General features: G+C 38.8%; 1 protein-coding gene and 1 pseudogene across 3 annotated transcripts; one reads left to right on the plus strand and one right to left on the minus strand.

Annotated features, from left to right (window-relative positions):
• Positions 1-15,747: 15,747 nt before the first annotated feature.
• Positions 15,748-109,408, minus strand: ENPP3 (ectonucleotide pyrophosphatase/phosphodiesterase 3). 3 transcript variants are annotated; one of them, XM_012458303.3, is made up of 26 exons: positions 109,073-109,408; positions 102,254-102,329; positions 96,185-96,307; positions 93,693-93,818; positions 90,593-90,653; positions 85,549-85,646; positions 72,055-72,134; positions 69,037-69,156; positions 68,088-68,197; positions 66,490-66,555; positions 65,355-65,427; positions 62,766-62,874; positions 60,598-60,729; positions 60,186-60,217; positions 51,824-51,951; positions 43,742-43,808; positions 41,891-41,978; positions 39,767-39,945; positions 39,349-39,441; positions 38,100-38,151; positions 37,569-37,723; positions 31,637-31,772; positions 27,933-28,010; positions 27,186-27,318; positions 25,187-25,343; positions 15,748-18,307 (listed from the first exon to the last, which is right to left on the minus strand). In XM_012458303.3, exons 2-26 carry the CDS (start codon positions 102,303-102,305, stop codon positions 18,137-18,139), a joined length of 2,619 nt encoding a protein of 872 aa, XP_012313726.2. In that variant the 5' UTR covers positions 102,306-102,329; positions 109,073-109,408; the 3' UTR covers positions 15,748-18,136. The 3 variants fall into 3 exon arrangements, with proteins under 3 accessions (XP_012313726.2, XP_012313724.2, XP_012313725.2); XM_012458301.3 differs by lacking the exon at positions 109,073-109,408 and adding an exon at positions 107,212-107,366; XM_012458302.3 differs by lacking the exons at positions 39,349-39,441; positions 109,073-109,408 and adding an exon at positions 107,212-107,366.
• LOC135268463 (U4 spliceosomal RNA) lies at positions 100,869-100,951 on the plus strand (annotated as a pseudogene).
• Positions 109,409-130,680: the final 21,272 nt, after the last annotated feature.

Raw genomic sequence — 130,680 nt, forward strand, 5'->3', positions numbered from 1 at the left:
TTTTTTTTTTGAGACAGTCTGCTCTGTCGCCCCGGCTGGAGTGCAATGGTGTGATCTCGGCTCACTGCAACCTCAGCCTCCTCAGCCACCAGGCCCAGCTAATTTTTTGTATTTTCAGTAGAGACGGGGTTTCACTGTGTTAGCCAGGATGGTCTCTATCTCCCGACCTCATGATCCACCCGCCCCAGCGTCCCAAAGTGCTGGGATTACAGGCGTGAGCCACTGTGCCCGGCCAACCGTAACTCATTTTTTATATGACTGTCTCCCTCTCTGAGACCCTAAGCTCCCCCAAGAACTACACCAAGACCTCATTGAGCCATGTCTGGTGCAATGTCTGGTATGGAGAAAGGATTCAGTAAATATTCATTGACTGAGTAAATAACGGGATGAATGAATACGTGCATCTAAGAAGGCAGCATAAAATGATTGGCGTAGCCAGTGTTCACAGCATGAAGCCCATAGGAGCTCCCTGTAGATTTGTTCTTGGACTCTCCCACCACGAGTCTATTTATAGTTAGTTTTTATAATATTAAGAAACTTGTTAGATGATGTCTAAATCAACCTGTGTTGGTTTGCTAGGGTTATTATAACAAAATATCACAGACTAAGTGGCTTAAACAATAGAATTTCATTTTCTCACAGTTCTGGAGGCTAGAAGCCCAAAATCAAGGTGCAGCAGGGTTGGTTTCTTCAGGAAGTATCTGTCCCAGGCCTCTCTCTTGGGTTGTAGATGACTGTCTTCTCCCTGAGCCTGCATGTCATCTTCCCTTTGTAATTGTGTCTGAATTCTCCCTTCTTACAAGGACACCAGTTACATAGGATGAGGGCCTATCCTAATGACCTCCTGTTAACTTAATTACCTCTGTAAAGACCCTACTTTAAAATACAGTCACATTCTGGGGTATTGTGGTTAGGACTTTATGAATTTTGAGTGGAACACAAGTCAGCCCATAACACCGTCTCTGTGATGCGAGTGAGAAAAGTGACAGGCAGAGCTGGAATAGGCAGTCACACAACAGCACAGAGAGAAGTGACATCCAATAACCTGAAACCAGGGGAGAGAACTGGGTGTGTGGGGGGGGTGACATCGAGAACACAATAAAGACCAAGAACAAAATATTTACAAAAATGAAGACCAGGCCGGGCGCTGTGGCTCACGCTTGTAATCCCAGCACTTTGGGAGACCGAGGCAGGTAATTGTGGCCAGGAGTTCGAGACCAGCCTGGCCAACATGGTGAAACCCCACCTCTACTAAAAATATGAAAAAATTAGCTGGGTGTGGTGATGGGTGCCTGTAATCTCAGCTACACGGGAGGCTGAGCCAGGAGAATCGTTTGAACCCAGGAGGTGGAGGTTGCATTGAGCCAAGATTGCACCATTTCACGACAGTCTGGGCAACAAGAGCAAAACTCTATCTCAAATAAATATGTAAGTAAAAATAAAGACCAAAGAAAATAAAAGGAGACCAAACAAAGGGCAGAATACACAGATGTTCATGATAATGAACAGAGTCTTTAGTGAAATATTTGATTATGTTCAGAACAGCCATTTAAAAGAGCAGAAAGGCTGTAATATATTTTTTTAAAATGTGGTCCTTCAAGTGTGTTATATGGATTTAAATATCACTTCTTAAAAGGTCAACCTCAAGACACTTTGCAAGTCTCCCAGCACTTTGGGAGACTGAGGCGGGTGGATCACTTGCGTCCAGGAGTATGAGACCAGCCTGGCCCACATGGTGAAATCCTGTCTCTACTAAAAAAATACAGAAAAAATTAGCCAAATGTGGTGGCATGGGCCTGTAGTCCCAACTACTTAGGAAGCTGAGGCACGAGGATCACTTGAACCTGAGAGAGGGAGGTTGCAGTGAGCTGAGATTGTGCCACTGCACTCTAGCCTGGGCAACAGAGTGAGACTCTGCCTCAAAAAGAAAGAAGGAAAGAAGGAAAGAAGGAAGGAGAGAGGGAAGGAAGGAGGGACAGAGGGAGGGAGGGAGGGAAGGAAAGGAGGGAGGAAAGGAAGGAAGGAAGGAAGGAAGGAAGGAAGGAAGGAAGGAAGGAAGGAAGGAAGGAAGGAAGGAAGGATCGATCTACTTAAAAAGACTGAATCCTTAATGGCTCCAGTGGTCCCTCATAACACATCTCAAAGTGAATTACCACAAATCATAGATCTGAAAATGGAAAAAATAAAATATCAGATAGTTCAAAAAGTAGGTGAAAATAGCAAAAATAGACATATTCTATTCTTTACTTTTTTTCTGTTAGTTTTTCTTTGCCACCCACCTTCTAAGACAACTGCTTAAACATCCTGGAAGAATGAGTCACCACGTGTAAGCAAACCCAGGAGTACTGGTTTCTTGGAAGTCTTGCAGGTGACTCATATTTCATAGATTTTGCCTTTAACAATTTTGTTTGGAAAAAAGTTTTCACATTTCCCAAATCTACAGTATGTCTGTTAAGCAGACTTAAATTTAAACAGGATGAAGTAGTACATAGCTTGTTAAAGCTGGAAAGTGTTATATTGCGTACTTTTTGTAGCAAAAGATATTTTCACTTCATCATGTTACCTTTTGTATTCATTTTTTTAAACCATCACTATCATCAATAATTCTATTAATTAGTATTAATAATACTAACTTCTCTAACAGATATACCAAAAATAGGTAAGGTTCAAACACAGCCACATAGAGTATTTTAGTGGAGACAGCTTGGTTCTTCCCTTGGCAACCTTAACACTTCTATATTTGGAAACTGGTCAAGTATGAGGATACATTCTATTACATGCAGGTAACTCTTTTTATGTTGGATACTTCTGAATTCTTTCCTGAGTACATTAGGAGGTTGCAATTCGGTTTAGATTTATTGATATCCCTGAAACCTCTTCGTGGGATTCTTCAATGTACACCAGGGTCTGTATAGCTAAAGTTGTTTCAAAGGGTTCAATTCTACCCCTCTTTGAATAGCCAAGAATTTCCATATCTGTTAAATAGCATTTACTTCACAGTATAAAGGAAAGGTTAAATGAAATAATGTGCACAGAGCACTTGGTACAGTGTTTGGAAATAGGGGCAGATAATAATCAATACACAGACTATGACCCTATACAAGCAGTGGTAAAAGGATATACATCCTGATATTGGTGGTGATTTGTTCTTCTGGGTGGTACCATGAATGCTTATTTCTTTTGCCCATCAGTATTTCTCTGTTTAAAGTAAATCTTTATAGCTTTATAATAAGTAGAATTAAGAGATTATTTTTAGTCCTGATAATATTTTAAATTCAGTACAAGTGTTTAATTCATCACTCTTTACCCCTAAGATTTCCCTATTAACTGGATAGTCCAAAACATCCACTTATAAAATATCCTAGCTCTCCACTGGAAATTTAACAAGTGCTTAAATTTTTGTTAGTGACATAAAGATGTAGTAATAAATCTTTATGGGGAAGAAAATGCTCACCTGGGAATGTAGTCTTTTTTTTTTTTTTTTTTTTTTGCTTCAACGTTCTAAACTTAGAGGGGAAGTATTAACAACAGATTGTACTCATAGCAGCATTTTCAATTAAGAAGAAATGGATCATTGCCCGAAAGCCTAAGTGACCCACATGTGCCTGAAATCCCCTGGTAGTTTCTCTTCTCATCCTGTGCCCGTTCTGAAGCCAAACTCAGCATTCTGCCACATCCCCCAAGTGAATCCAACACCACAGTGACTTTGTTAATAATAGCAATTTTACTGAAGAGGAATTCTAGTGGAATTGAGGAAGAGAAATCACATCATCCACCACCCAGCAAACTTAAAAAAAAGTGAAGCTTGAAGATTTGCCCCCAAACTCCTTTCTCTCAAAAGTACTGTGTATTGTCCTGGCATCAAATCCTGCCTTTGACTTGCTCCTCAGTTACTGAAAAAGAAACCCGTGCATGTAGCCAGCGATGCCCTCCACAGACGACATCCATCACCACCACAATAACAACAAAAAAATAAAACAGATCAGTAACTATCTAGTGTTGACGAGTCTGCCCCCGGAATCTTTGACCCTCCATCTAATGCAATTTATCACAATACTTACAATATTTACCCAGCACAACAGAGTGTGTTTGTGTGTAAGAATGGGAGGTGTGGTGGTGGTGAAATTCTGCAGCAAAGAGAATATTATTTTCACCAGATGGGTAAATATGCAAAAGGGTCACATATTCATAAACACACAGGGATAAATATACAATATGAAAGTGACAGGGACTCTCTCAGTTCTGCTCTCAGCCTGTCCTTTCCGAGTTTTGGTTTCTGATGACAGTGATCGGGCATCCCTGAAGCCCCACGTGATGGGACTGGGGTTTTTGACTTCAGTTCCCTCTGTGTGAGAGCCTTTACCTGTATGGCCTCTCAAAATTCAGGATTTTTACTAAAAGAGTAGATTTTAGATGCTCTAGATACCAAGAAAAAAAAAGGTCAACTATGTGAAATGATGGATATGTTAATTTGCTTGACTCTAGTAGCCATTTCACGATGTATATGCATATCAAATATGCATGTTGTGGCTGGGTGCAGTGGCGCATGCCCGTAATCCCAGTGCTTTGGGAGGCTGAAGCAGGTAGATCACCTGAGGTCAGGAATTCGAGACCAACCTGACCAGCATGGAGAAACCTCGTCTCTACAAAAAATACAAAATTAGCCCGGCATAGTTTCATATGCCTGTAATCCCAGCTATTTGGAAGGCTGAGTCAGGAGAATCACTTGAACCCAGGAGGTGGAGGTTGCAGTGAGCCAAGATCCCACTATTGCACTCCAGCCTGGGCAACAAGAGCGAAACTCCATCTCAAAAAAATATATATTTATATACATATATGTATATATGTATATATATGTGTGTGTATATATATATATAATTGTACACCTTAAATATATACAATCAAATAAATAAAGCAATTGTAAAATCCCATCACAGTAGTTTCTGCAAACACATGGACCTCCAATGCAAATTTTTTAAAAAAAACTTTTTTAAAACCCTAAAAAAGCCTTTCCTCTATATATGTTTGTATAACACATTTGATTAACTTGAATTTTAATTGAAAATACAATTAAAGACGAAGACAATTTCTTTTTCTTCAACAGCAGTGTGTCCTAATAGCATATAAAACTATCTAGTACATGAGAATAAGACTTACCTGGTAGCTGTCATGAATCCAAGCTTTTTTCCAACTATTTACACCATCACTCAGCAACCATTTAGTAATTGTCCAGTGACTGTTTCCAAGTATGTGGGACTTGGCTTGTAAAGTCAAATTGGGAAAAGAGGAAAACCTGCCCTACAAAATTTCCATCAAATAAGTCTAAACCCCAGACAAGTTTTGAGTCACTCTGACTCTACTTGGTTATTGAATTATATGGAAACTTTTCTCTACTCATTGGCACTGCTAAAACCTCCAGACAACTGGTTTCCAGTCTTATGGTGTGCTGTGCTGTTTTTCTTTCATTGCTTTTTGAAACACAAGATAGATAGTTTTATTTTCCACTTTCACTCTGCTGCTTTGGGGTTTCAACATTTATATTTGCATAATATCTAGGTTATTCTTATTTTTAAATAAAGACAATGACATTTTAGATTTTAATATTTGATCTCTTTTTAGCCATTGCTTCGTAAAATATCAGCCACCCTGTCTGAGACAGTCACATTCCATGGTTGTCCCAGACATACCTAATGAATACAGCTCCCCTGCAGCAAATAAGTGAGGGAGGACAGAGTATTTGCCCTGGAGAGCTTCAGTCTCCCATTTTTCTGATTTTTCCCCATTATCAGCATTTTATCAGCATCAAAGCTTTACCCACAGCACTTGTGCAACTGTTCTCTCTCCAGATCCCAGAAAAAACAAAATTAAGCATTGAACAAATTAATCTCTTAGGAACATATGCAATTCAAAAGAGGCATAAAGAATTGGAAGAATTTATCAACTCTCCTATGAGAATAGTTCAGGTCCCAGAAAGAAAAGTTTTCAGGGAAAGAGCCTTAAATCTAGTTGGTTTCAACCTATTGGCCATCCCATACTCTGCACAGAGGGAGACGATACACTAGACTAGAAACAATACTCTAAATTCTCTGACCCTCACCTGCTGCATCTGTACCTACTTTCAGAGTTGTGTAGAAAAATTTGGTTGTGTACACTTTAAAATATAATATCTTATGAGTGCATATAAAAACAGGGGGAATCTGAAAAAGGTCTGTAGGCTTGTTAACAGTATTGTATCAGTGATGAGGCCTGGTTTTGGTATTTTACCATAGCCATGTAACTTGTTACTACTGGGGGAAGCTAGGTAAAGGGTATACTGGGCTCTTTGTGCTATTTTTTTTTTTTCAATTTTCTGTGAGTCTATAATAATTTCAAAAATAATAAATGTGATCTATGCACTTTAGTTTTAAGAGCAATAGTGTCACCAGAAGTTCTGAAGTTAAGGTATATAACATATGCAATTGACAGTATTCAAGAGTTTTGGACTTAAAAGAATGACAATTTCATATGGCTTATCCTAATACTGTAAAATTAATAAAATGTAAAATGCAGTGATACTTGGGGTTATTTCCGACAGACTTCTTTTTGCTAACTATAAAACAAAAACCCCCACAAAATATGAATACTTTTTTTTTTTTTGAGACAGAGTCTCACTCTGTTACCAGGCTGGAGTGCAGTGGCACAATCTCGGTTCACTGCAACCTCCGACTCCCTGGTTCAAGCAAGCTTCCTGCCTCAGCCTCCCGAGTAGCTGGGACTACAGGCACGTGCCACCACACCAAGCTAATTTTTGTATTTTTACTAAAGATAGGGTTTTACCATGTTGGCCAGGATGGTCTCAATCTCCTGACATCAGGTGATCCACCCACCTCAGCCTCGCAAAGTGTTGGGATTACAAGCGTGAGCCACCACGCCCAGCCTATGAACACTTTTTTTAGTTGATTGTAATTTTAGAAAATAAATTCTTCTCTATCTAGTTTCTTACTCTTTTTTTTTTTTTTTTTTTTTTTGAGACACAGTCTTCTTTCTCTGTCCCCCAAGCTGGAGTGCAGTGGCACCATCTTGGCTCACTGAAACCTCTGCCTCCCAGGTTCAAACAATTCTAGTGCCTCAGTCACCTGAGTAGCTGGGATTACAGGCATGCGCCACCATGTCCAACTAGTGTGTGTGTGTGTGTGTGTGTGTGTGTGTATGTGTGTGTGTGTGTGTGTGTATTTTTAGTAGAGACAGGTTTTGCCATATTGCCCGGGCCAGTCTGAACTCCTGGCCTTAAGCAATGCTCCTGCCTCCATCTCCCAAAGTGCTGGGATTACAGGCATGAGCCACTGTACCCAGCCTAGTTTCTTATTCTTGAGATGGATCCTAGGAAATGGTTATAAGAGGTCTGAGAGAACAATAAATTTTTTCTAACAGCAGTGCTGGCTTCTACTGCTTCTTGAACACAGCACATGTGCCTGTGTTGACTGCTTCCCCATATATCTGCCTGGCTAACACTTTGCCTCCTCTAAATCTTTGCTCAGATTTCAGCATCTCAGAGAGTCCTCCCCTAACTGCTTAATATTTCTTGCAACCTGCACTTCACAACATCCCTACATTCAGTTTTTCTTTCCTTCTTTATTTAGAGACAAGGTCTCGCTGTGGTACCCAGGTTGGAGTGCAATGGCTCAATCATGGCACAAAACAGCCTAGACCTCTTGGGCTCAAGCGATCCTCCCACTGCAGCCTCTGGAGCAGCCTCTGGAGCAGCTGGGACTACACAGCTTCTTTTTACTCTTATTTACTTCTCTTTTTCTTTTCCATGGCATTTATCACTTTTTTTTTTTTTTTTTTTTTGAGACGGAGTCTCACTCTGTCGCCCAAGCTGGAGTGCAATGACGCGAATTCGGCTCACTGCAACCTCCGCCTCCCCAGTTAAAGCGATTCTCCTGTCTCAGCCTCCCGAGTAGCTGGGATTACAGGCACATGCTGCCACACCCAGCTAACTTTTTGTATTTTAAGAGAGACAGGGTTTCACCGTGTTGCCCAAGCTGGTCTCAAACTCCTGAGCTCAGGCAATCCACCTGCCTCGGCCTCCCAAAGTGCTGGGATTACAGGCGAGAGCCACTGCGCCCGGCCGCATTTACCGCTTGTAATTTACCACATGTAATTTAATTTTCTTACTTGCTGTATCAGTTGCTTACTATGTGTCTTCCCTGCTAGAATATAAGCCTGTAAAGGGCAAGGATCTTTGTCGAGTTTGTTCCCTGATTATCCAAAGCCCCTAGAACAGTGTCTGTAACATAAAAGAAGCTCAATAAACATTATTGAATAAACAGATTTAAGGAGCTCTTGAATAGGCAAGACATGTCTAGGCTTTCAAGGTCTTTCTATCTTCTGTAGTCATTCATTGACTACAGAAGATGATTTTATTGACTACAGAAGATGGTTGGTTCCAGATTCAGAGATAGCACGAGAGGAAGACATTGAGTCATTTGATGAACTCCCTTCTATCAAAATAATCAATCAAAGATTTGTTTCTGTTCTGAATTTGTGGAAAACTTTGCTTAAATGCTGAAAAATGCTGACTTCAGAATCTGAGGTGAGATTTGACGATGAAATCTCTACAAAATAAGCCCATTTTCTGAGAGGAGATCCAGACAGACTTGGAGGATATATCCTAATCCACTGCCACAGCCTGTTGATCTGAGCCACTGTGGCCAATCTGTTGCAGTTTTTTGTCAATATCCCAAAGCAAAATATTGACCATGCCATGGTTCCTTTTCTTAAAATTGTTAATGTGGCCATAAGATAAAAATATCCTTGGACTTAACCAATAAATTGGGATTGTAATAGAGGCAGACCAAATTTAAAGATCAGGGCAACCACAAACCATGATGAAGGATGCTATTAATGTGACTCACTCATCTGGCAGGAAATATGGAAGTCAAACCTCCAAATCATAGGGCAAAGATCAATCTGACACAATCCACAAATTTGAATCACTTGTGTGTAAACCCAAGTGAAGCGGAATTGCCTGGTTAATTCAAAAAGCGTGATTTATATATGAATGAGAGAGGATAATGCTACGTCGTGGCAGCCTCTGTTGGACACAGTTTATAGCTAGTAAGTCACTGAATCCCTGCAACAACTCTTTGAGGTAGGTACAAAGTGATCCCCCTTTTACAGAAGAGAAAACCAAATTGTAGAGTTTAAGGGAACTGTTCCAGATCACACAGCTAGGAAGACAGGATTTAAACCTTGGTGTCTGTAACTTAGGAACCCATGCTCTCATCAATACACTACTGCCTTACAACACTCAAATGAGAGCAGATGATTCCTTAGGAGACGATTATAAACAAACTTTGTGATTATCACAATAAGGAGACAAGACAGGAGGAAGTCATTGTGTTAATCATGACACAAATTTTCTTAATTTCAAGAAGTATGAAACACTGTTGTAAAGTCTTTGTTAGAGATTATGAGTAACATAAAAACAACGTTGACAGAACGTTATTTATTTCGTCCTTAAGAAACAGACTTGCTGGCCTCTCCAGATTTCTCCTAGACCTACAAATCTCTACACCTTAATAAACATGATGTGTTAGGATAACAGAACCAGCCTAGCTCCAAGCCCAGTGTTGTCCTCTACTATGAGTTGTTATCCAGCTAAGTTTATCCTGTGGGTTTGGGATAAGTCTGAATTGCATGGATTCTCTGTTATTGAAAGGCTGAGGTTTGTTCCTGTCTGGAAGTTTGTTCAAGTGTGAGTCCACTGATTGAGGGAGAGATTGTGGTTTGCCAGGGATGCGTGTAAAGAGGAAGTCCTTTCTTCAAACAGGCTTGTTTGTGTTTTTGAACACTGTTAAGAGTTTATGTCCTGTTTCCATTCCCATGCCCAGCCCTCCCAAAGTAAACAAGTGACAAGTGGTGGTGGGAGAGTAGTGGTGATACAGGGGTGGGGATGGAGGCGGAGGAAGGAAAGAGATTTCCCTAGGGCAAGAGGATTTTCAAAGAGCCCAAATATAATTTGGAAATAAACTCAAGTGCCAAAACCAGATGGAGTTTACATCAAGATCAGCCCAATTTATAAGCATAAACACAGACTCCTAAAAACTTTATTTACTGGTTCTAAAATGACCAGACACTGATGGATAGTCTTAGACTAAATTCCAGCTAAATTAGTGGCTAGAGGTCAATCCTTGGCCCATCAGTAGATGCCCTCTTTATCTAATTTATCCCCCTCTATCTACTTGACCCTACCCACCAGCAGGGGAAACAGGTTTCTACTTGCCCAGAAAATTCATTTGTTTGTGATATTTTCTAGAAGAAAAGACCCAGAGGCTTCTTAATTCTGACTACTACATTAAATATCCTGAAAGGTTAAAAAATGCCCTCAAAATGCATAAAAATACAATTTCGGAATTTAAACTACATCTGGAATATAAACCAGTGTTGAGAATTTCCCTTCTTTCCAAGTCTGCTCCCAAGATCTTAGCTGACCTCACTTGGGTTAGAAAGTCCCCTTTCTACCAACAAGAATTCATTGTAATCCTTGATTCAGTAACATTGGAATTCACAAAAATATCCCTCTTATAAGCCTGTCTCTCATAATACATACAACTGAAAACAGCAGTAATATGTGGTTCCCTCTATTCAAAAACAAGCAATTCTGTTGTATTAAATGTTCATCTACATGAAAAGCACTTGTCAAAAATTTTACTTATTACATATTTCATTGTCCTCAGAATAAAAAGGACAGGGAATTACATTGCTTGGGATAGTTCTATCACCTGAAAGTCAAAAAACAACTTATACACATTTTGGATAGTCTTACAATAAATATTTATTACTTTTATAATTAAGAAAAAATAAATTATTTCCATTTTTTGGTGGAGGAGAGCTACATCTCAGTGAATTCAAATTTTAAATACACCAATTTAAGAATTAAAGTTGTGCCAATATAGGACTTTTATTGTTTCTAAAAATAAAGCCACAATATATGTTTACCCACTTCTAGGAATTTGCCCAGAAGATACACTTTCAATAATGCAAAACTACATATGTGTAACATTACTCATTGCTGTATATTTGTAACCCCAAAATGTTGGAAACTACCTAAAGGGTATTATATAGGAGACTGATGTAACGAATGATAAATCTACACAATGGAGTACTATGCAGCAATAAACTAGGATGAGGAAGATCTATAGATACAGAGTGACTTCCAGGATATACTGTCGAACTTTTTGTTTTGTTTTTCTGTGATGGAGTCTCCTTCTGTTGCCCAGGCTGGAGTGCAGTGGTGCGATCTTGGCTCACTGCAACCTCCGCCTCCCAGGTGCAAGCAATTCCCTGCCTCAGCCTCCAGAGTAACTGGGATTATAGGCGTCCACCACCAGGACCGGTTAATTTTTGTATTTTTAGTAGAGACAGGGTTTCAACATGCTGGCCAGGCTGGTCTTGAACTCTTGACCTCATGATCCACCTGCCTTGGCCCCTGAAGTGCTGGGATTACAGGTGTGAGCCACCGTGCCCGGCCATAATGTCAAGTTTTTTTAAAAGTTCAAAAGAAAGAAAGGCGTGGTTGTAATCCCAACACTTTGGGATGCCAAGGTGGGAGAACTGTTTGAGCTTGGGGGAGTTTGAAATCAGCCTGGGCAACATGGTGAGGCTTTGTCTCTACAAAAAATAAAAAAATAGCCAAGTGCGATGTCACATGCCTGTGGTTCCAGCCGCTCAGGAGGCTGAGGCAGGAGGATTGCTTGAGCCTAGGAGGTTGAGGCTACAGTGAGTCCTGTCTGAGCCACTGAACTCCAGCCTGGACAACAGAGCAAGACTCTGTCTCAAAAAAAATAAATAAAAATAAATATTTAAAGATAAATAAAAGTTCCCAAGGAACATATAATATGCTTTTTGATAAAAAAGAAAAATAAGAAAAATATATCTATTTGCCTATTTTTGCAAAAATAAATACAGCAATAATAAACGAGAAACAGATGATTTTGGTCGTAAACCCAGGGTGGATGGAAAAAGACAGAAAGAGGGGAGGGAAGGCACCTCTTTTGAGTGTCCCTTTTCATCTAATTTTGGCTTTTAAAATCATGTTAATATTTTATGCACTAAAACAAATAAACTTGACTCAACAAGGATGGGGAAACTCCTTAACAGAATATAAATAGAAACAAATGAGCAGTACTATATTTCAAATGAAAAATGTAACTACGCTGAAGGGGAAAAACAAGTCCAAGTAATTCTGGAACAATATTCTGACTATAAGGTCTTAGTTTGGAAACACTTCTTGAATTCTACTTGGAAGATTTCCTTCTTTAAGTTGTATTAGTTTGCAATTCTTACTTTTCATGTATTGGAGTATATGGAAAAATGTATTGATGATGTTGGGAACCAAATTTGTCACTATTGGAGAAGGAAGACACAATTATAAAATAGAAAATTGTTAAGAAAACCATGCAGTATTCGACAGTAATTGAATTTATAGTTCGTTCGTTCGTTCTTTCTTTCTTTCTTTCTTTCTTTCTTTCTTTCTTTCTTTCTTTCTTTCTTTCTTTCTTTCTCTCTTCTTTCTTTCTTGAGACAAAATCTCACTCTGACACCTAGGTTGGAGTACAATGGCATGATCTCAGCTCACTGCAACCTCTGCTTCCCAGGTTCAAGCAATTCTCTTGCCTTAGCCTCCTGAGTAGCTGGGATTACCAGCATTCACCACCACGCCCGGCTAATTTTTTGTATTTTTAGTAGAGACAGGGTGTCACCATGTTGGCCAGGCTGGTATTGAACTCCTGACGTCAAGTGATCCACCTGCCTTGGCCTTCCAAAGTGCTGGGATTACAGGCATGAGCCAATGCGCCCAGCCTAATTCATAGTTTTTATTCATGTGGTGTTAACTTTAAAAAGAAATCACATAATTCCGTAAGTTTGGAAGAGGAGGAAACTTTATTTTTTGTAAATGGTTACAGCCGCAAAATGATCATCCACAGGCTGGGAAGTGTTCCTCCAGCTAAGTCAAAGAAGGAGAGAGGTTAGAGTAGCAGTTTTATACTGAAGATATTGGCTAAACATACATATTCAACAGATCATGGGAGGAGCTATGAATATTAATGAAGGTGGTCCTGACACATGCTTGTTGAGCAAATCTGCATGTAACATATGACCCGTGTTCACCTGTGGGTGGAGACTTAGCATTCAAATATATTACAGTTATGTCTACCGCCATACCACCCTAAAAGTGCCTGTTCTTGTCAAATGTGTTACAGTTGGGCCCTATCCATCAAAAGATCTTTTCAGGTTACAAGGCACCCAAGTGAGCAATCTCTGTAAACCAGACAGAACCAGTCCATGGTTGGTGGTCTCCCTATCAGAAGAAAGTTACTGAAATCAGGCCCTTGTCCAATTAAAGCTGTAGTTATGGTTGGTGGAACCGGGGTTCAGTTAGTCAGTGTTTGTTAGCAAGATGAGTTGTAATTTTTTTTTAATATTGCTTCTCTCAAAGCTAGTGCTTGAGGGAAAAAACAAAACAAACAAACAAACAAAAACCCTTGTGACAGTTAAAACAGTTTATTCCAGGCCGGGCGCAGTGGCTCATGCCTGTAATCCCAGCACTTTGGGAGTCCAAGGCGGGCAGATCACGAGGTCAGGAGCTTGAGACCAGCCTGACCAACATGGTGAAACCCCGTCTCTAATAAAAATACAAAACTTAGCCAGGTGTGGTGGCATGTGCCTGTAATCCTAGCTACTCAGGAGGCTGAGACAGGAGAATTGCTTGAACCCAGGAGGTGGAAGTTGCAGTGAGCCCAGATCATGCCACTGCACTCCAGACTGGGTAACAAAGCAAGACTCCATCTCAAACAAAAACAAAAACAAAAAAAAGAAAAAAGTTTATTCTTTAAGTGTAAGGTACATTATTTTATCCTTGCCTGGCATGGCCTTTTGTCCTGTATATAATTTGGTATCTCATTGCCAGAGTCTGTTCTGTCAGTCTTATGATCTCTGTTTTAACATTAATGCTGGTCAATTTTGTCTCAACCACAAAAGAGAGTGGGTAGAACGAGGCATGTCTGACCTCCCCTCTCTCCTGGCAGTGGCCAGGAACTCAGTTTTAAGGTTTTTCTGGGGTCCTCTTGGCCACAAGAGGGTCTGTTCTATCAGTGGGGGACTTAAGATTTTATTTTAAGTTTACAATATTTATGAAGATAAAGGTAGATATAGGCAAAGAGATGTAGATATAGACTCCACTTTTGTTAACTGAAGGGGCCTAGATGTTATGATACCCCAGAAGCAATTAGGGCACCAGTGCCCACTCAATGGAACCACGGCTTTTAGGAGAAAGAGCTGATTTCAGAGTTAGTGCAGGAAAAGTACAAAATAATCCTGAATTTTTTTTTACTAGAAAATAAGGAAGGCCTCAAAAAATAATGGGGTATGTCCAAAGGACCTAGGAGCCCACTTAAAGAAGCTCCTGTTGGCCAAATCTGGGACGATTTGAGTACTGAAATAAATAATGATCACAACATATTTTAATCCATTGGAATGAAAAAATTCATGAGTCTGTACAGATAAACAATAATAAATAAACAAATAAGAAGAGAACACTTTTACTTATAATAGCATGCTAAAAAATGTAAAATAATGGAGTTTTTATGAATCACTCTTTTTGCAACTACCATAGTAAAATTTGAATCAGGGAAGGATTATTAATGGATACTAAAGCTGTTGGGTAAAAATTTAATGAGAAACAGGATATGTGTAGGTTCTCAAGTATCCTTCTACAAATAACTTATAAATTTCTAAGGGAAAACTATCTTTACAGAAGAGAAACTTACTGAACACTAACTTCACGAAGTGATCAAATCTGGCATGGGTTAGTGATGGCACAGATGAGCATCATGTGCTTTCAAATATGAAGTGCTGAGGACAAATATCACTCATGTAGTGTCCTGCCAAAAATGCATTGTGTTAATCCAGTCATCTGGAAAGGCCAGAAAAACCCAATTGAGGGACGGGCTACAAAATAAATGACCTGGACTCTTCAAAAGTATCAACATTATTTGTTAAAGGCTGAGGAATTGTTGCACATTATAAGAGACCGAAGAGAAAAAAATAATACAATGAATGATTCTCTTTCAACTCCTAGACCAAAATAGAAAATATCATAAATTGTTGCAAATATGAAAAAAATTGATAGGTCCATAAATTGGATTATTTATAGCATTATATCAACATTAAACTTACTGTGAGTTAATGTCCTTGATCTTTGCACACTAAAGTATTTAGGGTTAATGGGCATAATGACTACAATATACTCTCAGAAGTACAGGGGGAAATATAAAACTATGTATAAATGTACATACTGAGAATTTTAATCGATGTAGCTGAGTAAAGGTTATAAAGAATTCTTTATACTATTCTTTTTTTAAATAGAAACAGGGTCTCACTGTGTTGCCCAGGCTGGTCTTGAACTCCTGACCTCAAGTGATTTGCCCACTTCAGCCTCCCAAAAGTGCTAGGATTACAGTTGTGAGCCACAGTGCCTGGTCTATACTATTCTTGCAAACTTTGGGTACATATAAAATCCTTTTTAAATAATATTTTAAAATATAACTAACTTTATTGCTTACATTTTCAGATTTTTAAAAATAAAACAAGTTTATTGTAAATATAGTCTACAAACTGAAAGTTATTAAGTAGATATACCAAATCCTCTACATTTCATGATTCATTAAATCACTGGTATTCATTCATTCAAAATGGCTTTACACATACATATTTCTTTTTTAATGTAATAATGAGTATGCAAAAAGGAGGTATACCATTCTAGAATCTCTGTGTAAAACAATGTAATTTTAATTTTTCTCTTTTTATTTTCATGTCAACAATTTAGCCTCTTTCAGACAAACTCAGAAGTAATGGGGAAATCCAGGGTTATTAAACTCAGTTCACCATTTGTCTTCCTATTGTGAGTTCTAAATTCCAGGTGATCTTACTTAGTTTCCAGGCCATGGTGGGGCAGGAGAACATTGATTAGAAAAATTGCCTCTATATAAAGAGTATTAACATTGTTGCTGTATATCCAGAAATAGTGTCCTATTTGTGTCGTAACTTGCAGCCTCTCTGTATTGCATATTTTGCACTGCATAAATTTTTCACTTAAATTCTACATATGAAGAAACTATGTTAAAAAAAATCCAATGGGAATAAACTAACATCTCAATTGGTTGTAAATAATAACCATAATTCAATTGAAATCCCAGTTTTCCTTGAAGTTCAGGTCACAAGATTTTTCATTAGCTACAAAGCCTGTGTCCCTGGATGAACTTATCTTTATATCAGAGAAGAATCTGGAAAACTGCCAGTCTAGCAGCCCAAAAACCTGACCAATAGTATTGTCTCTGAAATAATTGCTAGGATCTCTTTGGTTCATAACTCTATTTTTGAAAAATTAAAGAAATACATATAGAGAGTGAAAAAAAAAAACTTCAGGCAGTACAAAGAGCACAAAATTAAAATGTTATCTCTTTTTCTTTTTTTTTTCCTATTAATTCCTGCTTCCCTAGCCCAGATTTTATTATATAAATCAGGGGCTGACAAACTACAGCTTAAGGATCAAATCTAGCCCTCCACTTGTTTTTGTGAGTAAAGTTTTATTGGAACATAGATGGTGTGGTTTGGGTCTGTTTCCCCACCCAAATCTCATCTCTAGTCGTAATCCCCACATGCTGAGGGAGGAAAGTGTTTGGATCATGGGGGCAGTTTTCCCCATGCTGTTCTTGTGATAGTGGGTGAGTTCTTGTGAGATCTGATTGCTTTATAAGCATCTGGCATTTCCCCTGCTTACACTCACTCCATCCTGTCACCTTGTGAAGAAAGTGCTTGCTTCCCCTTCTCCTGCCATGACTGTAAGTTTCCTGAGGCTTCTCCAGCCATTTGAAACTGTGAATCAATTAAACCTCTTTTCTTTATAAATTACCCAGTCTCAGGTATTTATAGCCATGTGAAAACAGACTAATAGAACAGCCACTCTTACTCCTTTTTTGTATTATCTATGGCTGCTTTCTTGATGCCACAAGAGAGTGAATAGTTGTAACAGAGACTGTATGGCCTAACAAAGTTACCATCTAGTCCCTTATAGAAAAGTTTGCCAGTCCCTGAAAAATGACAACATACTACAAACATTGTTCTACCACTTGCTTTCTCATTTAACAATAGTGATACACTCAAGATATATATAGATCTACTTCTGTCTTTATTGAGATGGAACAATATTTGTTTAAACAAATTTCATAGTTTGTTTAATGAGACTTTTAGATTGTTTTCTGGTCTTTGCTGTCATAAAAGGTGTCATTTTCATGCACTTGTGCAAAGCTCATCTGTTGGGACAGTTTTTACAGGTGATACAGTGTAAAAGTTCTGTGCATTTTTAATCAGTATTGCCAGTTGTCAAATACAAAAAGTTTTGTGACAAAACTGATTTAGAGCTGATTCAATTCCCAAGTAAGAGATACTTCTTTTGTTCTCTTTTTTGTTTAGATAATTCGGTCAGAAAAATAGAGTCAAAGATTCTGAGTGAGATAATAAATACAATAAGAAAGTTGTAATCTGTCATGAGATTAGAGTTTAAAAAACCAACAAAAGGCCGGGCATGGTGGTTCACGCCTGTAATCTCAGCACTTTGGGAGGCCAAGACGGGTGGATCACAAGATCAGGAGTTCAAGACCAGCCTGGCCAAGATGCTGAAACCCAGTCTCTACTAAAAATACAAAAAGTAGCTTGGCACACGCCTGTAATCCCAGCTACTCGGGAGGCTGAGGCAGAAGAATCACTTGAACTCAGGCGGCAGAGGTTGCAGTGGCCTGAGATTGCATCACTGCACTCCAGCCTGGGCATCAGAGTAAGATTCCGTCTCTAAAAAAACAACAACAACAAAAAAGAAGGTATAATATAGCATCATCTCTGTGTGAAAATATAACTTTAAAATAATACATATTCATAGAAATAAAAAAGAGAAAAGGGAATAATAAAAATTATGGCTTTTAGGGACATAAGGAAAAATAGAAAACTTTATTTTATAATTCTGCAGAAAAAATCATTTACATTTTGCCAAAATTACTTTGTACAGTAAGTTATACGTTAAGTAGATTCTATTAAATTAAATAATGGTTTCAAATGTTGGTAAATATGTCTTTAGTTGCAGAATTTCAGCAACAGACTGCACTTTTTCCTGATAAAAATCAAGCCCAGTGAGAAGTTCTACATCACGGACCCGGGCAATGTGCGTTTTAAATCTTTCTTCAACCCAAAAAGCTTCTGGTATACCTTCCTGGAAAAGAAAAGCACAATATTTTTTTCTCACATTATTTTTCATGAACAGAAATATTTTTATTGCTTAAAAGTTGTTTTTTTGCCAATGATTTTTACTGCCTTAAATCTTAATTTGATGCAGCTAAATTTAGTTTTTAAAAATAAAAAGAAACAAAAGTACAAAGCATACTATAACTAGCATAAAACACCATAGTCAAAATTTATCCATTTTTATGTTTACTTCAGATATAAATTTTTTGATGAAATTAAATATTGCAGATGAAGTTAAGTCCCCAACATGCCTCTGTTCAGAACTAAACATCTTTATATCAAGATGAATCCAGTCTGTTTTTTCAAACTTTTACTGTATGTCAAGATACAATATGACAAATGGATGAGTTTTCAAATTTATGTTAATATTATAAGTGGTATTCTGCAATTTTTTTTCATTCAGTATTACCGTTTGTAATCTATAGTGATGTATCCAGGTCTTGTTAAGCCACTTGTTTGTGATATTTCCTCAGCTGTGGTTTGTGATATTTCCTCATTGAAACACAGCACAAGCTTTTCATTACATATTGATAAAATTTTTATTATTATAAATAATACTATAATAAATAACTTGGCATATGCCTCCTGTGTTCAAGAGCATTAGTTTCTAGGACATATTAATAAAATTGCTGGGCCATAGAGTACATTCAATTTTTTTTTTTTTTTGACAGTCTCACTTTGTTGCTCAGGCTGGAGTGCAATGGCACCATCTCGACTCACTGTAACTTCTGCCTCCCGGGTTCAAGCAGTTCTCCTGCCTCAGCCTCCCAAGTAGCTGGGATTACAGGTGCCCGCCACCATGCCCAGCTAATTTTTTTTTTTATTTTTAGTAGAGACGGGGTTTCGCCATGTTGGGCAGGCTGGTCTCGAACTCTTGACCTCAGGTGATCCACCTGCCTCAGCCTCCCAAATTGCTGGGATTACAGGCATGAGCCACTGCACCTGGCCGAGTACATTCAATTTTAACTTTATCAGATATTAAACCTAGCACTCTTCAGAGTCTTCATACCAATTTACAGTTCTATAGGCAGTGAAAGATAATTCCCATTTCCCCATATCTTTGCCAAACCATGGGTGTAAAATAGCGTTTTATGCCCGTTTACATTTTATTATGCTGACTGTTGTTATAGTTGTGCATCCCTTCAGATATTTCTTGACCGTTTGATTTTGGATATGTTTTTTACAAAATAAAAGTTAGTTCAATAATTTAGAAACATGGGTTTCTATGACATTCTTTATTCTTTATTATAAAGAATAATTTTCTGGTATTCGTATGATATTGCTGAAGTTCAGTTAACTTTTCATATAATAAGAAAGTTTCAAAGTTTGTTGAATTAAATTAATGTGTTTTCATGATTCTCATTTGACTTCAACACAGTGGTTTACTTATTTAAGTATGCAGGCTTAATACAGACAGTCGCTATCTGAGCCAGAGGAAGTGTAAGAGGAAATACTTTTTGTTCCTAACCTCTAAAGCACTTGTCTCTGTCAGATTCACAATGCGAGCTAACATTTTTTTTTAATGCAGTATGTTAGTTTGAGTTCATTCTTTCAATGGGAATCAATTCAAAGTCTTGATATTCTGCCTTTACTATTGCACATTTCAGTAGTACCTAATATCCTTGATCACTTTTTTCCATAACGTTTTCTCCCATTTGGTTTATATGACTCTACTCTTTCGTGATTTATTTGGCATCTGATCATCTTCCCTCTTTTAAATTTGCAGTGAAATGACCACAAAGCATAACACAAAACTATACCTATGCAGAGATGATACTTAAGCTATTCAACACTGAGCAAGTCTCTGGCACCAACCAATCTAAACAGAAGCCAGCTGTAGACAACCACCCTCCCTGCACCAGTCCATGCCAATAGAATAGACTATACAGTTTTATGAGCTACATTTGATTTATATATACGTATGTGTGTGTGCACATGTGTGTGTATTTGTATAAATGACCTGTTACAGAATTGGGAGTATTGTATATCCCCAAAATACAACTCATTTGTTGAGACAATATTGATTTCAGCATTCTTCTGCCCTATCCACGTTCTTATTCTCTCTCCTTAGCCACTTACAGACCGGTGATTGCTGCTATCATGCTAATGGAACCACTTTGTCAAGGATGACATCACTGAGTGGGTTTTCCTTAGACTTTTCACTTAGTTAACTACCCTAAGCTTCTGAAATTCCCCCTTTGTTATCCATAGCTCTACTGTTTATTTGTTTGATGATAACTTCTGTTTCCTCAGCTGACTATACTTCCTGGAAGTATAGATATTTTCCTCAGTATGATTTGAGGTCTTTTCTTTCCATTTTCTCCCCTTTGGCAATTGTATTTCACGCCCATGATTTAATCCCAAATCGAGAGCTGCAGTTCTGACTTCTCCTCCAAGTTCCATACCTATATTTTCCAATATCTGCTGAGTAACTTACAATAATGAAAGTCACTTGGACTCGTGGCTACGTCTCATTTATCTGACAGAAATTTAATAATACAAAGATGACAGGAGAGAGAAAAGGAAAAAGGAGGGAAGAAAAGGTGGAAGGAACAAGGAAAGGACAAAATAAGTGAGGAAATATGACCTATTTCCTTACACCAAGTGTGGGATAGAACTGTGAATCTGGCCAGGCGTGGTGGCTCATGCCTGTAATCCAAGCAAGCACTTTGGAGGCCAAGGCGGGCGGATCACCTGAGGTCAGGAGTTCAAGATCAGCCTGACCAACATGGTGAAACCCCATCTTTATATATATATATAAAGAATTGTGAATCTACCATTCCTATAGCTTGATCTCAGTTCCCTCAAGCCTCTGAACAGTGAGAGTACATCTGTACATTGAGTAATTCGAATATTTAAAAGTACAGAGTTTTCATGCAATGCAATGCTTAAAGCAAGCCATCTATTTTATTAGGTGCATCAAAGCACAATGACCTATCCAAATGCTACTGGAAATATTGGCTGGTTTAGATGTACTAAGAAACAGTCTGTGAATGTACTATACTTTCTGGATGATTTGCATATAGGAGATTCAATATCACTCTGTTGACTTTTATTTTTATTTTTATTTTTTAAGACAGAGTCTTGCTCTGTTGCCCAGGCTGGAGTGCAGTGGCATGACCTCCACTCACTGCGACCTCCGCTTTCCAGTTTCAAGCAATTCTCCTGTCTTAGCCTCCCGAGTAGCTAGGATTACAGACAGGTGCCATCACACCTGGCTAATTTTTGTATTTTTAGTAGAGACAAGGTCTCACCATGTTGTCCAGGCTGATCTGAATCTCCTGGCCTCAGGTGATCCACCCACCTTGGCTTCCCAAAATGCTGGGATTACAGGCGTGAGCCACTGCCCCTGGCCTTTGCTGATGTCAGAATGTAACTTCATTGTAAGATATAATTCCTTTATAATAGCCATCATTTTTTTAATTGGGAAGCCTTAGGGTTTTATATAGATTATTTTGTTTACTCTTTATAAGCTTCATAAAAGGAGGTGAATATTTTATACTTAATAGATATAACAGATGAGGAAACAACATATTTACCCAAAGAGGCCAAGTCATTCACTGAACCCAGGATGTCCAACTCCAAAATCCATGCATTTAAGATCTGTTTTATACTATTTCTCATATATCCTCCTACATATTCAGCTAGTCTGTGAAACTGAAGATTGCCAAGAGCAAATCCATCCTTCTCAAAACAAAAGATTATCTATCATATATATTTCCTGATCAGGCATGCCTGGATTTTTAGTGATCTTTGCCTCTCTCTCATCTTGCTTTCCCCTTCCCCATATCTGATTGACAGCTACTCTTATTAACTTTGCAATCTTTTTTATAATCATAGCTTGGCTTAAGTTTGCTTTATACTCATTGCATTTTTTCTCATAATTGTCTATATAGATGTCACATTCTTATTACTATACTGCAAATTCCTCCAACTCTTGGATATGTCCAATTCATTACTGATGATGTCCTATTCGATAGAGATAGTGCTCTATTAATTTTGGAGAGATCACTTCTACTTTGGACAATCAAGGAAAGCTTCACATAATTTGCACTTTACCTTGACGTGCAGGTGGAGTTTTTAGTAGATAGAAAAGAGAGGGATTCTAGAGAAGAGAAGAACATGGGCAACAGTGATGCGGTAAGCAAACTCAAGATGTGTTCAATTAATTTCAAGGGCTCTGATTGGCCTGAAACATGAGCCTGTAAAGTCAACTGAGGGTAAACTGTGAGAAGACTTAAGTACAGGCTCGAATTTGTTTTCATTTGTTTCTTTGTATTTAGTTTTTTGTTCAGGATAATAAAAAGTTTTGGGGTGAGAGGGTATGACATAACATAAACTAAATTTTACTTAATTTTAAGATGAGTAAGTTGGTAGTAGTGCACACTGACAAATGACAAAAGGACAGGAGATCACAAATATACTTAAGATTCATTTTCAAGAGTCCTAATGGAAGGTCAAAATGGCCCGGACAGGGATAGCAAATAGTGTGTCTTCTTTGTGTACCCACTGTAATCACTCCATCATGGCTACCTAGAGCCTCTGTAATAATGAACTGTTGAGTCTGGATTTCATGGTAAAGAGCACCACACTGTATCAGTCATTGTGTCTGTCATTGGAAGAGGAAGTAAAGAATAATGCCTTGCCCTTGTCTCAACCAAATGCTGGCAGGAAAAGTAGGAAGGGTTTCAGCTCAACAACATCTCCTGATAGTTTCCTGTTTGGAAACTCTTCTTCCTCATTTTAGGACTATGAGTGGCTCACTCTTCAGCCTCTAAATTTGGACACCTTCTTTTTTTTTTTTTTTTTTTTTTGAGACAGAGTCTCGCTTCATTGCCAGGTGCCAGACTCAAGTGCAGTGGCACGATCTCGGCTCACTGCAACCTCTACCTCCTGGGTTCAAGCAATTCTCCTGCCTCAGCCTCCCGAGTAGCTGGGACTACAGGCGTGCACCACCACGCCCAGCTAATTTTTGTGTTTTTAGTAGAGACGGGGTTTCACCATGTTGGCCAGGATGGTCTTGATCTCTTGACCTCGTGATCCGCCCGCTTCGGCCTCCCAAAGTGCTGGGATTACAGGCAAGAGCCACCGCGCCCGGCCCACCTTCTTTAGACAATGTAAACACTCAACTAAAATCCTATCTGCATGACCCAACTGAAATGTCACTCCTCCTGTCAGGAAGTAATTCTCCTTTGAAATTCTACTACAACAGTTTATCTGTTCCTCTCTTACATCACTTATCTCTTTCTTCTAATATTTTACTGGATTTCTAATTGTGAGTACCTCCTATAGTGCACAGCATGGTGAAGGCAGTCATGTGTTGTACACCTGAAAGAATATAGATTAATCCCAATCTGGCCTAGATCCCAAGCTTTAATTCCCAGGCTCTAATTGCCTATGGGACTTTCCATATCAATGCCTATTTCTACAAACTTAAAGTGCCTAGCTTTAACCTATCCTATCTACCTGCCAAAAAGTTCTCATTCTTAACTTTCCTCTCTCTGTCTTTTTCCTAATTACCAACATTCAAATCTGATTCATCTTTGAGTTTCCTTTTGGGGTGGGGGCCCTTGGATCCAATCAGTTACTAAATCCTCTTCATTCTTCATATTTACCCTCCATGGAAGACTCTTTATAGTTTTCTCAATATACTCAAATTCTATCCATCCTTTGGGGCACAGCCCTACTTGCACCTTATTTCATGAAATCTTTATTGATCATTCCAACCAAATGTGATTTTAACTTCAAATACTAAGTCCTTTTAACATTAATTGTCAATTGATCCCAACTTTGCAACCTCTTTTACTTTTTAGAATAATTCTTGTATTATTGACTGACTAATTTGTGTGCCTATATCTCATATGTAAATTGAAATTGTATATGAACTCTTTAAAGGCAGGGACAATGTATTACTCCTTTATGCATTCTAAAGAATTTCTTTCATGATACTGTGCACTTAATAGGCACTCGATATATTTGTTGAGAATGACTTCAGTAAAACTTAAGTTCCAGGATACATATATTTTCTCTAAGGAACTTATATGCAAGTTGAATTAACTATTTACATATACTCTGCCTTGATCTAAAAAAGATTTTGAGGTAGCCTAATAAATGATGTTTAAAAAAAGAATGTTACTTGAACTTGTATGTGTGTGTGTAAGTGTGTGTGTGTGTCTACAATCAATTTCACACCTCATGGCTCAGGTTGATGGAATTTTTATATTTACATACTCATTCAGAAGCATTAATTTAGTGCTAACATTGGAAAGACTTTTAAGATATGTGGCCAGAATAAAAATAAGTTCTGGTGTTCTATTACACAGTAGAGTGGCTGTAGTTAGTAGCAATGTATTGTATATTTCAAGATAGCTAAAAGAGAGGACTCTGAGTGTTATTATCACAAAGAAATGATCAATGTTTAAAGTGGAAGATACGTTAATTATCCTGATTTGATCATTATACAAAATATGCATGCATTTAAACATCATACTATATCCCATAAATATATACAATTATCATATGTCAGTTATACATAAAAAAAGAAAAAAGATTAACAAGATTTCACCTCTTTCATTATTAGTGAATGTAAATGAAATGTATATAAATAAAATATATAAGGTATGCCTAGATAAACATATGTTCATCTATGCAGATATATGTTTAAATTGATATTAATTACATAGAAATCAATAGTCTAAGAAAAAGCCTAAGAATGAAGTAAGCTGTATTATAACTTTTCCCATGAAAAACCTAAAAAAATATGTTTCAGTCAGAGCCACTTTTATGAGAGCCCAAATGAGCTCTGACTCATTTTCTCAGGTCCCGGACCCTCCCAAAGCATACTCACAGGACAGCTCTCCACGTTGGTAGGTCGGTGAGGGATGATAAAGGGAAGCACGTCCAGCCACCCAGGGCAGTTTTCCGGTGTGTGGCTCTTGTTTTTACAACTGGTCAGCACCACAAAGTAGTGTGTTGGGATGGGAACATCAGTGTTGGCTACATGTCTTATAAACATAATTGAAAACATGTTTTGATGTTATTATATTTTTGCTTCTAAAGATAATAAATGTCTTTACACAGTTTTTTCATATAAATGTAAATATAAATATATATATATGTAAATATGCATATATAGAAAAACTATGTAAAGACAAACATATATACATACTTTGGATTTTTTTTCAGTAGAGATGGGTTATCACTTGGTTGCCCAACCTGGTCTTGAGCTCCTGGGCTCAAATGATCCTCCCACCTCGGCCTCCCAAAGTGCTGGCATGACAGGTGTGAGCCACTGCACCAGGCCAACAAATGTCATTATATAGTTTTAAAGAAATGCCAAAGTAAAAATATAGTAAAAGAAATTAATAAATAAAAAGCAGAAAGTCATACATATTTTTTACTCCCATCAGCTTGTATAGAGATTTACAGTAGACGTCCAAGCTTGGTCATTCTAACATTATGAAAGAATGTTAGAATACAAAAAAAAAAAAAAAAAAAAGCAGATATTCTGCTTCTTGCATTTCTTTGTTTTGTTGACTTTATACTTCACAGTAGTGTTTTCTAATAGAGCAGAAGCTAAGAAGGATTCCACCTCCAGCCGTGCACTTCCACAAAACGTGTTTCACTCATCCCTAACATTCTATCATCTACTGAGTTTCTTTTCATCTTTCCAAGGAAGTGATTCTGTGCTATGAACTTCACAGTGCAGACATGGGGATAAACCCATGCAACTGATGTGACAGTACTTTGGTTTCAGATAATGAACATTCTAAGTGCAAAATCTGACTCCACCAAAGGAATATAAGCTGGTATAAATAGAAATGTATTCCTGTGATTTAGAACATGGACTCAGAGCCAGGCTGTCTGGGTTCATATTCTAGCTCTACCACTTATTATACAGAATTTAGATAAGTTATTTAACCTCAGTTTTCTTATCTCTAACGGGGGGCTAATGGAACCTAACTAGGGTATCTTTGCAGATTATCTGACGTATATATAAGTTCTTTGAAAAGTACCTAGGATATAGTAAAATACTCTCAAAGTTATATTATTAGAACTATTAAATTGTGAAAGGTAGAATCAATAATGAAATATTGATACATTATTCAATCAACACTGAAAGAAGGACATGGTGAACAAAATAGAAAAAGGCCACACACTTGGTAGTCATAAATGTTACTTTATCAGAAGGTATAGGTAGAAATTATTGCTTTACATAATCTAGGCTTAGACAGCACAATTGTTAGTTTGGTCCTTCACATGTTTTGATAATAAAGAGAAATGATGGATGAAACTTGTCTAAAACTCTATTACTGTGCTCTGCATTCAAAACTATTTCTTAGCAACCTGTTATGACCAGGCTTAGTACTAAGACGTACAGTTTAGTAAGGATTAGTTTTCTGCATGAAATTTACCTACATTATCTCCTGGGAAGTGCTTTTATGAATTGTTCACTATTCTTGTAAAATTTACCTTAGTCTTTACTTGACTTTTTTTTTTTTCATTTATTGTTGGATTGGTTTTACATTCATTGACAGTACATCAAGTTTTTCTCTACCTCCTCAGCCTTTACAAAATTTCATGTTATCTTTGCCCATTAATTTAGGAATTTTCCAAAAAAAGTTTTTGCTGAACTTTTCCAGGAGCTGTTTTCTTTGCCCATTGGTTTCAATTTTTGCCATACAACTGTTTTGTAAAATATTTAGACAGATTAGATTGAACATAGTGAACAATAACATTTGTCTATGAATATATTATGTAATATTTAAAATGCTGAGTTTTACTTAAAATATTGGAATTGTTCCTCATGAGGCCCTATTGGTAAATCAAAAAGTCAAATCACTTACTCTGTAATTTCATCTGGAGCATCAAAATGGCCATCATAATTATAATCAAATATTGGTCCACTAACCACATTTACTCCATTTCTTTCTGTGGCGTGTTTTATAAGAAGAACACTGTGGAAGTAGTCCCACATTTCTAAAAATAAAATAATAAAGTGTTTAAAATGTCTACTTCAATCGAACATGACAATATTTTCTATTATAGACAAATACATTTAAATACCAGGAAATTCTACTTCAACAATTGTTAGTGGTGACTGGGTAATTCTCCAAAATAGGCTTCACAAGCAAAAATAAACAGCCACATTGATGATAGCTTTTGTTGTTGTAGTTATAGCCTTGAAATTATAGTTAAATATGTCTCCAAATTTCTCCCTAGGGCTGAGTCACTTATGGGACAGTGAGTGTTAAAATGATCAGAACATTACATGTTGCCTTATTAATTATTACCAAGGAGATGAACATTTACCTTTCATTAACTTTTAGTGAGTGGCAGTAAAATTTAGTTTTGTGAATAGTTTTTTATAATTAAATTAAAAGGTAAAAACAAATTATCAGAATTCTAGCAACAAGTCAAAGTAAGTTGAAAAGAAACTCTGTTTGGGATCCTTCCTGTACCTATATTTAAACCATTGGAACAAAATGACCCTTAATATCAGGAACAAATTGCAATTTAAAAAAATGTGTTAGTTTGGAAGTTCAGGGAGTTGCTAAACTATTTTAAAATTAATACTTTAAATACATACTTACTTTTGAATTCTTCATACATAGGGACCAAATTACTCGTAATTAAAGCATCATATTGACTATCAGAAGTTCTATTGATGGCTGCAAAACAAATGGATCTTGTTAGATCCAGCTATAAGAGAAAACATGACATACTGCACAATAGGCCTATTACTATTACATATTAATATGAATTTATTAACAGTCAAAGCACAGAAATAGTACTTTCTAACAGAAGTCATCAATAATACAGGCAGTTTTATGCCTGTAGTGGGTTGAAGTGTTATCCCAAAAAAGATATATCCAAGTCCTAACCATTCTTTTCATCCCTGTGAATACAAACTTATTTGGAGATAGGTCTTTACAGATGTAGCTAAGAGTCTCTAGACAAGATTATCCTGGATTTAGGATGGGCTGTAAATCCAGTGACTGGTGTCTTAATAAGGAGAAGGAGATTTGGGAAGAGGAGAAGCACGGGGGAGAAGGTCCTGTGAAGGTGGAGGCAGAGGTTTGAGTGATACAGGTACATGCCAAGCAGTGCCTGGAGCCACCTGCAGCTGGGAGAGGCAAAGAAGGATTCGCCCCTAGAGACTTTGAAAAGAACATGGCCTGTCAACACCTTGACTTTAACCCTCTGACCTCCAGAACTGTGAGATAATATATTTTTGTTTTAAGTCAACCTTTTTTGGTAATTTGTTCCAGCAGCCCTAGGAAACAGAATGTCAGATATAAATGCATAGTTATTTGATGTGTACAGAATAACAGTGCTATTATAGATAGCTCTCTTCCAAAATAAAATTTTCTGAAGAAAACAAGTTTTTACTTGATAGAGACTGATATGGTTTGGCTGTGTCCCCCCCAGTCTCATCTTGAATTGTAGTTCCCATGATTTCCACGTGTCATGGGAGGGACCTGGTGGGGGGTAATTGATTTATGGGGGCGGGTCTTTTCCATGCTGTTGCCATGCTGTTCTCGTGATAGTGAATAAATCTCACGAGATCTGATGGTTTTATAAAGAGAAGTTCCCCTGCACATGCTCTCTCTTGCCTGCTGCCATGTAAGATGTCCCTTTGCTCTTCCTTCATCTTCTGTCATGATTGTGAGGTCTCGCCAGCCATGTGGAACTCTGAGTCCATTAAACCTCTTTCTTTCCTTTATAAATTATCCAGTCTCAGTTATGCCTTTATTAGCAGCATGAGAACAGACTAATACAGAGACTGCTGAAGGCAACACCACAAATCATGGGCTCTGAGGAGAGCACAGTGAGTGTTCAGTGAGTGTGCTCTGGAAGCAGACAGCCCAGGTGGGAACTCCAGCTCTGCTGCTCACAGTTGCACCCCTCAGGCAAAGTGCTGCCTCCCTCTGTGCTTCCTTTGTCTCATGGCATCTATCTCATGTAATTACTGTGATGATTAAAAGCTGCAAACCTCTAAGTGTTTATTCGAATCCTTTTCCATTTGATTTCATTTGGTAAGAACACAACATGAGATCTACTCTGTTAACAATTTTTAAAGTACATAGTACAGTACTATTGACTCTAGGTACAATACTTTACAGAAGATCCCCAGAGCTTATTTATCTTGCTTAACTGAAAATTTATGCCCATTTAATTAATGGCACTCACTATTTCTCCTTCCCTCAGCCCCTGGCAACCACCATTTCACTCTCTGATTCTATGAATTTGACTATTTTAGTTTCTGTAATATATAAGAACGTGAATGAAACCTGAGGACATTAAGAGAAATAAGGCAGTTGCAGAAACACAAATAGTGCACAATTTCACTGATGTGAGGTTTATATTATAATACTTTTTATACTTAAACTATACTTGGATATCTTAACTAATTCTTTTTTTTTCAGTTACTATTGAGGCAGAGTCTCGTTATTGTGCCCAGGCAGATCTCAAACTCCTGGACTCAAGAGATCCTCCTGCTTCAGCCTCCCGAGCAGGTGGGATTACAGACATGCACCATCTTGCCTGGGTAACTAATTCTTCAATGAGAGGCCAATAAGCAGGCACTTTTACATGGTGTTTATAGTCCTCAGACTCCACAAAAAGCCTCCTCTACCTTTTTAACTAAGCCCTGAAAGTTGGAAAGGCAATCAACATAACATTACCTCTGTCTTAGAGGAAAATAAGAATTCGCTTATTTCTTTTAAGTTCTATTTTTTTTCTTTCAACTTTTAACAGCTCTTTTAAATTCTATTTTTAACAAATAATTGGAATTTATACTGGAGAGTCAGAAGAGAGTTTCATTTTGTCCTTAATTTTTTTTTTTTCTTTTAAACTGACAAGGTCTCACTATGCTGCCCACGCTGGTCTCAAACTCCTGAGCCCAAGTGATCCACCTGCCTCGGCCTTTCAAAGTGCTGGGATTACAGACATGAGCCACCGTGTCCGGCTGTATCCTTAATTTTTTGAGACAAGGTGTTTAGTTATTAATTTTATTTCCTTGTCAGGCAGACATTTATACATCAACTAATATCTTATGGCCTAACAGATACAATTTTATATAGCAATTTCAAATATTTTATTAATAAAATGTTGCAACTTTTATTTTTGAGACAGAGTCTCACTCTGTTACACAGGCTGATGTCAGTGGCTCGATCTTAGCTCACTGCAGCCTCTACCTACCATTCTCATGCCTCAGCCTCCTGAATTACTGGGATTACAGGTGCACGTCACCAAACCTGGATAATTTTTCTATTTTTAGTAGAGATAGGACAGGGTTTCATCATGTTAGCCGAGTTGGTCTCAAACTCCTGATCTCAGGTAATCCACCCACTTCGGCCTCCCAAAGTGCTGGGATAATAGGCGTGAGCCACCGCATCTGGCCTGTTGCAAATTTTTAATGTTTATTGCAGGGCTTACATAAATTTGGTATGCCTGATTATATCTAGATACATAAAACGTATCAGTTTATTTATCCTAAGTCTGTTAGGAGTTTTAAATTGATATGCTACTTGCTTTCATTAAGCATTTTTTCCAATTATAAATTTCAGAATCTTTAAATTACAAATCTCTAAGAAGGTGGAACTGCTGAAAATCTCATAGCCAAGTTAATAAAAAATGACGTTTCCTGTTGCACAGGGAAGTGACTTGAGTTTTAGGAAAATCACACTAGCTTTTGCAGGTTCCCAAGAGAGATCCCTTCTGAAAACAACAACAACAAAAACGTAAAGTTCATTTGGCTTCTTCACCTGCAGTTTAGAACTATTAGCCACACAGCATGAGCGACAGGCCAAAATTCCAGCCTGATTTCTTTTTTTTTTAATTATTATTTTATTATATTAGGTAATCCTCTCTGTATTGTTCCAATTTTAGTATATGTTCTGCTGAAGCAAGCACCCAGCCTGATTTCTTTTCAAAGGCACAGCTCCATGCTCCAGGCAGACCTTAGCTTGGGCAGAAGCCAGGAGAAATGGGTTTTTAGATGCTTATGTTCTTCTGCAAAGAATCTTCAGTTTTAAAATTAAACTTAAACCTGCTGAACTCTCTAAACATCTGGGCCAGATGAGAGCTGCTGTGCGGGTCCCACTGCAAAATGTCTTAGTCTTTATTACAGCCGCTGTGCTGTTCTGGTCAGCCACAACCACTGGAAGCCTCTCAAGCAGCTAGCTTAGCCCAAGCAGGTAGTTTTGGTGGCGAGTATATGTTTAAGGCACATGCCCACATCCAGCTGATGAGAGCTTTCTAAGCTGCTGCTCTTAAAAAGAGTTCTACTAACCAGGAGGATAGAGGAAGCCGTGGGTGATATTCTTTTCTGCTAAATAGAAGGAACATTTTTGGCTCTCAGAAGGAGGAACCCTGACATCAGCCCGCAGACAGTCTGGGACAGTGGGAGGAAGAGGTGATGTGTCTCCCTGTTGAAAGAGAGAGAAAAAAAATATTATGCCCACAATTGCGGCTCACCCATTGCCTTATATGGTTTGTCACTTCCCTAGAATGTTTTTCATTTAAGCTTTTCCTATTTTCCTAGTGAATCAGGTCTACGCAAGCAGTGGGAATGGGTGTCTTGAGCAGTGTTTTCTTCTGTGGTTTCCTTCTGGTTAAGGACATCGGGAGGGCAAATCAAATACACCTTGGAAAAAAATATTTGCACAGTGAAACCTGAATTGAGAGCAGAGGAATAATGGGAACTATTCCTAAAAACTAAAATCCTTTTCAAGATCTAACTTTTTTTTTTTTATTTTCATTTTTTTTTATAGAGACGGGGTTTCTCCATGTTGGTCAGGCTGGTCTCAAACTCCCGACCTCAGGTGATCCACCCACCTCAGCCTCCCAAAGTTCTGGGATTACAAGCATGAGCCACTGTACCTGGCTCAAGATCTAACTTTTATGTGTCGATATATACTGTATTTGTAAATAAAAATTGAATGTAAAATGTAATTTACTTTTAAAATACACATATAAACTAAGTATTAATATATAATTATTCAGCTGTTTAAGAACTTATCAACCTAAGATTAATTCAAAGAGGGTGTAGTTGTCTAATCGTAGTTTTGAATTTAAATAAATTTACAGTTATGCTTCATTCATCATGAAATATAAGAATTTTTAAAATAATTTCTTAGGCCAGGTATGGTGGCTCATGCCTATAATCCCAACACTTTGGGAGGCAGAGGTGAGCAGATCACTTGAGGTCAAGAGTTCAAGACTAGCCTGGTCCAACATGGTGAAACCCCATCTTTACTAAAAATACAAAAATTAGCTGGGCATGGTGGTAGGGATCTGTAATCCCAGCTACCCAGGAGGCTGAGGCAGGAGAATTGCTTGAATCTGGGAGGTGGAGGTTGCAGTCAGCTCAGATCATGCCACTGCACTCCAGCCTGGGCAACAGAGCGAGACTCTGTCTTAAAAATAATAATAACAATTTATTTCTAACCCTATTTAAAGACTAGTACAATAATTTATTCACCAAGAGGACATCCTATAAATGTGATCTCTGACTCAAGTATTTAAGGCAATACCATATTATGTGGTCATTGTATTTTGATTAGCATATAATCATGGGGAAGAGTGAACATTTAACTATTTATTTATTTTTCTCAGACATGTTGATTTGTATGCTCTCTACTGCCCATGATGGATATCTTTCTTAATGAAACTTGAAATAATTTATAAAAAATGAAGGTTAAGTTAAATTAGGATGACCTTCCTTTATTCACTGCATTGTGCTGAAAGCAAAATTAGCTATGTTGTCTAAAACCTATTAGTTCAATTCACAAAGGAGGAGGCAACATACACGGTGTGCTGTCTTTGTAGCCAGGAGAGCACCATGCTGAGGTATAGCACAGGTGGGAGCTGAAAATGAGAAAAGTCCAGAGAAAGCAAAGCAGAGACTCTACCCTCTAACATAATACAAAGCTCCAGCTGGAAAAGATACAGAAGATGAATAAACTTCTCAACTTGATTGAACACATACATTTATCTTGTTCCCTTCTAAAATTCCATTAAGAGGACAGTAATAATAAAGACACATAAGAGAGGACAGGGAATGTTCGGAAATGGAAATTAGATAAATAATAAATGGATTTAGTACACCAGTCAACACTGACTACCAAGTGCTTAGGTTTGTGGAAAGCACCTAGAAAGTCTGACTGTAGAACCCCAGAAGGGTAGAACTTGGCGTCCTAAAGACAGGAGTTTGCATAAGGCTGGAAATAGAGGATAGAGTGAAAGTCTGCAAAAAGGGCTAGACAGCATGCTTACTCTCTGGAGAGTTTAAACCAAAAGAATGATCAGACTAAAAGACACAGGGCATAGCCAACAGCAGGTGCAACATACTGAAAGCAATGAGATTAAATAAAACTCTATATACTGAACGACAAGACTCCCCAGTCTCATTGCCCATACAGCCTGAAAATTGTATATGCCGAGTCAGATTAGAAGTATCCTCTCTGGAAATCAAACCAGCCTGAAAGGAAACTAGGAATTGTCAGTTTGGAGCCCTCAACAAAAGGACTGGTTCTCTTCCTGATCAACCTATAGTGACACAGTTCTGAGTTCAGTATACAGTCCTGAGTGAAACTTATAGACTGGAGACCCAGCCATGCAGTTTAGTGCCTAACCCTTAAAATAGAAGCTGACAGCCAAGAACCACTAGACACTGGGGAATAAGGGAGAAGAAAAAGACAATGCAGAAGGCAGAAGAAAACTCTTCTCTCAGAAAGCTGAGAGTGTGTACAGCATCCATAAAGAAGAAACAGAAGGCAATTTGTAAAATGGGAAAAGATAACAGAAAGAGCTCTTGGGATTTCAAAATATGACAGCAAAAAGAAGACATTCAGTAAGATCTAGAGGATGAAGTTGCAGACATGTCTCAAAACGTGGAATTAAAGACAAAGAGATGGGAAAATCAGAAAAATCCAAACACATTAGAGAACTGGCCTAGGAAGTCTAAGTTTTTTTTTTTTTTTTTTCTGAAACGGAATCTCACTCTGTTGCCCAGACTCTGGAGTGCAGTGGTGCAATCTTGGCTCACTGCTACCTCTGCTTCCTGGGTTCACCTGATTCTCCTGCCTCAGCTCCCCAAGTAGCTGGATTACAGGCATGCACCACCATGCCCAGCTAATTTTTGTATTTTTAGTAGAAATGGGATTTTGCCATGTTGGCCGGACTGGTCTCAAACTCCTGACCTCAGGTGATCCGTCTGCCTCAGCCTCCCAAAGTTCTGGGATTTCAGGCATGAGCCACTGTGCTCAGCCTGCCTTATTGATTTTGAAGAAAAATTATTTCTAACATTCTGAAGCCAGCCAAAACATCAATTAAGTGTATAGGCAGAATAAAAGCATATTGAGACACACAAACTCTCAAGAATGTATCTTCCCTTTTTCCTTTCTCAGGAAGCTCCTGAATGATACAGTCCACCAAAACAAGAAATAAACCAAGAAATACAAAGACATTTGCGCTAAATGTGTTGCATGAGTTCTCACCATTTATTTCACTTTCCTTCGGGTGCCTGAGTCTGGAAACCTAAAAGCATTTGTTTATATTCTTTCAAAAACACATCATAGTATACAGTTCTGAGTGACTAGGTTTCTCCACTTGGTATAAGGTCCATATAAGTATGTTGTAAAATGGGAGAATAAGGAATAGTGACTGTTGACTGAGTTGGCCCCATAGAACCCTGGTGTATTGTGAGTTTGATATTTCCTAACACACATCTTTATCGTTGTACTCAAACATTGCACATTAGTAAGTTTTACTTGAAGAAATACACAGTGTATAAGTATAGCCCTAAATGCATTTTCCATAATGTAAGGAAATTGAGATGCCTATATTTAACAGTTAAAATCATAAAAATGGTAATGAAGAAAGTTTATTGTCATTTTTAATGAGGCTGTGGCTGTAAAAGTTGTGCTCAAACAACTCAGTTGGTTAAAATGTTTACCGTGTTCTCAAAGTAACTTAGACTTTGGGCTAAGGGAAATGAGCTGGGATAGCTTCAGCCAGAAAGTACTAAAAAAAAAGTCACATTTTCTGCTACATGAAAATCTTGAAATTTATTTCTTGCATACCAAACTTGAACCCTCAAATAAAAATGCATCAATACTAGGAATGAGAATGTGGCCTTCTTTATCCAGGCAAGATTACGCAATAGGCAGTCCTCTAGAAGGATGAAGGGGAGGTATGGGCAGGTCCTTTCTATAATAAAGAAGGTTTTAGTGAACCACCCCCACCCCCACCCCACACACAAACAGCTTCAATCCTGCCATCCTGTCAGAGTTCCCTGGACTTTTTGAAGCCAGGGGATAGAAAGTCAGAAAAGCAATAAATAGAATCCAAACACTGAGATGAAATATGAACTTCTTAGCTCTCAAAATCTTTCTGGAGAAGTAAATAATGAGCACAGACAGGAACGTGAGCTGCTTGCACTTTTAGTCTGGCACTGAAACAAAACAGAACTTGAACAGAGGATAAAATTATTTCTATTGAAGTTATAGCTGCTTCTTAACCTGTAGGCTGAATGTACAAGCTAAAACGTACTTATTTGAAGATGAGATAGTTATGATTTTGCCTTACAGTAAGGATGATAACTATGTATGTTTTTAATTATTTGTCTGGTTGAATAATTTTTTATAGGGAAAAATAATTTTTCATAGTTCTAAAATGTTTGCACAACACAATAATGCCCCTGTTTTAAAGACTCACAAAATAATCTTTAGAAACAAGAATAAAGGCTTTTTAACATGGAATGATATGGGAGATTGACAAATAGATAGACATATAACTATAGATAGATAAATAGAAGGATAGAGATAGACAGACAGATAGATACATAAATACATAGGGAGAGAGAGGGGCATTTTTCAAAGTACACTGTGAAAAGTTATTTGATTTCATATTAAATTCTGCAACATCTATTTTAAACAATAATCACAATTCTTGCTCTTATTTTCAATTTTTCACCTAGCAACAGAAACACTAGTTTATATCTTCCTTGTGAACAGGCCCAGAAGCAAAATCTATGTACAGCCTGAACAACCTTAACTGTTTTGAAACAGCTGTTCTAGGACCATGATTTCAAATCACAACTACTTCCCCACAACTCTTCTGAGATAACAATAAAAATTAGAAAACCCACCAAAACCACAGAAAAACAAAAGCTCCATAAAACTTAAAGGCTTAGGCCAATTGGGTTCATGTTCCAAAAAGTGCTTATTTAAAGCCTGATTTTTTTGAAACACAGAGCTGATTTACAACATTTTTATGTGAATCTCAAAACATCCTTGTATGTAATTTTCTTGAACCACAACACACTAACAGAGTAATTTCTGAATTAGAAAGCAGAAAATTGCTAGAATTCCATCCTGTCACATGGATGGAGAAATACACAAGTACTTCTGTGGGATCAGTGAAAGGACAGGAAATTTGGTAACAAAGAAGCTAGTTTTAAAACAATAACAAAGAAGAATTGTACTAAAATCCTAGTCTGAGTCCACTTAGAATCTCTCTGCCTTTGGTTTCCGCCGAAGCTCATAAAAATTCAGGAATGCAAGACAGCAGGGGAAAAGTATTAAAAACATAAGCATTCCCTTTAATGCCACACAATCCCTCATACCTGGAATTTTCAAAACAGAGAATTAAGTAATAGGACTGACCCTGAGTATGCCACTCTTCTCGAAAACAATAACAAAATAGAAGTTATTTTAAGGAATGTTTTATGTTGAAGAAAATCACGAACTGAACATTGTGTGTATTAAGAAATATACATTGTATATCTAGTGCCTACTATAACACACAATGAATAGTAAAGTACTTGTTAAATAATCAAATAAATACAAAGCTCTTTATAATCTAGTTATCATCACCTTCTATGTGCAACCACGATATACTTGGGGAATGTTAAATGAATAGTACACCTCTGTACTTCCCATTGCTTCTGTTTAAAATGTTCTTTTCTACCTGCCTTACCTATTGGCCAATTGGCCTGTAAACATTTTCCATTTTCTCCAGGCAAAACATAATGTGTTCCTCTTTTGCACCCATGTAGCTCCTATAAAAACCTTTTATAATACTTGCACATTGTCTTACAAGGTATAGGCCAGTGAGTTCCCTCCCTTGGATCTGTACTGCAAAACAAGATTCGACTCTTAGAATATTAAAGGATTATAAATATTTCTTGCCTCCATGGATCAATGGACTCAGGGACTTACCAACTGGGGGACTGTGTATGAACTCCACATGGGCATCCTCATAGCTTTTCCAAATCCACTGACATATTCCCTGTGGTAAAGGAGACAGTGGTCCGTGTCCTTCTGCAGTACCCTAGGCCTCCCAAATGGCAAATTTACTTTCACTGTTGCTGTTACTAAAATTAAAGTAACATAAAATAAAAAGATTCATGAAATTAGCAAATGCTTCTTTGCATGTAATAACTACCCATACAACTACCACTCTCTTGTGACTTGTTATATGACAAGTACTCTAACAAATATTTTACATATTTAACCTCTTTCAATTCTTAAAACAATCCTATGTATAATTAATAATAATAATGGTGTTATTACTCCATTTTACAGATTATAAAATTAAGGCTTAGATAAGTAAGTTGGCCAAGCAAGAGCCTAAACAAGGATCTGAAGCCTGCCCTCTGTGATTCCTTATATTTTACAGCTCAGAGGAGGTATATGAAGAGGTAAAACCTTCAAAATCTGAAAGACTTAACATGTTTTCTATTGACTTACTTTCTTCTTGGGTGAGATTTAGCATATGATTCACTTGTTCAAGCTGAGTACTCTGCAAGATAATGGGGGATGGGAAAGGGAAGTAAGTCAAAGTAACAATACCTGTTTTAAAGGGTAATCAAGATTATTTCTGTAGTAATCAATTAAGTGTTGTACTATCAAAGAAGCTAGGCTAACTTTAGATTCTAATTCTGCCACTATTAGAAAATATACTGCTGCTCCCTGCATCGTGTGTGTGTGTGTGTGTGTGTGTGTGTGTGTGTGTGTGTGTATGTGAGAGAGAGAGAGAGAATTTGCAAAAATATAGTTGATAATGGGGCAAAGCATTCTGATCACCGCTGGAATCAATGACTAAGTTGGGATGGCAACATCCTAGTGCTCCTTAAGCTTTAATATGCACACAATCACTTGAGGGTTTTGTTAAAACATGGATTCTGGTTCAGTAAACCTAGTGTAGGGCTTAAGATTCTGCATCTCTAGTCAATTTGCAAGTGATGCAGATGCTGGTCCTGGGACCACACTTTGAATAGCAAGAGGCATTCTTTACATGGAACTTGGGTTTTGTAGTCAGATAGACCAAGCTTCTCTGGCTTCGGACGATTTACCTAACTTCTCTGAGCACGCTTTATCTCTAAAATGAGAAATAACATACCCACTATGTAATGTTATTATTGATTTTTAATGGCAATTTGATTGAGGTTATCAGGAGCAGTCAGTAGAAAACCCGCACCCTTTCTCTGATCTTTGCTGTGGGTTTGATCTTCATTGAGAAGTTTGCTAAGCTTTTGTCCCTTAAAACCCCTTTGGTTGATTATTTATTTATTTCTGTGGTATAATGCTATTTTGAAGATTAGAGATCGTGATGTCTTCATCTACTTCTCACTATAAGGAAAATTTCTTACCTGAGGCAGCAGGTGTTTTTATTTAGCTCTACAAACACATTTGGAACTTGGAATCAAATGTCCCTTGACATTAACTTTAGCTTGATAGACTCCTCATAACTGGGCTCCAGTTTCACTCTGAAATCCCAACTCCATCCAGGTGCTCTGATTCTCACAAGCAGGTTTGGTCTTTATATTCTGAGCTCCCCATTGGGGATCTCCTAGTACTAAAACCTCACCTTAGTGAAAGTCTCCTGGGATCTGAAGTCCTGCTCCTGAACTCAGCCTGATCTACTAAAAAGACCTTCCCTGTCAACTGTCAGCCAGATTCTTCCCTGCTGCCCAAAGGAATACCCGACAGGACCTACCCTAGTGAGTGTGTCAAACAGCAGGTTACAATCCTTACATCCTCCCAGTTTTTTCTGCTCTATATAACCAGGCATGAACTTCCGATTCATAAACTACAGGAAGAATGGTTTATAAGGGAAATTGGAGAGAGCTCAAAGATTACTATATTGAAAGGTAAAGGACAGTTAGCTTATAATGACATTAACAATGACCAAATAGTACTTTCCAGTTTACAAAGCATGTTTCCATACTTAATCTTATAATGTATGCATTCTCACTTCCCGTTTCCAGATAAGGTTCAGAGAAACCATGTATATTTACTAAGTATGTATGCAAGCCGGAACACAAACCTGGTTGTCGCCACCCCAGTTTTTGACTACCAGATTAAGAATAGCTTGCCCCTTTACATTCTTATGGATGCATGAAGTTGTTACTTACATTTTGTAGATGAGGGCATAAACAGTCTAAAGAATCTGTGGGCTGTGGATTAGTAAAGCCACAAACAGAAAATTTTGACACCTCCTCTGCATGCGATGGCTCATAAAAAGGCACCTTCAGAAGATGGTTTAAACTACCATGGGTTCCATTGTTTGGTGCTGGTTGAATGCGTAGAAGATCTGTTTTTAAAAAAAATTAATTCAAATTTGCTTTAAATTGGAAAGCAACAACTCCCCTATGGGAGATGGGAAGAAACAAGCAGCTACTCTTTCACTGCCTTTACTAAATTCTGCTGTAAGGAAGCTATGTAGTGCATATGCCATTCAGTTTACTGATTTTTTTCTCCATGGTTTCAAACACTTAGTCTTTCTAAAGAATAGGAACTAGCTTGGTGCAGCAGTGCACCTGTAGTCCTGGCTACTCAAGAGGCTGAAGCAAGAGGGTTGCTCGAGCCCAGGAATTTGAGGCCAGCCTAGGTGACATACTGTGACCCCATCTCTTGAAATAAATAAGGAGTGGGAACAGTCATTGCAGATGAGTCAGGTGAACTTTCATGAACGGTTTCTGTTTCTCCAAAGAAAAGCTTCCTTAAATAATCACTTTGTTTCTTAAGCATATCATGATTTTCCAGCATAAAAAGCCATATTCTTAATAAAAACAAGTGTAAAGAAATTAAATAATTTATAGTCTTCCTTGTAGTGTATTTACTTAATTACATAAAAGCTCTCTAAAGACAGACACTTTAAAAAAAATGGAACTAGTGAATTTCACTTAATATTCAGAGCTTTTTTCTATGAAAATACATAATACGGCTGCTCTGAGTGCAGTGGTGTTTACAACTAATTGATCACAACCAGTTACAGATTTCTTTGTTCCTTCTCCACTCCCACTGCTTCACTTGACTAGTCTTAAAAAAAAAAGAAAATACATGATACAAAATGTATTTGTAAATTTCTATGAAACATACAAATATTTCACCAACATAGCCGTTTAAGTAATTCCTGCTGACAGCCTGCCACCTAACAGATCTCTCCTGGGAATGAAGTCCTGTCTAGTTCCTTCTAGCCAGTTCTGCAAAGGGCCAACAGTCCAGACCATCAACCTAGCTGTGGGGAACAAGAATGTAAGTTGTTAAGGCTACAATACACCATTTTAAAAAATGGATACCTTTGATCTCTAAGTCACATTCAATTACCACAAGCCAGTGACAAGATTAAGAGAGACAGTTGTAAGCAGGTTTATGTCCAAATTTCTAAAGCTAACAGTGAAATTGCAGCTTACTCATTGCCTTGGTAGATAAATAAATGGTTTGTTGATACAATAGCCTGCAGCAAGCATGCAGGTAGGAAGGTAGGTTAGGTGTCTGAAAATCCTAATGCTTTAAGGTTTTTTAACATTGAGTATAATAACAAGTGTCTATCCAACTAGGACTCTTTGCTCATGTTTTTATGCCAGAGAGCTTCTCTACACAATTACAAGAAAATGTTTGTGTTTTTAGTCATGTTTGTCTTGCTTTGAAAAGTTGGAAGTATTATTTACCTAAGTTTCATTAAATTAAATTATCATCTAGTAACTAATAGAAAAGGTTGGCCTTCTGAGATCTAAAGTTTTTCATTACTGGCTGGGAGTGGTGGCTTATTCCTGTAATCCTGGCACTTTGGGAGGCCAATGTGGGCAGATCACTTGAGGTCAGGAGTTTGAGATCAGCCTGGCCAACATGGTGAAACACCGTCTCTACAAAAAATGCAAAAAAAACCAGCCGGGCATGGTGGTTTACACTTATAATCCCAGCTACTCAGGAGGCTGAGACAGGAGAATCACTTGAACCTGGGAGGCGGAGGTTGCAGTGAGCTGGGATCACACCACTGCACTCCAGCCTGAGTGACAGAGCAAGACTCCATCGCAAAAATAAAAATAAAGTTTACCATTACTAGTAAAACAAAAATAATTCACTCTTATAGTTGAATAATTCTGAATAAGGAATAATTCTTCCTCATGTTTTTTACTTTCTGCCTTCTCACTACAGAGTATTCAGCCTCTGGGATTCAGTTTGCTACCAATTTCAAATTACATATATTTAAAACTGTCCACATTTTGCTGGTCAATTTATTTAAATATACTTACCACACATTAGGTTATAGACTTCAATATTTTCAAATGGTTCAACTTCAGTCTTCTCTTTAAAACCGGGACCATGTGCCAGAAAGATAGCCTAGATAGTAACAGTCATATTATTATTATATGTCATCTAAATTTAAAAAAATATGTAGAAAGAGGCACAGTTTTCATTCTGTAACTATTCTCCTATTTATATTAGGCCTCTGTAAGGATTTTTTTGTTCAGTTTTGTAAACGATTTTCATTATTTCCACCTGTGATGTTGTACCAATCCCAATCAAATATAATCAATACTATATTTACTTCTATCTCTACCCACCTCCGCAGCACCTCATGTACCAACAAAGCAGAATACAACAATAGCACACAACCACTATCAGCATAATTTACAACATGTGCACAATATTTAGTAGAAATTTAATCATATAACATCATATTACCTTTTCATATTGTTTCATATCTGTAATCAAATATGTTAATACATGATAAAAAATGTTAACTGTATTTTTAGATGAAGTCTCACTCTGTCGCCCAGGCTAGAGTGTGACCTCTGCTCACTGAAGCCTCTGCCTCCTGAGTAGCTGGGGTTATAGGTGTGGGCTACCACGCCCAGCCAATTTTTTTGTAAAGACAGGGTTTCAACATGTTGGTTAGGCTGGTCTTGAACTCCTGGCGTCAAGTGATCCTCCCACCTCAGCCTCCCAAAGTGCTGGGATTACAGGCGTGAGTCACCACACTCAGCTAAATGTTGACATTTTTAAACACTGAATTTTTGTGCAACTTCCTGACACACTTATACTTCTCTGTTTTCCATTTGGGACAGAATGACCTAAATATTTTGGTTTACATTGAATTAATTAATGTTAATTTGATTATGTTATTTATAACATCAAATTGTTTTAGACTGTAAACAGAAGAAAAGTATCAAACATAGGTAAGCAATTATGTTTTGGTAACGGGTGTGTATGTGCATGTGTATATACATATATATATATAGGTAATCAAAGAATTAGAGGCATAGATTTGTCTTGCAATAATTAATTTAACTATTATATAGTACCCCAATATAGTAAAGCTCTTTCTCTAGAGATTTTTTTCCGAATATTTACAAAAAGATCTAACTCACCATGACAATGTTATAATAAAAGGAAACATATTCGTAAAAAGCCTAACACATTTTTTTCTATTTTGAAAGGAGTGTGTGTGTGTCTGTGTGTGTGTTACATATGGAAATAGATGAGATAATCAGGTTGCAAAGCTTTACGTATGGGGGATTATCAGCTGCATTCTACTCATAGACTCAGGTACACTCCCAATTTTGGGCCTTTGCAGGGGCTGTTTCTTCTGCCTGGGACGCTTGTCTCCTGAATATTTGAAGGGGGAATTCTTTTATTTTCTTCAAGTCTCTGTTCAATGTCAACTCAATGACTCTTACTCTTTCCACCCTATTTAAAGTTGCATGCCGCTTCCAGGGTACCCCAAAATACTCCCAATTTCTCTCTTATTCTCCTTTACTTTTTCTTTATTTCCCAAAGTACTTAGCAGCTGACACAGCAAATAACATATTATTTTATTATTCCTATTGTCTGTATCCTCCCTTAGAATAAAAGCTTCATGAGGGCAGGATCTTAATCTGTTTTGTTCATAGATGTATGCAAGAGTCTTGAACATAGCCTATAATAAAATAGGTGTGCAATACATATCTTTTTTAAAAAAGTAATAACTAGGCTTAACACCTGAGTAATGAAATAATCTGTAGGACAAACTCCATGACGGATGTTTATCTATGTAACAAACCTGCACATTCTGCACATGCACCCCTGAACTTAAAAGTTAAAAAAAAACAGCAGTAAGTTACCTCCATGCTCTTAAACTCATTGTTGTAACCATGGTTGCCTCCTCCACAATATGTGCTTGATTTACTCCTATAAAGAAAAAATATTATTACACATTCATCAATATATTGATATGAGACCATATTGTAAGCTTTAATGAATTTCATATAGTTTCTGCTTTTATATAAGTAAATTTTTCTATCAACAACAGCATAAATATATTTTCATGCTCAAATTCATAACCATAATGTAAGAAACAGAAGGGAAGGAGAGAAGAAAGGAAAATTCCAAGATCTATAAATAGAATTTAAAAGTTTCTGCCTGTTAGATACCAACTAAAGCCTAATAATAAAGGTACAGTTTTTTTTTTTTTTTTTTTTTTTTAAGACAAGGACTCGCTCTGTTGCCAGGCTGGAGTGCAGTGGCATGATCTCGGCTCACTGCAACCTCTGCCTCCTGGTTTCAAGCGATTCATTCTCCTGCCTCAGCCTCCCAAGTAGCTGGGACTATAGGCGTGCACCACCACACCAAGCTAATCTTTTTTTTTTTTTTTGTATTTTTAGTAGAGACGGGGTTTCACTGTGTTAGCTAGGCTGGTCTTGATCTCCTGACCTCATGATCTGCCCGCCTTGGCCTCCCAAAGTGCTGGGATTATAGGCACGAGCCACTGTGCCTGGCCAGCACAGATTTTTAAAAAAATGAATTTGTCTTCAAATTCATGTGTGTACCTTTACACATCAATGACTACATGCTGAAGAATAATTTGGTTAACATGTTATTTTAGCATTTCCATGCTTTAGAAATAAATCTTTGCAACTGGGGAAAAATATCAGTTTCTATTTACCAGTGAAGATGTCTAGGAAAATAAAATGAAAACATGAATAAAGAATAGGCAGGGCAAGTTAATTATAATCCAGTCATGTGTTGCTTAAGGCAGGAATATGTTCTGAGAAATGCATTCTTACGCAAGTTCATCCTTGTGGGAACATCACAGAGTGCACTTGCACAAACCTGGATGGTGCAGCCGACTACACACCTGGGCTATGTGATCTAGCCTATGGCTCCTAGCTACAAACCTGTACAGCATATTACTGTACTGAATACTGTAGACAGTTGTAACATAATGGTAAGTAGCTGTGTATCTAACCACACGTAAACATAGAAAAGTTATAGTAGAAATATATTAAAATCTTATGGGACCACCATCACATCAGCAGTTTGTTGTTGACCAAAATGTTGTTATACAACACGTAACTGTACTTGGTAAAAAGAAGCTAGTATATTCTGTAAATTCAGAGATCATTATTATTATATTATTATCTTTATCCTTTGTGATTTTCTTCCATAGGCTGATGTTTTATTATTTGAATAACTTTTCAAATTTAATTAATTTGTTTTTGCCTACATTTTAATACTTTTTTAAATTGAGCAATGTTAACAATTTTATAAGTAGCTGTTTTTCATATTTGGAAAATAGCAATAAATAAACCTAGGTCTTTTAAAGCAACAATGTTATACTGGGTCAAATTTGGTCTCTGAAGGGAACAAACAACTCCTATTTCCCAAGGCTGGCCCTAAAAGGTTTCTCTCATGTGCTTCCCTACCCCGACCTCTCACCCCAGGGGCAAATACAGACACAGACACAGACACACACACACACACACACACACACACACACACACACAGTTTCTGTTTGTTTTTACATTGACAGCTCAACTAAGAACAGGACAGTAATTTAGTGTCTTTAAAAAATCAACATTAAAAAAAATCATAACTGACTCTAATTCAGTTTAAATAGAAAACAAAAATCACAAATTAAAAAATAAATCGCAACTCTGACCAGTCCACACTCACTCAACTCTACCCAATAGAGGGAAGAAAGGAGAAGCCAGGTAAGTACCCGGAATGGGGAAAGCAAGACAAGTCCTGCTTCATAAAGATATTAAATTTGATACCCTAAGGATGTCACATCATATCCTTATCTTAGTTAATTCCAATAAAATTACTGGCATAGGGTAAAACTATGCCAACAATAGGTTTTATATATTTATTTATTTTTGAGACAGAATCTCGCTCTGTTGCCCAGGCTGGAGTGCAGTGGTGTAATCTCAGCTCACTGCAACTTCCACCTCCTGGGTTCAAGCGATTCCCCTGCCTCAGCCTCCTGAGTAGCTGGGACACTACATCCAGCTAATTTTTTTGTGTTTTTAGCAGAGACAGGGTTTCGCCATGTTGGCCAGGCTGGTCTGGAACTCCTGACCTCAAGTGATTCACCTACCTCAGCCTCCCAAACTGCTGGGATTACAAGTGTGAGCCACCATGCCCAGCCCCAACAATAGGTTTTAATAAGTGTTTTTATTCTCAGCTGCGCATGTAATCCCAGCACTCTCAGCTCACACCTGTAATCCCAGCACTTTGGGAATCCAAGGCGGATGAGTCGCTGGAGCCCAGGAGTTTGAGACCAGACTCCACTGCATAGCAAGACTCCATCTCAATTTTTTTATTATAAATAAATAATGCTTTTTTAACATTTATAAATAAATAAATAAATGTTTTTATTCTTACTGCATAGATATTTGGTTACCAATATTACTGGAATTATTTAGTAGGAGTTTTAAATTCTGCGTGGAAAGCTAGAACTTTCATTAATAAAAGAAACAAAAAAGTTTTCTGAACTAAGTTTTTTGGTAAATTTTCTAATGTTCATCCTATGGTTATTTTTCTATTTTCAGAAACATTTGTTTTTTTAAAAAGTATTTCCATCTCCTAATCCAGCTCAATTTAAAAACTATAGTAAATATTGCAAAATTTCATTCAGAAGCAAAGATTAAAATATTGTTTGAAAAGCTCTATTTTCTATTTATTTCCAAGTAAAAACTTTGGAAATTTGCTCTCTACCTGTTCATGTTCATGTTCGTGTCTTCCAATCATTAAGTTGGCTCTGGAAGTTACATATGGAGCAATAGTAGCTGGCACTTGGAAAATGAGTTGATTTTATCTGTCATAATTTTGCTCAACTTCCAAGTCCTGTATGAAATATTTTGGAACAAATTCTCCATTATCTTCCCCATGTCTAATTAACACAGTTGAAATCAAGGTGGGATTCTCTACCGCAGCTGGGTAATGACACAGGTGGGAGATGAGCAAGGCTTCTCTCCTGATGCCGGATCAGTCGCCAAGCCCTGGCTTCCGGTGCGTTTCTCTCCTGTTTGTTCTTTCCTTTACTCTTTTACTGCCACCATTTTTTTTAAGACAGAGTCTCACTGACCATCCTGGAGCGCAATTGCGTGATCCTGGCTCACTGCAAACTCCACCTCCCAGGTTCAAGCGATTCTCCTGCCTCAGCCCCCTGAGGAGCTGGGATTACAGGCGCCTGCCACCACGCCTGGCTGATTTTTGTATTTTTAGTAGAGACGAGGTTTCACCATGTTGGCCAGGCTGGTCTCAAACCCCTGATCTTAGGTGATCTACTCACCTCGACCTCCCAAAGTACTGGGATTATAGGCGTGAGCCACCACGCCTGGCCTACTGCCACCATTCTAAGATGGATCCTCATTACCTCTGACCTGAACAAGTTCCTGAATTGATCATCCTGCATTCAGAACTTCTGAATCTTCCCTCTCAGACACACACACACACACACACACACACACACACACACACACCCCTAATCTTATTTAACACTGCTGGAAATAAAAGCCCATGTTCTAATGAGAACAAATGTAGGACAGAATACGATAAAAGCAAGACTATCCTAGGAACTGTGGCTTCTCAGTGAACCATAATACCTTCCCAGTGGTACACTCCATCCAGTTTCACCATCCCCATAGCTTCATGGGCTCCCCTGGGGCTGCCATCACGCCCAGGAATAGGCCACTACATAGCTTTCTAACAAGCTTTCCTGTTTCACACTAGACTAGAGGTCCCCAACCTGTGGGCCACAGACTCATACCTGCCTGTGGCCTGTAAGGAACCAGGCCCACACAGCAGGAGGTGAGTGGTAGGCCAGTGAGCATTACCACCTGAGCTCCATCTCCTGTGAGATCAGCAGTGACATTAGATTCTCATAGGAGCGTGAACCCTATTGTGAACTACATATGCAAGGAATATAAGTTGTATGCTCCTTCTGAGAGTCTAATGCCTGATGATCTCCCATCGCCCCCAGATAGGATCGTCTAGTTGCAGGAAAACAAGCTCAGGGCTCCCACTGATTCTATAGTATGGCAAGTTGTATACTTATTTCATTATATATTACAATGTAATAATAACAGAAATAAAGTGCACAAGAAATGTCATGTGCTTGAATCATTCTGAAACCATCCCTCCTTCCCACCCCATCCCTGGAAAAACTGTCTTCCATGAAACCAGTCCCTGGTGTCAAAAGGGTTGGAGACCACTGCACTAGACCATCCTAGTTCATGTAGCACCTCAAAGGAACTCTCCAGAAGCAAATATCATTATATTCACCTCAAGGCACCTATATCTATCAACGGCCTACTTTCTTCGAGATCAAAGTCACGCTCCTTAGTCATTTCAGATAAGGTCCTTCATACACATGAAGGCTTCATGCACTCAGTGCTCCAGAAATACAGAACTACTTGCAACTGCTGAAAGCTAGTTCTTCCATCTGGAAATCTACCTCCTTCTCCTTACCCTTCCTTTCTCTAGAGCTGCTGCTCGCTTTAAAAAGGTGCTCAGGCCGGGCGCGGTGGCCGATGTCTGTAATCCCAGAACTTTGGGAAGCCAAAGTAGGTGGATCACAAGATCAAGAGATCGAGATCATCATAGCCAACATGGTGAAACCCCATCTCTACTAAAAACACAAAAATTAGCTGGGTATGGTGGTGCAGGCCTGTAATCCCAGCTACTCGGGAGGCTGAGGCAGGAGAATCGCTTGAACCCGGGGGGCAGAGATTGCAGTGAGCCAAGAATGTACCACTGCATTCCAGCCTGGCGACAGAGCAAGACTCCATCTCAAAAACAAAAAACAAAACAAAAAAACAGAAGGTGCCTTTTGGCAGTGTTCAAGCCTTGGCAAGCAGATAGTACTCTTGGAAAAAAAAAAAAAACACAGGTCCCCTTCCTCCTGCCATTGCAGCCCCATTAAGGCTTGGTGAACTAAGCAAAGATTCTCTCTCCACTCCCACTCACCTTGTTGGCAGGATGCCACTGTACAACGCGCAGACTGCACAGCGCAGACCTGGCAATATGTATGGCAATATGTATCCTATCCCATCATGAGTCTTCCAAACCCCGATCAGCAACCACCCCTACCAGGAAGCATTGTCTGATGCTACTCGACATTCGCAAAAAATCTGTAATTTTTGCTTCCTTGAGTCTTGTACTTGGTTCTAGTGTAGTACTTATCCCACCTGATTATCGCTGTTATCTTCCTACCTGGACAAAATCCTTTGGTTGAGTACTTTGTTGGTTATCTCTAGTTCTTAAAAAGGTGCCTGAAATGTATTTGTTGGTTTCTATTCCAAAATAAAAAGCTAAAATTCACATTCTTTTGAAAAAGCACTTTAATAAGACTTCTGCTACATCAAAACGTTAGGTTTCCCCAAATTAGTAAAATCTAACACATTTTAGGCAAAATAAACATGAAGATAATGATGAAAATAGATTATACAAATTGTTGAAGTTTGTTATAATTGTGCAAAGGGGATTATCAAATAATGCACGTTATGACTAAAGATGATGTACTTTCACTAGAAAATAAGTAGCCAGAGGCTTGTGTTTTACGAGTTGGAGAGAGAGTGAACCCAGGATTTTATCAGATTAGATTCTTCACTTGCTCTCTTGTTTAGACTGTATTCAAAATTTCCTTTGATGTAAGTTAGTTTACTTTGTATGTTAATGGAAAGAAGATAATAAAACTAGACTAATCTTGTGTTACAGATGAGGAAAATGAGACTCAAAGATATTAATTTTTCCAAGTTCCCACAACCTAGCTAGGTGGGGAGCTCAGCCTTGAACTCTTGGGCTACAGCTCTTTTAACATTTCAGTGCTGGGTTTTAAAAGAACAAACAGCTCATCATTTGAGATTGGGTATTAATGCATGATACCCAGAGGTATTTGGGTGGCTGAACTCTCACTTTATCACCCTTTCTCATTCTGTACCAGTGACCTAACTTCTTTGGTCTCAGACTCTTAACAGTAAACACTTGGAGAACATATCCCCATTTAAATATATATTTGTTTATATATTACATACCTAAATTACTAAAAATTGTGCATATTTACTATTAGTAGAGCTTAATTTGGTTCACATATTTAAGGAAAATACTTTCTAGAGAATGTCCTGAGTCACAGCACAGCTGGCCATCTATACAAAGGGCTAATAAACTTCGATCCCAAAGAGAGGAGTCAGTGCCATCTAGTGAACTAGTGTGAAACTGCACTCTCCGGAAGAGCAGAGGTTTCCAGGTAGTTTTGTAGAATAGGCTTACCCAAATCCCCAGTTCCTTATCCCTTGAGGAAAATTGAGGAGCCTAATTCCCTTCTCCCTTGTCCCTTGTCTTCTTTCATCTTTTCCTTTTCCTCTTTCCTTTCCTTCCCCTTCCGCTTCCCCTCTCCTTCCCTTCCCTCCCTTCCCTCCCCTCCCCTCCCCTCCCCTTCCTTCTCTTCTCTTCCCTTCCCTTCCTTTCTTTTCCTTTCCTTTCTTTCCTTCCTTCCTTTTTTTTTTTGATGGAATCGTGATCTGTCGCCCAGGCAGGAGTGCAGTGGTACAATCTTGGCTCACTGTAACCTCCGCCTCCCAGGTTCAAGCAATTCTCCTGCCTCAGCCTCCTAAGTAGCTGGGATTACAGGCACCCACCATGATGCCCAGCTAATTTTTGTATTTTTAATAGAGATGGTGTTTCACTATGTTGTCTAGGCTGCTCTTGAACCCTGGCCTCAAGTGATCTGCCTGCATCAGCCTCCCAAAGTGTCATCTCCTTTTTCTTGTCAAATATATCTCTTAGCCACTGTATTGTCATTGTCATTCTATCCCCTTGGCATTACATTTATACATATTAAATAGGCCAGAAAATGCCATAAAGTCAAGATACTTCTTGTATCTACTTAGGCATGAGAAAAAAAAATGCTGGTATGAAATACACAAAAAGGAATGATCAGTTTAGCTATTGCGAAGTGTATATTTATTTGTTTGCTGGCTTATTTTCAGTTTTCTCCACTGTAGTACATGCCCCATGAGAGCAGGAATCAGGTCTGTATCTCAAATGCCTAGAACAGAGCCTGGTGCATATATGGCAAGCATACAATAAAATGTTGTTGAATCAATGATTTAATTGGTTATTTAAGATGGAGTGAGTCATAATGGTTTTTGTTTTCTCTAAGCACATTTATATTTTGCAAATGTTCAATAATCAACATAAATTACAAAGAAATAGAAATAAGAAATAAATGTTACAACAAATTCATTGGCTTAGTCTTACAGCCGTGTATGTGCTCTTTTATAAAAACCACAAAGATGACAAAGGTCTTAAGAGTTTGGGAGGCCGAGGCGGGCAGATCACCTCAGGTTGGAAGTTCAAGACCAGGCTGACCAACACAGAGAAAGCTTATCTCTACTAAAAACACAAAAAATTAGCCAGGCACAGTGGCGCATGCCTGTAATCCCAGCTACTCAGGAGGCTGAGGTAGGAGAATGGCTTGAACCCAGGAGGCGGAGATTGCAGTGAGCAGAGATCGTGCCATTGCACTCCTGCCTGGGCAATAAGAGTGAAACACTGTCTCAAAACAAGAGTTGTCCAATCAGTCACTCACTACCAGGCTGAAAGACAACTGATGCCATCTGTCTGCTGCCTTAATGAGCAGCACAGTGGGGGTAGGAAGGTACTGGCACTTACAGTCTCTAGGCACAGTCTTAGCCTTACTCCTCATTCTCATCTATATTGTGAAGATAAGGATGTTAACATCAGCAACCTAATAAAAATAACTTCAAATGCAGAAGTGCTAAATAGCATGAAAAAGGTCAAGAAATTGTCAATACTCAAGAAAATTCACAGTGATGATAATAGCAGGGTAAGGTTAAGTAGACTTATAATGACAGATGGTTGTTTAAAGCATTATGAGATAAGTAAACAGATACACAAACCTCACAGCCAGCCACTGTCGATCCACAAAGAGATGAACTTTGTCTATTCTGACATTTTTGGCATAGTGTAGTCGCTTTGGCAAATCAGGAGTCAAATAGGGTTTGAAATGCTGATCAGGTTTTTGGCACTGAAAAAATGAGTAATTATTTACTTGTGATACATAAGATATGCAAATTAATTTTAAAATTTCATTTTCTAAGTCAATTTATGAAGCACCTTTCAAAAGTAAGGGAATTTAAGCTTGGCTAACACAATAGGAATATTAAACATATTATCAATGTGGTCAGATTCCCTAGTTATTACTTTTATTGTTGAAAGAATAACAGGTTGCAATTAAAAATTCTGATTTAAATTGTGAGTTAACGTTTTCAGTTTTTATTCTTGGAGAGAGATATATATATATAAAACCACAATAAATTACTCTCTTTTTTAACAGAAAATGGACAGACGTCTAGATTTAGAGTGACCACGACAACTTTTGAGTCTCAATTACATATAAAAATATATACCTTATTAGTAGATATGAGTAAAAAATTAAAAATTAGTTTAATTGCATCAAAAAGTCCTTTCCAACAGACTCAATTTACCTTTTAAATAACCTACATTTGCTTAGTTTTCCAATCAAGTCAACGGCTTTTGAAACCTATTGTGGTCTCCCTATTTGTGAAAAATCCGTGGATTCCTTACAAATTGGAGTAAAATTTTGTTTCTTTAATAATATGACTGTAACTATATGGCACATTTTAAAACTGTAGAAATGCAGATCACATTGGTATCCAGTTGTGTAAAAAAAATGAGGAAATGAGAAACAGAATTACAAAGGAACTTTCTCTCCTCATGACCATTTTGAGAAACAAAAAAAACATAAACAAAGGAAATCAAATTTTTCCTACTTCCTCATTTTCTCATTTATTTTAAACCACAATATCTCATAGATATTAACAAGTGTGTGTCACTGTTGTCTCAGTTTAGATAAGAAAAACAAGAGAAACTATAAAACATAATTTACACAAAATTTAAATAAAATATAGGAAATGACAGAGCAAGGAGAGTTTGTAGAATGAAAGAGGAAAACAAAAGTATATATTGCACACACGTTTGGCTAGTTTTTTTCTTGCCTATTTTGGTATATTTTCCAGGCTTCTTGTGCTTCTCCTGTTTATCACTGCTTCTTTCTTCAGCCAGTATTTTTGTAACTTCCAGGCAGGCACATAGTGGCAGCTGCTGAGTATGCAGCTTCCCCCAAGATGCAAGGTACTAACTACAACTTGTCCCTGTGTGTGATCCGTCACACTTTCCTGGCCTTTGTGTAGCCAGAGTAAATCCAGAGAAAACTGAAGGCACGCTGCCTACCTATGAAGAAGCACCAGTGATTCTGCCGGGCACAGTGCCTCATGCCTATAATCCCAGCACTTGGGGAGGCCGAGACGGGTGGATTATGAGGTCAGGAGTTCGAGACCAGCCTGTCCAACATGGTGAAACCCCATCTCTACTTAAAATACAAAAATTAGCTGGGTGTGGTGGCAGGTGCCCATAATCCCAGCCACTCGGGAGGTTGAGGCAGGAGAATCATTTGAACATGGGAGGCAGAGGTAGTGAGCCAAGATTGTGCCACTGTACCCCAGCCTGGGTGATAGAGTGAGACTTTGTCTGAAAAGAAAAAAAAAGTACCAGTGATTCTTTGCATTTGAGAATTTGGAATGAAGTCTCCAGAGTTGAGATACAATTTTTGCCTTTTTGTTTGTTTGTTTGAGAAAGATTCTTGCTCTATCACCCAGGCTGGAGTGCAGTGGCATGATCTCAGCTCACTGCAACTTCCACCTCCCAGGTTCAAGTGATTCTCCTGCTTCTCAGCCTCCAGAGTAGCTGGTATTACAAGGACCTGCCACCATGCCTGGCTAAATTTTTGTATTTTTAGTAGAGACAGGGTTTCACCATGTTGGCCAGGCTGGCCTCGAACTCATAACTTCAAGTGATTTGCCTGACCCAGCCTCCCAAAGTGCTGGGATTACAGGCATGAACCACTGCATCTGATTGTTTTTGACATTTTATCTCAGAAACAGTAGGCAGTGATGTCTCTCATGCAGTCAGAGTGCCGTGGAACTTAAAATGTTGCCACTTCGTGCTTGGTTATGTCTGTTCAAAATAAGTTCAGTATAGGCCCACAGAACAGCATTGGTGGGAATACTGTGCTACCACATGAAATATTTTCCTGGGAAGGGTGGACTACGTGAAATGGTAGTCCATTTCTTTGGGACTCTGTATCTCCGAGCCCAGTCCATATCTGTGATGCCATGCAGTGGATTTCCAAAGCCCGCGCTACCCAATCCCCTTGCACCACTGGGATTGTTAGAGATTTGCCCTTCCTCACCAACAGAGTTTCTGCTATAGGGATCAAGAGGTGATGAAACAGAAAGAAAACCATATGTGGATTTAGAGAGGCCACGTTACCAATTCTTAACTATGCATCCACTCAGCATGAACACATTGCATGTATACACTTTACCAGAAGAGGGGGCAAGAACTCTACAGTGTTTACTCAAGATCAGCGTACTAGAAGGTATTGAGAGAAAAACAGAGTGATCATCACTCTTCTGCTCTAACGGTCATTCTACTTGAAACTTGCAGTGGGTCCCAGATTATATTAACTACTCTTTGCTCAGGGTTTATCTTCAGTCCTTCGCACTCCATCCTCAGAGATTGTACTCCACAGGCATACTTTGGAGATATTTTGGACTCAGTTCCAGACCACCGCGATAAAGCAAGTTGTATCAATTGGTTTCCTAGTGCACATAAAAGTCATGTTTACACTACATTGTAATCTTTTAAGTGTGCAACAGCATTATGTCTAAAAAGTACATACCTGAATTTAAAAATACTTCATTGCTAAAAATGCCAGTGATCCTCTGAGCCTTCAGTGAGTTGCCATCTTTTTGCTGGTCAAAGATCTTGCTTCAGTGTTGAAGGCTGCTGACTCATCAAAATGGTGGTTGCTGAAGGCTGGGGTGGCTGTGGGAATTTCTTAAAATGACACAACAATGAAGTTCTCTGCATCAGTGGACTCCGCCTTTGACAAAGTATTCCTCTATAGCACGCGAAAACCGTTTTGCAGTATTTTACCCACGGTAGAACTTCCTTCAAATTGGAGTCAATCCTCTCAAGTCCTCTCAAAGCTACTGCTGTATCCACTACATTTATGGAATATTTTCAATCCTGTATTGTCTTTTCAGCAGTGTTTACAGCATCTTCACAGGGTTAGATTCCATCTCAAGAAACCAACTTCTTTGCTCATCCCTAAAAAGAAACTCTTCATCTGTTCAAGTTTGATCGTGAGATTGCAGCAATTCAGTCACAGCTTCAGGCCCCATTCCTAATTCTAATTCTCTTGCTATTTTTACCACAACTGCAGTTACTTCCTCTACTGAAGTCTTGAACCCCTCAAAGTTATCCAGGAAGGTTGGAATTAACTTATTCCAAACTCTTATTAATGTTGATATTTTGACCTCCCACAAATCACAAATGATTTTAATGGTATCTAGAAAGGTGAAATTATTTCCAGAAGGTTTTCAATTTATAATACTTTGCTCAGATCAATCAGAGGAATAATTATTTATGACAGCTATAGTCTTATGAAATGGATTTCTTAAAGAATAAGACTTGAGAGTTAAAATCGCTCCTTGATCCATGGCCTGCAGAATAGACGCTGCGTTAACAGACATGAAAACATCCACCTCCTTGTACATCTCCATCACAGCTCTTGGGTGACCAGGTACATTCTCAATAAGCAGCAATCTTTTGAAAGGAATCTTTTTTTTCTGAGCAGAAAGTGTCAACAGTGAGTTTAAAATATTCAGTAAACCATGCTATAAACAGATGAGCTGTCATCCAGGCTTTGTTTTTCCATTTACAGAGCGCAGGTAGAGTCGATTTAGCATAATTCCTAAGGGCCCTAGGATTTTCAGAATGGTATACGAGCATTGGCTTCAACTTCAAGTCACCACCTGCATTAGCCCCTAATAAAAGAGTCTGCCTGTCCTTTGATGAAAGTTTTGAAGCCGACCATTGACTTCTCTTCACTAGCTAGGAAAATCCTAGATGGCATCTTCTTCCAGTGGAAGGCTGTTTCCTCTACAATTGAAAACATGTTGTTTAGTGTGGCCATTATTGTCAATGATCTTAGCTAGATATTCTGGATAACTTTCTGCAGCTTCTATGTCATCACAAATACTTGCTGCTTCACGTTGCACTTTCATGTTATGGAAAAGACTTCTTTTTTTAGACAATGTCTCACTCTTTGGCTCAGTTTGGAATGCGGTGGCATGATCTCAGCTCACTGCAACTTCTGCCTTCTGGATTCAAGCAATTCTCCTGCCTCAGCCTCCCAAATAGCTGGAATTGCAGGCATCCATCACCATACCCAGCTAATTTTTTTTTTGTATTTTTAGTAGAGACAGGGTTTCACCATGTTGGTCAGGATGGTCTCGAACTCCTGACCTCTAGTGATCCACCCGCCACAGCCTCCCAAAGTGCTAGGATTACAGACGTGAGCCACTGTGCCTGGCCAGAAGACTTCTTTTTTTTAAACCTCACAAACCTCTGCTAGCTTTAAACTTTTCCTCTGCAACTTCTTCAGCCCGCTCAGTCTTCATAAAATTGAAGAGGGAGTTAAGGTCTAGCTCTGAATTAGCCTTTGGCTTAAAAGATTGTTGTGGCTGTTTGATTTTCTATCCAGACCACTAAAACTTTCTCCATGTCGGCAATGAGGCTGTTTCACTTTCTTATCATTTATGTGTTCGCTAGAATAGCACTTCTCATTTCCTTAAAAAAACTTTTCCTTTGCGTTGACAATTTGACTAATTGGTGCAACAGTCATAGCTTTTGGTTCGTCTCAACTTTCGACATGCCTTCCTCATTAAACTTAATCATTTCTAGCTTTTGATTTAAAATGAGAAATGTGTAACTATTCCTTTTACTTTAACATTTAGAAGCCACTGTAGCGTTACTAATTGGTCTAATTTTAATATTGTATGTCTCAGGGAATAGAGAGTACAGAAGACAGGAGGGAGACAGGGAACAGCCAGTTTGTGGAGCAATCGGCACACACATAACATTTATCTGTTAAATTTGCCATCTTCTATGGGTAGGGCTCATGGTGCCCCAAAACAATTATAATAGTAGCATCAAAGATAACTGATCACAGATCACCAGAGCATATATAATAATAATGAAAATTTTGAAATATTGTGAGAATTAACAAGAGGTGACACAGAGACATGATGCAGGCACGTGCTGTCGAAAAAAATGGTACTGAATAGACGTGCTCAATGCAGAGTTGCTGCAAAACCTTCAATTTGTAAAAAATGCAACATCTGCAAAGCACAATGCAGTGAAGCACAATAAACCGAGGTAAGCCTGTAACTGCATACCTCCTATACTCAAATAGTTACAGTCGCATTGCAAATAGTGAACTCATGAATTACATGTAATAGATATATATTTGTGAATATATTTTAAATATGTAACTATAAAAACTATTCCACTGTGATTTTGTTTGCATTTTTCTGAGAATTAATGAAGCTGAGTGTTTTTTCACATGTTTGCTGGCCACTTATATGTCTTCTTTTGAGAAGTGTCTGTTCGTGTCTTTTGCCCACTTTTTAATGCGGTTATTTGTTTTTTGCTTGTTGATTTGTTTTAATTTCTTATAGATTCTGGATATCAGGCCTTTGTTGGATGTGTAGTTTGTGACTATCTTCTCCCATTCTATAGGCTCTCTATTGGCTCTGTTGATAGTTTCTTTGGCTATGCAGAAGCTCTTACTTTAATTAGGTCTCACCTGTCTATTTTTTGTTTTGTTGCAATTGCTTTTAGAGACTTAGCCAAAAGTTATTTGCCAAGGTCCATGTCAAGAAGAATATTTCCCACATTGCCTTCCAGGATTTTTATAGTTTGAGGTCTTACATTTAAATCTTTAATCCATTTTGAGTTAATTTTTGTATGTGGTAAAAGGTGGGAGTCCAGTTTCAATCTTCATGTGTCTAGGTAGTTATCCCAGCACCATTTATTAAATAGGGAATCCTTTCCCAATTGCTTTTTTTTGGCAGCAAATTGAAACCACAATGAGATACCATCTCACACTAGTCAGAATGGCCACCACTAAAAGTCAAAACATAATAGATGCTGGTGAGGCTGGAGAGGAAAGGAACACTTATATACTGTTGGTAGAAGTGTAAATTAGTCCAGCCACTGTGGAAAGCAGTCTAGGGATTTCTCAAAGATACCCAGCAATCCCATTACTGGTCATATACCTCCCCCACCCCCCCACAAAATAAACCATTCTACAAAAAGACACATACACTCATATTTATTGCTGCACTATTCACAGTAGCAAAGACATGGAATCAACCCAGGTGCTCAACAATGGTAGATTGGATAAAGAAAATGTGGTACATACACATCGTGGAATACTATGCAGCCATAAAAAAGAAAGAAATCATGTCCTTTGCAGCACCATGAATGGAACTGAAGGCCATAATCCTAAGCAAATTAATGCAGGAACAAAAAACCAAATACGGCATGTTCTCACTTATAAGTAGGAGCTAAACCTTGAACACACATGAACATAAGTACGGGACAATATACTCTGTGGACTACTAGAGGGCAGAGGGGTTGGGTAGGTTAAAAAACTACTTATTGAATACAATGCTCACTACCAGGATGATAGGATCCATATTCCAAACCTCAGATTCACACAATATTCCCATGTAACGAATCTGTACATATACCCTCTGTGTCTAAAATGAAAGTTGATTTAAAAAAAAAGTTAATAAAAACAAACATGGGCTGTGTGTGGGTGGCTCATGCCTGTAATCCCAGCACTTTGGGAAGCCGAGGTGAGTGGATCACGAAGTCAAGAGATCGTGACTATCCTGGCCAACACAGTGAAACCCTGTCTCTACTAAAAATACAACAATTAGCTGGGCATGATGGCGCATGCCAGTAGTTCCAGCTACTCAGAAGGCTGAGACAGGAGAATGGCTTGAACCCAGGAGGAAGATGTTGCAGTGAGCTGAGATCATACCACTCCACTCCAGCCTGGTGACAGAGTGAGACTCCTTCTCAAAAAAAAAAAAAAAAAAAACAGGCCGGGTTCGGTGGCTCAAGCCTGTAATCCTAGCACTTTGGGAGGCAGAGGTGAGTGGATCACGAGGTCAAGAGATCGAGACCATCCTGGTCAACATGGTGAAACCCCGTCTCTACTAAAAATACAAAAAATTAGCTGGGCACGGTGGCGCGTGCCTGTAATCCCAGCTACTCAGGAGGCTGAGGCAGGAAGAATTGCCTGAACCCAGGAGGCGGAGGTTGCGGTGAGCCGAGATCGCGCCATAGCACTCCAGCCTGGGTAACGAGCGAAACTCCGTCTCAAAAACAAAACAAAACAAAACAAAACAAAACAAAACAAACAAACAAACAAAAAACCCCAGCAAACATTGTAAAGGTAAAATAAATATAAATAAATAAATAAAACTATTATAGAAGACCATTCCAGGTCTTTCCAGGAGTAGTGAATTACACTTTCAAATATACTGCTTTAAGATATCTAGAAGTTTCTCTACACATTTACTTACAATTTGGGACGTGGGAACCAATCAAAAGCAGTTGCAATTATACTTAAGGGGTAAAGAGATTATCTTTTTTTTTTTTTTTTTTTTTTTTTTTTTTTTTTTTTGAGACGGAGTCTCGCTCTTGTTACCCAGGCTGGAGTGCAATGGCGCGATCTCAGCTCACCGCAACCTCCGCCTCCTGGGTTCAGGCAATTCTCCTGCCTCAGCCTCCTGAGTAGCTGGGATTACAGGCACGCGCCACCGTGCCCAGCTAATTTTTTTGTATTAATAGAGACGGGGTTTCACAATGTTGACCAGGATGGTCTCGATCTCTCGACCTCGTGATCCACCCGCCTCGGCCTCCCAAAGGAGATTATCTTTTTGACTTGTAAAAAAAAGATCTGTAAGAGGTGTAATTCACTATCCTCTTATATTAGTCACACAAAAAACGAGAAAGACGATGATACCTGAAGCTCAGTAAGGCAACCCTTTTGAATGGGACATCAGCCCTTTCAATATACACCAGGATTTAGTGCTGCTATTTCTGCAAACTAATTTCTGTGGATGTGTCAGCTCCAAAATGAAAACAACTAAGATAAAAGCAACTAACATGCATATAAAATAATGTAGATGGAAGGTTGAAAAAATAAATTCCAAGTAGCTTAGACTTAGAAAAGTAGAATATGAATTTCTCAAAACCCAGATTAAGGTCATTGCATTAACTTAAATATATGTATTAAGAATATTGTATACTTACACTGAGGTTTCTAACAATTTCTTCAGAATTAACTGTTTCAAAAGAAAAAGAAATAAATGACATTACAATTGATACTGAACAATTACAAAGAATGTGAACTACTCAGGTGAATTTCACATATTCATTTATTAATAACTATGATCTGATATAATTAGATTAAAAATTATTTAAAGCAAAGAATTATTTTAGCATTTAGAACAGAATAGGATATATTTCAACCTAACAATATTAGATATTACCATAGACTTTATAGGCTATACTTAAGCATGGGAATTTCCCGCTTATTTCTGTGTGGTCTTCTCAAGGAGTCAGCAGAGGGTCTGATAAGCCCAACATCCTCTCAGAATTAGGGGACTATGGTTATTCATTTTTAGTTTTACCCTTTTTTTCATATAAGTGTCTTCATACTTACAACTAAAAAAGTCATGAGGTATATTACGAGCTCGGATGCGGGGGGCAGGCCCTTCGTACATGTAGAAGAAGTTTATTCTGGGAAAATAATCAGTCATGTATTCCATCTGGTTACAATAAGTTTGGTCCATTCCTGAATCAAAAAATAATCATAATAATCCACTGAATGTATATAAATGGCAACGATTGATTTCTGTCATGTCAAATAGAAGACATTTTATGTTACAGATCTCAAACCAAGTTTCACTGAGAATTTATGCAATTCACCCTGTTACTTTACTCTGGCAGAAAATTGTGGCAGTGGAAAAGGGTCATATTTGAGGGAAGAACAGATGGGAATTATAAACAGATCATTTATTCAATGCATAATAGATTAACGGAAGTAATTTCAAGAAGAAAATCCTCTGTAGGAGGCTAATTAAATCTTTAAAATATCTGGTTTGTATGTAAGAAAACATAATACATTTTTAAATCTAAAAAGCAACATGGGCTTTTATAGGACAATACACTAAGAGAATAAAAATTCAAAAATAATTACTTTTAAAAGTACATTATTCAGGCTGTGCTCTGTGCACACACCTGTAATCCTAACACTTTGGGAGGCCAAGGTGGGCAGATCACTTGAGGTTAGGAGATTGAGACCAGCTTGGCCAACATGGTGAGCCCTGTCTCTACCAAAAAATAAAAAAATTAGCCAGGTGTGGTAGTGTGCACCTGTAGTCTCAGCTTCTCGGGAGGCTTAGGCACAAGAATCATTTGAACTTTGAAGGTGGAGGTTGTAGTGAGCCAAGACCATGCCACTGCACTCCAGCCTAAGTGACAGAGCAAGACTCCGCCTCAAAAAAAAAGTACAAAGCAATTTAAATTTATATAAGGAGTATGTGCTATCAAAAGATTTGGTAGTTAATCATTTTTATTTGAAAATTCTTCAGACTGCATATAAATTTTTTTTTTTTTTTTTTTTGGAGACAGAGTCTTGCTCTGTGGTCCAGGCTGGAGTGGAGTGGTGTGATCTCACCTTACTGCAGCCTCCACCTTCTGGGTTCAAGCAATTCTCTTGTCTTAGCCTCCTGAGTAGCTGAGACTACAGGTGTGTGCCACCATACCCAGCTAATTTTGTATTTTTAATAGACACAGGGTTTCACCATGTTGGCCGGGCTGGTCTCGAACTCCTGACCTCAGGGTGATCCACCTGCCTCAGCCTCCCAAAGTGCTGGGACTACAGGCATGAGCCATAGTGCCTGGCTTGCATATACATTTTTATTTTAATTAATTTCTTTTAACAAAATGTACATAAAAAGGTTTCTCTTTAATTTTAAAACATTAGGGCAAAGTGGTTAGGGAACCATCTTAGAAATTTAAAAAATACATTACTATGTTTATCATTATCTGGATGCTCTAAAATATGAACAAAAGTTCTGCAGACACACTCTTTCTCCTCCTCATGCTTCATGGCTGGTCCCTTCACAGATACTGGGATTGACTTTAAATGCTGTTCTCAAGAAGACAATTTGACCACCCTAGCTAGGAAGGATCTACTCCATATCTAGGCAAGTACCTAGCACTGAGTAGACACTTGGAAAATATCTGTAGAATGAGTGCATATATACTTCAAAACTGTTTGAATGTATTTTGCGTGAGGTGGGAGAAGATGTGCCCACTGTTTCACTTCCTTTAACATTCAGATTTATCAAAATCAAGAGTTAACCTCAAGTAGAGAAATGTGAGGTGACAGTAACTTTAAAGATGAAAAGCTATGAATAAACACACATCTATTTACATAACTAAAAAAAATACACATAGTGTGGCAAAACTTGCCAATCACAGTAAACTATAGCCAATCTACATGAATGAATCATGGCTGGAAAGAAGGCCCCAAAGCACTTTTTAGATTTTAATAACCCAACCACATCCCTCTTAAATATCATTAACTCCACTTTTACAAAACGTAGCATCTATGGGTAGGTTTTAGGGGTTTAAGAATAATTAAACTAGAACATTTAATGTGGTCCTCTTGTCCTCACAATCTATCACAGTTCATTCCTTGCTTCTTCAACAGACTTTAGGTCTGGAAGTAGAGACTTTAAAATATCACTATTGTTTGTGTATGATTCCTGAATTGATAAAATATAGTCAATGACAAAATAAGAATTTGTTTAAAAAGCATACCGTGGTCAGCCAAAAGGATTATATTGACACAGTTGTGCAAGTTCCGCTGCTTCAGGCCTTCCATCAACATCCCGAAAGCATCATCTACTAACTGTAAGGCTTTTATTACCTAAAAAATAATTTGGAGTTAAGATTGTTGTAACAAATTGTTTTAATTAGCCAAACTGTTATCTAATCAAGTAAAAATTAAACACCTCTCCTTCTCTGAAATGGTTGGTTTTGAATCAGAACGTCAGAGCCCAGCACTAGCACCCATGCTACCACATTCATCAATTACCAATTCCCTAAGTTTCTATAAACAGAAATCTAAACTGTGTTTCCTACAGAGGAAGATAAACTGCTGGCTAATAAATATGTGAAACCATGTTGAATGTCAACAAACACTATTCAACTGCAAAGATTTTCATAGTGATGCTCCATGTTAGAGAGACGTGTGGACAGATACTTCTAAGAGAGTCTAAGGGTCACACACATTCCAGAGAGTCATGTGACAACAGGTTACCAGAGAGTTAAAAAGAGCATCTGTCACCCAATAATTCTACTTTTTTTTTAAAGAAATATTTGGGCATTTGTCCTAAGTCAACACCTTGGACTAAGTCAACACTGTCTTTCCCCACTTTCTCTTGCTTCCTCCGAGTCACCTCCCTTATTACAGTGCTTCAGTGCTTCTCATTGTAAGTTTTCTAGCCTGTAAGCCCTGCAAGACCCTGCAGGCTTTGGTGCCTGACTTCTTCTCTGGGCTTCCTCTTAGCCCTCTTCCCTGTTCCACAATGCTGGAGACATTGGTGGGAGATAATTCTCATAGCTTGTCCAACAGCTCTGGCACAGCATAAAACAAATAAGGGTGAGCTGCTACTATTATTCTTAACATTATCACATTGTCTACTTGCTGAGCCACCTAGCCATTTGTTTGTCAGACCATTTTTTCATTTAATATGTTCCTACAGTGTGCACAGCTCCTTCCTCAATAAGACCATTTGTAAATTTTATTTCCTTTTTGTCACTCAGAGGAGAGTCTCCTAAGCAGCCCAAATTTGCACCCTACTCTTGACTAGATTGAGACAGCCTAGGTAGATCTCTTGGGGGAACTCTGATCTTTTCCTTTGCAGCACTTTTCAAGATTATACTTCAAATATACTTGGGTTTTAAACCAGATCACTGGATGGAAAAAAAAGGACATGGTGCCTAATCTTACATCAGCTCCAGAGGTGCAACGAATGCAAATAGAGTGTCCCTTCTCAAGTGACAAATCATATTAAACATGGCTAACAGTTAAAATAGAAAAGACGGGGTGGGCCTGATGGCTCATGCCTGTAATCCCAGCACTTTGGGAGGCTGAGGTGGGTGGATTACCTGAGGTCAGGAGTTCAAGACCAGCCTGACCAATATGGTGAAACCCTGTCTCTACTAAAAATACAAAAATTAGCCAGGCGTGGTGGCTCATGCCTGTAATCCCAGCTACTTGGGAGGCTGAGCCAGGAGAATTGCTTGAACCTGGGACGTGGAGGTTGCAGTGAGCTGAAATTGTACCACTGTACTCTAGCCTGGGTGACAGAGCGAGACTCCATCTCAAAAAAAAAGAAAGAAAAGAAGTCATGGTGAATATGTTTTAGATAGTTCACCGTTAAGAGTAACCTGAAAAAGCATACAGTTCTGTGATACAGTCTAGAGCAGTGCAGGAATACAACAGAGGCCCAAGGCTTAAAAGTGGTGAGGCTTGAACAAGACCCTATATTAGGATTCATTCTGGCCTAATAGGAAGGAAGAAAAAAAAAAAGGCTTTTCTGAGAAATGGCAAAGGTATGCTGCCAGAATGAATATGCTTGCGTTCCAACTGAGGACAATTGTTAAATGAGTTTCCATCAGGTGGGGAAACGCCTTACTCATGGCAGCCTTCGCAGCTCTCCATTGTGTCCAAGACAACAGAGGCTTTAGTGAAGTTTAGAAGACAGAATGGCTTTTTGTTGTTGTTGTTAAAAGCAATACTTAAGGACTATATTTGTGTAGTAAAATCATAACAGAATGGTCTAGATAATGAATTAATATAAGTTTTTATATTAAAGAGTCCAATTCAACAATAATGGGAGCCTGGAAGGGAAATAACTCTGCCTGAGGCAGTAATATGTTAAGCCCAATTATCAGGAACTTATGAATGAACTGTGGGAGAGTAGACAGCTGGATATACCGCAATGGACTTGCAGGTGACTTAGCGTGAAATGCACCACATTAGTATGAACTGGCTTGTATAGTATCTAACCTCGATGTTTTCATTATATGCAACAACAGTGCCGCATCTACGCATTCAATGAGGGTTTTTCAAATGATTCAAGATACAGTTAATAAGGCAGTTGTCCTCTCTAGGCTTTCAACCATTTTATGGTTAAGAAGGCAGTTAACCATGGCATCCCTTTTATTCTTTTAACCATTTGATCTTCCTGTGTATGTATCAAATACGTGTGTCCTTAGTAGAAATTAAAGAATACTATTTTGTTTTGTGGGTTAGGGTTAGATGAATTTACATTTAAAAACAACAACACACACAGACACACACACACACACACACACACACACCACACACACACAACTTACTCTGGCACTGACTGGTCCACCTGCATGTCCAGAAGAATCAGGTTCTTCAAAGTACATGGTATAAAAACTGGGTCTAGGGGTAAAATTGAAACAAATATATTGTCAATTTGTAATAAATGTACAGGCTGGATTGGGGGATTTTGTAGGTATCCGGCTTGCTGGCTGTGGCCTTTTCTTTCTCTCTAACCTCTTCCTCTTTGTTCAGACCCTGTGGTTCTACTTGGCTCCAGCAAGGATAGGTCTCTTAATAGAAAGTAAACAAGACCATCCCAGATAGAGGCACTGGTACACCCCCGTTGTGAAACTCTGTTTTGTTCTTGCAGTTAAGACCACTTTCGGTGTGCCCCAGTCCTTTCTGTTTCCTGGTTTCTGACTTTTTGTTGATTCTTGATTCTGTCACACCACATTCTTTCTTCTGGTATCTGGTTTCTGATGTACTGTTTACCTGGAGCTCCTAGTTAGCCTTCTCTCACTCCAGTCTGTTGCCGTGGGCTTGATGGTGCACCTCTGGGTCTTGGAGTCAGACCTTATAACCAAGTGTCAGACCTGCTCCCAGTTCTGCTCCATTCCGTATCTGGCTTTGGTTCTGTGATATTTGCCTCTGCTCTCTGGTACTGGCTCTATCTCTGTTGTTCAATAGTGTCAACTACATTTTTGAAAACAAAAGTTACTAGCTCTCAGAAATAATTTCCTTTTCTTTTTGAGACAGAGTCTCACTGTGTCACCCAGGCTACAGGGCAGTGGCATAATCATAGCTCACTGCAGCCTCAAACTCCTGGGCTCAAGTGATTCTCCAGCCTCAGCCTCCCAAGTAGCTAGGACTACAACTGCATACCACCATGCCCAGCTAATTTCTTTACATTTTTTTAGAGACAGGGACTCACTGTGTTGTCCAGTCTGGTCCAAAATTCCTGGGCCCAAGTGATCCTCCTGCCTCAACCTCCCAAAGTGCTTGGATTAAAGGAGTGAAAGACCCTGACCAGCTAGGAATAATTCATGAAAAGTGCCCATTAAAAGGCAATGCCACGTTGTTTCAAAAATAGCCAAAAAATTGTCATTTAAAGTAAAGAAATAACTTCATTTTTTAACCATGTAAATGCCACTATGCCAGCACTTTTCTGACACTAGACTTTACCTTTCAGCTTTGGGCAGGTCCAGCCATTTTAACAATGTAGAAATCCTCTTTTCATATGGGACACTTCTGAAAAAATAGGGTGGAAATAATTCTTTAAAATGAATCAAATCAAGAATAACTCCATTACATTCCTATTCAGAAAGGTTGATATGTTCAGCTATCCACTTTGTGTTCCTATATAATCACAATATTGAAAGGGATTAAGTAGTATTTCAAGGGATTTCTGTTTATAGATACACTTGCAGCACTATAAATGAAATGTCGATCGTTTTATTTCCCCCTCACCTTTCTCTCCTTTAGTTTCTCCCAACTAAAATAAAAGACAAATGATTATGATCCATTCATTCCATTTTAAAAATGTATGCATATACGTATGTTGAACATCTATTGCTGGACACTATTTGTTCATTCAAAACAGAATTTATCCGTGAGAAAACCAAAAGTGACATTCTAGTGGAGGAAGACAAGTAACAAAAAAAGACCTAACATAAAAATAAATTATATAGTGTATTAAAAGGTGATAAATGCTATGGAAAAGAGCAGAGTAACAGGGATGAAGGTGGTCTGGAATTTTAAATCTTAGTGTAACTGGGGCAAGACAATATTGAGAAGGTTATTTTTCAACAGCGGCTGGAAGGCAGTGAAAGAGTAGGCATTCGGATCCATGAAGCAAATCATCTCAGGGAGGGTGAACAGCCAGTGCAACATCCTGCAGCAGAAGTGAGCCTAGTATATTGAAGCCCACCAAGGAGTTCAGGGTGAGCACCCCAGGGAGTAGCAGAAGATGAGGTCTGAGAGGTAAGGGAACAGCCGAGGTCATGCCACACAGGGCTTTGTGGGCTTTTACTCTGAGTGTCACAAGGAGCCACTGAAGTTTTTGGTGCAAAAGAATGCTATAATTGGACTTGCATTTAATTTAATAAATTTATTTATTTATTTGAGACAGATCTCGCTCTGTCGCCCAGGTGGGACTGCAGGAGCCCCTGATCGCAGCTCACTGCAACCTGTCTCCTGAGTTTAAGCGATTCTCCTGCCTCAGCCTTTGGAGTAGCCAGGATTACAGGCAATGCGCCACCATGCCTGGCTAATTTTTGTATTTTTAGTAGAGACGGGGTTTCACCATGTTGGCCAGGCTGGTCTCGAATTCCTGACCTCAAGTGATCAGCCAACCTCAGCCTCCCAAACTGTTGGGATTATAGGCATGAGCCACCCCACTTGGCCAGACTTGCATTTTAAAGGAATCCCTCTGGTGGGTGGGATGAGACTAGATTATAAAGGATAAGAAGCAGAGAAACGAGTAAAAAGGCAAGTGCAATAGTACAGGCGAGAGATGATAGCTCGAACCAGAGTGGTAATGCTAGAGGTTATAAAAATTTCTCAGGCTATGTAGATTTTTAATTAGAGCCAAAAGCATTTACTGAAAGACTGCTTGAGTGATATAGAGAAGAGGAATCAATGGTGACTCCCAAGATTTTTAGCTCAAACAACTGGATAACTGGATTAATAGAATTGCCGCCAAGATTAAGACAAAAAAAAAAAAAAAAGAAATCCTGATCATTTCTGCCTAGCTGGGTGAATATCTGGACATGCTTCACTACCCATTGTAAGGCAGGTATATGGAAGGAAAGGAGCCATTTATAGCCACATCTGATCCGGGCCAAAAGTAGGTAGCAGCTTTTAAACCTTGATAGATTGCTGTCAGCCACATCTGTAAGAAGAGAAAATTTAGAATAAGTGAAACTCAGTAATAACCTTGGGCAGGAATGGTGTACCTTCCTAGAAACTAAACAAGATTAATAGTTGCAACATGTATTAAAATTGAAATTTAACCATTGTAGCAATTAAAAGATATAATTATCTAAGAATCTGCCTCAAAAATCAAAAACACAGCAAGGTACTAAGAAGCAAAATCTTTTTTTTTTTTTGAGACGGAGTTTCGCTCTCGTTACCCAGGCTGGAGTGCAATGGCGCGATCTCGGCTCACTGCAACCTCCGCCTCCTGGGTTCAGGCAATTCTCCTGCCTCAGCCTCCTGAGTAGCTGGGATTACAGGCACGCGCCACCATGCCCAGCTAATTTTTTTGTATTAGTAGAGACGGGGTTTCACTATGTTGACCAGGATGGTCTCGATCTCTTGACCTCGTGATCCACCCGCCTCAGCCTCCCAAAGTGCTGGGATTACAGGCTTGAGCCACCGCGCCCGGCCAAAATCATTTTTTTTTAAACTGGTAAAATTGGATGGTTCCTCTCTCCCTTTAGAAGAATTACAAAACAGAATGAGGAAAAATACTAACAATAATCTTTCTGAGTAATTTCCAGATAGACACATTTATAATCCAACACACAAGTTTAAACAAAAGCTGTTTGAATTAACAACCATAAATGTTTTAAAAATTCAAGTTATAAATAGTGGTGAAACACCTTCCCACCCTCAGCCCTTAGAAACTAGATGGGTGACATAGAACTCAAAGTGGGGTGAGAAGTGTAACCTCCTGTCACATTGAGAAATGGCAGTTACTTCAGTTGCCACATGTATAATGCCACATACTGGTTGCCCATGCCACCAGGCTGGATTATGTTGCTCCGTTGAAGAAAGTGAAAAATTCTTGTTGAGATTTACATCATACATATTATTGTCAATGATGCCATGTGATTCCGGATACAAGCCCTAAAATGATAATTTCAAAAAAGATGTAAGATAAAATATTAGTAAAATACAAATTTAAATTAAAATAGCACATATTCTATTACTCATATCTAGGAAAGATACTATACACCTTTCAATGTAAAACACATGGACCTGAACTTAAATATCAGGAGATATAATCATCCCTTGGCTTCCATTAGTTTCATGACCTCCCTCAGGTACCAAAATCAGAAGATGTTCAAGTCCCTGATAGAAAATGGCTTGGGATTTGCATATAACCTATGCATACCCTCCTGTATATTTTAATCATCTCTAAATTACTTATAATAGCTAATAAAATACATGTTATGTCAATCATTGTATTGTTTAGGGAGTAGTGACAAGAAAAGTCTGTACATGTTCAGTAAAGATACAGTTTTTTCCAAATATTTTTCCTTCCTTCCTTCCTTCCTCTTTCCTTCTTTTAGGTTTGGAGTACATGTGAAGGTTTGTCACTTAGGAACAAACCCTATGCAAGGGGTAAACATGTGTCATGAGAGTTTATTGTACATACCCGGGTACTAAGCTCAGTACCCAATAGTTCTCTTTTCTGCTTCTTTCCCCCCTCCCACCCTCCCTCTTCAAGCAGACCCCAGTGTCTGTTGTTTCCTCTTTGTGTTAATAAGTTCTTATCATTTAGCTCTCACTTATAAGTAAGAACATGTGGCATTTAGTTTGCTAAGGATGATAGTGTCCAGTTCCATCTATGTTCCCACAAAAAAAAATCTTGTTTTTTTATGGCTGCATAATATTCCATGGTGTATCTGTACCACATTTTCTTTATCCAGTCTGTCGTTGATGGGCATTTAGGTTGATTCCATCCAAATACATTTTCATTCCACAGTTATAATATTCCATGGTGTATCTGTACCACATTTTCTTTATCCAGTCTGTCGTTGATGGGCATTTAGGTTGATTCCATCCAAATACATTTTCATTCCACAGTTAGCTGAATCCATGGATTCAGAACCCACACATATGGAGGGCCAAGTGTGTATATATATATTTTTTTCTTTTAATTTTTTTTACCCACATGCCAGTATAAATATATATATATGTATATATTTTCTAGTTCTATCATGGTTTATAGCAGCAAGTAAATGACATTAGGCTGATGGCTTGTGCTGATGGTGTTAATATAACTTTTGGGTGTTAAATAACTGTTAATTGTTTGTTAAAGATTCACATATTAGAATAATGGTTAGCCACTGGTTATATTATCAATAATAGCAAGAAATTTACTAGATAGAAGCTTTCTATATATCAAATATCTTAGTTAAATTGAATTAGAGGGTGTTACCAGCACTTTAAAGGCAGCCTGCCCAGTCTCCATCCATCTTCCCTGCCATCCATCCATCTACCCGATCCCACATATTTATTTAATCATTCCACACATTTCTATTGAATGCCTATGGATTTTAGGGTCATTATTTTAGAACATCACTATGTATATGAATATCTAGGCATATATGTGTATAAAATATATAAACAATAAATTAGTAGCACTTTTACATAATCCATTATTTTATGTATACACATACATATATGTAGTATGTATTATGTATTTATATTTATGTGTATATAGTCAATTATTATTATTCATAGTAGTTATATTCTATAAAGTTGTCATGAACACTAAATTAATGATTACTAAACCATTACTCCTAGGAAAAATAGAGTTAGGTTCCTGAGATCCTCCGGTTACAACATTTTTTGTCTTCTGATCAATACATAACCTTCTTTTATGAGTGTTTCTGTTTAAAATCACCTTATTTATATATGTTGTTGGTTCACTACAAATCATGCCTGAGCAAAGTTTACCTAACACACATACTTACTCTGTAAGGCAATTCACAGCCTTCTTGCTCTTAGGGATACCAGAAAGCACTTTAGTACTATGCGAGGGGACAATTTTAACCAGTGAAATAACCCAAGAAAAAGCATGAGCATATAAAAAGTATAGCATTCGATAGACCGTAAGATTGTGAAAATGATACTTGTTTATAATATTACAGCTAAAACAAGAAAGCACAATGTCTCCTGGTTAGACCTTAGCTAGGAACATGTGACATGTGCATTGGGCAACTCAACTTTTTATGTTTCTTTGTGATGGCTGCAAATGACCACAAATGCACTATACTAATTGATTTAGAGGCTAGAAATAAATTTTAGTGAGTAGACAAACCCACAAACATTGAATCTGCAAATAATGAGAATACATACATACATTTGTATAGGGGTTAAAATTTAAATGTCATAGTTACAGTTCCATAGTAATAACAGACTAAAACCCTTTGAGGCAGAAGGTGCCTTAAAATGTGTTCTAAATCTATCCATCTTAAATAATTTAATTTCTATTTAAGCTCATTTTAATCATTCTACCTACATCTTTTTATACACTGAGGTAAGTCACTTGCTTTTATTGATTTATTTAAAGAGATGTAGACAGTGTGAATTCATTTATGAAAAAGAAGTTCTATCAAGTTAATTATAATGAAAACACTAGGAAAGAATGAAATTTTCCACATCAAAGTAGTTGTCCCTCTATATAGCTTACTGTTCTCAGCAGACCTTCAAATAAACAAAGGGCAATCGAAAGACCAGAGGAAAATGGTATTTCTCACATCAAAGGGTCTGTTTTGGGTTCGACACAGGTGAGTTAACCTAAGGCTGGACATTTACTCATAGCTCATGCCTCACAGTTCTGGAGTGGCCTCACATTGAGCCATGACTTCCCAGCCTGAATTGAGCCGTGGACTATCCCCACATGTGCTTGAGAAGGGTAAGACACTGAAATCAGCCGTTTTCTGCCCAAGCATGTCTGTCTTATGTGATCAGTTCTGGTCTTTGGCCTGTCTTACCACTGGGTCAAGCACTTACCGTGACAATGGTGTAATGATTCGGGAAGGTTTTGGTAGGATACACAGCTCTCATGTATTTTGAATGAATTCCACACGTTTCTACAACAGAATATGATGAGAAATTAGGAAGTTGTTTCTTCTTCAGTTTTCAGATAACTAACAATCTGAATGTGAAAGTCTCCCAGAAAAATAGAAAACAAACTAAAAAGTTGATTAAAGATGGAAAGAGGTTGAAATTCTGGCCTCTAAGCTTCCTCCATTCCAAGGAATGTCAGTCTTTTAGGAAAGAAGTGAGCTAAATCAAGGTGTATAGATTTTTTCTGGAAGAGCCAGTGATACATGTTAGGCTTTACAAGGCCATATGGTCTTTGTTGCAACAATTCTAGTCTGCCATTGAGGCCCCAAAGCATGCGTAGACAATACATAAACAAATGAACATGGCCATGTTTTAATAGAATTTTCTTTATGGACATTGACATTTGAATTTCAGGTAATTTTTACATGTCATGAAATATTCTTACTTTCTTCCAAGCATTTAAAAATGTAAAACAGACTAGGCCAGTGGATCACACCTATAACTCCAGCCCTTTGGGAGGCTGAGGCAGACAGATCACTTGAGCTCAAGAGTTTGAGACCAACCTGAGCAACACAGTGAAAGCTCCTCTCTACATAAAAATAAAAAGTTAGCTGGGCATGGTGGCATGCACCTGCATAGTGCTAGCTACTCTGGAGGCTGAGATGGGAGGACTGTTTGAGCCAAGAAGATGGAGTCTGTCATTGCACCACTGCACTTCAGCCTGGGTGACAGAGTGAAATCCTGTTTCAAATAAATAAATAAATAAAAATTTTCTAAAATAAGTAAAACAATTCTCAGTATATATGGTAGGCCATACACAAACGAGCAGAGTGAACCAGATTTGGCCTACAGGCTACGGTTTGTTGACCCCTGAGCTAAATGTACTCTGTATCATACACCGCCAGCTTTGTTTGCTTTATATAGCACTGGCATCTAGCTGATAGTTCTTACGTGCAAAGTATCTAATATATCAACAGCACTGTCTAGATTGAAAAAGGATTTGACTTGTATAACTGCATAAGACTATGTCATGTAGTACTGTTTGCAAATGAAGCTAACTTTACTGCTCCTTACTTGTAGTGCAGTTTCCATTCGACCAGGGAAGTTTCCTTTGATCTGTTTTTCACAAAGTATGGCAGTAATTTCGCTTCATTGTTCTGTTGTTTTCAATCTGTGCAATAACCCTGTTTAAAGAGGTCAGAACCGCTGGGACACATTGCTACTTCCTCTGCAGCAGTGATGTACAAGAAATTTTCCACACCAAAATTGTGTTTCCTCTACTTCTAAAATAAGCTTCACTATTATAGATTCTTTTTAGGTCAAAACAAAACATGAAATTGATTGTTGTCCAAAAAGTCACAAGCTTTGCTGCTGAACACAATGAGTGGTTTTGAGATTAGTCTTCTTCCCAGCCTCTGATCCAGGAATTTCCTCCTTCAGAAACTTCTAGGGCCACCATATCAAGTCCACTACATAAGATTCTCTGATGGGGGTTGAAAGGTAGGAGACGAAGGAAAGGTAGTTCAAAAACATCTACTCTTTCTTTCTTTTTCTTTTTTTTTTTTTGGAGTCTTCCTCTGTCACCCAGACTGGAGTGCAGTGGCACGATCTCAGCTCACTGCAACTCCTGCCCCCTGGGTTCAAGTGATACTCCTGCTTCAGCCTCCAGAGTAGCTGGGACTACAGGTGCCTGCCACCAAGCCCAGCTAATTTTTGTATTTTTTTTTAGTGGAGATGGGATTTTGTTATCTTGGCCAGACTGGTCTCAAACTCCTGGCCTCAAGTGATCCACCTGCTTCAGCCTCCCAAAGTGCTGGGATTATAGGCGTGAGCCCCTGCACCTGGCCGAAAATTTACATTTTTAATAAGCACCCCAGGTCATCCTAATGTATTTAAGTTTGAGAACTGCTCGAAGGTTTTATAAAACAACTTAAGATTAAGGTAACCTTTATTTTTCTTCTTTAGTCAATACCACCAATAAGTAAATCTTGATCTTAATTAGGGAAAGACATTTAATATTGTTAAGAAGTTATAGGACAAGAAAATAAAATGAGATCTAGTCCACTAATGCAATAAAAATAATTTGAGAAAATAGTCATACAATGAACAGATACATAAAGTCAGTTTCTGTTTTAATATCCTTGAAACATGGGTGACAAACTCAAATTCCTAAATGGGTAAAGCTAGGGTATAAAATAAAATGCAAACTAAGCTACCAGTATTGTAAAAACATGGCACCGCCCTAGTTACGTGATGTCATAGACAGGATACATCTGCTGACTCTCTATAGACTCAAGCTACCATTTTGTATCACCTGCCCTTGAACCACAGCTACTGAAGAAAGCCCACAAAAAGCACAGTCTGCTACCATTGTTTCTTCTAAATATGAATAATTTAAGTTAGGCTTGAACAGAGTACTTCTGGAAAGACTCAAAAAACCAATGAGTGATTGCTTTTGCAAAGGAAAAGTAGGAAGATCAGGAAAGAGGTTTCATTTGTTTTACTATATAGCCTTGAATATTGCTTTAAAATGTTTATGTGTATGTTTTACTTCTAAAAAAAATTTTTAAGTACCGAACAAAAATAATCTGAAAATATAAATGAGATAAGTCTATGCAACTAGGTTTATGGTAACCAGAAACTCTAAGAAGCAGCAAAGGTCTAAATGGGTGAGTAGGTAAAGCAACCAAAGAACGTACAGATCAAAACTACAATGTAGGCCAGGCGTGGTGACTCACTTCTGTAATCCCCGCACATTGGGAGGCCAAGGCTGGCAGATCACCTGAGGTCAGGAGTTCAAGACCAGCCTGGCCAACATGGTGAAACCTCGTCTCTCCTAAAATACAAAAAATTAGCCGGGTGTGGTGGCACATGCCTGTAATCCCAGCTACTCGACAGGCTGAGGCAAGAGAATCGCTTGAACCCGGGAGGCAGAGGTTGTGATGTGTGGAGATCATGCCGCTGCACTCCAGCCTGAGCAACAGAGTGAGACTCTGTCTCAAAAAAAAAAAAAAAAAAAAAAAAAAAAACACCAAAAAACAAAAAACAGGCTGAAAATAAGTACTTCCATTTTATATATAATTTAGTAGAATAACCATTTAGATTAGCCATAATGTTGGCCTGTATCATTTCTAGCACTCAAAAAAATAGAGAATAATAAATTCTGCAGGGGCTTCAGTCTTCCCAAAGTTGCTGGTATGCCTTCAAGCCCTTGGCACATAAAGAAGAATGGTCAAAAGAGAGCAGAGAGGAGTGATGTTAGCAAGATGACAGAATAGGAAATCTTGGAAGACTCTTCCCACAGCAGACACAATCATTCAGTAGCCACACATAAACCAAATCCATTTGTGAGAAACCCAGAAACTATTTGAGAGGCTCCTGCTTACCAGGCAAGTATAAAACCAGTTACACTGAAACCAGTAGGAAAAGCAGAACCATTTCTTTGACATAATACCCATCCCAGAACGGTGCTATATGATTAGAAGAGAACTCTCAACTTTTAGCTTCTCCCCAAGGAGGGAAAAAATTGGACCACACATCTAACACTCCAGTTTTTCCAAGTGGTATCTGAGAAATTGGCTAGAAGATCTGAGACCCAACATGTATTAGTCCCCTGGGTGCTACAGAGAACAAAGAGGAGATTTGAACTAGCACGCAGGCACTCACCACAGCCTCTCTTGTTGGCTTAGCACAGATAAATCAGGCAATAACCCCAACTCCCAGTTTCTCCCAGGGGAGGAAAAGAGTTACACTAAGTGTCCAATGCCCCAACTTTTCCAGGGACTTCCCAAAGGACTGGCTTTTTCTGTTTTGCTTGTATTGAAGCACAAATGGAATCCAGTATACCCTAGTCACCTGGGGGGCCAGAAAGAAAAAACACAGTGGTTTGATGTAGCATGTTAGTCACCATAGCCCCTCTCTCTGGTGCAGCATGGAGGGGAAAAAAGCAAAAAACAAAAACAAAACAACAAAACAAAACAAAATCTAGATCCCAACTTATCTCTGGGGAGAGAAAGAATTGGACAAGACTTCGAATGATTCAAATTCTCTGGTGACTGCCCAAGGAGTTGGCTTCAGTTTCACTTATCTTGGCGCACCAGTGGGACCAGTGTACTCTAGACACTTGAGGTCCCTAAGAACCAAGAAACAAGGTTGGACTAGCATGAAGTAAGGGGCTTCCAGAATCCCTGATCAGGCCAACTGGTGAGGGTTTCTCCTATACAAGGCCAGTCCATGAAAACCTAGAAAGGTGGCTGTTTTGTCCAATGTGCAAATGCCAACACAAAGAGCAAAGGAAAATGAAGAAATGGGGAAATATGTTCAAAACAAAGGAACAAGATAAATCAGAAATTGACCTGAATGAAGCAGGGATACAATTTTCCTAACAAGACATTTCAAAATAATTTTCATAAAGACACTCATTGAGGTGATGAGAACAATGCATGAATAAACTGAAAATTTCAACAAAAAGAGGCAAACTCAGACTGGCCTCTTAAAATTATTCAGGCAAAGGAGCAAAAAGAAAAAAGAACAAAAAGGAGTGATGAAACATTAAGAGAACTTTGAGACACCAACAAGTGGACTAATATATCCATGATGAGATTTTCAGAAGAAAAAGAGAAAGAACCAGAAAGTTTATTCAAAGAAATAATGGCTAAAAACTCCCAAATCTAGCAGGGGAAAAATGGGCAGCCAGATCCAGAAGCTTGAAAAATTCTAAACATGATGAACCTAAAGAAATCCACACCGAGACTTATTATAATCAAATGTCAAAAGTCAAAGACAATGAATGTTGAAGGCAGCAAAATAAAAGCAACTCACGATATACAAGAGAAGCCCTATAAAACTATCAGCAGGGTGTTTTTTCTTTTTTCTCATAGAAACCTTACATAACATTCAACCCAACTCAACAGATTTTTTTCAAGTATGCATGGAACATTCTCCAGGATAGAGCACATATTAGATCACAGAACAAGTCTTAATGTATTTAAGAAAATTAGAATCATACCAAGTATTTTCTCCAACTACAATAGAATAAAACTAGAAATTTATAGTAGAAGGAAAACTTAAAAATTTACAAATAATGTAGAAATTATGTCACAAACTTGAACAACCAATGCATCAAAGAAGAAATCAAAGGAGAAATTAGAAAATATCTTGAAACAAGACGAATGAATCTGAAAATGGGATGCAGCAAAAGCAGCACTAAAATGCAAGTTATAACAATAAATGCCTACATAAAGAAAGAAAAACAATTTTAAATAAACAACTTAACTTTGCACCTCAAGGAACAGAAAAAGGAACAAACTAAATCCAAGGTTAGCAGAAAGAAGAAAACAAGATTAAAGAAGAAATGAAATAGAGAATAGAAAAACAATAGAATAAATCAATGAAACCAACAGCTGGTTTTTCAAAAAGATAAACAAAATTTACACACTTTTAACTAGACCAAGAAAAAGAGAGAGAAAACTCAAATAAAATCAGAAAGAGGAGATTACAACTGATACTGCAGATATAAAAATGTTTGCAAGAGAATGCTATGATTGATTATATGCCAACAAACTGGATAACCCAGTAGAAATGGATAAATTCATAGAAACATACAGTGTACCAAGACTGAATCTTAAATAAATAGAAAGTCTGGATAAACCTATAAACAGTAAGGAGATTGAATCAATAACTAAAATCCTCCCAAGAAAAAGACCAGGACCAGAAGGCTTCACTGCCAATTTCTCTACCAAATATTTGAAGAAGTAATGCCAATTCTTCTCAAACTCTTCCAAAAAACTGAAGATAAGGGAATGCTTTCAAATTCATAAGTCTAGCATTACCCTGATATAAAAGCTATACAGACGTCAGAAGAAAAGATAATTTCAGGTTGCAAATAGATGCAAAAATCTTTAACAAAATACTAGCAAACCAAATTCAAAAACACAATGAAAAGATTATACACTATGATCATGTGGGATTTATCCCCGGTGTGCAAGGATGTTCAGCATATGAAAATCAATTAATGTGATACATCACATTAACAGAATTAAGGATAAAAATTACATGAGCATTTCAATAGAAGAAGAAAAAGCATTTGATAAAATTCAACACACTTTCATGATAAAAGCTCTCAATAAACTAGGAATACGGTCATACATGGATTGCTTAAAGACAAGGATATATTCCTAGAAATATGTATTCAGACAATTCCATCATTGTGCAAACATAATAGGGTGTACTTAAACAAAACTAGATGGTAAAGCCTACTATGCACCTAGGCTTATGTGGTAAAGTCTATTAATCCTGGGCTACAAATCTGTATAGCATGTTACTCTACCCCATACTGTAGGCAATTGTAACATAGTGGTATTTATATATTTAATCCTATCTATCTAAATATAGAAAAGGTACAGTAAAAACATGATATAATACAGACCACTTATCATAAATAAGGATTGCAAGACTGGAAGTTGCTCTGAGTAAGTCAGTAAGTGAGTGGTTAGTGAATGTGAAAATCTAGAACATTACCATAAACTACCATAGACTTTATAAACACTGTATACTTAGGATACACTAAATTTATAGAAACATATTTTTTCAATAATCAATTAACCTTAGCTTACTGTAACTTTTCTACTTTATAAACTTTTAATTTTTTTAACTTTTTGACTCTTGTAATAACACTGAGTTTAAAACACAAACACGTTGCACTGTTGTACAAAAATATTTTCTTTCTTTGTATCTTTATAAACTTTTGTCTTTTAATTTTTTGTTTTTACTTTTTAAATGTTTTTGTCAAAAACTAAGACACAAACGCATACATTAGCCCACACCCACATGGGGTCAAGGTCATTAATATCACTGTCTTCTACCTCCACCTCTTACACCACTGAAAGGTCTTTAGGGGCAATAATATGCATAGAGCTGTCATCTTCTATGATAACAGTACCTTCTTCTGAGGCTGTTTTTATAGTTAACATTTTTAATAAGTAGGAGTACACTCTAAAATAATGTACAAAGTGTTAAGTGTAGTATAAGCTTGGCATAGTGGCTTATGCTTGTAATCCCAGCACTTTGGAAGGCCAAGGTAGGAAGATCACCTGGACCCAGGAGTTTGAGACCAGTCTGGGCAACATAGCAAGATCCCATCACTTAAAAAAAAAGTATGGTATAGTAAATACATAAACCAGAAATGGTCATTTATTATCATTATCAAGTATGATGCAATGTACATAAATGTGTATACTATAATTTTTTATGACTGGCAGTGCAGTAGGTTTGTCTTGACCAGCATCACCAGAAACATGTGAATAATGCTTTGCACTATGACATTATAAAGGCTATGACATCACTAGGTGATAGGATTTGTTTTCTTAAACAAGACCTCACTCTGTCACCCAGGCTGGAGTGCAGTGGTGTGATCATAGCTCACTGCAACCTTGAACTCCTAGGCTCAAGGGATCCTTCTGCCTCAGCCTCCTGAGTAGCTGGGACTACTGGCACACCCCATTGTGCTCAGCTAATTTTTTTTTTCTTCTTTTTTTTTGGGTAGAGACAGGGTTTCACTTTGTTGCCCAGGCTGATCTTGAACTCCTGGGCTCAAGCAATCCTCCTTCCTTGGCCTTCTGAAGTGCTGGGATTGCAGATAAGAGCAACCATACCCAGCTGGTGATAGGAATTTCTCAACTCCATTATTATATATGCAGTCTGTTGTTGATTGAAACATTGTTATGTGGCACATAGCTATAGAGAAAAATTACCTCAACATAATAAAGATTATATGAAAAGTCCAAAACTACCAACCTATTCAATGGTGAGAAACTAAAAGTTTTTCCACCTAAGACCAGGAACAAAGCAAGAAATTCCACTCATCTAGCCTGAGCAATTAGGCAAGAAAAAAAAAAGGCATCCAAATAGGAAAGAAAGAAGTAAACTTGTCCCTATTTGCAGGAGGTGTGATATTATCTACTGAAAGCTCTAAATATATTGAAAGCTCTAAATAAAGGTATTTAAAACTAATAAATGCAGTAAAGTTGCAGGATACACAATCAACATTCAAAAATCAGTTGCATTTCTATGTACTAATAATTAACTATTCAATCTTATTTATAAACATTGAAAATAACGAAATTCTTATAAATAAATTTAACCAAGAAAATGAAAGATTTGTGTATGAAAACTATAAAATATGGGTAAAAGAAATTAAGGTGGACATAAACAAATGGAAAGACACCTCATGTTCAGGACTGGAAGACTTAATATTGTTAAGATGCTCCTATTACTCAAAACAGTTTACAGGTTCAATGCAATCTTTATCAAAACCATAATGACATTTCTTACGGAAATAGAAAAAAATTTAAATTTGTAAGATCCCACATAGCCACAACATTCTTGAAAAAGAACAAATCCGAAGACATCAAAGCTTCTGATTTCAAAATATATTAAAAGTCTTCAGTAATTAATATGTTACTGGCATAAAAACAGATATATAGATCAATGAAAAAGAATAGGGAGCCCAGGCTGGGCACGGTGGCTCACAACTGTAATCTCAGCACTTTGGGAGGCCAAGGCAAGCTTAAACTCAGGAGTTCAAGACCAGCCTGGACAACATGGCAAAACCTCATCTGTACAAAAAATACAAAAATTAGCCAAACATTGTAGTGTGCAGTGCCTGTAGTCTCAACTACTCAGGAGGCAGAGGGGATCATTTAAGTTTGGGAGGCAGAGGTGACAGTGAGCTGAGATCACGCCATTGCATACTCCGCCTGGTGACAGAATGAGACCCTATCTCAGAAAAAAAGAGCCCAGAAATAAATCCATGCATTTATAGTCAACCAGTCTTCAAAAAGAGTGCCAAGAATACACAATGGGGAAAGAATAGCAAATGGTGTTAGGAACTGGATATCCATATGCAGAAAAATGAACTTGAACCCTGAACTGATACCATACACAAAAATCAACTCAAAGTACATTAAAGATTTGAAATAAGACCTGAAACTATAAATCTTCTAGAAGGAAACATAGGGGAAAATCTGAATGGTGTTGGTCTTGGCAATGGTTTCATGAATATGATGACAAAAGCATAGGCAATGAAAGCAAAAATAGACATACAGGACTACATCAAACTAAAAAGCTTCTGTGCAACAAGGGAAGCAATCAATAGAATGAAAAGGCAACCTATGAAATGGGAGAAAATACTTTCAAACCATATATCTAATAAGAAGTTAACTTCCAAAATATATAAGGAACTTCTACAACTTGATAGCAGAAAATCTGATAGTCTCATTAAAAAATGGACTAATGACCTGAATAGATATTTCTTCAAAGAAGAAAGATATCTTGCATCTCTAAAGATATACAAACATCCAACAGGTGTATGAAAGATGCTCAATGTCACTAATCATCAGAAAAACATGTAACAAACCAAAGTGAGGCCAGGCACAGGGGCTCACACCTGTAATCCCAGCACTTTGGGAGGCTGAGATGGGAGGATCACTTGAACCCAAGAGTTTGAGGCCAGCCTGGGAAACATAGCAAGATTTCATCTCTAAAATAATAATAACAATTAAAAATAAAATTTAAAAAATGAGATATCACATCACATCTGTTAGGATATCTATTATCAAAAAAAGAAACAGGTGTTGATGAAGATGTGCAGAAACTGGAACTCTTGTACACTGTTAGTGAAAGGCAAATGGTATAGCTGCTATGGAAAATAGTATGGAGGTTTCTCAAAAACTTAAAAATAGAATTATATGATCTAGAAATTCCACTTTTGAGTATTTATCCAAAAGAGTTGAAATCACGATCCCAATGAGATGTTAGCACTCCCTATTGACCCAGCACTATTCATTAGAGTCAAACTGTGGAAACAATCTAATTATCTTTCAAAAGATAAATAGATTTTTTAAGGTGATATATACATACAATGAATATTATTTGGCCTTAATAAAAGAGGAAAATCTTGCAACTTGTGACAACATGGATGAAACTTGAAGATATACTAAGTGAAATAAGCTAGTCATAGAACACTAATACTGTATGCTTCCACTTATATGGGATTATCTAAAATAGTCAAAATCATAGGAGCAAAGAATAGGATGATGGTTTCCAGGGGCTAAGGGGAAATGCAGACTTGTTAATCAATGGGTATGAAATTTCAGTTTTAGAAAATGAGTAAATTCTAGAGAGCCGCTGTACAGCATTGTGCCTGTAGATAATAATACCGCATCATACACTGAAAACATCTGTTAAGAGGGTAGATCTCATGTTATGCATTCTTAACAAAACAAAATTTAAAAAGCAGACAGCACGTGACATCTGCTGTGGCCCATATAAGAGCTCTACTGTTCATGAATGCCAACCTTGCAAACTCTAATCTCCAAAACTCTGCATATGTCACCTGTGGGGTCTTTGCTGTCTACCTGCTACTTCTAGTCTTATTTGATATGCAGTTTCCCATCCAACTTGTCAAGAAGTCTTTCTTCTAAATAGGCCAAGTCACCTCTATCCCAACTTGACAGTTTCCTGATCTTGCCCTGGTCTTGTTTATCTGCTGTCACCTGCACTAAGAAAGACAATGTTCTTGGGCCAGGCACAGTGGTTCACTCCAGTAATCCCAGCACTTTGGGAGGCCGAGGCGGGCGGATCACGAGGTCAAGAGATCGAGACCATCCTGGCCATGGTGAAACCCTGTCTCTACTAAAAATACAAAAATGAGCCGGGCGTGGTGGCACGCACCTGTGGTCCCAGCTACTCAGGAGGCTGAGGCGGAAGAATCACTTGAACCCAGGAGGCAGAGGTTGCAGTGAGCCGAGATTGCGGCACTACACTCCAGCCTGGGCGACAGAGCAAGACTGTCTCAAAAAAAAAAAAAAATGAAAGAAAGAAAATGTTCTTGCCTCACTAGAGTCTGATTCGGAGAGCCACTTCTTCATCTACTTAGTAGCCTCTAATATGACTTGCGGCTCTGTGATATTGCTTAGGCTCAGTTTACACGATGGTGGTGGCCCAATCCAGGCAGCTTGATGAAACCCTAGAGAAGGGACCCTGGACTTCCTTAACAGCAATGCCTCCTGTCACATACCTCACTTCAAGGTTAACATAATCCTAATCCTATTTAACCACATCATTCTTTTTGAATTTTCCCTTGAAACAGCCTGAGGAGGTCCTGAAAATATGTGCCTCTCCCTACCACATCTAATCTTAATTGGGCCTCCTAGAACCTACAGCCTCATTTTGCCTAGGTAGGCCTAATTGATCATAGCTTCACACATCTGGGGATTGAGATGTCTACATGACTAAAAAATATTTTACATGCTTTAAATTATTTTAAACATCGAAAGCAGAAAGCTCTTATATATTTCATCAATGTCATTCTCAATGGAATGAGCAAACCAAGGAATGTCACTTTAGAGGGGATTCAGTTCACCCTGGCTAGTCAATTTCCCTTTTGACACCAGGTTTGATATCCAGTTTATCAAGACAAATGTAGATAAGGAGATAGAAACTGAGAAGTATTAGTTAACTTTCTAGGACAAAATGACTCAGCAGAAAAGTGACAAGTCCTGGGTTTGGAAAACAATCTCTTGCTAAAGATCTGCCCCAGGGAAGCAGGGAGAAGCTGAAGAAACAATGCACCTTATGTTGCAGGAGGTAGTGGTCCATCTTTCTACTACTGTGACATTTTAGGCCTGGAATTAACAGTAGAAATCATCAGATCTAGTCATTTAATTTCACAAATGAGGAAACTGAGGCCCAGAAAAGTCACTCAACTTACCCAAAATCAAACAGCTATTTTTTAAAAACTTGAAGGAAAAGAAAAACAATAAACCAGTAAAACTGACATGAAATTTGAGAGCTTTGGGGGATATAAAACAGAGCCTGGAAAAGGGAAGAAAGAGAGGAATTGCAGGGCCATGAAGAGTATGGGCCCTCGAGTTAACTCTCTGGTTCTAACTTTGCCACTTCTTAGCACTGTGTCCTTGGATACTCAACTTCTCTTTTAAAATGTATGTATGTATATATATACACACATAATTAAATAGAGACGAGGTCTCACTATGTTGCCCAGGCTAGTCTCAAACTCCTGAGCTCAAGGGATCTTCCAGCCTCAGCCTCCCAAAGTGCTAGGATTACAGGCATGAGCTACCACATCCAGCCTCAACTTCTCTTTATTACTACCTTTACTAAATTGTGTGATAGTCCAAGTATCCTAACACAGAAGTACATTATAATAAAATAATTATAACAATAACTTAAAACCACCCTGTTAGAGCTCTAAGTCCAGGCCTGGCCATTTTAGCCTTGGTGACCCGCACGTTCATTCTGAATGGTCTCCAGGAACCAGAAAGTCTGAAGCAACCACAAGTAACCGTGTGGCCACAGAAGGAAGTAAAACAAGTTGTTCCTGCCTCAACTAATTGCTCTACAACCCGCATCCATTATTCCTGTTCAGTCTTGCAAAAATTTCCCCTCCTCCGACACTGGGTTTCTCAAGACCCCCACCCCTGTAACTATGTAATCTACTGCACCCTCCTCTCTGACTGCAACTGATATCCCCACCCTTGTGATCATGCCTGATTGTAATAAATGACCCCTACCTTGTGACCATGCATCCCGTGATGTCCTCCCCTCCCCAAGATAGATTACCACCTTTAGTTGACCATTTGCTCCAACCTATATAACCAATCCCCTCTCCTACCCTCTTTGCCTAACTTCTCTCTCCGATTTGGCCCACTTGCACCCAGGCACGACATAAATGGCCTTGTTGCCCACACAAAGCCTGTCTGGTAGTCTCTTTGCACGAGTGGTACACGTGACACATCCAATGTATGCCACAGGTCAAATACCTATTTTTTAAATGCTACGTACACATTCTCACAGTAATCCTATCAGGTGGGAAATCACCATTTCACAGATGAATAGACTGGGGCACTAAAAGGTGAAGGAAAGTTACCTGAGACCTCACAGCTAGCAAGTGGTAGAGCCAGGTTGTAGGCAGTTTCATTCCGGAACCGGAATAGATCCTGGATTTGACATCTGCTGAAGTGGTGGGAGGTGTTGGATCTGCCTACCCCACCAGGCTCCTTCTGGATCCGGTCCTTATTATATCCACCTTGCTAAGACCCAGAACCCAGGTCTGACAAACATCACTTTCAAGGCAGTACACACAAACAGATTTCCACAGGACAGAAGTTACATTCAAATACAAAACAAATCAAAATAAACAAACAGAAGGATGAACATACTACCAAAATAAAGGTTGGAGATGCCAGAAAGTGTGAAAATACACTTCCAACAGAAAGAAGATACCATGTGGTAAACTTAGAGAGGATCTAGGCTAAGACAAACCACTAATGTTAAAAGTCAGAAAGAAAGTTGCATCATCCAGATGTTGACTAGGTGTCTTTACAATTTGTATGCCACTAGTTATAGAAGACTTACTCAGTTTATTGATATTTGGCATTAAGGAATCCCATGTGTCTAAATATTCAGCTCTAAATCCATCCATAGAAAACAAGATAACTGGTGGCAGGTCAAACCTGAAAATGAAAACAAAATGTGTCCATTGTTTTGATTGTTTAAAAGTATATACTTTTCTTTGCTACTTACAATTCCCTAATTTAGAAAATTCTTAGAAAGTACAGTAAGAAAATAGTTCTGGGTTAGGTAATGATTACTAAATTCTACCATCTTTTGGAGATCATTCTGATATGGAATTTAGAAATTCTATAGTTTTTGAAATGTTTCATTATTCGAAACCTCTACATTTTTTGACTTTTTCTTCTACGACTTCAGGATATTTATATATACCTCAAAAGCATTGAAATCTTTTTTTAGACCTGTCTTTCAGGCAAAATAATTGGGGTAACTTTTGGACCATAGCCAGACACTGTAACTTTGTTTATTTTCATTTTTAATTTATGTTTTTTTCAGACACAGTTTCACTCCGTCACCTAGGCTGGAGTATAGTGGCACAATCTCAGCTCACTGCAACCTCCGCCTCCTTGATTCAACTAATTCTTGTTCCTCAGCCTTCCGAATAGCTGGGATTACAGGCACACACCACCACACCCGGCTAAATTTTAGTAGAGACCAGGTTTCACCATGTTGCCCAGGCTGGTCTCCAACTCCTGACCTCAAGTGATCTGCCCACCTCGGCCTCCAAAGAGCTGAGATTATAGGCGTGAGCCACGGAACCTGGTCTAAAATTTTACTTCTCTGATGCACACACACATTTCACAGATGTATAGTTTGAAAAATTTTTACTAACTGAACTCCACTGGGTAGTCATCAACCAGATGAAGAAACAGAATATTATCGGGCCGCTTCTGCTTCCTCTAGTCACTAAACTCTGCAAACCACACCCCACCAAGAATGATCAATATCTTGATTTCCAACAGCATAGATTAGCTTTGTCTATTTTTGTACTTACATCTATATGCAAATCAAATCATATAGTATGCATTTTGTCGAGTCTCAATTCTTTTACTTGACATTATGTTTGAGATTCCTCAGCCGGGCCTGGTAGCTCACGCCTGTAATCCAAGCACTTTGAAGGCCAAGGCGGGTGGATCACCTGAGGTCAGGAATTCAAGACCAGCCTGACCAACATGGTGAAACCCCATCTTTAAAAAAAAAAAAAGAAGAAGAAGAGATTCCTCCATATTGTTGAAAGTAATTATGGATCACTCATTCCCATGGCTAATATTCCAATGAATTATTCATGGACAGAACTTACTCTACTGTCCACGGGCACTTGAGTACTTTCCAATTTGGAAAGTTATTAGGTTTCCAGACCTAAGAGAGCCTGTGGTTTAACTCCATTGACGTGAAATTCTAAAACAGGAATGTATTACGATAGAAATCAGAACAGTGATTGTCTTTGGGACGTTAAGGGTGGGAAGGAACATGAGACATATTTCTGGGATTGTGGAAATATTTCATATGTTGGAAATATTCTATATTGGTGAGTTATACAGCTTCATGAATTTCCAAATTGCATTATACTATACACTTAAGATAAGATCATTTCAATGTGTATGAATTAGGCTACCTCAATTTAAAAATAAAAATGGAAAACTGTAACTGTTTGACCTGCAGTGTGCAGAAAATTTACTAAGAAATTAAAGTGGCCTAATTGCAATTTACATGGGACCACACTTCTTTATTTATAAAGTCATTAACGTAACTCTGATTAAAAGTTTTATATTCATAAATATGCCATTAAAATAACCTTGACAATTAAAGACAGGGTCAACTGTCTGTGGGATCAAGAGTGGAATCCAAAGAGTCAATGCACCCCTTTTTTAATGGCCAGTTTGCCTGTTCAAGCTAATTAGAGAGTGCATTTTATATTCTGCTGACATGAGCATTCTTGTAGCTAAAACATCCTTAATTATTTCCTAAAGATAAATTCATAAAGATCACATTTCCTGGTCTTGGGATAAACTTTCAAAGGAGACTAAAATATTGTCACAATTCATTCCTAACAGTTTATATTAACTTATACAGTACCTTCATAAACAAGACAGGTGGTTAGGACTTTATACACATCATGATGTATTGGTTATTTCATGGAGTAAAAGTTGTATCTTCTTCTCATTTTTATTTCGCTGATTGCTAAAAAACTTGAGCATTGCATCCATATCATTTTTACTGCCTGTGATGAAGCTCAAATAAGAGCTCACTCCACGTCAAGAACTGTTATCTCACATCTATTATTTCACCAGGATCAGGTAGCTTACCCAAGGTGACCCACTGCCAGTAGGGGCAGAGCTAGGCTATTGGCTCACATCTGTCTGATTTAAGAGTCTAAGCTCCTTACTATACTATGATCACTAGCAAAATAGTAAAGCAAAATAGTAAAGCAAACAAGCAAAGAGAAATACTAGCATAAATGTCTGGCAAGAGGGCTTTATGTAATGTCTTCAGCCACTAAAATTTTTACCAGCAAATATTATTTATAGTGAGCAGAGTCATCACTTCCATTTTCTATGCAGGGATGGAAGGTATAAGCCAGAATGACTTCAATGGAATAAAGGGACTTAGTGGATAGCAGGCGACAGTCAGTGTCAGTGTCCTACTGGCCACCACCACCACCCCTTTCCTTACCAGGTTCCTTTCTAGTCTTGTCATGCTTCGAGGTTGCCAAATCAGTCCTGTAATTTCTCTGGGATGCTGCTCCAGCTTCAGATCCTCAGGTGGACAGTGATTTGCCAGTTTGGAGTAGGGCATTCTAACTGATCATTTGGGCTTAGTTGTCTAGGTTTGTTGAGACTCTTTACAAAGACTTTAGTAAAAACCTTCCTGCTCACCTACTGTCTCTCTCCTCCCAGTTATCAACAGGAGGGGGAGTCTTGGTGCCTCAAATAATTCTTCCCCTTATTCACCCCCTTACCCCTTCTTCTGGTGAATTGCACAGTGTTAACAGGCTCAGCCTATGACTTGAGGGAGTGTCACGCCACAGAGACTCTAGGTCCTTGCTGCCTGGGTTTGCTTCCTGCCTCCAGCAACCACTAGCAATGCAGCACTGGGCAAGTGATTTCACAGCTTTTGCCTCATCTCATTCTTTGTAAAATGAGGATGGAAATAATAGAGCCTACCTCAAAGGGTTTTTATAAGGACTAATGTATAAGATGACTATGGTGCAAAGAACATATTGGTACATAATAAGAACTATATGAATGTTAGCTTGTATTACTATGCTCTTTAGAGATGAATTCACAGTGTAATTTGAATCATGAGAAAAGGCCATGGGCACACCTTAATAGATTTAAGTATCAGGTTCATCTAATAAAACAAATGACTAAAGAAAAATTTCACTAGAAAAATATTAACAATTTCTTGAGTACCCATTATGTATCCTGCACTAGAACTAAAATTAATGTACCATTTGATAACTCACCAAGCATCTTTCCTTGCTTTAGGTCATTTAATCCTCACGTGAAATCTTCTGACCCTGACACTGTTGTTATTTCAGTTTCATAGGTGAAGCTCAGAGAAGTGATTACTGCAAAAGACCTACAGGCAAAATCAGGACTCAAACTCATCTCATTTTGTTCTAATCCTTTACTCTTCCACCCACCTGGTGTGAAGAGAGCAGCTGAATCTGAGCTATAAACCAAAACAGGCGCCTTACCCATACTGTCTCTAGAAGAAAATACAAAAAATTTTTAGCTGCATGTGGCGGCCCATGCCTGTAGTCTCAAATACTTGGGAGGCTGATATGGGAGGATAGCTTGAGCCCAGGAATTTGAGGCTTCAGTGAGCTATGATCGTGTCACTGCATTCCAGCCTGGGTAACAGAGTGAAACCCTATCTTTTAATAATGATAATAATAAACTTAAATTTAAAAACTGCCTCTAGCAGTTCTTTCTAAAGCCAAGCATTCCTTTCTATTTCATCCACCTTACCACCATTCTTCCACTACTTGGCCCAGAAAAGTGTGAAGGTCAGAGAGGTGGATGGAGCAAAGGGGAATCCATGCTGGCTTGAGGTGATGCATGGGAGGGGTGGGGTAGGGGTGTCACCTCACGTGTTTATCACCTGTGCCTAATGACAAAGCCCTCCTCATTCACCCTTCAGGGACCTTCTTTCATTTCAAGGCCTGCACAAACCTCTTCCCCTGCCCTTAATAAGAAGAAATTTGAGGTGCCAAGATGTTAACAGAAAAGAGTTCTGGCCGGATATGGTGGCTCACACCTGTAATCCTGACAATTTGGGAGGCCAAGGAGGGAGGATTGCTTGAGGTGAGGAGATCAAGATCAACCTAGGAAACATGGTGAGACCCTATCTTTATTAAAACAAGACAGAAATTAAGTTATTTTAAAAAGGAAAAGGAGTTCTGGCAGAAGTGATTTCAATCTAGATCTTTGGAGTGTTACTTATTTAATATTCCAACCAATTTTTTAAAGTCATTACTGTGGCTGGGTATAGTGGCTCATGCCTGGAATCCCAGCACTTTGGGACGCCAAGGCGAGTGGATCACTTAAACTCAAGTTTGAGACCAGCCTGGGCAACATAGTGAAACCTCATCTCTCTAAAAAAAAAAAAAGAAAAAAAAAGATAGAGAAAAATAAAAAATTAGCCAAGCCTGGTGGCACACCTGTAGTCCTAGCTACTCAGGAGGCTGAGGTGGGGAGGATCACCTGAGTCTGGGAGGTCAAAGCTACAGTGAACTGTGATTGCACCACTGCACTTTAGCCTTGGCAACAGAGCAAGACCCTTTCTCTAAAACAAAAACAAAATAAAATTGTTGTTGTAAGACATGAATATAATAAATTAATATGAAAGGGCTTTGTAAAAAATAAAGCAAGCAAAAGTCCATTAGGACTTGGAAGCTGCAAGAAATCTAATCCTTTGTGAACTATTCTGTTTTGAAATGTATACGAAGTGGAGGAAATTCCACTCTGTATCTCAACTAACTACATTATCCTGTGCACCTTTGTTAAAGGAAGATAAAAATCTCTGCATCAGTCATGCTCACCCTTCTGGACACTGAGACTGCTGGGCTGTGTCACAGTTTTCTTCCAGCCATGAGGTTTCTCCTGAAAAGCATAAGATCGAAATCTTTATATATGCTGCACCACAGACAAGAAAAAAGAAGCAAGTGTTCAATTGACATGATCTTCCCAAACTACCTAATTTGTGTTACTTCCATGACTAACTTCTTCCAAAACACGTAAAGTGCATTTTCACTTGTTGGCAAAGGCAGTGTCTCTAGTGACTTGCAGAGACCAGTAACCTGCACTAACTGAATACCAGGAAGTCTATCTTTACCAAGAGAAACAGAGGGGATTCTTTTATTATTATTATTATTTTGAGATGGTGTTTCACTGCTGTTGTCTAGGCTGGAGTGCAATGGTGTGATCTCAGCTCACTGCAACCTCTGCCTCCCAGTTTCAAGTGATTCTCCTGCTTCACCTTCCCAAGTACCTGGGACCACAGGCATGTGCCACTATGCCAGGCTAATTTTGTATTTTTTGTATTGTTCAGTAGAGATGAGGTTTCACCATGTTGGTCAGGCTGGTCTCGAACTCCTGACCTCAAGTGATCCACCTGTGTCAGCCTCCCAAAGTGCTGGGATTACAGGCATGAGCCACCACACCTGGCCCCAAAGGGGATTCTTTTAAATGAAAATAAGATAATTCTTCTCTTCTAGATAACTTTTTCTCCCCTCAATAACAGTATTTTCCCAACTGCTAGAATAAATGGATTTAATAAATTGATTTAATAACTATAGATGTACAGTCTAAAAAAGAGAAAAAGGAAAGTATCAAAAAAAAAAAAAGAAATAGCCAATGAGAATAACTGATATCAAATGGGGAAATTTAACAAATGTTTAAAAACAAAAATCAGCAAAACCAAAAAAATTTGCTACATGAATATTTCTCATTGTAGAACATTCTAGCTAATTAGTGAAGTAGAAATGACACACTATGAATGTCAGTACCTATAACCCCCAGTGGATCTAGGCAATGATTATCAATGGCTAACATATCCCAGAGAAGACACCTGCAGACACGATGTACCTCCTGATGGAAATAATCTTTATCGTTTTAGATATGTACTTAAAATATGTATCTAAATACATATTTTAGATGAATGATACTCTAGGTTTTGCTTTGAAACAATCTAAAATTATGGAAGAGAGGTTGGGGGTAATGATGAGTGTACGTTGTTAAAGGAAAAAACCTAAAACTTGGAAATAGGCAAGAAGACTGATCACTAGACTTCATTTTAACATCATTCTGAGAATTATCTAAAAAGCCCAACAATGTATTATCCAATTACCAAGGGGTATGTATCTTTATCCAGCTTACTCTTTATTATTCATTTTACAAGTTGTTTATTTAAGAGTATTAGGTAACTAGTAGAAAACAAAAAGCAACATGACTGATTTATGCCTGATAGCAAATAAATTGTCCTATGGAAATGCAATTCATTTTTGTCCCACCAAAGATACAGTTTTAGTGATTTTATTCCAACATTCTTTCAGTCTTATATACATATTTTGTAGCTTAGTTTCTTATTCTCTTTGAACCAGCTTTAATTCTAGTTGGTTAACTTATAAATGCTTTAGTAAATCTTTGATGTGTTCATTTTGCATGCAAAATTATACTTTGTCAATGTAAGACAAGATTGGCCATGAACTGATAACTGCTGAAAATAGATGACAGACTTAGAAAACATCATAATATTCTCTCTACCTCTGTATGTGGTAGAAATTTATCACAACGCTTTTAGAAATTCTAAACCTAACAAAATATAAAAGTCATTAACTGGTTTCTGACACAAAAATGATTCAGTTCTCTCAGACTACTCTCAGAAGATACAATGTTGACAAAAACTCTCAAACTACTCTCAGAAGATACAATCTTGACAAAAATCACTTAACTCTTTTTATTCTAAAAGCTGTAGGCACATTTAACATTTTAAAATATTGTGTTAAATCCTCAGAGTGATAAAGCATTTATATTTTTAAAAAAATAAACTTAAATGATTACATTAACTCCATCAGAGTAACCAGTGAATTCAGCAAAAAAAAAAAAAAAAGAAAAAAAAATTACTGCATTGCCTAAAGATCCATCTTGATATTAAAAAGTTCAAAGTCACCAAATTGGAGCAGAAGAAGGGAGACTAGAGAGGTCAGAGGTAACATGGTCAGTGAATTTATTAGAGAAAGAAGCAGACTCGAACCTGTATTAGCCTTTTGAAATTAAAGAAATTTTTAAATGATGCAATATTGAATATTAAATATTGAGCAATTATTATTCAGGCTTTTCCGATAACCCTTTTCAGCTGATTTTCAATTATACTTTGTATAAAAACTGATTCATCCACTGGTACACAACTTATTTTCTACTAGCAGATTATAGTTAAGGTTTCTACTATAACATTTTCCTCCTATTTCAGAAATCAGAATCCAACCTAATCCCTTTTTTGTCAAAAGTATTAAAATTGTCAGCTCTGTTTGGTGTGAGGTTATAAAAAGGGATTGATAGCTTAAAAAATTTGGTTGAGATATATATGTATATGCATTTTTCATAAATTTCATCAGATGTTCGGAGGAATTGGTGATTTTTTTTTTAAGTCACATCACTTATAAAGTGGGAAGTGGATAGAATAAGGAGTTGAATAATCTGAATTCTAATCTTGACTCTAACTCCTTGAGGATCTTTGGCAATTTAAACTATTGAGGACACATTTGTTTTGGAAATAACATTGGCTTAACAAGATGATATCTGAACTAGATAACCTCATTCTCTACGTTTTAACTTTAGGATCTGCCATTCAGTGTCTGAAACTACAACTGTGTCTGGCAAGGTCATTGTATTGAAAAAAACCTTCCCTTACGGACAAATACAGAATTTTAAGAACTCTCTTCTATATCTATGCTGTGAGCTCTCCTCCTCTATGGTTACAAACCACATTTCATTCCACAGTAAATGCATTTGATCTTTTCTACATGGAGTAAGTAAAAATTCTCTGACTTGTTTTAATTTTTGCAGCCTAGCATAGCTCTAGGAAACTCACAGAGTTCCTCTGAACTCGCAGGGGCAATGAGTCAACATCTTTCTGCTTACCTTGGCACACACTTTTATAGTCAGCACAGCAATCTTCCCTCTGCAAACAGTCATCTGAACAAGAGCAAAGGCTGGCCTCTAACCTGGTCTCTCCACAACGAAATTTATTGCACGTCCATATTCGAGCTGTAAAATGATACAATTCGATTCTGAGCATTAAAGTTTCCAATATAAAAGATACACATTTCATTTCTTTATTCCTGTATTATAATAATACAATCAAATTCTTGGTTTATCTGTATTAATAAATGAAAATACATAATGCCAAATGAGGGGCAAACCACCTGGTTTCTTCATTAACTAGGTGGTAGGGAGAAGTGCAGCTTTATAAACCACAACCCAGGTTTACTTAGCAGGTACACTATGAGCTTGGAGAAGATCTGAACACAGGTCCTATTCCTACCCGAGAGCAGGAGCTCCCCGAGGTGAAGAATCACTGGCCCTGACTGATTATTGCCACCCAAGAGCAGCTTTGTCCAGCCTTGTCTAAGGACAGGTAGCAAGGAAGAAAAGCTGACAGACAGCAGAAGTAACAGGAGCACAGTCATGTCTATGAGAATGTAGGCAGGTCAAGGTACCGCTCAGTGGAAAGCGACAGCAGTGATAAAGAAGCTCCCACCCATGCCTCGGGGGTTCCCTCAGGCTATGGACTTAGCCGGAGAACAGTTTCAATAAATCCCATTGCTAAAAGCAGCAAGACGCTGGAGGAAGGTGGCTTGGCACTGCCACCTGCTAGGAAACAGTGACTAAAATCAACGTCAGCCTTGGGCTGAGACAAACACTCTCAATTGGTAATTTCTGTCCACTCCAGTTATACATAGATTTCTTCCTTCCCCAGCATTTCTCATTTACATAGAAAGAAAAGACTTTTGGAGATTAAGTAAAGGGAACACAGAGCTCTATCTATACTGGGTTATCCTCTCCCTCTTGCCCTTTTCAGGGAACATAATTTAAAGAATTCTACTGTTCTAATCTTCACTTTCCTCCAACCACTAGACACCCCACCTGCCGCCACCATCTTCCCAGATTATTTAGGGAGTTAAACATTGCAAGCTGTCTTTTCCACCTAGAGAACAGTGTTTCTCAAATTGTGCCCTGTGGAACACTGGCATCAGAATGATCAAGAATCACCAGCTTTTCAAGTGAGTTTTACCCATCTTGAAGTTTGAGAACCACTGCAAACGAAACAAACAAGATGCTGAACTTAAGCCATAGTAAAACTCCATTGAAGCATACGTAGTGAGACAGCGTTTTATTTACCATAGCCTGTTATTCCTCAACCTCAGTTAAATAAAGTGTGAATTCTGTATTTAGCATTATTAAGGGGGAAATGATAATAAGACCGTGTCTAAGTGTTGAGTTGCATCCCCTAAAAAGATGTTGAAATCCCAACCCCCATTACTTGTGAATGTGACCTTATTTAGAAATGGTTCCAAATAACTTGCAGAGGTCCAGCACTTTGGAATGCCAAGGTAGTGGGATCACTTGAGGCCAGGAGTTCAAGACCAGCCTGGCCAACATGCAGAAACCTTGTCTCTGCCGAAAATACAAAAATTAGCCAGGCTTGGCACACACTTGTAGCACACACCTGTAGTCCCAGCTACTCGGGAGGCTGAGGCAGGAACATTGCTTGAACCCAGGAGGTGGAGGTTGCAGTGCACTAAGATCATGCCAATGCACTCAGGCAACAGAGTGAGACTCTGTTTTTTAAAAAAACAACAACACTTGCAGATAATCAAGTAAAATAAGGTCATTAAGGTGAGCCTTAATCCAGTAAGACTGGTGTTCTTATTCAAAGGGAAATTTTTAATATAGACACAGACAGAGGGAAGACTATGTGAAGAGACACAGATTATGTGAAGATGAAGGCAGAGCCTGGAGCTGTGCTGCCACAAGCCAAAGATTGCCAGCAACCCACCAGAAGCTAGGAGAGAGGCATGGAGCGGATTCTCTTTTGGAGCCTTGAGGAGGACCCAACCCTGTCAACACCTAGAAGCTGGACTTCCAGCCTCCAGAACTGTGAGATAACAAACTTCTGTTGGCTAAGACACCCAGTCTGTGGTATTTTGTCATGGCAGCCCTAGGGGACTAATACGCAAAGTACGTAGGTGAAAATTTGGACACAGGCCTGGTGCAGTGGTTCATGCCTATAATCCCAGCACTTTGGGAAGCCAAGGTGGGAAAACTGCTTGAGCTCAGGAGTTCAAGACCAACCTGGGCAACATGGTGACACCCTGTCTCTACAAAAAAATTAGAAACAATTGGCTGGGCATGGTGGTGCATGCCTGTGTTCCCAGCTACTCAGGATGCTGACATGAAAGGATCAACTGGACCCAGGAAATCAAGTCTGGAGTTGACCATGATTGTGCCACTGCACTCCAGCCTGGACTATAGAGTAACAAACACCCTGTCTCAAAAAAAAAGAAAAAAATGGAAGTGTATTAATAGTAGCACAACCAACATGCTAATAAACTTATTCTCAGAACTCGTACTTGATTCCACACAGGTGTCTTCAAAATCCCAGCAGCAATCGCCTCGCTCTGTACAAGCCACATCACACCGGCAGTTCTCCAGGCCTCTAAATGATGCATCAAAGCACTTCTTTCTGCAGCTGCCTGGAAAGTAAAGAAAATAAAGGCCCCAACATTTAGGAGCTATCCAATATCTCATACCTAAGCAGTGGAAGCACATAGCACGGACTATGACAGACAACTAGATGATTTTTATGGTGCTGCAGGATCTGCCAATACAACATAATAAATAATGACACTGATACGCCCAGGTGCAGTGGCTCACGACTATAATACCAGCACTTTGTAAGGCCAAGGCAGGAGAATCGCTTGAGGTCAGGAGTTTGAGACCAGCCTGGTTAACATGGCAAAACCCCATCTCAACTAAAAATACAAAACTTAGCCAGACAAGGTGGTGCATGCCTGTGGTCCCAGCTACTTGAGAGGCTGAGGCAGGAGAATTGCTTGAGCCCGGGAGGCAGAGGTTGCAGTGAGCCGAGATTGTGCCACAGAACTCTAGCCTGGGTGATGAAGCGAGACTCCGTCTCAATGATAATAATAAAAACAATAATGACGTTGATATGTACAAGGAGTACATGGGAGCATCATAGGGGTGGGACAAAAACTAGCAAGGGGATTCAAGGACACCACTGAGTCCTGGGAAAGGATCAAGATTTTGAAAATCAGTGAAGCTAAGGAAGACCTATTTGGAGAATCACATATAAGTTATGATGGCTAAGAGGCAGAGTTCAAAGATAGAGGTGGAGTAGTGTGAGGAAAGGTGCATATGTCATACTAAGAAGCTTAAAGCCTAACCTTTGGTACCAGAAGCCATTGAAGAATAAACAGATGGTCATGAATTAGATCCCTGTTTTAGAAAGTCACCCTGGAAAATAGGTGAGTAAGATAGGGATGGAAACTCTCAAACTAAGCAAGAGATTTTAACCCAAGCCAAAAATGATAAGGGCCTAAAGGAAGATAGTAACAGAAGACATAAGGAAGATGTAAATAGAGCTAAGGGGCATTAAAGTGCAATTAGTTTGAGTTCAGCTTTATATAAAGGGTGAAGAGGAATGAGCCAAGGATGACTTCCAAAATGCAAGACTAAGGCACTGAAAAAGGGGAAGTCCAGTTTTCCAGGTATTTAAGCAAATACACATTTAGGAGGGAGTCTGAATATTTGAGTCTGAAGTTCAGGAAAGAGGGACATAAACTAAACTGACTTGGAGTCATCAGCTTATTAGCAATAAGAAGCAATGGGAATTCTGCAGTTCTCATTGTGCAAGGAGTGTGTGCCCAGCTAAATATCATTTTTCCTTGCTATACATTCCCATTGAAAAGTATCTATAATTCCCTATGATACTTGCTTTCTGCCCTGTATTCTAAAGCCGTCATTTGAAGGCAAGGAGGGTATAATAACATGTCTGGGAAAATTCAACTATGCACAACTTGCTTCTACCCCTTGACAACTACTGCATAGTTTTAAATTAATTTGTTTACTTGTTCATTCTATGAATATTTATTTTAGCATCATTATGTTTCAGGCACTGTTCTGGGCATTGCAGATTAAGTGCTAAATAATGCAGACATAATTGTAGAGTATATTAATAAAAATTTTTAAGTGGTAACTTCAAAGTTACAGTGAATAACACATAGTAATGGGACAAGTGGCTAGCTATATGGGGAAAGGAATCTCTTGATAGTCTTGCCTCACAACATATACAAAAAAATAATTCCAGGAGCTTAACAAAATATAAATGTCTCAGGAGTTAAGTGGTTAAGGATAGCATTTTAGAATACTCATTTTCAAAATACACAAAGGATCACTAATCATAAATTTATTAAAATACCAAATTTATTAAAAGCAACACTGGATGCTATAAGACAGGAAAGTCATACCTTCAGATTTCTAGAAAAACAAATTATTTCCATCTTAGAATTCAATACCTAGCCAAACTGTCAAGTGTTAGGTTAGAATGATATGTCTTTACATAGACAAAGATTCAAGTTATCTCTCATATGCATCCTATTTTAGGAAGCTACCACGTTGTTCTTTAACAAAGTAAGAAAATGTAATGAAAAGAGAGAGATTTTAAAATCATGAGATCTAACAAAGATGGGCAAATGGAAATACCAACCATACACCCGACCAGGAGAGAAACCAACATGGATTAGAGCAACAGGACAGAGAAATAGAAACTAAAATGAAAGACTTCATGCTATACCCAGCTTCACACTGCCAGAAACTAGAGAGCTGAATTATGGCAATGGTTGGTGGAGATGTGAGGTGAGGTAAAGGTAGGGTAGGCTGCAGAAGCCATTCTACAAAGGAATCTGGGACTACTTACCTGAGTTAAGAAAATGAAAGCCCTAATATCCTGAAACTTCATTCCTTGGTCTATGGCAAAACAGTTATTACACAGGTTTGTAAGGAACCTGCAGAATTTCTGTGGTAGTGAGGAACTAAAGCCAACTTGGGTATTCAGCACCAGGAGAGGGCATTGGTTGGTTAGCAAGTTGGGTACAAGCCAAAGAGTAGAGCACAGTAGAAGAGATGTATACATAGCAATTCTGCTTGGTCTTAAAAAGCACTCAATGAAAAACTAGAAAAAAATTATGTAGATTTAGATATATCACAACCATTTACATAAATGGCCTTTATGTTTTTTTACACTCTCGTCTTAAGAAACGTTTCTGCACTTGGTTTCTAGAACACAAGAGTGACCTGGCTTTTCTCTCACATTCCTGGATACTCCTTCCTTGTCTTCTGTGCTTTTCCCCTTCACCTTCCCAGTTCTTCAAGGTTGTTCTACCCTAGTCTCATGATTTAAATCTCACATATGACATATGCTGATAAGCACCACAGTGCATGCCAGGCAGGACTTCACCTCTAAAGCCAGCTTCATATGTTCAACTATATTCTTGACTTCTGCACTTGGACATCCAACAGAAATAGCAAATTTAACAGGTCCAAAACTGAGTTCCTGATTTTTCTACCCAAACCAGCTTCTTCTACAATCTGCCCCAACTCAATTATGGAAGTTCATATTTCCAGATGTTCATGCAAAAATTCTGGGGTCATTCTTGACTCTTCTTTCTTACTCCAAATCCAATCTTTCGATAAAATCTATCTACCCCATCACAACAAACCCAGAATCCAAATACTTCTTACCAGTTACAATGCCACCATCCTGGTTTAAGACTTAAGTCTTGCCCAGATTATTTTAATAATCTCCTGATTGGTCTCTCTACTTTTGCTCTCACTCTACCATCTATTCATAGCACAGAAGACCTAGGGATTCTGTTAAAAAGCAATATCTTGTAACCACTTCTTGTTACACTCAGAATGAAAGCTGAATACCATGCTTTGACATACCAACCTTTACTTTATCGGGCTCCTCTTTATTTAGTAGATCTCATTTTACGACCAGCTCCCAGCAGTCCTTTTAGTTCTAGTTCATGGCCTCCTTGTTTTTCCTTAAATGAAATATGCCAGGCAAGGTCCTGCCTTTGGCCTTTGCACTTGATAGTCCTTCTGACCTGGAATGTTCTTCCCTAACCTATCCCTATGTTTCTGTCTCACTTCCTTCAGTCATTACTCAAATGTTATTTCATACACACACACACACACACACACACACACACACACACAGACACACACGCACACAGACACACACAGACACACACACACACAGACACACACACACACACACACACACACAGAACCCATGACTCTGATTCCTTTTTTAGGGCTTTACTTATTTCTTATCACTTCATCTTATTTTTTATATATATATATATATATAGTTTATTTATATTTTTATTGTCTGTCTTGCACGCTAAAATATAAACTCCTGGAAGGATTTTGTCTGTTGTCTTCTCCACTTTATCTCCAATAATTGTAATAATACAAAGCACATAGTGTTCAATTAAAAAGTATGTGTAGTCATGACAGTAAATCTGTAAGAACATGCACAAACATTGAAATAAATACATATTGCCTATGGAGGGTGAGTTAACTAGAGTGGAAAATGGTGAAAATGACCCAGGGTTGGAGTTGAGGAGAAAAATGAGTATAAAGAGGGTGACTATGTAAAGGATGCTGGCACAAAGGGGTTGGCATTAGTACCAATGCCCTGCTGGGAGAGAAAAGGGAGTGATGCCACGTAGGGCTGATTGACTCAGATGAAAGGTGGAGGACAAGGAAAAATGACTCTGGGAAACCAGACAATGGGTGCACTAAAGTGAATGAAAGAGTTGGAACAAAAAGAGGTCTTGTTCAGACATTAGATATGCCTTTTGCAATCAATTTACGTGATTTAGGGGGTAAAACAGCCAAGAAATGATGCCCATTTGTGTGCTCTAACATCAAAAAAATACCACTGAAATGGCCTGTCAACATTTCTTTGATCAAGGACTGGCACCACGGCCCAGAAACACAACAGCCAAGTGACCAAGAGAAGACAGTAATCTTCCAGCAGTTATTCAACTTTTCAGTTCTACTGTGTTCCCGGGTCATACTAGGGAAGCTGAGTGTTTCTCAAGTGGTTACATGACCAGAAAATTGTCAGTTAACCCTACCAAGTCTTCCTAATGCTGAAGCAATGAGGCTTCCTCCACTGGAGTCACACCAGAAGGTTTTAGTCAAATTTATAAGGGTGTCCAGAGTTTTGTGCAGTGGCAGTATAGTAGCCAATGAGGTTTATCCAAGGCATGATTATTGCTCATAAAAATTTTCAGAAGACAAAAATGGGGTCAGGGTCCTGGGCACAGTGGCTCACACTTGTAATACCAATGCTTCGAGAGGCCAAGGCAGGAGGATCACTTGCATCCAGGAGTTTGAGACCAGCCTGGACAACATAGTGAGACCCCATGTCTACACAAAATTTAAAAATTATCCAGGTGTGGTAGTGCAGGCCTGTATAACAGGTACTCAGGAGGCTGAGGTGGGAGGATCACTTGAGCCCAGGAAGTCGAGGCTGCAGTAAGCCATGATCGCGCCACCGTACTCAGCCTGAGCAACAGAGTGAGACCTTGTCTCAAAAAACAAACAACAAAAAGTGAGGTACATGAAAGATCTGGCAACTGGCCTCATACTTAGTAAAAGTACAAAAACAATATGTAAAAAGATTACAGATAATTTTTTATGCTGTCATTTGTAAGTGGTACATTTACTATTCATAGTGATGAAATAAAGCAAAAGGAATGTGAGGTATTTTTATACTCCGGGACGTATTTCTCCTATTTTTCTTTGCTTCCTATGAGAAAAAAAATTTTGAAGATTTTACAATGCACTACTTTTCAAGAGTTTGGCACTGCCCAATCAAGAATCGGGAGATTTTAGAGGTAGAACAAACCTAGCACAGTGCCAAGGTACAGGGTGGAGGCAGAAGCTCATGGGAATGAAGCAACAAAGACTTTCAAGACCGAGTGGCTAGATACTCTGTTATCAGATGTTGACGATGACAGTGGGAGCAGAATGAAAAGTCTGTGGTCCACTGACCAAAGTCCATTATAAAGATCAAGAAGGGCCAGGAGTGGCGACTCACACCTGTAATCCCAGCACTTTGGGAAGCTGAGGTGGGTGGATCACTTAAGCCCAGGAGTTTGAGACCAGCCTGGGCAACATAGTGAAACCCCGTTTCTACTAAAACTGCAAAAATCAGCAGGGTACAGTGGCGCAACTACTACTTGAAAAGTTCAGGTATGGGAGGATCACCCAAGGCCAGCGAGGAGCTACAATGAGCTGAGATTGCACCACTGCACTCCAGCCTGAGACAGTGAGACCCTGCTGAAAAAAAGGGTGAAGAAAGGTAAGAGAAAAACACTGGAATGATAATGAATCTCAAATGAGCAGGGTGAAAAAGTAAAATCCAGAAAGTACAGTTGGCAATGCCAACCACAGATGTGGGCTTCCAGTGAGTAGAGTGGAGAGAGGCAGATGCCTAAAAGCAGAATGCTGCATGGAGGACAGTGGAGACATGGGATGGGAGATAAACTGGATCAAGAGAGAAATAAGGGAATGTTTTGAGAAAAGGCTGAGGGGTGTACCTTGGTTTTCTGGTTTCCTAAGTCCAAGCCCCAGTCCTAATCCAAGTGACATGATCACCAACAAAGCAAGAAGAACCTATTGCAGAAAAGAAAAAGTAACTTTTATGATTTTTTAAAAAATTGCAAAGATACAATAACCACCCTTTCTCAGTGCTCTCTCTAAGTACCTGCAGCATGCCAGTTATGCCAGATACCAGATGCCACAATGATCTGGTGTCTGGCATAAATAGAGGCATAGTATTTTATTTAATACTTGAAAATAAGAAAAAACATTATGGGAGAATTTAAAGATATCATGTATATACAGATATACATATATTACAGATTTTTAAATTCAAACACACGTACCATTCAAATGCAATGGACTTTACTGCAAAATGAGTTAAAGTTAAGGATTAAAACTATCAAACCATTTTTCTGGGCCATTTTTTATTTTCTTTTCTTTTCTTTTTTTTTTTTGAGATGGAGTTTTGCTCTTGTTGCCCAGGCTGGAGTGCAATGGCGTGATCTTGGCTTACCGCAACCTCTGCCTCCCGGGTTCAAGTGATTCTCCTGCCTCACCTACCGAGTTAGCTGGTATTAAAGGCATGTGCCACCATTCCCAGCTAATTTTGTATTTTTAGTAGAGTGGGGTTTCTCCATGTTGGTCAGGCTGGTCTCAAACTCCTGACCTTAGGTGATCCACCAGACTCAGCCTCCCAAAGTGTTGAGATTACGGGCGTGAGCCACCGTGCCTGACCCATTTTTTTCTTTAAAAACCAGGCACCCATTTGCAGATCATTTATTGAAAAGCACTCCAACACTATGAAATCCTTAACTGCCTCATTCTAAGGGAGCAGGGCTTTTTTTTATTTCCACTCTATCACAGGATGATGATAATATTTAACATATATAAAAATATGACATCCAAGCAGTTAACTGGCAAATGATCTGCTTTGGTCTTCTACTCATACAAACCACTTAGGGTAATTTGGAAACTGCCTGACCAAAGATTGTTTGTGTCATTCATTATCACTCTGCTGACAAAGCCCTTTGGTGTAACGGACTTTATGCTATGATTAGATTAAGCTATGATTAGATTAAACTATGATATAATTAAAGAGAATTCTTCTATCTGCCCTCTTCCCTCGTCCACGAAGTTCAGTGATAAGCATGCTGGATGACAGGGCTTAAATATTGTATGTTGTCATAAAGAATGGCAAAAAGACACAATCAAATTACTTAGGAAAGTATTTTACAATAGCCTTGGTTATAGTTTAAGACACAAAAAATAACTTTCACCAAACATCATATTTTGCTCAGATAATTAAGAACTACATAAAGTATTATTTTTTTGAGGGTTGTTTTCATTCTGAAAGTCAGCTGGAACATTAACACATCTAATGTTTACGATGGAAGTGAGTTCAACGATTGGGAAGCTATGTTAAAATACTAAGAAAACAATTCTCATATGAAGTCTCGAAGTTAGCCCAAGGGGCAGTGACCTCTCAGTATGTATTCATTCAGTGGAGAGAATGGAGAGGAGAAAATAAACATTAGTTTACTAAATAACACTATTAGCAGTTCATCCATTATCATGCTGCTCAGAAGACACAGGTGACTGAGACTAGAGTTACTATAAAGCAGAAAAACAACGTTGGGAAACTCCTTCTGGTAAACCTCACACATCATAGACTTAGAAATGAACATGTTTTGGTTTATCTTTGGTACTTTTGCTGTTCAAACTTGCTAGAAAAATCCACAACATCTAATTATTCTTAAGATGCTTTAAAACTTTGCAATATTTAATCTTAGAATCTGTTTCTTCATGATTTTGTATTTGTTCCACATATTTGTGGCTTGTTTTCTAAATTATTCTGTAAGCACCTTGAGAGTAAGAGTCTTATATTTATTTATTTGTCTATTTATTATTTTTTAGAGTTGGAGGTCTCACTATATTGACCAGGCTGGTCTGGAACTCCTGGCCTCAAGCGATCCTCTTATCTCGGCCTCCTAAAGTGCTGGGATTATAGGCACTGGCCACTGTGCCCGGCCTAAGAGGTTTATTTTTAAGCTTTTATAATCATGTACAATAATCATTTATTATAAATAGGTAATTCCAAAAAAGCTTCTTGATATTGAGGTACACACGTATCTTAAACTGTTACACCGTGCACAAAGTGAGGAGAATTCTCTGGACGTCAAAAACGTTTGGCTTTAGCTGGGCTAAACAAAGAACCCAATGTTTTGCTTTAGCTGGGCTAAACAAAGAGTGCTAGAAACAGCTGATATCTTTAAAATTTTTAAATGAAACTTTAGTAAAAATTTGAAGACATCAGGGTAGTTTTGAAACACGGATTTAAAAATATTAAACTTCGTTACATATACTCAAAAACCACTAGAAAGATACAAATAAGGGAAATTAATGATGCGCAAATTTTGCTGTGGAAGATTTTGTAATTTCCTGAATTGATAAGCTAGGATAAATATAATAAATAGACCTATGAACCCAATACTTTGGGAGGCTGAGATGGGAGAATCACTTGAGGCCAAGAGTTCGAGACTAGCCTTGGCAATATACTGAGACCTCATCTCTAAAAAAAATTTAAAAATTAGCTAGGCATAGTGGCACATGCTTGAAGTCCCAGCTACTCAGGAGACTGAGATGGGAAGATCACTTGAGCCCGAGTTGGAAGCTGCAGTGAGTCACGATCATGCCACTGTCTTCCAGCCTAGGCAACACAGAGAGAACATGTGTCAAAAATATATATATTAGCATAAGAACTGCAAAGAGCACTCTGAAATTCCCAGAAGGATAAAGAATAAATGGAATATATTGAGGATTTACTTTGTCACTGGGTTTAATACTTACACACATTGTTTTTCATTGTTTTATTTACTTCTTGAAACAATTCTAGAGAGACAGAGAATAGTGGTGATGTTAAAGTATGGGATATAGGGAAAAGCTGCGGCTGGATAGGTGTGAAAAAATAATGCAATTGGTTTTGGTTTAAGGTACTGAGCGAGGAGTCAGGAAGCAGGCATTTGAAACAGGCTAGTGTGCGGGTGCACACGCATAGTCCCCAGTTACTCAAGAGGCTGAGTGGAAAGATCGCTTGAGCCCAGGGTTCAGGACCAGTCTGGGCAACATAGAGAGACCTTACTCTCTAAAAATATACATGTTAACAAAATAATAAGGTAAAGAAATTGTGTGACAGAGACTGGGCAAAAAGTCAGAGCTAGTGGATTACTTAGAATTCTTGGCGGGGGATATGACTCTTAAAATCACTAGAAGCCAGGTGCAGTGGTTCATTCTTGTAGTCCCAGTACTTTGGGAGGTCAAGGCAAGTGGATCACTTGATTCAGGAGTTTGAGACCAGCCTGGGCAATATGACAAAACCCAGTCTCAAAAAAAAAATAGAAAGAAAGAGAAAAAAAATTTAAAAACACACAAAAACTTAGCTGAGCCCCATGGCATGTACTTGTGGTCCCAGCTACTTGGGAGGCTGAGGCAGGAGGGTCACTTGAGCCTGGGAAACAGAGGTTGCAGTAAGGTGAGATCCCAACAGCGGGAAACCCTGTCTCAAAAATAAAATTAAAATTAAAAAGATTATTAGAGAACATGAGGGTTTTTTTTCTTTGTCCATTTTTTTTTATTATACTTTAAGTTTGTTACATAGGTATGCATGTGCCATGGTGGTTTGATGCACCCATCAACCAATCATCTACATTAGGTACTTCTCCTAATGCTATCCCTCCCCCAGCCCCCACCCCCTGACAGGCCCCAGGGTGTGATGTTCCCCTCCCTGTGTTCATGTTTTCTCACTGAGAATATGAGAATTCTTAAGAGATCTTAAATAGCGTTTGGTGAAGCTTGTGTTGTAATTTTCACGAGAATAAAAATAAATTGTTGGCTAAGAATGCAGATAAGGAAAAACGTCAAAAAAACGAAAATGTCAATGTCATGGTGGAAGCAAGGGGAAAGAATAATTCAGAATGAGAAAGTACCAGGCAGGCATTGTTGTTATGAGCACTCAAGTGGACGCAGAACGAGGAGGACTGACTTTTGACTGGGGGGCTTAATACAGTAGAAACAAACAGAAAGCAGAGGAATGACTGGGGGCTGAGGAAAATGAAGCAATGGAGTGAGCCCTCTTTTCCCCAAAAGGTTGATGGTAAAGGGAAAAAGGAGGGAGCAATAGAATCAAGGAAGTGGGTAAGCATATTTCTGGAGTAAAAAGAAAAAGAAAAAATTTAAAAAGTAAGAAAAATAAAGAAAAAAGAAAATAAAATCAAGGAAAGATTTTTTTTGGGAGGTGAGGGGTGGTGGCAGGAGGTCTTACCACATAAAAGGACAAAAAAGAAAAGAGGCGAAAGAGACTATCTCTAGGAGTGAAGAAAAATGGGATAAAATTGTTGGTTCAGCAAACAATAGGATACAATTATTTAATTTCTCACTCCTTGTCTTAAAATACTTGTAAATACAATTTAAAGATAAATATAAGATTTATTTACTTGTAAATACTTGTAAATTTATTTACTTTAAAATACTTGTAAATACAATTTAAAGATAAATAAAATAATACAATTTATTTTAATATAATAAGAATAATACAATTAATTTCATTAATCTCGAAAGTTGGAATCCATGACAGAACATTTTGTAGCACTGATTTTTTTGCTTGATTATAACTACCTCTCAATCACTTTTTTTATTGCATGAGTATTTTAAGACAAGGAAGTGAGAAATTAAAATAATTGTATCCTATTATTTGTTACCTTAACTTGTTACCATAATTTCTTACTTGTAAAATATGATTTCAGACATTAACTTGCATTAGAGTTTTCATAAGAGATAATACTGAATACAGTTGCTTAAAAGTTTACATTTTAATAGCAATACAAATCTAAATGGGAAATCATACACTTTTGACATTTGTCACAAAGCTAGAAAGACTCAAAAAAGAAATTGTACTTACAATACAAGCTATTTTATATTTCTTAAGAGTGTTCTTCTTAACAGGTTGTTCTGTTGCTAAAGTCAGCATAGAGTCCATTGTCCTAGTAGCTTTCTAGACCTGTTTTATCAGAATACAATCATGCTCCTTCCTTCCTCTAGTCTGGCAAATAGAAACTGTACGAGTTATATATCTGTGCCTGACTTTTAAATGTTTAGGAAGATCACACCTCTTCAGTGATTGGGCAATCTGGAGAGGGGAAAAATGTTGTAATAACAATAGTGTGAAAAGATTAAAGTTCATTTCTAGTATATTGCAGACAGCTGTTCCTTTTTTCCTTATAACTTTCACTAAATACTAATATATAATGAGAATAATACAATCAATAAATTTTATTACAATCTGATCATGTGTTTTCTTTAAAAATAAGCCCAAACACAAAGCCTCGTCCCAGAAATTTCAGACTTTCTGTTTCTCTACAAACTTCATAGCAGCTGAAAATCAACATAGCAAAACATGTGCTTTGACTACAGTAGAAATTCTGAAACTCTATTGAACCAATATAAAGTATTTAGTTCTGTGATGATTATGTCTTGAATTTTGCAGTGTTTACAATATGACAAGTTTTTATACACATTAGCTCAAGTCAAACTTAACAATATCCCATATAAACATTTTATTCTTGTTTTTAGGTGAGCAAATTAAGGCTCCAGTTATTTAAATTATTATATATGACTTATTGCTCAGTTACTTATTTACTACATGCCAGAACTAGAACTGATACCCAAGACTTCACTCCCCAAATCCAAACAATTTTCACTATCAATTTAAATTCACTATTTTCTTATTTATCTAGACTGGGGCATCCTAGCATGTATGCTACAAGCTGAAAAGGGGCTAGAGTTTTGTGATTAAAGAAGCTAAATTAATAATAGTGTTGGCCAAAGAGAGTTTTAGCAAATAGTGAATGTTAAGCTCTTCTAGTTTCAGTGACCCTAAGCCAGTGATTCTTAAAGTGTGGTTCCATGGAACATGAGTTCTATGATAACCCTCTTGGTTAAATAAAGCTTGGGTACCCTTCTTTAATGAAAAGATTATCGAAATCCTGTAGACTGCAGTATACTCTTTAGAAAACACTACTCTAACTAAACTCTTCCAAACCTAAAAGCAGTGAGAAAAAAATATGAAAAGAATATATTGTAATATAAATACAACCACTGAGTCACTACTCTAACTAAACACGTCTAAATCTTGGTATTTAGCCATGATTTCTGAAAAATCATTTCTATGCTCTTTAAGTTATTAGAGTCCACTCAAAATCTGGGCTCAGTGCAGTGGCTCATGCCTACAATCCCAGCACTTTGAGAGGCCAAGGGGAAAGGATTGCTTGAGTCCAGGAGTTTGAGACCAGCCTGGGCAGCATAGGAAGATCCTGTCTCTACAACAACAAAAATTAGCCAGGCATGGTGGCACATGCCTATAGTCCCAGCTACTGGAGAGGCTGAGGCGTGAGGATTCCTTGAGGCCAGAGTTTGAGGCTGCAGTGAGCCATGACGGATATACAAACAAGTAGAGACAAATTTCAGACAAAGACAAGAGCAGGTACACTCAGGCAGAACAGACTCAAAACGCACTCAAAACCTGATCTTAACCAAATGCAAAGTGGATGTATAGGCGAGCCCTATTGCTTCCCTGGAAGTACCAGGCAAAAGGCTTAACAAGCCCAGATAGGAAAACAATAGGCTCCCGGCACACAATCTGGTTTCACCCTTTGAGCACATCCACCCCGATCTCTGTTATTTTCAGGGAGGGAGAGGGACATGAGGGACATGTGGTTTTTCACATGGGATAGCCCTCAGGAAAGTCCCCAGGAAAATCTCACCTGGCAGCTGCTGGGAATCTCCTGAAGACTATCTTGTCAGAAGCCAGTGGCTGATGAACAGAGCACCATCCCAGTGGCTCCTGGCTGGCTTGCCAAATTTGTTCCTGGATCAAACCAAGGGTGGGGTTGTTTATTTTCGCAGTCCAATAATGAGATGCAGATGAACTGAGAAAGAAGAGAGTTTATTTCTGCAACTGGACACAGGGTGGTAAAAATATCACCAGGCCAACTCAAAATTAAAAAATTATATATACCTTCCAAGCTCTGTGTCTAAATGTAAGTGTGTATTCATCTAAAGACATAAATGATTAATTTCTTCTAATCTATAACTAAGGTCTGAGTCTTGGAGACCTTCCTCTGGAGCCTCAGGAAATTTACTTAATCCACATGGGTCCAGGTGCCAGAGGTGATCACCCTTATTTTGTCTCCTGCTAAGTTATAGAGGTCTGGGGAGTTCCTTTAGGCCCTCAGTAAAACTTGTTTAATCCTAAATGGGTCCTGGTATGAGGAGTGTGAGCATTCCTTCATTATCTTGTCATGCTTCAAGGCCCAGGAAGGCCTGGGCAAGTATCTTGGTAGGCTTTTGTTACTTGTTCCAGCCTTTGTGTAAGGGCACTGGCTCTCTCAGCCTTTAATATTTAACCTACCTATTCAGTCAGTGCTGAAACAGTTGTTATGGAGGCCTGCCTGTTCTGCTTTTGTGAGCCCTGGCCTGCCACGTGATCACACCAATGCACTCCAGCCTGAGAGACAGAGAAATGCCCTGTATCAAAAAATAAAAAACAGCTAGGCGTGGTGGCTCACACCTGTAATGCCAACACATTGGGTAGCTGAGGCAGGAGGATTGCTTGAGTCCAAGAGTTCAAGACCAGCCTGGGCAACAAGGCAAAACCCTATCTCTACTAAAAATTCCAAAAATTATCCACGTGTGTCCTGTAGTCCCAGCTACTCAGGAGGCTGAAGTGTGTGGATCACTTAAGGCTAGGAAGTCGAGATCATGCCCCTGCACTCCAGCCTGGGCAACAAGAGTGAGACCCTGTCTCAAAAATACTTTAAAAAATGAAAAAATAAAAATAAATAAAAAATAAATCTGCAGCATGAGAGTCACGTTTCCTTTTTTGGCTTTGTGGGTTTTTTCCCTTGGTCCAGTATACCCCCCACTTCACCAGTTCCACCTATATTCGTAACCAGCAGAAGCATCAGCATTAGTTGTTGATACAGCGGAATTCATTTTAGAACTAGAAGATCCCATAAAGACAACCAAATCCAGGTTCTGTTTCTTTCCAGGAACCACATGGACTATCATGTGTTTAAAAACCAGAATAAAAAAAATTTGAATAATTTAGGCACCTAATTCTCCACACTGGATGAACTTAGAAGTACTTGGAGAAGTTTGGGGTTTTTTTTCTTTTGAATTTTTTATTGTTCTAATTCTGAAGCCCAGGCTCCACTTCAGTTTAATGATCTTCTGTAGTTTTGGCTAGGGCAGCAGTATTTTTCAAATATCCTGGCAGGGTCAAACCTGTAATCCCAGCACTTTGGAAGTCCAAGACAGGCAGATCACCTGGGATCAGGAGTTTGAAACCAGCCTAGCCAACATGGTGAAACCCCATATCTACTAAAAATACAAAAATTAGCCGGGCATGGTGGCAGATACCTCTAATCCCAGGTACCTGGGAGGCTGACGCATGAGAATCAGTTGAACCTGGGAGGTGGAAGTTTTGGTGACTTGAGATTATGCCACTGCACTCCAGCCTGGGCAACAGAGTGTGACTCTGTTTCTAAATAAATAAATAAATAAATAAAAATAAAAATATCCCTCCTAGTGATCTGATATGTAGCCCAGGACAGTCTAAACACTTTACATTCAAATTCTTTTCTGCAAACATTTGGTCATTATACTAATCAGACTTTCGAATTCTACAGATAAGGTCAGAGGACCACAAAAGGAACTTGGTCACTTATGAGAGAGTCTTTCAGTTAGTGATATCTCAGAAGTGAAACACCACCAGGTTCCTACTTCAGAGTATTTTGAATCATACTGATTTTTTAAAAACAAAGACCAAACCTAGGTCATAATTTGTCTCAAATTTAGGGGATTCCTAGGATCTGTGGTTTTTATCTGATCATTTGATATGTGCCTTCCATTTCTATGGGTTCTGATTGCTTACTTGCACTCATGGCAGTGCACCTACTCTGCCTTACCGCCAGTTCCTGGGAATCCTACTTTTCCTCCCTGCTGAGATGATTAGTTGTATGTGTCAACTTGACTAGTCCTTAGTATCCAGTTATTTAATCAAACACTAATCTAGGGTGATGTTGTGATGATATTTTTAGATGTGGTAACAACTACAATTAACTGGCTTTAAGAAAAGGAAATTGTCTTTAATAATGAGTGTGCCTCATCCAATCAGTTGAAATCCTTATGAGCAAAAACAGGCTTATCAGAGAAAAAATTCATTCTCAAAATAGTAGCATTAGCCTCAGTTGCCAGCCTGCCAGCCTGCCCTGTCCTACAGATTTTGGACATTCCCCCCCAACCGCAATCAGGTGAGCCTGGGCTTCAGAATTAGAAAAATTAAAAATTAGTGCAGCATACCTCCGACTCCACCAATTCCACCTGTAGGCCTAACCAGTGAAAGCATCAGCATTAGTTGTTGACCTTAACCTGGTTCTTTTGATCTAGGCTAAAGTCCAATGCACTATCCATTGCACCACAGAGCCTGCTCTTAACCTGGTTCTGACACTCCAACTGGCCTTTCAGATGCTCTTCCTAGTATTCTCCAAGATGTAACTTGATTCTATACCAGTTTTGTATACCAAGTGTATTAGTCCATTTTCACAGTGCTATAAAGAACTACCGGAGACTGGGTAATTTACAAACAAAAGGGCTTTAACTGACTCACAGTTCCACATGGCTGGAGAGGCCTCAGGAAACTGACAATCATGGCAGAAGGCAAAGGGGAAGTAAGAACCTTCTTCACATGGTGGCAGGAGAGAGAAGAGAATGTGTGCATAGGAGGTACTGTCAAACACTTATAAAACCATCCTATCCCATGAGAATTCACTATCATGAGAACAGCATGGGGGACACCACCCCCAGAATCCAATCACTTCCCTCCCTCGACATGTGGGAATTGCAATTCAAGATGAGATTTCGGTGGGGATACAAAGCCTAACCATATCACCAGGTACTACTGACTCTCACTCCATATCTTTACTAAGGTACTACTGACTCTCACTCCGTATCTTTACTAAGGTACTACTGACTCTCACTCCGTATCTTTACTAAGGTACTACTGACTCTCACTCTGTATCTTTACTAAGTGATTCCTTAGGTCCCACACTGCCAGAATTTCTCTTCTCTCTTCCTTCATCCTCATCCCTCATCCCCTTTCTTTTTTTAATTAAAAAAATTGTGGGTACATAGTAAGTGTATCCCCATCCCCTTTCAACCCTAAAAAATACACACAAAAATCCTAGATGGGGAAGTCAGGGGGCCTCTGATAAAGGCTTAGCTTGTAAGTGTCTGTCTCTATCACAAGTTAATTAATTCTGTACATTGAATTCTTCATTTTTAAGAATTATTAGAAATTATTAGATTATCTCTAAGTCACCAAATTTTGGATATTATAATAGAGACACATCCTAGTCCTTCAGGTCCTGAGATGAACAAACCTCAAAGAATCTACCTATGTAAAATATAAGTAGGTGTAGTGAAGACGGTTGGCATTGCCAAGTCCTTAGCCATATTTTCAGCTATAACAATTCCTCTAAATAAACTCTAAACCCCAACCTCTTTGGAGTCTTTCAACTTCTAGAAACTTATTCTTGGCTGGATGCAGTGGCTCACACCTGTAATCCCAGTACTTTGGAGGGCTGAGGCAGGAGGATTGCTTAAGGCCAGTTTGAGACCCACCAGGGTAACATAGTGAGACCCTGTCTCTATAAAAAATGAAAAATAAAAAATTATTCAAGAGTTGTGGTGGACGCCTGTAGTCCTAGCTGTTGCTATTCACTTGGGGTGTCTGACAAAATATTAAAGATACTAACTTTTAGGAAAAGTTATAGATTAATCTCAAACCTTTTGGAAGGCCAAAAGGTTTTACTGGGGCAGGTTGAAGGCAGGAGGTGGGCTGGTCTATTAAGTTAGGAAGAAAATAGGGACAAAGCTTTTCCCAGTTTAAGTCTGTTTACCCCACATCCCTGTGTCTCCACTCTAACTGTTTACTCATGTTAACTTTGTGCTGGATGCCTCTCTCAATGGGAGATCAAAGGGGAATTAGCTGTGAATCATGTTTACTCTGGGCCGGGAACCTAAAGCTTTTATCATTCCTATAACCACTCTTTTAACCATGTTAATTATCCACAAGTGTGTTAACTTAGAACCTCTGTTGTAACATCTTGAGAGAATAAATGTGTAATGGACAGAGGGTCTGGGTCAACTAGTTGCATTTCACCCTTGGAAAGCAGCCAACGGCCATCCCTAGCCCACTTGAAACACTGTAATGGTGTGAGAATGCATTCATTCATCCGTCATTGAGTCAGGGTCTGCAGGTCAGACTTCCACAGACTGTGTCCCATGTCTTACCTAGCTACTTGGGAGGCTGAGGTGGGAGAATGTAGGGAGGATTACTTGAGCCCAGGAGTTTGGGGTTGTAGTGAGCTATGATGGAACCACTCCATTCCATCATGAGCACCAGAGTAAGACAACCATCTAAACAAAAAGAAAGAAAGAAACATTCCTAACAGTTCACCTGATCAATGGATACAAGCCAAAACCACAACTTCAATGCAACTTAGACTTTGGAATAGATTGCCTATGTCACTTACATCTGAACCTACACATTCTAAGTTAACTGGACCTTGAAAGTGTTGCTATTCTTCTTCAACTTCAGAACAATCTGTACCTTCTTTTATTTTCTTCTTCAACTTCAAAACAACCTGTATCTTCTTGGTTCTGAAAGCTTCACTCTGAACATTTTAATGCTTAATGGCCTAGATCACTTGCATTCTGAGAGGCAGCTACCATTTCATCACCCATCAATGAAAACCGTAAACATTCCTCATGTTACAGAAGGTCCCAGTGTCCACAGAATTCCGGGAGCTTTTCTAAAATCACAGAAAACCCATTTGATGTTCTCTCAGAAAAGCCCCAGGGGCCTGCCAACACCAACTTCCTTAAGCCTCAGGAACCTGCCCTTCCTGGTTCCAGTGCTAGAGCTTGGGTGGTAGGTGGACAAGTTAGACTGCAAGAGCCCAGAGAAACTAATCATACTGAGGAGGGTGGTGGAGGTGAGCAGATACTAGGCTCAGGTCCAACAGCAAAAGGAAGAAGGGGTCCACGAAGGAAGGGAAGCCTCAAATAATAACATAAGAGCAGAGATAGATGGGCAGGTGACTAACTTCAGGGAGATCTAGTCATGAGGAGAAAGCAGAAAAATCTACAAGGAGATTAGCAAGCACACAAAGCAATCAGAAAGGTAACCAGGTAGGTGGTTGGTATAGGAAGGACAGAAGCTAATCCTCAGCAAGTGGAGATCTAACATCAAAGCTGAATTGAGGACTGGCTGTCTTGGTGATACTGGTGTTGGCAGTGCCAAACCAGGTCTGAGAGGCAATGGTACATACCAGGAGACAAGGCAAACACCTCAGCATGGAATAGAAAGCCCAAGTTCTTGGGACTGAAATATAAGTAAAAAGGCTAAGTGACTAGTCCAAACAATGACTATGGCAAAGTGGAATCAATGATCACAGATTGATACCGGTGTTTGCCAGTAACTATGTGTGTGACAAGATATTTTCTGACTAAATAAGTAAAAATCTCATTACTGATCAGCACAATGAACATCCATAATCAATTTGGAGATGAGGAACCTGATGTGAGGAATCCGTTGTGTAACAATTGTTTTCTACTGTACGATCAGCAACTCAGGTTGTCTCTGGGTCCTGGGAGACTGTTCCTCTTACTTTCCCTCAAGTATAGACATCTTCCCTAGTAGTGTCAGATTTCTAGGAGCCTTTCCTTGTCCATTTTGAAACTCAGAAATAATTTGATTTCCACACATTTTCCAGGTTTTCATAGGCTCTTCTCATTTTTAGTGTACTCATGAGGGCCTCATTTATGACCCAGATTCTAGAGATGTCTCCAGAAGAGACATTCTAAAACAACCATTCTGCCTGGGGTCTTTGAGGTGCCCGTCCATGAATCAGAAGGTACAGGCCATGTACCATTTACATCTCTGAAACCTGGCATGAATCAAGTTATTTCCCCAAACCTTTAAATTCCTCTCTGCCATGTCAGCTCCACAGTATCAGGGACTAGGTCAGTTTGGGCTTGCAGTTTTGTTCTAGTATTTAGCATGGTGGCCAACGCCTAGAATACATTCAATGAACACTTGCTGAATAAATTTTGTAATGGTTTCAGAAATAAAATTAGAAGTCTAAGCTACTACATACATAAATGGCCAGTAAACCCAATTATTGGAAATTATGATAACTTTCTTTGGTATAACTCTTTAGGTGGTCCGAATCTTTCTCTACATCCAGCATTGCAGAAATAGCTATTACCTCAAAGGAAGTCTTGCCCATAAAATAAAGGCACTTTGGATTTTTGTTGTTGTTGTTGTTGTTTTTAGATGGAGTCTCGCTCTGTCGCCAGGCTGGAGTGCCGTGGCGCGATCTCGGCTCACTGCAACCTCCACCTCCTGGGTTCAAGCTGGATGTTTTTATTCTACCCAAAGTAATGAGTAATAGCCAAGTACCACCAAGTACCATACTTTATGCCAGGTGTTAGGAAATGCAGGCATGTTTAGTTTCTGTATCTACTCTAAAGAGCTTTAGTCTAGTAAAGAAGTAGTCATTCTAAACCATAATATAGTGTAATATGTGCAATACTAGTGGTGCTAATAAAGTCCCAGGGAGAAAGAGGAGGAAATAGAAATTTTTCTACAGAAAGGGATTTAGAAAGATACTTGTGTGAGTTTGCTCAGACTGCTGTGAATAGCATAGTATAAACTGGGGTGATTTGAGTGTGAGCAAACCGAACACTGAGAATTCAGGCTTCTTGTTCCATTTGGCTGCAAGAAGGTTGGCAGCCAGCCAGAACTTTACCCACTTACTTGTAAGAGATTGGATGTATCTTCCTTGGTGATTCAGACCAGCTCAAGAGGAAAGAGCTGGTGATACTAACTTCTGGGATTCTCCAAGAAACAATGGCCCAGATGACACGATAACGATGCTCAAAGTTGACAAGCCCTGCCCAGCTGCTCAGAGTTTCCAGTTGGCTCTTTAGTCCCCCACTCTAAATCATAACAGGACAAGGACAGACTCCAGACAGCTGAAGAAAGCCTGTAACAAGGGAAATAGATACCACAATGAGTAAACAAGGGTTATTTGGAGATAACAAGAAAATATGCAGAGAAAAAAATCTTTAAAAAAAAACTATCATTCATATTGATAAATATAGAAGACTGAGCACAGTGGTTCACACCTGTAACCCTAATTTGGGAGGCTGAGGTGGGAGGATCACTGGATCCTGGGAGTTTGAGATACACTGGCAACATAGGGAGACCCTATCTTTATTAAAAAAAAAAGAAAAGAAAAATAAATTAGCCAGACATAATGGCACATGCCTGTAGTCCCAGCTACTCAGGAAACCGAGACAAGAGAATCACTTCAACTCAGAAGGTCAAGGCTGCAGTGAGCCATGCTCACACCACTGCACCCCAGTCTAGGCAACAGAGTGAGGCCCAGTCTCAAAAGAAAAAAAAAAAGCAAAACAAAACAAAAAGATATAAGAAAAAAATATATAAAACAGGCAAAAAAATGAAGCTTCAGAAAAAATAAAAATTTTTAGTTATCAGATACATGGTAGCAGAGATTAGGAATGTTATACAAGAGGTTCAGTCTATCAAATAATGCAGTCCTAGAAATACAGAACCAAAAACATGGAGGGAGAAATAACCAATGAAGTAATTCAAGGAGGTTTCCTAGAACTGAAGGTCATGAGTAACAAGACTGAGGGGCCCATTGTTTTCCTAGAATAATGGATAGAAAATAAACAGCCATCAAGGCACTTTGTAGCAAGATTTCAGAACACTGGGCAAAGCAGATTCCTGAGTTCTTATAAGAGAAAATAAGTTACATACACTATCTCAAGAATAGAAAGGGCTTAGCTTTTCAATATCCACAATATTAATGAAAGCAATAAGGGTGGACACGGTGGCTCATGCCTGTAATCTCAACACTTCAGGAGATCAAGGTGGGAGGATCACTGAAGCCCAGGAGATCGAGACCAGCCTATGCAACACAGCGAGACACCATCTCTACAAAAATAAATAAATAAATAAATTAGCCGGGCATGTGGCAAACATTTGTGGTCCCAGCTACTGGGGAGAGGGAAATGAGGGGGCTAAAGTGGGAGGATCGCTTGAGCTTGAGAGGTCAAGGCTGCAGTGAACTGTGATCACGCCACTGCACTCCAGCCTGGGTGACAGAGTGAGACCCTGTCTAAGAAACAAAATGCATCTTTTAATAATTAAATGATTTCAAGGTCATATACTAATAACCCAGCTAAAGGTTATGGGAATTCCTGAATTTCTTTTATAGATAGAGAAGAGGAAGGAAGAGGGTGAGGAGAGAAAGGCAGGAAGAAATGCAGGAAGGCAGGAAGAAATGCAGGAAGGCAGGAAGGAAGGAGAAGAAAAAACACAAACATGGGACAAATAACCTCCCTGAGTAAGCTCCCAACCCACAAGATAATCTTAAGTATTTATATATTTACATTTTTATGTTTTGAGACAGTGTCTCACTCAGTGACCCAGTCTGGGGTGCAGGGGCGTGGTCATGGCTCACTGCAGCCTTCCCTTCCCAGGCTCCATCGATCCTCTTTACTCAGCCTCCTGAGTAGCTGGGAATACAGCCTTGTGCTACCACACCCGGATAATTTTTTTTTTTTTTGAGATGGAATCTCACTCTGTAGCCCAGGCTGGAGTGCAGTGGCACAATCTCGACTCACTGCAACCTTCGCCTCCTGGGTCCTGGTTCAAGCAATTCTTCTACCTCAGCCTCCCTAGTGTGGGGATCGCTCCAGCATCGAGACCACTCAGTGTCTCCACCATAATGGAGCTTGAGCCCGGACACGTTTCCCACCCCCTGGAGGCAGTCGAGATCAGTGAAAGAGAGATTTAATAGAAGTTTGAGTTTGCAGAAGTCTATTTCTGGTCCACTGACCTAAAGGCTGGGTGAAGGCTGTGTGGTTTTACTAGGCATTGTTTCTTGAAGTACCTGCTCTGGGCTAGTTTTATGACTTTGTTTACCCTCTATTGATGGGTCCCGTGCTTGTTCCTGTGACTGCTATTTGCAAAGTTAATGGGTCTATCGCCTCTCTGATGACTTGCATAGATCATTAACATTTTAACTATAGGTTTCCTCACCCTGATAATGAGACCCACCTGCATGACTTGATTGTACCCATTGTGTGTTTTCCTGCTGCCTAAGCTTGTAGCCAGATGGCTTTCTCTTCCCTTTATTAAGATAATGGCATCTGTTCTGATAATTGAGATGGGACTAAGAATGCTTATATAAATGAAGTGGGGCAAAGAATGTTCCTGTAAATGAGGTAGGAAAAGATATATATACTAACTCTGTGTACAATAAAGTTGCTGGTTTTAGGCATTGCTAAATTGGGAATTGCCTGGCCAGTCCTCCAGACTCCAGCCTGTTCTGTCTTTTCTTTTCTTCCGTGCACTCTCTCTTCCAGGTATTGGGACCCTCTTGCAGGTCAAGAGACCCCGGCAGACGTGCCGTTCTCACCGGCCCCCGACATCTGGCGCCCAATGTGGGGCCTGGACACGAGAGATAAAGTGACGCTCAAAGGTATTTGGAGTGAAGGCTGCAGCAGTAAGTTTTGGTCAATTTATAATCTTGTATATAAGTTTTGATTTCAATTTAAGTGTTCAATCTGGAGTAAAACATGGGGCAACTAGAGTCTAAGGACAATAAAATGTTTACTCAGCTTTTACAGTCTATGATTAAGTCTCATGGTCATGATGTTAAACTGAAAACTGTGGAGGAATTTGTGCACATAGTTAGAGAAATTTGTCCTTGGGTACCTGAAGGTGGTGTATTGGATGAACCTACTTGGCATGTTATTGGGGAAAAAATTGAATACTTTTGCTTCTATAACAAAGAGTTACCTCAATCTGATGTTTTGCTTTTGGTTTGGTCTAAACTCCGTGGCTATGTTTGCCCTTCTCCCTCTTCTGCACCTCCTTGTACTTCTACAGCTGCTCTCTCCCCTGTGGTGCTACATAGGTATGCTGCATAACCTCCGGTGGCTCAGGAGGAAGAGTCAGAGCGACACTCGGTCGACTCTCATACCGAATACCAGCCTGATCCATTGGAAACTTTGAGGGAGGTTGTTGTTAATTCAGCCAGGACTCCCCATACTACTACACAATGGGTCCCTGGCCCGGTAACTTTTACTTTGCCTCCTGATCTTGCTCGACAGTTTCAGGATTTACTTTCGCTGTGCTTGTGTGCTGTCACTAATCAGCAGTGCTTTCCTGTAGTACAAGGAAATGAAATGGGTGCAGGAAGCTATTCTACTGGGAGTGTGCCCATAACTTAACGAGCCACAGATGCTGCTCCAATAACTCCCCTAACTCATGCTTTGTTATCTAATAAGAAAGGATTTGCTAATATAAATAGTGTGTTCCCTTCCCTTTTCCCTGTTATAAAAGTTGAAAATGCTCAGGGACAAATAGTCCGTAAATATCAGCCTATCCTACCTGAAACTTTAAAAGAATTAAAAGAGGCTGTTCCTCAATATAACCCTACTGCCCCTTATACTATTTCTCTATTAGAAGGTTTGGCAAAAGAAGCCTTACCTCCACATGATTGGGGCCGCCTTACAAAAGCTTGTCCCTCAGGTGGAGATTATCTCCTTTGGAGAACTAATTTTGGTAATCGTGCTTTTGATCAGGCACAAAGAAATCGTACTCATCAAATTCCAGTTTCTTTTGATATGCTTACTGGCAAAGGTCAGTTTGAAGATCTTAATTTACAAGCACAACTCCTCCAAGTAGCCTATGAGCAGATTAACACGTTAACCTTGCAGGCTTGGAGGCAGCTCCCGGCAACCGGGGTTAAGACTGAGAAGTTGGCAAAAATTAAGCAGGACCTGATGAGCCATATCAAGATTTTGTGTCCCGCCTTTTACAGGCAGTAGGCCGATTGGTTCAGGATGGAAAGGCTGGCACTTTGTTAGTTAAACAATTGGCATTTGAAAATGCTAATCCAGCCTGTCAAGCAGCCATACGGCCATGGAAGAAAAAAGGCGCTATCGCTGATTATATTCGGCTTTGTGCTGATATTGGGTCCTCTTATCAACAAGGGTTGGCTATGGCCACAGCTCAAGCTGGTATGTCTGTAGCTGCTTATGTTAAAAATCAAATGAGTAATGCTCACTATCAGCGCAGCAACCAAAAATGTTTTCAATGTGGTAATACCTCAAGAATAGAAATTAATTGCTATTGATTTAAAAGACTGTTTTTTTTTTTACCATACCTCTTGCCTGGCAAGACTGTAAAAGGTTTGTTTTTAGTATTCCATCTACTAATTATGAACAACCTTGGGATAGATATGTATGGATAGTGTTGCCTCAGGGCATGGCTAACAGCCCTACCCTTTGTCAGACTTTTGTTGCAAAGGCTATTCTTCCAGTCCGACAACAATATCCTGACATTCTTCTTATTCACTATATGGATGATAGTTTAATTGCTGTTTCGACTGATGTTCTTCTGCAATCCGCTTTTGTGCAATTGCAGAAATGTTTGACTAATGCTGGCTTTGTGGTTGCTCCAGAGAAAATCCAATCTTCTGCTCCTTATCTCTATTTAGGACGAGTAATTAATCACAAAAAATATCTTATGGAATTCCAAAATTAAATACCTCTCAATTAAAAACTCTCAATGATTTTCAGAAATTTTTAGGTGATTTAAATTGGATCAGACCTAGTCTCAAACTTACCACCGGAGACTTAAAACCCTTATTTAATATTCTAAAGGGACCTTCCAACCCTGATTCACCATGCCAGCTTACTCCTGAAGCCATGCAAACACTCCAGATTGTTCAAAAAGCCTTAACAGAACAAAAATTAAATAGGATTCAAGACTAGACACTCTGGAACTTTTGTGTGCTATGTACACAGTACACACCCACAGGTGTTTTCTGGCAGCAGGGGATATTAGAATGGCTACACTTCCCTGCTAGTTGTGGAAAGGTAGTGACTTCTTATTATGATTTAGTTGCAGCTTTAGTTGCTAAATGCAGGACTCGTGCCCTTGCTTTGTTTGAATATGAGCCTCCAGAAATTGTTCCTTATACAGGCCCTCAACAAACTTGGCTTTGGCAATTCTCAGAAACTTGGCAAATTGCTTTTGCTGGATTTCCAGGAAAATTAGTTGTCATCTTCCTGCTGATAAAAGTTTACAATTTTACACTCTTAATTCGCTCATTTTTCCTCAGATCTGTGTCAAGACACCTTTAACACAAGCACACCTGGCTTTCACAGACGGATCTTCATCTGTCATTGCTCTGGCTCAGTTAATAATCAAACTTTTTCTTTTCAGACTCAGGAAACCTCAGCTCAAAGAGTTGAACTCCTTGCAGTGCAATTTGTTTTATCTCATTGGAATGTTCCTCTTAACATTTACTCTGATAGCCAATATGCTGTTCAACTTGTTCAGCACTTGGAGACTACTCCCTTGTGCTCAACTGATTCCTCCTTTATCATTCACCTTTTAATCCCTCTGCAGGAATCTCTTCAACAGCGCTCTCATCCCTTTTTTATAGGTCACATTTGAGCTTATGCTAATCTGCCAGGACCTCTTAGTAAAGGAAATCAACAGGTTGATCTTCTCACTCATTCTATTTTTCCAGTGTTAACTCCTCTTCAACAGTCACAGGCATCTCATGCTTTGCATCATCAAAATGCTCGCAGTCTTTGTTTACAGTTTAAAATTACTTGAGAACAGACTCGACAAATTGTTAAACAATGCTCTGCTTGTCTTCCTCACTTGCCAGTTCCTTTTCATTATGGAGTTAATCCTCGAGGACTACAGAGTGGCCATGTATATCAAATGAATGTCACTCATTTTACACCTTTTGGTAAATTTCAATATATACATGTAACTATTGATACTTTTTCTCATTTTTTAGTGGCTTCTGCTCATACAGATAAAGCTGTTAAAGATCTTATAGCCCATTGCTTATTGGTCTTTTCTATTTTAGGCCCTCCTAAAATCCTTAAAACAGCTAATGCTCCTGCTTACACCAGCAAAGGATTTAATCATTTTTGCTTTCAGTTTCATATTCATCATAGTACAGGTATACCCTACAATCCACAAGGACAAGTAATTGTAGAACACGCTCATGCAACTTTGAATTTAACTGTACAAAAAAATAAAACAGGGGGAGTCAGGAGCTGATTTACATAAGACTCCTCATACTTGGCTTAGACATGCTCTATATATTTTAAATTCTTTGATTTTTGATGCAGAAGGACGTTCTGCTGCTGAGCATTTTTGGCACCCTAGTCCCAGAGCACAAGCTGAGGTGCTGTGGAAGGATGTCTTAACTAACAAGTGGAATGGACCTGATCCCGTCCTAATATGGGGGCGAGGACATGTTTGTGTTTTCCCTAGATCTGCTGAAAGCCTGTTGTGGGTACCAGAGCGGTTGATGAAACATGGACCTCCTGTCGATGGGAGAAACTGGAACCTTGATCCCAAGCTTCAAATAGCTGCATCTAACACCACCACCTCCACCTCTTTGACACCGCCGAATGAAAGCATCACCAGACACAGGACATCAACATCTTCCCTTGCCTACCTGGGGCCAGATGAAGCGTCTTTGCATTAAAGCAGCCCAACTTGTGAACTCACAGGGAATTTCAAAAACTTTGGCTGTAATGTTCATAGCCATGTTGGCTATTTTGACCTACAAATCATTTATGAACAGGCTTGCGTAGCCTCTCCTTATGGTATTCTATATGGGAATATATCTATAGATGAGGAAAGTGGACATTATTTTATAACTTGTCCCATCTATGTTCTTACTAACTGTATTGATTCAACTGTACTTCCTACTCCTGTTATTATGATTATCAGACTCCTTATGTTATGCTTCCCATTAATCTTACAGGTTCTTGGTAGGATGAACGCAGTATGCAAATTCTTCATCAAATTTGAGACCTCATAGTCCTTCCTAAATGCTTTATTGGTTTGCTTGTTGCTGGTATTTTGGCCATTGTTTCTGTGGTAGCTACTGCTGCTACAGCTGCTGTTAGTCTAGCTCACAGTGTGCAAACTGCTACCTATGTTAATCATTTGGCTCAAAATATTTCTGTCTCTATGGGTACTCAAATTGATATTGATAAAAAATTGGAAGCTAAACTTAATGTTTTGGAACAAACTGTTACCCTTTTGGGGGATAAAATGTACAATATGCAATCTCGCATGCTACTACGCTGTCATGTTGATTTTAAATATATTTGTGTTACCAATACACCTTACAATGACACTGAATGGGGTTGGCCTCTGGTCAAGACCCATTTGCAAGGTATCTGGAGTCATAATAACTTGTCCCTTGATGTTTTCAGGCTTCAACAACAAATTCATGCCATTGATTTTTCATGTCAGGATCTTCCACAGGATGATACTGTCGCCCGTGATATTGTTAACACTTTGTTTTCCTGGACCCATAGTTTTCACCTGCCGTCTTTTTCCAGCATTCTGGCCATTGGTGGCGGTGTTCTTCTGCTTGTCATTCTTCTGCCGTTTCTCTTTCATCTTGTGTTCTCCTCCCTCCAGCGTTTGCAGCTCAAAATATTTGAACTGCATTTAAAAAATATATGAGGGGGAGATGTGGGGATCGCTCCAGCGTCGAGACCACTCAGTGTCTCCACCATAATGGAGCTTGAGCCCGGACATGTTTCCCACCCCCTGGAGGCAGTCGAGATCAGTGAAAGAGAGATTTAATAGAAGTTTGAGTTTGCAGAAGTCTATTTCTGGTCCACTGACCTAAAGGCTGGGTGAAGGCTGTGTGGTTTTACTAGGCATTGTTTCTTGAAGTACCTGCTCTGGGCTAGTTTTATGACTTTGTTTACCCTCTATTGATGGGTCCTGTGCTTGTTCCTGTGACTGCTATTTGCAAAGTTAATGGGTCTATCGCCTCTCTGATGACTTGCATAGATCATTAACATTTTAACTATAGGTTTCCTCACCCTGATAATGAGACCCACCTGCATGACTTGATTGTACCCATTGTGTGTTTTCCTGCTGCCTAAGCTTGTAGCCGGATGGCTTTCTCTTCCCTTTATTAAGATAATGGCATCCGTTCTGATAATTGAGATGGGACTAAGAATGCTTAAGTAAATGAGGTGGGGCAAAGAATGTTCCTGTAAATGAGGTAGGAAAAGATATATATACTAACTCTGTGTACAATAAAGTTGCTGGTTTTAGGCATTGCTAAATTGGGAATTGCCTGGCCAGCCCTCCAGACTCCAGCCTGTTCTGTCTTTTCTTTTCTTCCACGCACTCTCTCTTCCAGGTATTGGGACCCTCTGGCAGGTCAAGAGACCCCGGCAGACGTGCCGTTCTCACCGGCCCCTGACACCCTAGTAGCTGGGATTATAGGCATGAGCCACCATGCCCAGCTAATTTTTGTATTTTTTAGTAGAGATGGGGTTTCATCATGTTGGCCAGTTTTGACCTCCTGACCTTGTGATCTGCCCACCTCAGGCTCCCAAAGTGCTGGAATTACAGGTGTGAGCCACCGCACCCAGCCAATTTTTTTATTTTTTGAGAAAAATACAGCTATTTGCTACCACACTTGGCTAATTTTTCTATTTTCTCAAAAAATTAGCTGGGTGTGATAGCGCATAGCTGTAGGGCATAGGGTTTCCCTATGTTGCCCAGGCTGGTCTCATACTCCTAGGCTCATGGGATCCTCCTGCCTTACCCTTCCAAAGTTCTGAGATTACATGCCTGAGCCACCATGCCCTGCCAAGGTAATCTTTTAATGACAGCAAAATCTGTGACCAATGTAATCAGAAAGTAGTTTTAAAATGAAAGGGCAGGGGAGAATGTTTACCATTGTTGGGGTCATGAATTATGCAGAACTAATTCCAGAATTTTGCCCTCAGGCCTAAGGAGATAGTCACTGAGGAAAGGGGCTGAAACACAGGTGTGCGAGCTGACAGCCTCATGTTTGGCCCTATGGAAAATGAGCAGGGAGGTCTCTTTGGCTTTTTCCCTCTGAATTTTAATCTAATATAAAGAAAAAAAAAATAAGGGAAGGAATGGGAAGATAAGGAACCTTTAATGATTTCTTTCTTTTTTTTTTTTTGAGATGGAGTTTTGCTCTTGTTGCCCAGGCTGGAGTGCAGTGGCATGATCTTGGCTCACTACAACCTCTGCCTCCTGGGTTCAAGCAATTCTCCTACCTCAGCCTCCTGAGTAGCTAGGATTACAGGCATTCACCACCATGCCTGGCTAATTTTGTATTTTAAGTGAAGACGGGCTTTTGCCATGTTGGACAGGCTGGTTTCAAACTCTTGACCTCAAGTGATCCAACCGCCTCGGCCTCCCAAAGTGCTGGGATTACAGGCGTGAGCCACCATGCTGGCCACCTTTAATGATTTCTTATATTTCTCTTGCTAATCCTCCTCCACCTACATTCTGGCTCAAGGGTATCCTTGGATTCAAATCTCATTTTCATAGCCACTGCTTCTAGTGAAGCATTGATGGGGGTAAAGTTTGTATGTAAAGTAGTCTGGCATTCCCTTGAGAGACTAATCAATATAAGAGATGTTCAAAAGTACAGGGCAGACTTTACCAGCTTCTCCCTCCCACAAACCAAAAGAGTGTTACATGAAAGAGCTTTTATTTAGAGAGTTAAGAGAATAGATTATGCTAGCCATGGTGGATCACGCCTGTAATCCCAGTACTTTGGGAGGCCAAAGGAGAGCAGATTACTTGAGGTCAGGGGTTCAAGACCTGCCAGGCCGTCATGGTGAAACCCTGTCTCTACTAAAAATACAAAATTTAGCCTGATGTGTTGGCATATGCTTGTAATTCCAGCTACTCGGGAGGCTGAGGTGGAAGGATTGTTTGAACCTGGGAGGCAGAGGTTGCAGTGAGCCGAGACTGTGCCACTGCACTTCAGCCTGGGCGATAGAGTGAGACATCAACTCAAAAAAAGAAAAAAGAGAGAGAATAGACTAAATATTGTCATGTTGCCCCACAATATAAATGGATGTTGGGCCACCACTGGCCTTCCAGATGTCTTGGACCCAATCCATTGTTTAGGAAAGGACTTACAATGTCCTTGGTCATGGAAAACCTGTGGGCAGCTTTCCACATACTTTCTGAAGGGATAGATCAAAGTCAGAGGTATGGGTGGCATTCTCTTGTTTATTTGTTCAATGAATATTTAGGAGAGTTTATTATGTGCCAAAGGAGTGAACAAAGAGACCCAAATTCCTGCCCACATAGATCTTACCTTCTCATGGCAGAAAGAATATAGACAATAAACAGAGTAGAAACTATCTTTAACTTGCTAGCCATACAGAAGTAGATGACAGACCAGAACTGCCTTCCAGGCTTTAGTCTGTCAATCGCTGATCTAAGACAGTGGAAGCACAGAGTTGCCACTTACTGAGATGGGAACAACTTTTGAGAGGAGCAGACTGGGGCAGGTGGCAGAGTAGATTAGCCAGAGTTCGGATAATCCACCTGGGTTGAGTTAGAAGCAGTGAGGATGGAGACCATCACCTCACAGCAATGGGAAGGTCCGTTTCAGTGATGGATTCCTTTCTTAAGAGAAGAATTAATTTTTATTCTTATTTTCATCGTACACCTGAAAGTTTATTTTACTGCCAGTTTGACTTCTATCTACAAATTTAAGTTTAGTGATTTCACAACCAAAAAAAGATCATGTTTTAAAGGTTACAAGTGCATTTACTTAATATTTCTTTCTCAACACCAAGCTTCACTTGTCATACCTTCTTCAATTCTTTTGACTGATTAAGCAAACCATATGCGACATGGAAGTCAGTATATCTTCTGTGTGTGTGCACACATGCATGTAATTTTATAGAAGAGAGGAAGCCATTGTTTAGAAAGAATGTGTTGGATTTTTTTTCAGTTTGTCAGTGGGAAAGGTCAAATAAAGCTATTTCTGTTGGTTTTGTTTTGGTTTTAACAGCATTCTGTTCTCACTGAGGCAGTCATATTTCCCTTGGGGAAATATTAGAAGTATTTCTAACTTGGAAAGAACATAATCTCATATTTCCAAATCATATCTAATATATTGATTCATTTATCAAATATATTTATATTCATCAAAAGTTAATATAATCAGAATCCCAAGGGAAGTCTTCTAGATATTTTTTAAATATCAGATATGAGGAAGATGTAATAACTATTATGATTCTTTGGATTTGTTTTTACTTAGAATTTTTTTCCTTTTTTTTTTTTTTTTTTTTTGTGTGTGTGTGTGTGTGTGTGTGTGTATAGATATATAACGAGATGCTATCTATATGAGATGATATATCTATATTAGTCCTTCTTTTGGGACTTTCAGAAACAAAAGCACACAATCTGAACTACTGTCAACATTTTATTTGTATGAGCCATTTAATATGCATAGAGTGGAAGGTATTTTGTGGCAAAATGAAGGAGGGAAAGTAAGAACAAGTCTCTTGAATTAAAGAAATTTGAATGTGAGTCTGTGGGAAATGGGAAGCCAAACAGGGTTTAGAGCAGAGTAACATGATGAAAAACATGCTTTAAGAATATGTGTTCAGTTCTGGAGAATGAAATCAACCTGAGTGGGGAGAGATGAAGGCAGAGGGGCCAGGTAGGTATAGCTGTCACATTTCTGATGAAAGGTAATAAAACTAGATCAAGGCAATGGAAACAGAAAATAAGAGTGGGTTTTAGAAATGTGAAGCCAGCACTTCTGAGCTCAGAGAATGATTCTAAACCCAAGTAACTAGGAAAAAAGTCAAGCCATTAGGAGAGAGAGGCGGGTGGTACCAGGATGGGAGGCTAGTTTTCTAGAAAGATGTTTGGATTTTAACTTAATGATACTGAGTTATTTATGAAACATGTATTGGAAATCTTCAGCATCAAAAGCAAAGAGAATACCTTCTAGGAGAGGAGTGAATTTAAAAAGTTTCTACTTAAAAAGATGTATATTACTTGTCTGGGTACACTGGCTCACTCCTCTAATCCCAGCACTAGGATTCTGAGGCAGAAGGATCCTTTGAAGCCAGGAGTTTGGGACCAGCCAGGGCAAGAGAGCAAGACTCCATCTCTGCAAAATTTTAAAACTTAGCTAAGCATGGTGATGGGTGCCTGTAGTTCCAGCTACTTGGGAGTCTGAAATGAGAGGATTGCTTAGGCCCAGAAGTTTGAGGCTGCAGTGAGCTGAGATCATGCCACTGCACTCCAGCCTGGCCAACAGAGTGAGATTTTCTTTCTTTCTCTCTCTCTCTCTCTCTCCATATATATATATATATAAAATATTTCCAGGCAGGGTTTCCCTCTGCTGCCCAGGCTGGTAGCAAATTCCTGGCCAAAAGCAATTCTCCCACCTCAGCCTCTCAAAAAGTATTACTTTATAATAAATGGTATAACAAGTCAAATATCTCTTTCATTTTTCTTAGGCAAACATTGTTGATACTTTGACATTATATTAGTTTTCCATGACTGCTATAGCAAATTACCACAAACTTAGTGGCTTAGAACAACACAAATGTGTTATTTTACTGTTCCAATGTTTATAAGTCCCATACAGATCTCATTAGGCTAAAAATCAAGGTGTCCACAAGGCTGGATTCCTTTCCAGAGGCTCTAGGGAAAAATCTGTTTTATTGTCTTTGGATTTCTTTTTACTAAGAATTATGTGTGTGTGTATATATATGTGTGTGTGTGTGTGTGTGTGTGTGTGTGTGTATTATATATGCATACTGTTTATCTGTTTCCAGCTTCTAGAAGCTGTCCACACATTCCTTAGCTAACAGCTACCTTCCACCACCTTCAAGGTCAGAAACCTTTGCATCTCTCTGGCCACTCTTCCCTAGCCACAACTCCTTCTAACCTTCCTCAAAAGATAAAAGATGGGTGGCCCAGTTCAAACAGAGAGCATGCATTTGCCTTCCTCATTTTTTCTGTTCTATTCATGAAAGACTGAGTATCTACTTTTCTTTGCCCACTGATTCAAATGCTAATCTCTTCCTGAAATGCCCTCACAGACTTACCCAGAAATAATGTTTTGCCTGCTAGCTGGGCACTCTTTAGCCAAATAAGTTCACACATGAAATTAACCATCACAGCAAGTTTGACCAAGTCCTGGGTAGTGAATCATTGCTCAGAGATGGCAGAAGGAGTGTGGGAGATGGTACTGGGATGTGGGGCTTCTCTTCACCAGAGACCAAAATGCTGGAAGTCAGATTTTTTTTTTTTTAGCTGGTAGAGTAGGAAGTAAAGTGAACTAACATAAGAACAGGAACTCCAAGGTCAGTGCTGGAGACGAGTACTGTAAATGGAATGGAGATGGCACGAAGACATGGAAGAGTCTGAGAAGCCCCTGTGTCAAGCTTGCTAAGTGACCTCAGTCTATGTATGTAGTATTTATGCACATATGCACATATACACATAAAAACATATAACCATACACAAAAACACACACAAGTGTGCACACACACATACTAACAAATGGACTCTGTTGTTAGCCTAGGTTCACATCCTGATACTGCTACTTTGTGTGCCAGTCCCTTAATCTCTTGAAACTTCAGTTTTACCATCTGCAAAACAGCTCATTCCTTTGGAAAGGAAAATGTGCTTAAAGGATCCACTCTAGTACCAAGGATAGAGTAAGTGACCTCTAAGAGGGAGCTCTTGGTCACTTAGGACTTTTTGTGGTGATTCCCTTACTCTGTTAGATGACTGGGCCCATCAACAGTTTCCATTATATAGTGGAACTATGATATAAATTAAAAGGTGGGAGACAATCCTTACTTCAGGGATAAGACCTTTAAAAGAGAAATTTAAGCTTTGTTTAATGCATACAGTTAAAGGGGAACTTATCCTGATAGATATGATGCTGGGAAGAATATCATTGGGAAGTCATTTAAGGTAACCCTACAAAGGAGCGTCATCTAACCAGCTCAGCATTTGTGTATGTGTTGGAGAGTGGGAGTAGGTGCAGGGGAGGCTGTATAGTAATGAGTATTGTGTGACCCTGTAAAACTTTTACCTTTAGGCCTGGTGCAGTGGCTCACACCTATAATCCCAGTGCTTTGGGAGGCTGAGGCAGGAGGATCACTTGAGCCCAGGAGTTTGAGAGCAGCCTGGAGAACACAGTGAGACCCAATCTCTAAAAAAATCATTTTTTTTAAATTAGCCAAGCGTGATGGCATGCACCGGTAGACCTAGCTATTCAGGAGTCTGAGGCAGGAGGATCCCTTGAACCCAGGGGTTCAAGATTACAGTGAGCTATAATGGCACCACTGCACCCCAGGCTTGGCAACAGAG

The sequence above is a fragment of the Aotus nancymaae genome, unplaced genomic scaffold (assembly GCF_030222135.1).
Source record: "Aotus nancymaae isolate 86718 unplaced genomic scaffold, 86718_ANA_hifiasm-v0.15.2.pri h1tg000040l, whole genome shotgun sequence".
Lineage (NCBI taxonomy): Eukaryota > Metazoa > Chordata > Mammalia > Primates > Aotidae > Aotus > Aotus nancymaae.

Bases quoted from the DNA above. Each gene is read 5' to 3' on its own strand.
- ENPP3 (XM_012458301.3), bottom strand. From the start codon at position 107,289: ATGGACTCTATGCTGACTTTAGCAACAGAACAACCTGTTAAGAAGAAC. The intron at 96,308-102,253 runs GTACACCCCTCA...TTTACTTTCCAG, and splicing joins TAGGAAACCAGAAAACCAAG to GCAGCTGCAGAAAGAAGTGC. The intron at 38,152-39,348 runs GTAGGTCCTGTC...ATTATCTTGCAG, and splicing joins TGTTTGACACACTCACTAGG to AGTACTCAGCTTGAACAAGT.